Source organism: Podarcis raffonei, chromosome 5 (genome assembly GCF_027172205.1).
Source record: "Podarcis raffonei isolate rPodRaf1 chromosome 5, rPodRaf1.pri, whole genome shotgun sequence".
In the NCBI taxonomy this organism is placed as follows: domain Eukaryota; kingdom Metazoa; phylum Chordata; class Lepidosauria; order Squamata; family Lacertidae; genus Podarcis; species Podarcis raffonei.
The window spans coordinates 97,800,241-97,923,626 of NC_070606.1; the positions used below are offsets into that span (position 1 = coordinate 97,800,241).

Here is a 123,386-nt window from a genome sequence, read left to right on the forward strand (position 1 = left end):
AAAACCTGCCAAGGAGTCCAGTTCATTTTGTTGTTTCTTTAAATACTTTGTGAAAGGTTCCCATTCTTCTTTAAAGTCAGTTGTCCTTATCACATAGTTTGTGTGTCAGTTTCACCAATTCCACATAATCCATCAGTTTCTCTTGCCACAGTTCTTTAGTCGGGATTTCCTCATCCTTCCATCCTTGTGCTATTAAGACTCTTGCTGCCGCTGTCGCATACATGAAAATGTTTTTTAGTTTCCTTGGCAGGTCTTTTCCTACAATCCCTAACAAGAAAGCTTCAGGCTTTTTTACAAATGTTAATTGGAACATGTTATGTACTGAAGTTCTCACCCTGGGCCAGCAGGGGGATACTGTAGATAGTTCAGGTCCACATATGCAAATAAGGGATCGAAAGTGACGTTCAGTGATTGGATAGTTACAGAAAATGGTTACTGTTGCATTGTAGTGGAGCTCTATATAAGCAGGATGGCTGAACCCTTCTGTTCTGTTCTGGCCTGTGAATAAACAAGAGCTGTTTGAAGAATCACTGTGTCGTCTGATATGTTCACCCACAACTTAACAGAACATTTTCTTCAACTCATTGTATATCATTTCCAAGAATTATTAAATTTTACTACAGTCCCACCACATATGGTAAAAAGTCCCTTCTTTTTCCTTACATTTCCAACATAAATTTGAGCATCTCCCTATCTGCACTGGTGTTATATACCATCTATACATTATTTTCATATAATTTTCTTTCAAGAAAGAACAGTCTGTAAAATTTAAATCTGTTTTACATAATCTTTCCCAATCTTCAAACATCAAAGGGGGCCCATCTAACCCAGCTTCCTGTTCTCACAAGGGCCAGCCAGATGCGTGTGGGAAACCCGCAAGCGGGATTCGAACACAAGACCACACTCTCCCCTCAAATGGTTTCCAGCGACTGGCATTGCTGCATGGAAGGCGCTGCATACCATCAGGCTTAGCAGCCATGGATGGCCTTATTCTCCATTCACCTGTCGAATCCTCTTTTAAAGTCGTCCAAGTTGGATGACTTTAAGGACAAAGAAAGATCAATAATTAACTTTTTCAACTTTTAACCGCCTGCAGAAAACTTTTCTCTTCCTGTGCAGGAAATTAAGAACACATATTTCCACAATAGTTAATTGATGTCTGATTTAAACTTTTTAATACGGTTTTTGTTATATGGTTTTATGTGCTACTTTTGAAAGCTTTTTTTTTACGACCGATAAAATTTAAACTAACAAAAACATTGAGGTATATGTTTTCCTAGACTCAAACCCACCTAGTCAGATGCATGAAATGAAATTTAAGTTGGCAAAGGGAAAAAGCAGAAGTTGGTAGCTGAATGGCAGAGAGATGTAAAAATTCCACCCAGTGGTGATTTAGAGTTTAAATGTAAATGAAACAGGCACGCCTGAATGCCTCTGGGTATAAGGGAACCATTCACAAGAATCAGTCACAGATAGCACAGACATCAAGGCACTGGTAAGCTAATCAACCCATTGCAGAGTGATAAAAATGCTTTCTCCTGATTTAACCCTCAGCTGATGCCATTTAACTTGTCCATGAATAGAAATTCAACTGTCTCCCCTCCTATTCTTCCTTTGAAGTTCCTTGTTCCAGAACAGCCAGCTGAAAACCAGTTACAGAGTGTCCTGGGAGGTCGAAGTATTCTCCCACTTTCTGATGTCAGATTTGGGTCCTTTTATTCTGTCCCATGTAGACGCAGAAGGGCATTGCTGGCAGCGGACAGCACAAATCACACTGGAAGACAAGCCGGTGAATGAAGGCCCAGTGCTATCATGGTTGCAACATCTGCTCTGTATGCAGAAGGTTGCAAATTCAATCCCTGGCCTCCTCTCAGTCTCCTTCCCCCCCCCCCCCCGGCTAAACTCCTTCACCTGTTCTTCATAAGGCTTGGTTTCCATACCTTTATTCATCATGGCCGGCCCCCTCTGCACATGTTCCACTTGTCAACATCCTTCTTAAATTGTGGTGCCCAGAATTGGACACAGTTTTCCAGGTGCAGAATCAATTTAGCCTTTTTTGCTGCTTCATCACACTGTTGACTCATGTTCAGCTTGTGGTCCACCAAGACCCCTAGATTATGGTTACCAGATTTTTTTCAATGAATCCGGGGACACTTTTTTCTTCTTTTTTTTTGAAGCTGAGTAGCAACAGGGAGTCAGTACAGTGGTACCTCGGGTTACATACGCTTCAGGTTACAGACTCTGCTAACCCAGAAATAGTACCTCGGGTTAAGAACTTTGCTTCAGAATGAGAACAGAAATTGCGTGGCAGCAGTGGGAGGCCCCATTAGCTAAAGTGGTGCTTCAGGTTAAGAACAGTTTCAGGTTCTCCTGGGCATAGTCGGCCAATTGGTGCCAAAGAAGGATAGAACTTTTTTTATGTACGCTACAGCAGCAGCAAGAATACTCATTGCAAAGTATTGGAAGACACAAGAATTACCCACCTTGGAAGAATGGCAGATGCAAGTAATCGACTATATGGAAATGGCTGAGATGACTGGCAGAATCCGAGACCAGGGAGAAGAGTTGGTGGAAGAAGATTGGAGGAAATTTAAAACTTATTTACAGAAGTATTGTAAAATGTATGAATGCTGATGACATTGAATTAAAATGAAGGGGTTCTAGTAATAAGAGATAAAAATTTGAAATTTGGGAGGTAAAATAAATAAGGATAAAGTAGTAGGATACGAATTTGCTGAACTAATTGTTAAAAAGGGATATAAAAAAGGGAGGCGTGAGGAAGTCAGGAAAATAAGTTAATTGAAGATGAATAATTGGAAAAGAGTGATTTGTGTTTTTCTTATTCTACTTTTTGAGTGTTGATTGTCTTTTTTTGTTTTCTTGTTAAATGTTTGTATTTTATGTATTGTGAAAGTTTGTATTGTTGTGTTTTATATTTTCTTTGTGTTTTTATTGTTCTACTTTTTTATTGTTAAACTTAATAAAATATTATTTTTTTTAAAAAAAGAACAGTTTCAGGTTAAGAACAGACCTCCGGAATGAATTAAGTATGTAACCAGAGGTACCACTGTAGTGGGGATGGTGAGGCAAAAGATCCTGGGCCCAAGCACACATACATATTTTATAAAGGTGCAAAGCCCTTCTTTCGCACCCTGTGAAACATAAATGCGCAGAGTTTTTAAAAAACTGGGCAACGGCCGGCCGCCCGCAACTCCCGAGCCTCCCCTGATCAGTCAAAACAAAGGGGGAAGGGGGAGGAGATCTGTACCGCCGGATGTCCCCGGTTCCCCTTCAGCAGTGGCAGCAGCAGTGGCAGTCAGCAGCCCAGAGCCAGCCTGGTAGCACAATTGGCTCTGGCTGGCTTCAGGAGCTGCTCGCTGCCCGCTGCCATGGAGCCTGCCAGTTTGCCTCCTGGAAGGCCCTATATGATGTGTCTTGTGCGCAACACATCATATGGGGACTTCTGGTGAGGAAAAATGGCAGGCGCCATGGCAGCAAGCAGTTCCTGAAGCCAGCCAGAGCCAACTGCGCTACCAGGCTGGCTCCGGGCTGCTGAAGCTGCCGCTGCCACGTTTTCCGGGAACAGATTTGCAAATCTGGGGACTGTCCCCGGGAACCAGGGACGTCTGGTAACCCTACCCTAGATCCTTTTTACGTGTACTGCTAGTAAGCCAGGTGTCCCCCATCTTATATTTGTGCAGCTGATTCTTGCTGCCTAAGTACAGACCCTTTCATTTGTCCCTATTGAAATGCAATCTGTTCATTTCAGCCCAGTTCTCCAATCTGTTAAGGATATCTTGAATCCTGATTCTGTCTTCTGCGGCACTGGCTACCCCTTCCAGTTTGGCGTCATCTGCAGATTTGATGAGCCTTCCCTCAATTCCTTCATCCAAGTTGTTTATAAAGTTGTTGAACAACAACGGGCCCAGGAGAGAACCTTGTGGCACCCCTCTTGCCACTTTTCCCCAGGGTTAAATGTGTTGGGGGGCAACATTTGGATTTATATTGAAGGGACAGGGAAGGTATTCCCTGTATTTTATATTTAAGTAAATTGTTCTGCTCTGATAAATTCTTTTCTAAATTGCTCTGTTAAAATTGCATATTATCCTGCTTTGCTGAATTGGGAAGAGGCCCACTTCCTCTTTCTGCCGGCTAGCAGACAGCGAGCAGCGGCTTTGCAAGCTGGGAGCTACTTCCTCTTTCTGCTGGCTAGCAGGGAAGCCCATTTCCTGTTTTTTCTCTCAGCTAAGTAGAAACTGCAGTACTCTCTGCACATGCTCTCTGATGCAGTAATGCAAGAGAAGAACACACGAACAAGGGAAGGAGGGGCGTTTAGATAGCCATATGCCATATAAGGAAGTAAGCTAAAACTTGCCAGCTGATTGGAGAAGGTTTTGGGGAAGCTTGGGGGAGGGAAGGGTGTTTTCAAGGTATAAGAAAGTTTGCAAATGTGAAATTGGGCGTAGCCAGTCTTTGGAGAGGACTCCACTGGCTGCCTCTGCGCAGATCTCAATAAATCTCTTTTCTCTGACCAAGAAGTCTCTGGAATTGTTTTTCCCCTCTGGCCACGGGGTTGGCGGACCGCTGGACCTCCGGGTACTGCTAATCTAAGGCTTCATTTTGGGGGCTCGTGTCCGGGATGGGTCCCCACCCCACGAAAGGTGGACCGAGGGGCCAGACTCGACCGGGTGAGCAACCAGGACCAGAGCTCGCAATCTCCAGCGCGCACCCTGCCAGTTCGTAGGGGGAGATCGCCACGCTGTGCCTGAGCCGAGACACCCAGTCGAGAGAGAAAAGAGGACGGCCGAAGGAGGGGTCCGCAGCGGAACAGGTAAGCCCAAGGGAAAGGGCGTGGTAGGAAGCCCGATCAGCTTCCTCTGGCTGTGAGCAGTAGAGTGCCGCCAGAAAAGGGATAAAGGGTCTGGCTGTGAGCAGTAGAGTGCCGCCAGAAAAGGAACAAAGGAACTGGCCGTGGCAATAAGGTGCCGCCCCGCCAGACAGGGACGGGAAAAGGGAAAAGGGGAAACAGAGGTGGCAGTAGAGTGCCGCCAGTAAGGTTGGGGAAAGGGGAAACAGAGGGAAAATTATTTTGGTGTGTTTTGTGTGTTGCATGTTGGAATTATATTGGGGTGTGTTTTGTGTGTTGCATGTCAGATACTCCAGCGGCTGAATTGTCAAGTGTGGGCCGGGGCTTAGCGTCCCCTTGGCCGAGCGATTGCAGGGCTGTGCATTTCTTAGCAACGCGAGTTCGCCAAGTCACAGTCTGTAGTGGTTGGTGTGTGAAAGGATCTTAAGCCCGGTTAGGAGCGGAGTATCTGAAAAAAAAAAAAAAAAAAGGGGTCTGGGGCAAGCCAACGTAGTCCTCTGAAATGCTTTTTAACCAACTGGAAAGCAGCTACGAAGCATGATGATTGGGTTCAAATTGAGAAGAGAGAGGATGTGAGGTTGATTGGCCCACCCAAGGAACTAATTGGCCCTTGGAGGGCAGATTTAATTTGCAACTAATCAACCCACTATATCAAAATATCTTGAACGTCCACCCAGACCAGATCCCTTATATTCCTACCTGGAAAATCAATGTAGAAAAGAATCCACCGTGGCTGAAAGCCTGCCGAGGCGACGCCCCACAAAATACAATTTGTGCAGTCTGACCGGCAGGGAAGTCAGAAAAGCCTCCGGTGATATCAGAGCCGGAAGGAGAGGAAGGAGAAGAGGGGGAAGTCATTAAACCGCCGCCACCCTATGCTCCACCAACTGCCCCTCTAGCGAATCCCCCAGGCCCAGGGCCCCAGGACCAGGGAGGAGCCGGCCCTCAGCCTGAACCCTCCAAGGTTGATGAATTAGAGAGCAAAGAGGAAGAGGATGATGAGGAGTTTATGAAGGGACTAATTGAGTTAGCAAAGAAAGGAAAAAATGTGGACACAGTATCAGACAATTGAGATTGCAACAGTATGTACAACCCTATGCGAAAGAAGTGGATGTTAGTTCCCATTTGTTGGCAGCAGCAGGATGTTTCCCAACACAAGGGAAGTAATGGCAGAAGGAATGGATAGAAGCAGCAACCAGGGCGTCCCTCTATAAGTCCCATAAGGCACAGAAAAAGGGTGGGACTGCAATGATGCCTCTATGCAGAGTGTATGACCCACCAGCCCCCCAGGACAGGGTGGGGAAGCACCACCATGCACTTATACAGTCCAACATGTGCCTTTTTCAAGTGCTGATGTGTGCAATTGGAGAAATTAGAACCCTACCTTTGAGGAGAACCCAGATGATATTGCCAACGCCCCATTATAAAGGCTGCCTTTGTAGCTCAGGCAGCGTCCAATATTCGCCAAAAGAAAAAATCCAGAAGCATGAGGGGTGCATCGGCCATGGGCTGGAATAGATGTTGAAGTTAGCTCAAACCACTTACAATCAGAGAGATGAGGAAGCCCAGAGGGAAAAAAAAAAAAAGGAGAAGTATCAAACAAGGAAGTTGATGGCATTACAGGCCACCACACCCACCCCTCAGGAAAGAGGAAGTGCCCGGGGAGGAGGGCGAAGCCGTCTGGGGAGGAATCAGTGCGCCATCTGCCGACAGGAAGGGCACTGGAAGAGAGAATGCCCTATTCTATTATTAGGAAGAGATTTGTTGGTAAAGTTGCAAGCCCAAATTACTTTTAAGCCATCGGGAGAAGCCACATTGTCCAATATGTCACTTGGGGAACTGGTTGTGGAGGCACCCCTGAGGGAGTACTGGCACCTCATGATGGTAAAAGAAGAGGAGGGACCCATCCCCGCCAGTATTCTGGAACAAGTGAACCCCCTAGGAATGGCAAAGAATGTCCCACCAATAATCGTGAAGCCCAAGCCATTTGTCAATCCTGTTGCAGTAAATAAGTATCCCATCCCACGAAGGGCGACTGAAGGGGTGTAGGTGCATCTAGAGCGACTGCTCCAACATAGGATCTTGAGGCAATGCCAATCACAGTGAAACACCCCTTTGTTACCAGTGAAGAAAGGAAGCAGGCTATTATCCTGATACCAGAGGCAAAGAACTGCAGAGAACTCTGTGGCTTTCTGGGGTCTGCAGGATTTTGTAGGATATGGATATTTAATTACAGCATCATTGCCAAGCCTCTACATGAGTCAACCAGAGGAACTGAGAGAGACCCCTTTGTTTGAAACACAGAACAACAGCAAGCCTTCGTGGATTTGAAGAGGGCACTACAGCAAGCCCCAGCGCTTGGCATCCCAAACCCTGAGAAACCCTTTATTCTATTCGTGGATGAGGACCAAGGGACGGGGAAAGGGGTTTTGTGCCAAAAATTGGGAAGCTGGCAACAGCCAGTGACATGAAGGGTACCTGAGCGCCTGACGCCTACAGAGCAAGGTTTACCGTCGTGTATGAGAACAGTTGTGGCAGTAGCCACCCTACTGAACAAAGCAGACAAGTTTACTTTTGGCCAAGACACTGTTTGTGTGACCCCGCATGCAGCCCCAGCTCTGCTTGACATGAAGGGTACCTATTTTCTCTCCCAAGCGAAGATGAGAAAGTGCCAGATGTTACTGCTGCATCCGCGTTTGAAGTTTCAGGTCACCACCGCCCTCAACTCAGCTACCCTGTTGCCAGGAGAAGGTGAGGAGCAGATGCACGATTGCATTGAAGTAATGGATGAAGAATATTTTAGCAGGCCTGACCTCAAAGATGAAGCAAACCCCCACTGGCCTTCATGGTTTGTGGATGGAAGCAGCTTTGTTAAGGCTGGACAGCGAAAAGCAGGCTATGCAGTGGTAGCCTTGGAAGACCAAGTGATCGAAGCGCAGCCACTCCCGCCTGGAACGTCGGCCCAGCTGGCATAAATAACAGCGTTCACCAGAGCCTTGTGCTTGGCAAAGGGACAGAAGATAAACATTTATACTCTAAGTATGCCTTTCTGACTTTACATGCCCATGGAGCCTTATGGAAGGAAAGAGGTTTGCTTACCTCCAGAGGAAACCAGGTGGCCCACCCACAAGCCTTATTGAACTTTCTGGATGCTGTATGGGAGCCCAAGGCAGTGGCAGTTATCCATTGTTATGGACACAAAACTGGACTAGGAGAAGTGGCCAGAGGAAACCGACTAGCAGACAGGGTGGCCAAGGAAGCAGCCCGGGAACCAGCTCCCGCGTCAGTTATTGGAGCACTGGTCCCTGGAAGGATCTTGAACACCGCTGATAAGCCAATATACACCAAAAAGGAAAGGGACACTGCAGATGCCCAGGGGCTGACTATGTCCAAAGAAGGATGGTACCTTACTCATGATGACAGAATATGGATTCCAGAGTCCCTTTCTCAGCAGATTACTCAGAGATACCATGAGTCCACCTACATGGGACCAGATGCCACAACCAGACAGCTGAAGCAGTGCTTCTATATAGCCCACCTTTATCAACTGGCAGCCCAGATCTCCAGGAAATGCCTGCTGTGTCAAAAGAATAATCCTAGAACCGGACCCTTGGCTCCCCCGGGGATTCAGCATAGTGGAACTGCACCCATGGAAGACCTTGTTGTGGATTTCACTGAATTGCCCCGCTGTGGACTATACCGCTACCTGTTCGTGGCGATCTGCACGTATATAGAATGGGTTGAAGCCTGGCCCACCAGAACTGAAAAGGCATTTGAAGTAACCAGGTGCCTGCTTAGGGAGATCATTCCCCGCTATGGACTACCTAGGTCAATAGGATCTGACAATGGACCAGCCTTTGTCCACTCAGTTTTGCAATAACCCCCCATGCTAGTCAAAATGTGCAGTTTAATAATTATGTGCAGTAATTCTCCCGAGATTTTTTCTCTTTCTTAACAGGTGGACCCAGGCCCACTGCTGTTACCTCACCCCTTGGGTCCACCACACTTAAGTGAAGAAGGCTATTTTAGATTGGACAGTTACACCAAATCCTGATGATCCTCTGAAGCTAACCATCTCCAGAAGAGCGCCAGACGACTGGACAAGTGGATGGGAGGGACGCCCGCGGGCAGCGTCCCCAACGTAGAGACTTTTTTCCCCAGCAAAATTTAAGGCACCGCCAGGACTTTTGATATTGGGGCCAGAACTCTTTGATATAGTCACTCCGTATGTCAGGCCTCTGCAAGGGTGGATATATTCCTGTGGGTATATGTTAATATATGTAGAGGGAGAAGCCCCTTTCGGATACAGTATGTTGGGAGGAAATCATGAGAGTATTAAGCATCCACAAGGACAGGTGGGAAAATTGGTTAAGATAATAGGCTCCTCCTCAGAGAGGTGGGACACAACCTCCCAAAAAGCAAGGCAGCTGATAGAGCACGAGTATCAGTGGGCCCTTCAGCAATAAAATAGATATGTCCTAGATAATATTTCAGTCACCATTGATCACATGGAAACAATGATAGCCAGGAACCCGCTGAAAACTACAGGAGGTGATCTATGGGGTTGGTTATATTCCTGGCTGCCTCATGGCAGTTGGCTCAGGCATATTGTGGTATTATTAGCAGGGCCGCTGTTAATCCTTCTGCTTTTTTTTTTTTGCTTCTGTATATCCTGCTTCGTGCAATGCTTACAAGGTGTGATGCAAAAAGAATCATGGCCCTTATTGCTCTTCCCCAGGATTATAAACCCGAGAGACCAGGACGAACCTAGGAGATAGGTTGTCCCAAAAGAAGAGGAGGGAATGAAGGGACAGGGAAGGTATTCCCTGTATTTTATATTTAAGTAAATTGTTCTGCTCTGATAAATTCTTTTCTAAATTGCTCTGTTAAAATTGCATATTATCCTGCTTTGCTGAATTGGGAAGAGGCCCACTTCCTCTTTCTGCCGGCTAGCAGACAGCGAGCAGCGGCTTTGCAAGCTGGGAGCTACTTCCTCTTTCTGCTGGCTAGCAGGGAAGCCCATTTCCTGTTTTTTCTCTCAGCTAAGTAGAAACTGCAGTACTCTCTGCACATGCTCTCTGATGCAGTAATGCAAGAGAAGAACACACGAACAAGGGAAGGAGGGGCGTTTAGATAGCCATATGCCATATAAGGAAGTAAGCTAAAACTTGCCAGCTGATTGGAGAAGGTTTTGGGGAAGCTTGGGGGAGGGAAGGGTGTTTTCAAGGTATAAGAAAGTTTGCAAATGTGAAATTGGGCGTAGCCAGTCTTTGGAGAGGACTCCACTGGCTGCCTCTGCGCAGATCTCAATAAATCTCTTTTCTCTGACCAAGAAGTCTCTGGAATTGTTTTTCCCCTCTGGCCACGGGGTTGGCGGACCGCTGGACCTCCGGGTACTGCTAATCTAAGGCTTCAATATATAGTAATAGGAATTGATTATTTATATACCGCCCATCTGACTGGATTGCTCCAGCCACTCTGGGCAGCTCTCAACAAAAAATATTAAGAACACAATACAATACAATACAAAATACAATACTTGTTGCTATGTATTTTGTGTTTTTATACTTTAAACCCTATGAAGGGCAGTATATAAACGTTAACAACAACAACAACAACAACAACAACAACAACAACAGGTGATCTCTTTGTCATCTCTTTTGGGGCTGTGTACACACACACAACCCCTGGAACACACATACATCCGTAACAATACCGATGACAAACTACAGGGATATTATTAAAAAGAGAGAGACAGGGAGAGATTTTTTTTTTGACTGCCTTCTGCTTCTGCAGACAGATCTGATACTGCAGGGGCTACAATATCCGGCGTAGATTACCCACTCTTGCCGTTCAAATGATAGCAGATTCTTCCAGCCGTTGAACAAAAGGCCACTTATCCCAGATTCCAGCTCAGCCCTCTCTCTTGGCTGCGATGTTACCCAGGCCAGCTGTTCCGTTCTAATGGTCCACGAGCCAGAAGAGAGACTGCAATCTGTTGCTGCTCCTCTCTCGGCAGTTCTGGCAGAAGCGATTAGTTGCGTGAAGAGGCTCGAGAGAGGCAAGTGCAAACCCAGAAGGAGGCTCTCAGAGATGCGAGTTGCTGCCGTTTCTCTGGAGCCTCTTGTCTGATCAAATTCAGAATGGAGGAAAGGTTCCCCCTGAGAAGGTTTAGCTGAACTCTTCCCTATCATCAAGCAATTACTTTCATTTTGCTCTGCGATCTCAACAGACCTCTCGGTTCAACTGGCCGTGGTGAACCAGCCGCAGCAACAAAAGGAAAAACCTCAATACGCTTCGCCAAGATTTGGATTCCGCCAGCAGCTCCTGCTCCTTTGACTGCTTTAATTAATGTTTCTTGCTGGAACAAACTTCCAGAAGGCTCCTCAGGCCACCAGGCTCTGGTTGCCAAAGCAATATATCGACCCCTGCTCCTGTGCTGTTACGAGCTGCAGTATCCGCAGGCCTTAGCAGATGATAACACTTGGTCATTTTTGCAGACAGCGGTTGCCAAAGAGCACAGGAGCAAACCATGAAGGGTTTTCCTTGGTCAGTTGGCAACCCTAGCTCTGACCAGCATACACATTGGGGAAATGAAGGAGACCGAGCAGGGCTGTTGTGTACTGCAGGAAGTGACTGGTATATATGGGCAAGCCTGTGTACACACCATACCTTAAAACCACATTTACAGTGCACACATCCTAAGAACCCTGGGAACTTTAATTTGTTAAAGGTGTTGCTCTGTGGAGTAAACTCCGGTTCGCCTGGAGCAGGAATATGCTTTAAAGGTATGGCATAAGGTAAAGGGTAAAGGGACCCCTGACCATTAGGTCCAGTTGTGGCCTACTCTGGGGTTGCGGCGCTCATCTTGCTTTACTGGCCAAGGAAGCCGGCGTACAGCTTCCGGGTCATGTGGCCAGCAGGACTAAGCCACTTCTGGCGAACCAGAACAGCGCACGGAAACGCCGTTCACCTTCCCGCCGGAGCGGTACCTATTTATCTACTTGCACTTTGACGTGCTTTTGAACTGCTAGGTTGGCAGGAGCAGGGACCAAGCAACGGAAGCTCACCCCATTGCGGGGATTCGGACCTCCAACCTTCTGATCGGCAAGCCCTAGGCTCACACAGCGCCACCCGCGTCCCATAAGGTGCAGGTAGGGAGCCTTTAATAAACCAACTGCTACATTCCCACAGAGGCAATGTTCTGGGGAGGGTCACATGACAGAGGTGGGTGGGGTCATAGGCAAAGTGGGTGGGGCTAGATACTTATTTACATAGTTGTTAAATACTGAAGTCTCTAAGCAGTGTATGGTAATTTTTTACAGACCATTCAATCACTTAAAATTAATCCTAAACACAGAACAATTAGGTGGAAGTAATCTTTCCCTCATAACTCTACATCTGGCAGACACCTAAAATTCTTCATATATTTGTTCCCCTATTTCTGTTTCCGCTGGGATATTGGCCCTGCACTGCCATGACCATTGGCACTGGTGTGAATGCCTTGATGCCATCCATTTCAAAGCCTTCTTTGGGACCACCTCTGTTTCCAGTCCGTATAGTTAAAGCTCTGGTTTTCCCAGTAGTGATGTAGGGAAGTGAGAGCTGGACCATCAAGAAGGCTGATCGCCGAAGAATTAATGCTTTTGAGTTGTGGTGCTGGAGGAGACTCTTGAGAGTCCCATGGACTGCAAGAAGATCCAACCTCTCCATTCTGAAGGAAATCAGCCCTGAGTGCTCACTGGAAGGACAGATCCTGAAGCTGAGGCTCCAAGACTTTGGCCACCTCAGGAGAAGAGAAGACTCCCTGGAAAAGACCCTGATGTTGGGAAAGATGGAGGGCACAAGGAGAAGGGGATGACAGAGGACGAGATGGTTGGATAGTGTTTTTGAAGCTACCAGCATGAGTTTGACCAAACTGCGGGAGGTAGTGGAGGACAGAGGTGCCTGGCGTGCTCTGGTCCAGGGGGTCACGAAGAGTCAGACCCGACTAAATGACTAAACAACAACAACCTAGCATCTTCTTCTGGGGTGAGGTGACTAAACAACAACAACAACTGTTTCCAGTGCATTTAATAAAACCAAAGGCGTTTCCAGGCTGTCTTTATTTTCAGCTGGGATTCAATCACATTCCGGCAGATTCGGGGTTCACAATTAATGTCACAGAATCACGGAAGCGTAGAGTTGGAAGGGACCCTTAGAGTCATCTAGTCCCACCCCCCGCGATGCAGGAATCTTTTGCCCAACACGAACCCACAGCCCTGAGATCAAGAATCTCATGCTCTACATTTGCAACTTGTACAGGAAACCCACTCACTCGCCGCCCCAATCAAACTTTTTGCAAAATGGAAAGTGATGGGGAAATTATACCGCAAAATCTGAGATAACACTTGCTTGGCACAACGTCATCTAACCTCCCCACGGATAAATCAGGGTGAATTTTCAATAAACAGATAATCTGGAAGCAGTTGCCTCTAGCCTCCTCCTACCCTCTCCCTGGCCACAAAGACAGTCCGCTGTTGTCTCTGGTTGAATGGAAAAGCCAAGCACAGATGGAACTTCACAGGGCCTGGCAAATTTCTGCATTTATTTATTTACAATATCAGACTCAAGCTCAGCTGGCTGGAAGATCAGAGCAGCCACTTTCAAAGCATTTCACACTAAACCATGGGTAGGCAAACTAAGGCCCGGGGGCTGGATCAGGCTCAATCACCTTCTAAATCCGGCCCACGGATGGTCTGGGAACCAGTGTGTTGTTGTTGTTGTTGTTGTTGTTGTTTAGTCGTTTAGTCGTGTCTGACTCTTTATGACCCCCTGGACCGGAGCACGCCAGGCACTCCTGTCTTCCACTGCCTCCCACAGCTTGGCCAAACTCATGTTTGTAGCTTCGAGAACACTGTCCAACCATCTCGTCCTCTGTCGTCCCCTTCTCCTTGTGCCCTCCATCTTTCTCAACATCAGGGTCTTTTCCAGGGAGTCTTCTCTTCTCATGAGGTGGCCAAAGTCTTGGAGCCTCAGCTTCAGGATCTGTCCTTCCAGTGAGCACTCAGGGCTGATTTCCTTCAGAATGGAGAGGTTGGATCTTCTTGCAGTCCATGGGACTCTCAAGAGTCTCCTCCAGCACCAGAATTCAAAAGCATCCATTCTTCAGCGATCAGCCTTCTTTATGGTCCAGCTTTCACTTCCATACATCAGAATGTGTTCTTTTATTTAAAATGCATCTCTGGGTTATTTGTGGGGCATAGGAATTCATTCATTTCCCCCCCAAAAAATATAGTCCGCACAAGGTCTGAGGGACAGTGGACCGGCCCCCTGCTGGAAAAGTTTGCTGACCCCTGTACTAAACTGTCGACTGTGAACACTGACAGCTTTGGATTTTTGCTCTTGGGGCTTCCCATCCACATGTGGTTGGCCTTTGGCCTGATCTTCATCTGTGGGGCCGTGGAAAATGAGAGCAGGGTTTTCTCTGGGTCTTTACGGAACTGGTGAGCAGGATGTGGCTGATGTTTTTGCTGAAAAGAATATGGGCAAGATCCCCCTCTGAGTCCATCTCCTGGTGGAATTTGCTCACAAACATTCTCCTGATTTGATTCCCAATATTCCCCATTAATGAAGCTGTTTTGGCACGGGGGTGGGGGGATAATGAAAGTCCAACATCGTAGGTTCTAAATTCATTGAGATTATAATTTATCCTTGGTTTGGGCAAATAGCCTGAACACATTTCCTTTCCAAAGCTTGCTTGGTTCTGCTGTGTTATGAGTTCAGTGAATTTCAAACTCTGTTCTGGGAAGCCCTGGGGCATCCCTTGGAAGCTTGTCAGAGGCTCCGCAATGAGAAGATCAGTGAGAGCAACCAGGAATAAATGTCCCTGAAAGCCCCTTGCGACTCTTTCCTCCTGCATTCTGCTTTCTTCATGCCATGAATAATTTCATGCACTTCTATTGCATCAGCTCTTGGCTTGCCTGTTCTCTAGACCAGTGTTTCCATACTATTTTTGGGCCACCAGCTCCAAAAACTCACCCCCATGTCGCGTATTCCACGCGGCGCTTTCAGCGAAACACTAAGAGTTCCAGGTTTTTCCAGTGCAGTCTTTTTTAATGTGAGCTATATACAGGCACTTACAAAAGAAACAGTCCATACAGAGTACTTACAAACGAATACTCTCCACCACAGCACCACCACACTACAGCACAACCACCACACCCACTGTTAAACAGGCTTTCCTTTTAAAACAGGTGATAGCCAATCACACTAATCACACTCCTGCTGAGTCACTCTGACCCAGCAGAGTATTGCATCATCCTGTTGAAGCTTGCAGACTTATCCAGTATCCTGCGAATCCCAACACCCCAGTGCCCCCTACTCTGCAAAAAGCATTATTCAGAATAGCGGTTTGCAGGACCCACTAAGAAAGATCACACCACAATAAAACTCAGAACAGTGACAACTGATTGCATATTCATTCAAAATCCAATTTAAACTATCCAGTTAAATTAATTCAACAAAACTGGTGAATTTGATCCAGTGGCATCAGTTTTTCAAAGCCCGATAGTCAGCTACATCTCCAGTCCACCTCCCCCTTCTGCTATCTGCTTGACACTTAGCACACTCCCCCCAGGTGATCCTGCCCTCCGGAGCAGTCCTGCCCCTTGGGGAACCCCTGCTCCAAACTAAAGAGCCCCATATGCTTTCCTCACAGGAGAGTCGCTCCATCCCTTTGCTCATTTTGATTGCCTTTTCCTGAACCTTTTTCAGTACCCTTTTTGAGTCGAGGCGACCAGAACTATACACTGCATTCCATGTGTGTACGGCGCAGCTGTACCGAATGTTTTCGGTGCCTGCTAAAAATCTTTATTTAAGGCCAGACTATCCAGGCATTTGATTTTATAATGTATCTCTGTTTTAACACTGCTAATTTAATTTTAATTTTGATACATGTTTACTTCTTTCTAATGCTGGATTTTATCAGTATTGTTTTAGGTACATTTCCCATTGTTTCGTGCCAACTGCTTAAAAGCAGTATAGAAGTCTTCTTAGATAAAATGAATCAATAGGAACAAACCTCGCTTGCTGTTTCAGTGGCCTTTTGCTTCTCACACCTTGACTGAATGCCCTTAAAACCCAGCTGCCCGTCTGCTTTCCTCCATCGCATCCCAGGGATCATCCTGGTTCTTTCTTAAAGCTCCCTCTGCCTATCGCCCCAGCCCAGATCACAGCTCCTGTGCTTGGTGTCTCACTGCGAGACATCGCACACCCAGGTGATTCGCCAGCGTCTGTGCAGTCGCAGCATCCAAACGCAGCCTTTGAAACAAGCTGTGAGTTTGCTGGGGAACCGGCATGAAATGTGCCTGCAAAATCTGCCTTCAGTAGCGTCTCTGATGAGCGAGTGGCCTTTGGTGCAGGTTCCCCCTGTTAAAGCGGATCCCTGAGGTTCCAGGAACGAGTCCCAGCACGGCTGGGCCCTGCCTCCCTCTCCTGCACTCGCAAAGGCTTTGGCTTCTTCACTCATTATCCCTGCAAGGTGTGATGGAATCATTGCAAACAACCAGAAAAGTCTGGCAAGGGGAAATCGACTCTTTTAAACAGAAGATCAAGGCACCAGCAGGCAAGCAGGGAGTTTCTCCCAGTACTGGCTGCAAGGCTTGTAATTTACTGATTTATTTCCATTTGTTTGATCGCTTCCAATGTCTCAACGCGATTTAGCAGTGAAAACATCAGCTTTAATCAATAGATGATAAACAATATTCAATACTCAGCTAGATGGATTGTTAGTCTGGCGTGTTGCAAGGCATCTTCCTGCGACCATGTTGCCAGTGTTTTGCGTTCGTGAACATTTTTAGCATATTTGTTCCATTTTAATGTGTTTTGCACATAATTGCCCCTGTAAAGTCGCTTTACAGTCACTTCAAGACTCCTCCTGGCAATGTGAAGCAACATCTAATATATGATGACTAAATGTTGTCATGTTCACGTACTGTAATCAAGTTGAGTTATTTGTTAGATTGCTCTGTTTTCCCTCCAAATCATTTGCATTTTAGGATGATGCATAGATTTGCAGTTGCGTAGTTCCGTGGCGAGCTGCTTTGAGCATATTTACATTGAAAACCAGCATGAACAAATAGACAATAAATATAAACAGAATTGATTGGAAATTGGAGGGGGCGAGGTCATCTCCCGCGTTCCTAACGCAACTCCTCTGCGGGTCAAGACTCAGGGACAATCACCCATGACTCTTTGCAGAAACAGGGAATATCTCTGGCCGAAACAAAACATAAAAAGATCCCAATGGCCAATGGCTCGTCTCCTGCAGTGTCCTGTTCTCACAGTGGCCAACCAGATGTCCCAAAGGGACTTTTCCTCCCAGAGCACCTCAAGTTTTGGGCTGTGGATGAATCCATTGGTTGGAGCAAAAGAAGATCATACGAGAAGACTAGGGATCTTCCTCCCTGACAGGGAATATAATGTGGGCAATATTTGTCTTCTCAGATGAGAACTCTGCGCCACGTGAGGCTGCTGTTCCCAGCACTTCACGGCGGGTGACGACTACCCATGAATCATATTAATGGCCCTTTTTATTAGACATTAGTCGCGTTATTGACTGTACTGGGGGACGCGGAAAGCTGTCGTGAAGGCAAGCGGTGCATGGGCGTACGGAGAGCAGAATCAAATAAAGATTAAACTGCGGAAGCAGATCTTCCAGCGTCAAACATCACTCAAGGAAGGGCTTGTCATCTCCATGTTTCCTTTGTTGAAGTAAGAGGACCGAAAATGCAACTTTCAAGAGGAGAACAACGCTCTATTCAACTTAGCAGTGTTCACAGTGGATTCGAAAACACAGCCATCTTCCGTCACATAAAATGGAGTCTCTCCTTCACTAGATACCTCCCTGTGACCAATGTTAGCCAATCACATAAGGTCAACTAGAGAACTCTCTAGAATTCAGTTATGGGGTGGAGGGTACACCATGCGGTTTAGTGGTTAGAGTGTTGGACTAGGACCTGAGAGACTTGGGTTCAAATTGCCACTCAGCCATGAAGAAGCCCACTGGGTCGGTCACTCCTAACCTACCCCACAGGGGTGTTGTGGTGATTAAATGAGGAGGAGGGAGACCATGCAGGTCACCTTGAGCTCCTTGGAGGAAAAGTTGGGATATGAATACAATCAGCTAATAAATTCTCAAACGTTGCATCAGGCTTTGGAATCCTTCTTACAGAATGTCTACTAGCCCAATATTAAAAACAAATTGGAAAGGCGAACCACCTTCCAAGTCGGAAAATGGCCAAAAGGTTCATTGGACGAACCGTGATTTGCTGATACGCTAAAGGATATTAAAAGAACGAGGCAGCTGCTCAGTTATGCACGACACTGAGATCTCCACAACAAAGAAAATACTCTGATTAATTAAATGCTTCAGTGTGGGGGCAGAAGCATATTCAAGATAAGAGGATTAAAGCAAGGGGTATGTTATAATTCCCAAGAGGAAGGGAGGGGTTACGGATGTTCTTTGTGTCGTTCTATCTGCGGAGCACAGCGCTGATGACTTTCACCCAGGAGGACAATGGTAGAGAGGGCTCCGTGCTTCTGGTTCTCAAACTCCATTGCGTGGATGGGGCGACTCGGAGCCTCCATCGTTCAAGCTTTGTTGCTTGCTATTGACGGGGGAAAGCAGGGCGCAAGCAGAGAGTTAAAATTCTGCCTTGCTCATCCCTTGACAGACGTTTACGCCAGGCGCAATTAAAGGATCAAAACAATGGGGCAGCTTTCGATTTTAACAGACGTAGGAATCGCCAAAGGTAGCAGTCGGTATAGGCCCAGGTTACAAGGATGACACAAGCATGTCCATCAACACTAAGGGCTTTTCCACACTTCCGCTTGACCTGTGCCTAAAGAAGGTTTTGACCTTTAAAGCCTAGGACCCTCGTACCTATGGGACAGCCTCTCCCGGTATGCCCCACGGAGAGCCTCAAGGTCCATAAATAGCAACACCCTAGAGGTCCCGGGCCCTAAGGAAGTTAGATTAGCCTCAACCAGAGCCAGGGCCTTCTCAGTGGTGGCTCCGGCCTGGTGGAACGCTCTGTCTCCTGAGACCAGGGCCCTGCAGGATCTGATTTCTTTCCGCAGGGCCTGTAAGACAGAGTTGTTCCGCCTGGCCTTTGGCTTGGAGCCAGTTTGATTCCCTCCCTCCCTCTCTTTCTTTTTTCTTTTTCCTTTTTCCTCCTGCGATGAGGCTGCATTTTAATATTTTAATGTTTCAATATTTTAATGTTGTATTTTAATTTTGTTTTTCAGTTGTATTCATTCAACTTGTTTTTATTATTGCTTGTTAGCCGCCCTGAGCCCGGCCTTGGCTGGGGAGGGCGGGGTATAAATAATAATAATAATAATAATAATAATAATTATTATTATTATTATTATAGAACACATCTCGTGGACAGGTTGGATGCAGAGGAACTTTGGGACGAACCAGCTGGGGAACCCCCCCAGGGAAGAAGGCTCAGAGCCCGGGGCGTGGTGGTGGGACGACGACGAGTGGTTAGTGGGAGAAGATTGGGAAGTGGTAACAGGGCTCAGTGAGCTGGGAGAGTCTGTGGCGGAGAGAATTCCAGAATCAGAGACAGAAGCTGAAGCAGGAGAGGCCAAGAGGCAGAGATGAGCCACAGGTGCCTCTCCCTCCTGCTGTGACAAGCTCCCTTCCCATCTGATCTACCAGACCCAGAAGAGACATGAAAAGGGTGGGAGAGGTTGGCTTCAGGCAGGCACAGTCTCCAGTTACTTGCAAGAAGCCCCAGAGAGACGACATCGGCAGCTGGGAGGAGGCAGAGATTTTTAGTCTCAGCAACAGATTTCATGGAGTAGGACCTACAGGGCACAAGCTGCTGGGCTCATTAGGCCTGACCCTCAGCCAAACCTGTGGCGATTGCATTTCACTGAAGAAGAATTAACTCCAGCTTTCAAAGGTGTGATTTACTGACCAGCTTGATCTGTGACAACATGGGACTGAGCGGTTTCCCTGCTGCTTTCCTCCGGAAAACCTGCCCTTTAGTGCTGAATCGGAGCAAACATCAGTCGCAACTGACATTTGCTCCAACTGATTGGCAAGGGTTGGGTTTTCCCAGGGAAAATGGCAGGATAAGCGGGAGTCTGAATGAGCCCCCTTTGGCATATAGGCTGGACATAGGTATAGTCACACCTCATGTTACATTTGCTTCATGTTACATTCTTTCAGGTTACGTCCCACGGCGACCCGGAAGTACCGGGAAGGGTTACCGTATTTTTCGCTCTATAAGGTGCACCTGATCATAAGGCGCACCTAGTTTCTAGAGGGGGAATTTAAGGGGGGAAATATTATTTAAAGGGAGTGCTGAGCAGAGCCTGTATGCATCCCAGGCTCTGCTCAGCGCTCCCTTTCACAAGCCGGGTGGAGTGTGTGTGTGGCTCTTGGGGGCTTTTCCCCGAGAAGGGAGAAGGGCAGCCCGTCAGTGACTGTTCGCAACATGAAAAGAGTGCAACCTGAAGCGCCATATCTGCGCAGGTGCGTGGCACGATTTGGCGCATGTGTGCATGCGTTAAGCACGATTTAGCACTTGTGCGCATGTGCAATTGGCAAAACCTGGAAGTATCGTATTTTTCGCTCCATAAGACGCACTTTTTCCCTCCTAAAAAGCAAGGGAAAATGTGTGTGCGTCTTATGGAGCAAATGCAGGGGGGAGGCAGGTGGGAAAAGCCCCCAAGAGCCGCACACAAGCTCCGCGTGGCTCTCGTGGGCTTTTCCCCAGGAGGGAGAAGGGACTGACTGGCCGCATCAGTCCCTTCTCCCACCCTGTAGAAAAGCCCACAGGAGCCACACGCCCTCTAAAGAGCGCGCAGCTTTTGCGGGCTTTTTTTTTTTTTTTTTTTTTGCAGGAATTCCCCCACCTCCCGCAGAAGCCGTGCGCTCTTTAAAGGATGCGCGGCTTCTACTGGCTTTTCTACGAGGTGGGGGATTTCCCGCCTGCCTCCCCCCTGCATTCGCTCCATAAGACACACACACATTTCCCCTTGCTTTTTAGGAGGGAAAAAGTGTGTCTTATGGAGCGAAAAATACAGTACTTCCAGGTTTTGCCAATTGCACATGCGCACAAGTGCTAAATCGTGCTTCGCACCTGCGCAGATACGACGCTTCAGGTTGCGCTCTTTTCATGTTGCGAACAGGCCTCGGGAACAGATCCCGTTCACAACCAGAGGTACCACTGTATGTGCCACTGTATAAATAATTTGTCTATTTTCTATAACTGGCAAGGGCTGCTGAAAGCTGGAAAGAGACTCAACTGGGGCTTGCAAGAAGACAAAAGGCAGCCTGCTGGATCAGGCCCATGGCCCATCTAGCGCAGCATCCTGTTCTTACAGTGGCCGGTGGAAAACCAGCAAGCAGGATCCGAGCCCAAGAGTCCTCTCCCCTCCTCTGGTTTCCAGCAACTGGGATTCTGAATTGTGGAGGCAGGGCATAGGCGTCCTGGCCAGCAGCCACCGATAGCCCTCTCCTCATCCATGAGTTTGTCTCATTTTCTCTTAAAGGCATTGTGGTGCCTGGGACTCGGGCTCAGACTCAGAACCAGAGGAGTCTCAGTCCGCACCAGACCCTTTACCTCAGGCCTGAACCAAGTCTGGGGCCTGATCCTGAAGAGTCCCAGTCTGCACAGGTTCCCCTGCAACAATCACCAGCTGGGCTGAGTCCGGGGCCTGAGCCTGCCCTGGCTCCAGATGCAGGGATGACCTCGTTGCCTCCAGCTGGGCCATCACTTACAGCTGCTCCACTACCGGTTGGGTCAGGGGAGGCTGAGGCGGCCTCTGGGTCTAGTAACCCACCGACGTCTCCCGAGCTGCAGAGACTGAGGTCTGACAGAAGGAGAGACCTGAGTACTCACAGGAAGAGCGCTCGCCTTCGGGCAAAACAGGGAGGTGAGTCGCTGGGGGGTCAGGACCGGCTGCTACCCTGACAAAGACAAAAGGCTGCCGGACCCCGCCCCAGGTTATGGGAGCAACATTGCTGTATGCCAGATCCTGCACCTGTCCTTGCCTGGTTTCCTGCCTCGTGTCCTGCCTTGGCCCTGTCGAACTGACTCCCAGCGGAACCTTCAGATTCTGGACCAGTCCTGGACCGCGTTTCATGGGTTACCCCCGGGCCCAGCACAGGCATTGGTGGCCATCAGTGCCTCCTGTGGCAGGGAGTTCCCCAGGTTAATTCTGCACGGCATGAAGGACTTTCTTTTTTCTGACCTGAATCTTCCAACCTTTGGCTTAACTGCAAGTCCGCAAGTTCTAGTGCTAGCAGAGAGGGAGAAAACCTTTTTCTGTCCACTTTCTCTTTTGCCGTGCGTAATTTTATAAACTTCTATCATGTCTCCTCTTGCTGTTATTTTCAGCTTGAAAATCAAAACTGAAGAATATTCAGGAGAACTGCGCTGATTTTCTCTGAATCTTCACAAAAATAAACCCATTTAAAAAACTAATTTATTTAATCTTACTGCGCCAATATAATTCATGAGGGGTTTTTTTCCCTAATCCTCTTCTAAAGCCATTCAAGTGAGTTCCACAGTTTAACTATACTCTGTGTGAGAAAAGTGCTGTGTTTTATCTTTCCTGAATCTTCCAGCCTTCCGTTTAATTGGGTGTCCACAAATCCCAGTGCTAGCAGAGAGGGAGACGATCTTTTCTCTATCCTCTTTCTTCTTGCCATGAGTAGTTTCATAAACTTCTATCGTGTTTCCTCCTGCTGTTTGTTTCAACTTGAAAATCAAAACTGGAGAATATTCAACAGAACTTTGCTGATTTTCTCTTAATCTTCACCCCCCCCCTAAAATAACCTCTTTAAAAACTATTTTAGTTCATCTTATTGTGCCCATATAATTACCATAATAGCGGAATGAGGATATCAAAGCCCTTCCCCTTTCACGTACTATATAATTATTCCACCACAAATAAATTGGTCTGTAGTAGGAAAGGGAAGGCCATTATCTGAGAAACAATCATTATTTCAGGTGAAGATGGAGAATCCTGCTGGGTTTTCGGTAGCTTTGCTAACTGGTATTCAGATTCAGAACATGTAGGAGAAAGCAGAAAAGGGGACTGGATGACATTCTTTTCATTTCCTCTGTTCCTAATCGCCCCCAATCCAACACCCCCAGGGAAATATGCTTGGAGAGGAATAAAGATGCGTCAGTTACTGATGAATTTGTGCTGATCAACCTTAGAAATTGCAAGAAACCAATTCAAACTGAAGAAGCCTGTTGAAGGTTTTCAAACTACTGTAAAAACAATGGCCTTTTCTGTTTCATTTTCAAAGGAGTTGTTCTTTTGTCTTCCTTGAAAAGTTCTTACCTTGGAGGTACGCTTCCCCCCCCACACACACACCCTGGTGAACCCCCTATCCCACCCCACTCTGATGTTTTAGACTGCAATTCCCACCAGCCCCAGCTTGACATTACCAGGTCGTGTGGTTGGGACTGATGGGAATCGCAGCCCGAAACAGCTAGGGGCCACCGACACCATGTTGGCTACCCCTGCTAACCATTCCACTTTAAAGAAAAATAAGAAAAGTTATCAGTGGAGCTTTGCCTGGTATGCCCCGCAGAGGACCTTAAGGTCCATAAATAGCAACACCCTAGAGGTCCTGGGCCCTAAGGAAGTCAGATTATCCTCCTCCAGGGCCAGGGCCTTCTCAGTGATGGCTTCGACCTGGTGGAATGCTCTGTCCCATGAAGAAGAAGAAGAAGAAGAAGAAGAAGAAGAAGAAGAAGAAGAAGAAGAAGAAGAAGGGGAGGAGGAGGAGGAGGAGGAGGAGGAGTTTGGATTTGATATCCCGCTTTATCACTACCCAAAGGAGTCTCAAAGCGGCTAACATTCTCCTTTTCCTCCTTTCCCTTCCTCCCCCACAACAAACACTCTGTGAGGTGAGTGGGGCTGAGAGACTTCAGAGAAGTGTGACTAGCCCAAGGTCACCCAGCAGCTGCATGTGGAGGAGCGGGGAAGCGAACCCGGTTCACCAGATTACGAGTCCACCGCTCTTAACCACTACACCACACATGAGACCAGGGCCCTGCAGGATCTGATTTCTTTCCGCAGCGCCTGAAAGACAGAGTTGTTCCACCTGGACTTTGGCTTAGAAACCAGCCTGATCCCCTCCCTCTCTTTCCTTTTCCTTCTGTGATGGAACTCCTATTTGGGAACTTCCCTGGCTTTTCTGGCCCACGTAGGACCAGTCTGGATAGTTGGCCTTGTTGAAGATTTGATGTTTTCTCCCCTCAAACAGTTTTTGATCTGGGCTCCCACTGAAATGAGGCTGCATTCTAAGTAGTATTTTAATCTTAAGTAGTATTTTAATTGTATTTTAATCAATTGTTTTTATACCTGATGTTAGCCGCCCTGAGCCCGGTCTTGGCCAGGGCGGGCGGGGTATAAATAAAATAAAATAAAACAAAATAAAACAAAACAAAAGTCCCAAGTCTCAGGTCAAGTCCCAAGTCTCAAAGTCAAAGTCTAGTCTAGTCTATGGCAAGAGAGGAGAACCTCAGGCCCCAGCAAGGAATGTGGCCCTTCCATTTTCTCCACCTGACCCCTGAAGCTCTCTTCTTCTGCCTGGTTGAAATGCATCCTCGAGTACTTCCGGGTTGGCGCCATTGTTTAATGGCGGATTCCCTCCGAGCTCCGGAGGGAATCGGCTCCGTAGCGTCTGGGTCTGGCCGCTGCGGCGAAGCGGAGACCCTTAAAATCACAGGCGCGGATGCCTGTGAACACAGAGACTCGGCGGGCACCATTTGCGCCCCCCCAATCCACGACGGAGCCTTTTTAAAGGCTTCGGAACGGAGGCAGGGTGAGGCGTGGTGCTGAGAGTACTCCCTCGCCTACGGAGTGAAGCCGCAAGCCATTGACAGAGAGCGCCAACTTCTTCCAAGACCGATTGGACTCTAAAATATAAACCCGTGAGTAATACGGAGATTGGAACTTTAAAAACTTTTAATTTTGGATTTGGAACGAGCGGGAAGGGGCTAAAAAGGAAGTTCACCCCCCCCTCTTTGTAAACAATCTAAAGCAAAGGACTGGGCAGCTAAGGTCGAGAGAATCTGTTTTTTGTTTTTTAATGAAAGATCCTGACTTCACGGTTTTGACACTATAAGAAGACTTACTGGAGGATAAAAAGAATTTTGGGAGCTGAAATTTCACCCCCCCCCCCCGAGACCCGGGAACGTCCTATGAGAAAGCCTGTTGCATTGAAGATTTTGACAGCTGTCAAGTGAGCTGCTAGTCAGCTAGTTGTCAGCTGGAAAAAGAGAACATTGTTTCTGCTGTTTTTGCTGGTTTACTTGGTATAACTTGTTGAAAATAAGGAGGGCTGATACAAAATAACTGGACTTTTGGTTTTGAGCTGAAAGGAACATCAAGGAACTAAAATCCCCCTAGAGGGGTAATAGGGACATTACATCACAAAAATGGCTGGAGTATGTAAAATCCAAGCAGAATTGGACAGAGCACTCGTTCTCTTGGGAAACTTGCAAGATGAGTACAATGCTTTGTCTACAAAGGTATCACTACTACACTGGACAGTAAACAACAGTTTTGAGCCTGATAAGGACTTGAAACAGGAAGCCCATTCAACTGAACAAATAAATGAAACTGAAAGTGTAGATACGATGGAGCAATATGTTGTTTTTGAAGAAAATGAAGGAGGAGCAGGAGATTTGCAGGAGCCAAAGGAGAGTTACAATATGAGGCCTGACATGATGATAAAAAAGGATAATAAAAATTGGATGTGGAAAGCCTGGTCTGAATGGGAGTCTGGAAAATGGAGAGATCCCTTTTGGAGGAGATCTGAAGACCTGAGGATTACAAATTTGTTGGTGAAAGCTGGAGCTTTGGGGACATCTGGATCTGAAAGAAATTTGAAACAAGAGTTGGAGTACCCCATAGGCTTTGCCTTTAAGTATGGAGGACTGGCTGGAAGCGACATGGATTCTGTTGGGCCGGAGCCCCTCCGAGACTTGGGGTTTAACATCAAGGACTATCAAAGAGATCGGCAGAAAGGAACTGAGAGAGATATAAGGGCCTCGGATGTGAGATCTCCAGGCTAAATAAATAACATAAAGACTGATGGATATTGGTTGGGGACTGGAACCGGGAAAAGGGTGGGTGGAGGTTGGGAATCCAAAGGGTACATAAGGATAATTTGCTTTTTATATTTTTTGTTAGTGGTAAGGAAATTGGGTAAATCGTGGAAGGGAAATTTTGGTTGACTTTAGGAAAAAGGTTTAAGAATAATTAATGAGGTATAAGTATTGATGTGTAATTTTAATAAGGTAAAATTGGTTTCTTTTCTTTTTAAATTAATTGAAAATAAGGCTGTTAAAAATAAATTGAAGAAGTGGAAAAAAGAAGTAAAGTAAAGCAATAGTATGTTAGAACAAATGTTTAAGCTAAGGTAAAGAAATAAGTTAAGGACTTGCTGAACTGACAATTTAAATTGGAATACAAGAAGGGGAGGTGTGAGGAAGTCTGAGAAATAAGGTTAAGAATAATAAGTATTAGAAACTTTATGTGTTTTTTCTATCTTTTTTTTTGTTGTTTAGTTTTGAATGTTATGTATTTTTGTGTGTGTTTTTTGTTTTTTTTGTGTTTTTGTTTGTTGTGTGTTATTTGAAAATGCTAATAAATATTTAATAAAAAAAAAATATGAAATGTATCCTCGAATGTTGGTCAATGCCTTCTGCTTGCTTGGACGGAGGACAGGGAGGGCTGTGCAAACATGTGCAGAAGCTAGCCTGCTCCACCCAAGCCATGTCATTGCCCAAATGCCCAGGGAGGCTGGAAGAATAAACATGTCTCCACCTGGCACCAGATGACAGTGTTGGCACCAGGTCAGCTTCTCTGGGGAAAGTGTTCCATGGGCTGGGCAGGGGTGACTGCCACAGAGATCACTTGTGCCTCCAACGAGAGTGGTGGATCTTGATGTACCCCCAAGCTGGAGAGTGGGACCCCTCCAATGAGAACAGGCTGCTCCTATACATATCTGGATGGGAAAAGCACCAACTAACAGAGTCTTTTGCTTATCTGCATGGAGCTTCAGTTAGCACTTAATTGTACATTTATGAGCCTGTTACAGGACTTGAAGTCCAGCCAGTCGAGAAGACTTGGAAGGAGGCGCTGGTGAAGAGACTCAGATGGGCAGTTTAAGGGCAAACAGAACAGCTTTCAGGAGCCATAGAATTATTTTTTTCAATTAAAAGAATGATTAAACCAAAGCAAGAGGCTCATTAAAAGACGCATTATGGAGGAGACCAGCCTGGCAATTTATGAGAACGCTTCTTCTAAATGTAGTTATTTCCTAAGTGAGAATGCTGTTTAGAAAAGTTGTTACGTAGCTGAACCACAGCTTATTCAGACACTGAGAGGTGGCGTGTGTGCGATTGATTCAAATATCTGAAGGGTTGCCATGTGAAAGATGGAGCAAGCTTGCTTTCTGCTGCTCCAGAAGGTTGGGGCTCGAACCAATGGATCCAAATTACCAGCTCTACCTCTCCTTTAAATCAGAACCAGTGAAGGCGGTGAAGGTCCTGTGTGAGTGCCTGGAGGCAGTTGAAGGATGGATGGCGGCTAACAGATTGAGGTTGAATCCTGACAAGACAGAAGTACAAAAAAGCAAAATTGCTAATAAATAACGAGATCACCGAAGAGTTCAGCATCGAAAGGGGGACAAGACAGGGGTGCCTTCTCTCCCCACTTCTTTTTATTGCCACCTTGGAACCACTTTTAATAGCAATAAGAAAGGATAAAAATACAAGAGGAATTAACCTAGGAACTCGATACTACAAAATTAAAGCCTTTGCCGATGATGTAATCGTAACCACTGAAAACTCAGTGGAAAGTATTCAAAAAACGCTTGCACAACTGGAAGAATTTGGGAAGGTCTCTGGGTTCAAACTGAATAAAGGAAAATCCAAATTATTAACAAAAAAATTGCGTAAGTTGGAACAAGAGGAACTGGAAAATACAACAGGTTTAAAGGTAGCTAATAAGGTAAATCATTTGGGGGTTTGGATCACCAATAAGAATATAAACTTATATAAGGACAATTCTGAGAAGAAATGGAAGGAAATAAAAAAAGAATTAGAGACTTGGGGGAAATTGAATTTGTCCCTGTGGGGAAGAATACCCACAGTTAAAATGATGGTATTGCCAAAGATGATTTTTATGTTCCAAACAATACCTATAATTAGAGGCGTAAAGTGTTTTAAGGAATGGCAGAAAGACCTTGCCAAGTTTATTTCGCAAGGGAAAAAACCACGCATAAAATTTAAGCTACTAACAGAGTTGAAGGGAAAAGGAGGCTTTCGGTCCCTGACCTTAAACTGTACTTTGAGGCAGCGTGCTGGACATGGATTAAGGACTGGATATTAATGAAAAACACGGAAGTCCTAGATCTGGAGGGATGGGATATTGTGTATGGGTGGCATGGCTATATAGGCTATGACAAGGTTAAATCCCACAAAGGATTTTTAAATCATATTGTGAGAAGGGCATTATATGAAGTATGGGAGAGGAGCAAAAAATCAGTAGTAACCAAAACACCATGGTGGCTGTCACCAATGGAATCTATGTCGGTTCACAGGATAAATATGAACAGCGATTGGCTAACATAAGGACTTAGTAGAGGAAACAAGTAGTGATCCGAAAATAAAGGGCCTAAGCAAATTGAAACAGAAGGGAATAACCTGGCTGGAGTATTATCAATTAAAAGCCGCCCTTGAAAAGGATAAAAGAACCAAAGGATTTGACAAAAAAATATCCTATCTAGAGAAGGATATTTTATATAATAATCAAAAGATACTTTCTAAAATGTACAAACTACTTTTGAATTGGCAAAGAAAGGAGGAAGATATCAAAGAAATTACAGTAAAATGGGAGAAGGACCTGGGACATACGATCAAACCCAATATTTGGAATGAATTATGGACTAAAAATATAAAATTCACGGCTTGTTTCCTTATAAGGGAAAATCTTATGAAAATGTACTATAGGTGGTACCTGACCCCTGTAAAACTTTCAAAAATAAATAAATCAAACAATAACAAGTGCTGGCGATGTAAGGAACAGATAGGAACATACTACCATATGTGGTGGTCCTGTCTAGAGATACAAAGATTTTGGAACATGATTTATGAAGAGATAGATTGATAAAAACTACATTTAGCAAGAAACCGGAAGAATTTTTATTAGGAATGATTTCAGATAATATTGCCAAAAACAAAACTAGGCTATTTATGTATGCAACGTCAGCAGCAAGGGTTATAGTGGCAAAACACTGGAAAGATAAAAATACACCCACTAAAGAGGAATGGGTAGTCAAATACGCCTCAGTCATGTGGCTGTCTCCTCCTTGGTACCCTGAGGCCACAGGAATTGCTCTCTCTCTCTCCACTTTCCTACCTGGGGAGGTGCCAGCTTGTCCTGTTCATTTTGTAACTCCGAAATTGGAAAGAGATCCACAGCGCCAAGGTTTGAGTGTTGAATGTCGGCACTAAGATTACAAAAGCACTGGCAGGAGAGACATCTGTTGTGCATAATTACCACTGATGTGTTTCTCCCAGCTGAGGGGGGCTGGGGGCTGGCAGAGAATTGCCAAGTCTCAGAGAGATCGTTTTCAACGGTATGACGGGGCCTCCCCTGGCCCTGGCTTTATGGGCTAAATTAGCGCCTTGATATTCCTCTGCTCTTTGGTTCTTCTCACTCATTTCCGTCTAGGGGCTTACTTAGGTGTTTTTTTTGCTCTTTTCATTTCCCCCAAAGCTGCTCTAATTCTGTGCAGATTGCTTAAGCGCAATTAAAAGCCGATCGGCGGTGTGTAAGAACGGAGAGATGAATCGGCGGTGAAAAAGAGGGAGCCGGCAGGCTTGCGAGTTCTTTGGGGTTTTGACTGAGTCGTGGCAGGGGGGGCTCAGCTGCCTGCCCCCTCCTCCAGCCCAGTCCTGACTTGAATACCGGCCAGAGCCAGGCCAATATGTTTCGCCGCCTGAGGCGAATCAGAAAATGGTGCCCCTTCCGGGAACCGTAATTTGCTAAGGGGGATTTTTTAATACCGTATTTTTCGCTCTATAAGACGCACCAGACCACAAGACGCACCTAGTTTTTGGAGGAGGAAAACAAGAAAAAAAATATTCTGAATCTCAGAAGGCAGAGCAGCAAGAGGGATCGCTGTGCAGTGAAAGCAGCAATCCCTCTTGCTGTTCTGGCTTCTGGGATAGCTGCGCAGCCTGCATTCACTCCATAAGACACACACACATCCCCCCTTACTTTTTAGGAGGGAAAAAGTGAGTCTTATAGAGCAAAAAATACGGTATATGCAAAACACAGGGAAGAATCACTTCCCTTCCCTTTTCTTGCAGCCCCACCAGCATCGAGCAGCAGCAGTGGCAGGCCACGCCCCTTGCCCAGCTCTGGGTGCGAATGACGCTGGGGACCGCTGCAGCCGTGCGAATCCTCCACTGGGAAGCTGCAGCCTGAGGCGACTGGAGGCGGCCAAGGGAACCACTGGGCCCAGCTGACAGCCTTGTCTTTAATAATCATTTCTCCTCTTACTCGCTTTCTCACATGTTATTCCCATAACATGCATTGAGCGTAACGGTTCCTCCCCTGGTAGCTCTACAGAGGCAAGGCTTGGATGTGCTACTAAACCCCTTCATTATCTTTATTGGGTTCCTCTTCCTCCCCGATTACTTCTGTGGCACTTTTGCAATTGTTCCTAATGGGTTACCTATAACGCGCCACTGAATTGGCCTGGTGGGATAAGCAGATGAACTTTCGGTTCCACAGAGTGATTAATTGTACACGGCTTAGTGGAGCAGCTTGAGGGGGCTGAATTTCGGAGTGCACTTTCCTGGGCTGGATCCACCCTTCAAATCTACGCCCCACTCTAACATTTCCCTTCGAAACACCTCTTGACTCTCTCCTCTTTACAAGCGTGGCTGCTGTAATAAACGGAAATCTGCCCTTATTCCCTTATGGGGGACACAAGAGCCCTTATAGAGTCCGTTGCAGGTTCTCCATTGGTAGGAGAAAATAACAGAGACCAACTAGAGAATATTGAGAAGCAAAGCAGCTAGTAAGCCTGATCTTTATTGAACTGTTGCAACAGGGCGCTCCCCTCACACGCAGGAAAGGAGGAGGACCCAGAACCAAGGTGTGTCCGCCCTTATATAGACATTTTAAATTGCCTGCCCTGGAGTCCAAGACCACCCCCAGAAACATCATACATACATCACAGAAGGGGTGTAGCTCAAGACCACCACCCCAGATACATCACACCTCCATCACAGAAAGGGCGGTCTACAACAGAAATCTGAAATTTACGGCATTCAATGCCTTAAGAGAGAATATTATGAAAATGATATACAGGTGGTATATGACACCAGTCAAGCTTGCAAAAATCTATCATTTGCCCGATAATAAATGTTGGAAATGTAAAGAAAATGAAGGTACATTCTTTCACCTTTGGTGGACGTGCCCAAAGATTAAGGCTTTCTGGGAGATGATCTATAATGGAATGAAAAAGGTATTTAAATATACCTTCCTGAAGAAACCAGCGGCCTTTCTCCTGGGCATGGTCGGCCAATTGGTGCCAAAGAAGGATAGAACTTTCTTTATGTACGCTACAACAGCAGCAAGAATACTCATTGCAAAGTATTGGAAGACACAAGATCTACCCACCCTGGAAGAATGGCAGATGAAGGTGATGGACTATATGGAATTAGCGGAAATGACTGGCAGAATCCAAGACCTGGGAGAAGAGTTGGTGGAAGAAGATTGGAAGAAATTTAAAGACTATCTACAGAAATACTGCAAAATTAATGAATGTTAGAATGATGTCGAAATGAAGTTAAGTGGTTTTAGCAGCAATGTTATAAAGGAGTATGTAAAAATGGTTTGTTAACAGGTGAGAATGTAAAGTTATAATATATCAAGGTAAAGGATTAAGATAAAAACAAGGAGGGAAAGGATTTGCTGAATTAACTAACTGAACTGGAATACAAAAAAAGGGAGGTGTGAGGAGGTCAGGGAAACAAGTAAATGAAAGACAAGATATGAAAAGATTGACTTGTTTTTAACTGTTTTTATTTTTCTGTATTTTGTATTTTTTCTTTTCCCCCCCTTCTTTTTCTTATTTTGTAATCTTTTTTGAAACTTTAATAAATATCTTTTTAAAAAAAAGAAACCTGAGTGCGTTGTTTATCTCCTGTCTGGCAGGTTACCTGTTAATGCTCACTTGATTGGATATCCTGGGGAGCCTGGCCAGTCTTTTGTAATGACAAATACTTAGTTCCTGAGCCAGGGCACAGGCTCACCCTATTCATACACAGACATACCCTTAAGACAGGATTTGTGAACAAAAAGAGAACGGGGAGGCTCCCTCACCCCCTCCCTCCTTGCAGAGAAAACATTTGGTCAGTTTGGGAGTCAAAATGGTTTCAGGGCGGTCTTCCTGTGCTGCTCCAGACCTGTGGTCCACACATCTATGTATGTGCTTGGTTGGTACATTTATGAACATTTATATTATATGTATGCGTGTGTGTGTGTGTGTGTGTGTGTGACCTTAATTTTTTTATTTCACTGCCATTCACTTTTCCAGGGAAATCTAAAGCACGGCACGCTCTCCACCCTAGACAATGGATGAGATCGTAAGAGGAGGCTGCTGGATCAGGCCATTCGGCACCCATCCGGTCCAGGATCCTGTTCTCACAATGACCAACCGGGTGCCCCCGTGGGAATGCGAGCACAAGAGCAGAACTCTCTCTTGCTGCAATTTCCAGCAACTGGGATTTAGAAGCCATGTTGCCTCCAGTCGTGCTCTCTTAGTCTTAATTCCCCTCGTTTACTGATGCACACCCACCAAACCCAAAAGTCAGTTGCCCTGTTGATATCTTTTCATTCAGCAGCCTAACAGCCCATGGATAGAAGCTGTTCTTTACCCTGTTGGTGCGACTAATCATGCTTCTAAACATAAATACTGTATTTTTCGCCCCATAGGACGCACTTTTTCCCCTCCAAAAATGAAGGGGAAATGTGTGTGCATCCTATGGGGCGAGTGCAGGCTTTCGCTGAAGCCTGGAGAGCGAGAGGCATCGGTGCGCACCGACCCCTCTCGCTCTCCAGCCTTCAGGAAGCTATCCGCAAGCCTTGCGCGCCCGGCGGGAGGTCCCGCGGAGCGCGTGAGGCTTGGGGCGGCAGCCTGTCGCCCGAAGCACGGGGAGCCCTCCGGAGGGCTCCCTGTGCTTCGGGCGAGTGTCTGCAGGCCTTGCGCGCCCGGCTGGAGGTCCCGACGGGCGCGCGAGGCTTGGGGTGGCAGCCTGTTGCCCGAAGCATGGGGAGCCCTCCGGAGGGCTCCTTGTGCTTTGGGCGAGTGTTCGCAAGCCTTGCGCGCCCGGGTGGAGGTCCCGCCAGGCGCGCAAGACTTGGGGCGGCAGCTTGCAGCCCGAAGCATGCGGAGCCCTCCGGAGGGTGCCCCGTGCTTCGGGCAGGTGTGCGCAAGGCTTGGGGCGGCAGCCGCGGCTGGGGGGGGGATAATTTTTTTTTATTCATTCCCCCCCCCAAAAAAATGAGGTGCGTCCTATGGGCCGGTGCGCCCTATAGGACGAAAAATACGGTAATAATTTATTATTATTCAAAGAGAAAAACAACTACCAAACTTTTAGAAGACATCTGAAGGCAGCCCTATTTAGGGAAGCATTTAATGTTTAATAGGTTGTTGTATTTTAGGGTTCTGTTGGAAGCCGCCCAGAGTGGCTGGGGAAACCAAGCCAGATGGGCGGGGTATAAATAATAAATTATTATTATTATTATTATTAATAATAATTATTACTATTACTTTTATATCTTCTGACCGAGGGCAGGAGATCAAGAAAGTGCCAGCCAGGGTGTGAATCATCCCTGAGAATTTTCCTCACTCTCCTGAGACAACGTTCTTCCGCTGTTTCATCCAGTGGATTCACGGGACAGATAATAATAATAATAATAATAATAATAATAACAGGCAGCCAGGCTCTTTTGCAGCACACACACAAAGCATGACAACAGGCATTTTACTGGTGTTTTTATTATCTCTTCTTTCTGTGGCAATCACTCATAGCCGAGTAAGATTGCCTTCCATGAAAGTGTGTCTCTAGACGCACTGCAAACATTAACCAGCATTCAGTCTGCCGCAGTCTCTTGCAATGTTAACTGATCAAGAGGAACAGGTGGGCGAGGCGCACCTGTGGGAGGGTCATGGTTCGAGGGCCGGCGGTTTGCAGCTGGAAATTTCTCGCTGTCCCTAGGATGACCCCATTACCAGACACAAGCACCCACTTACAGCTGCATTAGCAAAGAGGGTTTCTCTGTTATTAATTCCGCAGGCAGCCTCTGCTACCCTTTCGACAACAGCAGCAAAAGCAATGGGTGCCAGCCTATAAGGCTAGCCAAAAGCCCGTGAGAAACAGGACAGAAAAACACCCACTAATTATCACAATATAAGACATTGGGTGTGGGGGTTAGCAACCCAGTCTGCGAAACGTGTCAATAAATGGGACAAAACCAACAATTAGAGGGACGTAGAATAAATTCAGTCTTGCAAGGAAATAAGCTAGAGCTAAAGGGCAGAGTAAAATGAAAGTTAACAAGCAATAAATAAATGAATGTAGTTCAGAGAGGGGATAAAGGGTCTTCTCAGCAGGGTAGATGATTCACAGCTGGCTCCCCTCATTTCTTCCTGATTGAAATCAAAAGGCTGGGAAGGATAATGGTGGTGCTGAGTCTTTTCCCCCAACTTCCCAGATGCTGGTTCTGGACTTACTGCCTTGATGCTATATGGCTGTGCACACACCATACATTTTCAGCACATGTCTTTCCCCCCAAAGAAACCAGGCAACTGGAGCTTCGTCAGAGGCTGGGAATTGTAGCCCTGTTGTCTTTGTCCATGGAGTTTTCTTGGCAGGGATACTGGAGTGGCTTGCCAGTTCCTGCTCCAGGTGGATCACGTTTGGTCAAAACTCTCCACTATGACCTGTCCATCTTGGGTGCCCTGCTCGGCATAGTTCATAGCTTCTCTGAGTTATTCAAGCCCCTTCGCCACGGCAATCCATGAAGGGGATTTTACTTTCTTGGGCTCCATGATCACTGCAGATGGTGACAGCAGCCACAAAATTAAAAGACGCCTACTTCTTGGGAGAAAAGCAATGACAAACCTAGACAGCATCTTAAAAAGCAGAGACATCACTTTGCCAACAAAGGTCCGTATAGTTAAAGCCATGGTTTTCCCAGTAGTGATGTATGGAAGTGAGAGCTGGACCATCAAGAAGGCTGATCGCCGAAGAATTGATGCTTTTGAATTCCTGTGCTGGAGGAGACTCTTGAGAGTCCCATGGACTGCAAGAAGATCAAACCTCTCCATTCTGAAGGAAATCAGCCCTGAGTGCTCACTGGAAGGACAGATCCTGAAGCTGAGGCTCCAAGACTTTGGCCACCTCATGAGAAGAGAAGACTCCCTGGAAAAGACCCTGATGTTGGGAAAGATGGAGGGCCCAAGGAGAAGGGGGCGACAGAGGACGAGATGGTGGGACAGTGTTCTCGAAGCTACTAGCATGAGTTTGACCAAACTGCGGGAGGCAGTGGAAGACAGGAGTGCCTGGCGTGCTCTGGTCCAGGGGGTCACGAAGAGTCGGACACGACTAAACGACTAAACAACAACAACAACGAGGGGTAAACTACAGTTCACTGGGTTCCTTGGGTTGAAGCCATGTGCTTTAAATGTGATCCTCTGCATAAGCTTCATGCAAGAAAATCCCGGCAAGTGCTCAAAAGACAGGCTGTCTAGGGCAGCCTTGTGTGCTTGCTCTAAGACCCCCTAATTGTCTCGTGAAGGTTCACAGCTCAAACACCACCACCTCTGCCTGGTGCCAGGCACTCTCTGTCAGGAGGTCATCCTACTCTCGAGTAGGAACCTGGCAGAGACACATGCCTGACCGGCATGTTCCCTCCCTCCTAGTCTTTCGTTCGGGAGCTTCAAAAGCTTTCTTCTGCCAGAACATCACAGCGACCAATGCCAACAGACATCGGCACACTTAGGGATCCGCAGAGTCTTCGCAGCTTGCGTGACAGACCTCAGCAACTCAGCATTTTGGCTAATCTACTTTATTTACATCTAAACACACAAGGAGCACTGCAACATGGCTCCCTCTCTCTCTAGCATCAGACAGCAAAGAGAAAGAACAAAGGACAATAGTCCCACTTCACAGAACACAGTAACTCAAACATCCTGTCTCCGTCACTTCCCACTCTGTGGTGTCAAAACATACACCGTCATGTGACAGACAAAAATCCCATGACTGCAATCACAGAGCAGGAATTCTAACACTCTCATGTTCTGTAGCGTCAGCCTTCCTGATATTTAGCCTGGAGAAGAGAACACTGAGGAGATATGATAGCCATCTGCAGGTATCCCGAGGGCTGTCACGTCGAAGGTGGAGCAAGCTTGTTTTCTCCTGCTCCAGAAGGGAGGACCCGAACCAATGGATTCATAGAATTGTATAGAGTGGTACCTTGGTTCTCAAACTTAATCCATTCCGGGAGTCCGTTCGACTTCCAAAACAGTTCAAAAACCAAGGTGTGGCTTCAGATTGGCTGCAGGAGCTTCTTGCACTCAACCGGTAGCTGTGGAAGCTGCATCGGATGTTCGGCTTCCAAAAAACGTCCGCAAACTGGAACACTCACTTCAGGGTTTGCGGCGTTCAGGAGCCAATTTGTTCAGGAGCCAAGCCATTCGAGTACCAAAGTACCACTGTAGTTTGAAGGGACTCCCCTTCCAACCCCCTAAAATTCAGGAATCTCAGCTAAAGCATTCAAATGTCAAGAAAAGAAATTCCAACTAAACATTAGGAAGAACTTTCTGACGATAAGAGCCATTTGAAAGTGGAACAGACTCCCTTGGGAAGTTGTAGACTTTCCTTCCTTGGAGGTTTCTAAGCAGAGGTTGGGTTGCCATCTGTCAGGGATTCTTCAGCTGTCATTCCTGCATTGCAGGGTGTTGGAATAAATGAGCCTTGGGGTCCCTTCCAACTCTACAATTCTATGAATCCATTAGGAGAGACATCACCTTGCCAACAAAGGTCCATATAATTAAAGCCATGGTTTTCCCAGTAGTGATGTATGGAAGTGAGAGCTGGACCATCAAGAAGGCTGATCGCCAAAGAATGGATGCTTTTGAATTCTGGTGCTGGAGGAGACTCTCAAGAGACCCATGGACTGCAAGAAGATCAAACCTATCTATTCTGAAGGAAATTAGCCCTGAGTGCTCACTGGAAGGACAGATCCTGAAGCTGAGGCTCCAAGACTTTGGCCACCTCATGAGAAGAGAAGACTCCCTGGAAAAGACCCTGATGCTGGGAAAGATGGAGGGCACAAGGAGAAGGGGACGACAGAGGACGAGATGGTGGGACAGTGTTCTCAAAACTACCAAGATGAGTTTGACCAAGCTGCGGGAGGCAGTGGAAGACAGCAGTGCCTGGTATGCTCTGGTCCATGGGGTCACGAAGAGGCGGACACGACTAAACAACAACAAAAATGAATCCATTGGTTCAGGCCTTCCCTCCAGAGCAGGAGAAAACAAGCTTGCTCCACCATCCATGTGACAACCCTTGAGATATCTGCAGATGGCTATCATATCTACAACTCTACAATTCAATGGTGCTGCAGTGCTTTCATTTTCCTGCTTCGATTTCAAGACTTCCTCCCCCACAATTCACAACTCATCCGTGGGATTATTCCCCCACCCCACTCCAATTTGCACCACCCCCATGCTTATTAACTTGTTGCCCTCTAACTGAAGACGTGCTACGGAGCAGTTTCAGGGTAAATCATGTTCCGGTTTTATAAAACCAGACTTTTTCCTTTCTTTTTGGTGTTTATTTATTTAAAAGGCCAAAAACTGATAGTAAAGAGAGAGGAAAATAATATATGTTTTTTTCTGGCTCTCAGACAGCCTTTAATTATGAAAAGGCAATTTTCTCTGCTCACAGCCCAACAATTCTCTCTCTCCCATTGACACCCTGCTATTGTGTCTCAAGGATGTTGCAGCCACTTTAAGCTTCTGCTGAAGAAGTGGGCTGTGAAATTGACTAGGAGGAAAACCAAAACAGACCATGCCTACAAACCCGAGAGTGCAAAACAGGGAATATGAAAGGCAAGGGGGGAATGATGTGCCCTTGCCTTTCTTTAAAACTCTGCCTGCCATGGCGCATAAGCACGCACAGAGTGCTTCACATCAACACCCTCCAAGGGGGAAGAGCAGAGTCTCCTCATCGGTGCAAGTCTCCCCTTCTCTTCCCCGCTCCCTGAAGGGCAGCTGCAGGGGGGCTGATTTTGGGAAGTCAAAAGCTCCAGCTTTGCAAGCCACCCAAGAGGTATTTTATTTATTTCATAAAATTCACACATCGCTTGATTGCAACACACACACAAACACAACCCTCCAAGCGATTTACAAAGAGAATAAAGCAATAAAATTATAGTAAAAAAAAACAACCAACTCTTTGAAACATTCAAATAACATTTAAATAAGAGCCAGTGTGGTGTAGTGGTTCAGAATGTTGGATTTGGACCTGGGAGAGCAGGGTTCGAATCCCCACTCAGTCATAAAACACACTGGGTGACCTTGGGCCAGTCACCATCTATCAACCTAGCCTACCTCACAGGGTTGTTGTGAGGAGAAAATGGAGAGGAGGAAAACCATGTGCACCACCTCGAGCTCCTTCGAATAAAAGGTGCTCTGTAGATGTAATAAACACGTGCTCTCACACACACACACACAGAAAGGCTCTTATTAATATCTTTAAGAAATAATTTTTAAATAAAGTCTCGTTAATTGCGATGATTACTATGCCAAGGTTTTGGGCTTTTTAAGCACATAGGGACACACAGCATAGGGACACGGGTGGCACTGTGTGTTAAACCACAGAGCCTAGGACTTGCTGATCAGAAGGTGGCGGTTCGAATCCCCGCGATGGGGTGAGCTCCCGTTGCTCGGTCCCTGCTCCTGCCAACCTAGCAGTTCGAAAGCATGCCAAAGTGCAAGTAGATAAATAGGTACCACTCTGGCGGGAAGGTAAACGGCGTTTCCGTGCGCTGCTCTGGTTCGCCAGAAGCGGCTTAGTCCTGCTGGCCACATGACCCGGAAGCTAGACGCCGGCTTCCTTGGCCAATAAAGCGAGATGAGCGCCACAACCCCAGAGTCGGTCACGACTGGACCTAACGGTCAGGGGTCCCTTTACCTTTTACTATGCCAAGGTTTTGGGTTTTTTAAGCACATTTCACAGCATAAGAAGAATAAATGCCATGGCAAAAGTCAAAAAGCACAAGACTTGCAGTAAAAAGGCATGAACTATATTACTGTATACATGAACCCCTTAAAAAAACAAGGGAGAATTTGGACCCTGAACACAGGGAGAAGTATGGTGGCACCATGAAGGCATAGGTGCTATTGCACTGAACAAAATGTTTTTCAAAAAAACAACAACCACTGGATATAGTGCATTAATAGTCATTTCCCCATCCCATTTCCCCCTCCGCTTTGGCCTACTCTGCACCCATTGGCACATTTAAATGCAAAGTGCTCGTTCGGTTTCAGCAAACGAACATGGAAACCAGGAGGGTAACAAATGCAGGCTGAGGGGTGTTTGCTAGCAGCCGCTGGCTCTGAAATAGGGTCGCCTTCCAGGAGATGGCATGCTCTGTCAAAATGTGCCCCCTGGTTCTGCAGGGCTGGAAATTATCATAAGGCAGATCCTCCGGGGGCACTTTCAGAGAAGAACAGAACAGCATCTCTCCTCTCTGACTTCATGTAAGCAGAAGAGGGAAGTTTGGTAGAATATTAAAATGCTTCCCTGCCCCGCCCCAGGGATGGCAATTAAGATGAAGTTTGAAGAGATTTTTTATTTTATTTTATTTTATCCAGGGGGAGGGGAAGCAAGGAGCAGGCAAGCTCTGGCAGATTAATCGTGGCTTCAACTGCAGGATAAAAGAGAGCCTTTTGTAAAGCCAAAAGAACTGAAATGATGATTAGGGATGTGGTAAAGCTGCGTATATTATGGGTTGTAGTTGCAGGACGATGAGATGTGGAGGTGATGACCCCTACTTGATATGGATTTCTTTTTTCTTTTTTTAAAAAAGGAGCGGACAAATTTGTAGAGGAAAATTGCCTTATTAATATCTTGTTGAAAGGAGCCTCCCTGTTCAGAGGCACTCTACCCCAGAGTTCCAGCTGCAGGGACAATTGAAATACTTCATTGTCCCTTGTACAACTTGTATACAGTGAGATTACACGAGCACCCGCCACTCAGCTCTCTTCGTCTTAATTCCCCTCGTTTGCGGCCGCACACCCACCAAACCCGAAAGTCAGTTGTCCTGTTGTTATCTTTTCATTCAGCAGCCTAACAGCCCATGGATAGAAGCTGTTCTTTACCCTGTTGGTGCGACTAATCATGCTTCTAAACATAAATAATAATTTATTATTATTCAAAGAGAAAAACAACTACCAAACTTTTAGAAGACATCTGAAGGCAGCCTGTTTAGGGAAGCTTTTAATGTTTAATAGGTTGTTGTATTTTAGTGTTCTGTTGGAAGCCACCCAGAGTGGCTGGGGAAACCCAGCCAGATGGGCGGGATATAAATAAATTATTATTATTATTATTATTATTATTATTATTATTATTATTACTACTTATATATCTTCTGCCCGAGGGCAGGAGATCAAGAAAGTGCCGGCCAGGGTGTGAATCATCCCTGAGAATTTTCCTCACTCTCCTGAGACAACGTTCTTCCGCTGTTTCATCCAGCCGATTCACGGGACAGCCCATAATATCTTGTGCTGTATTCACCACCCTCTGTAGGCACTTCTTATCAGCTGATGTCAAACCAGCGTACGACACCGTGATGCAGTATGAAAGGACACTTTCTATTGTGGACCGGTAGAAGGAGATCATCAAATGTTGATTGACATCATTCTTCCGCAATACTCTGAGGAGATGGAGTCTCTGTTGGGCTTTCTTAACCACCTGGGTTGTATTGATTTTCCAAGTAAGGTTTTCAATGAGAATTTAAAGGAAGAGACTCTCTCCACATAGCCCTCCCCGATGTACAGTGGGGCTAGACAATCAGCTGATTAAGAACAGGACTTAGGGTCTTAGTAGGCCACAAGCTAAACATGAGTCCGAGGGGTGCGGGTGGCGCTGTGAGTTAAACCACAGAGCCTAGGACTTGCTGATCAGAAGGTCGGCGGTTCGAATCCCCGCGACGGGGTGAGCTCCCGTTGCTTGGTCCCTGCTCCTGCCAACCTAGCAGTTCGAAAGCACATCAAAGTGCAAGTAGATCTGGCGGGAAGGTAAATGGCGTTTCCATGCGCTGCTCTGGTTCGCCAGAAGCGGCTTTGTCATGCTGGCCACATGACCCGGAAGCTGTACGCCGGCTCCCTCGGCCAATAAAGCGAGATGAGTGCCGCAACCCCAGAGTCGGTCACAACTGGACCTAATGGTCAGGGGTCCCTTTACCTTTAAACATGAGTCCACAGTGCGATGCAGCAGCAAAGAAAGCAAATGCTATTCTAGGCTGCCTCAACAGAAGCATACTGTGCAGATCAAGGGAAATAATAGAGCCTTGGTCAGACCATACCTGGAATACTGTGTCCAGTTCTGGACGTCAGAATTTTAGGAACATGTGCAGAGGAGAGTGACCAAGGTGATCAAGGGTCTGGAAACCAAGCCTGATAAGAAAGAGTTGAGGGAGTTGGGGCTGTTTAGCCTGGAGAAGAGGAGACTGACAGGTGATCTGATAGCTGCCTTCAACCTCAGGAAGAACTTTCTGACAGTAAGAGCTGTTAGACAGTGGAAAGGTCTTCTCCTGGAGGTTGTGGACTCTTCTTTCCTGGAGGTTTTTACGTGGAGGTTGGAAGGCTGTCTGTCATGGATGCTTTAGTTGGGATTCTTGGATTGCAGAGGGTTGGGCTAAATAATAATAATAATAATAATAATAATAATAATAATAATAATACATTTTTATTTATACCCTGCCCTTCCTGGTTCAGAAAACCGGGCTCAGGGCGGCTAATAACAAATTTAAAACACTTAATTGATGCAACAAAAAAACAGCATAAAATACAGTATAAAACGTGAACAACAATAAATTCAGAATTCAAAAATCAATTTAGGGGGGAAATCCATCCAATAAACATTAGATGATCGCCAGGGCTAGCTGGCTAAATTAGTCCTATTTGGGCCAGCGAGGAGGCCAGGGGAGAATTAGCTGTGGGGTCTCAGAGTGGGTAATCTTCATAAAAAGGGGAGGGGGAGGGAAGGAAGGGGAATAAAAGATCAGGCTGAATTCAAATTAAAGGCCAGGCGGAATAGCTCTGTCTTACAGGCCCTGCGGAAGGAGGTTAAATCCTGCCGGGCCCTGGTCTCATGGGACAGAACATTCCACCAGGTCGGAGCCATCACTGAGAAGGCCCTGGCCCTGGTGGAGGAAAATCTGACTTTCTTAGGGCCCGGGACCTCTAAACTATGATTATTCATGGACCTTAAGGTCCTCTGTGGGGCATACCAGGAGAGGCGGTCCCGTAAATACCCTCAGAGTCCCACCCAACTCTTCAATTCTATGAAAGCATAAAAAGATTGGTTTATTACACAGAAATGAAAGAAGGCAGAGTGTATGTGCAGTGCTTCGGACGGCAAAGTTATGCATATGCGGGCAGTGAACCATCACTAAGCATGCACACCTTAATGTTAATCCCATAAGCCTCAAGAGCGGGTGCTGCCATTTGCAATGGACTCCCAGGGAAAGGAGGAGAACGAGGGGTATACCAGATCTAATGGGACGCGGGTGGCGCTGTGGGTTAAACCACAGAGCCTAGGACTTGCCAATCAGAAGGTCGGCGGTTCAAATCCCTGCGACAGGGTGAGCCCCTGTTGCTCGGTCCCTGCTCCTGCCAACCTAGCAGTTTGAAAGCACGTCAAAGTGCAAGTAGATAAATAGGTACCTGTTATGTACTGAAGTTCTCACCCTGGGCCAGCAGGGGGATACTGTAGATAGTTATGCAAATAAGGGATTGAAAGTGACATTCAGTGATTGGATAGCTTTAGAAAATTGTTACAGTTACATTGTACTGGAGCTCTATATAAGCAGGCTGACTGAACCCTTCAGTTCAGTTCTGTCCTGGCCTGTGAATAAACAAGAGCTGTTTGAAGAATCGCTGTGTTGTCTGATATGTTCACCCACAACTTAACAGTACCTTTCCGGCAGGAAGGTAAACGGTGTTTCCGTGCGCTGCTCTGGTTCACCAGAAGCGGCTTAGTCATGCTGGCCACATGACCCAGAAGCTGTATGCCGGCTCCCTCGGCCAATAAAGCGAGATGAGCGCCGCAACCCCAGAGTCGGTCACAACTGGACCTAATGGTTAGGGTCCTTTTTATACCAGATCTAGGAGCAAGCGGAAGACAAAGTCAGGGATCGGAGTCCTGTGTCTTCGGAAAGAGTTAAGCTCTGCCCTTCCAAACCCAGATGCCGTTACCCGCAGAAACAAACCACGTAAGGAGCTCAAGCTGTCTCCCTTTCTTACAACTTCTTCACGCAGCAGCGCTCTGGAATCCATCACTTCAAGATGCAGGGACGGCCACCAACATCCTGGGCTTTGAAAGAGGATTGGGAAATGTCACAGAGAAAGTACAATGACTGATGATGCCTGCAGGGTCAGAGTCACTGAGAATCATGAGCGGGAAATTGCTATTGTGCTCATGTCCCGCTTGCATACGACAGAACAACAATTTCTTGCTCCAGTAGCGTCACCCAAGGATTTCTCCAGCCAGTGTGCGATTATTAAAAAGTATGGGTTGAAGTATGCAGAAGGTTCAGCCCCCTGCCTGAAACTCTGGGGGACTGCTGCCAGTCTGTGTAGACAATATAGAGGTTGGTGGACTGATGGCATGACAATAAGGCAGATTTCTGTGTTCCCATCAGAAGGTCTCCACAGCTCTGCTCTTGGGACCTAAACAATTAACAGACACTTTTGATAACCTTATAAAGATCTATGGTGCAGCCATGTTTGGAGCCAGTCCTAAAAACATATCTGAGAGCTGGAGTAACAGCAGCTAAAAAGATTTTTCCCTCCAGCCTCTTCGTATATTTTTATCATATCATTTTCAACAATTATTAAACATACTTTTATATCTTATACAATTTTTTGACTTCCATCAATCACATCTGAAAATTTTCCCATCTTTTTTTAAAAAATAATATTTATTGAAATTTCAAAAAATTACAAAAATAAAGGAAAATAAAAGAAAAAATACAAAATACAGAAAAATAAAAACAATTAAAAACAAGTCAATTTTTCCATGTCTTATCTTTCATTTGCTTGTTTCCTTGATCTCCTCACACCTCCCTTTTTTGTGTTCTAGTTCAGTTAGTTAATTCAGCAAATCCTTTCCATCTTTGTTTTTATCTTAATAATTTATCTTAGTATATTGTATCTTTACATTCTCACCTGTTAACAATCCATTTTTACATACTCCTTTGTAGCATTACTACTAAAACTACATAACTTCATTCCAGCATCCTTCTAACATTCCTTAATTTTACAATGTTTCTGTAAATAGTCTTTAAATTTCTTCCAACCTTCTTCTACCGACTCTTCTCCCTGGTCTCAGATTCTGCCAGTCAATTCCGCCAGTTCCATGTAATCCATCACTTTCATCTGCCATTCTTCCTGGGTGGGTAGATCTTGTGTCTTCCAATACTTTGCGATAAGTATTCTTGCTGCTGCTGCAGCATACATAAAAAAAATTCTATCCTTCTTTAACACCGATTGGCTGACCATGCCCAGGAGAAAGGCCTCTGGTTTCTTCAAAAAGGTATATTTAAATACCTTTTTCATTTCATTATAGATCATCTCCCAGAAAACCTTAATCCTTGGGCACGTCCACCAAAGGTGAAAGAATGTACCTTCAGTCTCTTTACATTTCCAGCATTTATTATCAGGCAAATGATATATTTTTGCAAGCTTGACTGGTGTCATGTACCACCTGTATATCATTTTCATAATATTCTCTCTTAAGGCATTACATGCCGTAAACTTCATACCTGTGGTCCATAACTGTTCCCAGTCAGCCAACATAATGTTGTGTCCAACATTTTGTGCCCATTTAATCATAGCAGATTTCACCATTTCATCCTGAGTATTCCATTTCAGCAGCAGATTATACATCCTTGACAAAGTCTTAGTTTTGGGATCTAACAGTTCTGTTTCCAATTTTGATTTTTCCACCTGGAAGCCAATTTTCTTGTCCAAATTGTATGCCTCCATTATTTGATAATAATGAAGCCAATCTCGCACTTTATTTTTTAGTTTTTCAAAGCTCTGCAATTTTAATTTATCTCCCTCTTGTTCCAAAATTTCCCAATATTTCGGCCATTTGGCCTCCATATTGAGCTTTTTCTGAGCCTTCGCTTCCATCGGTGACAACCACCTTGGGGTTTTATTTTCAAATTTTCCCATCTTTTTACTTACCGTAATATACATTTCTTACTTTCACTATTACATTTAAATCTCATAACTAATGTCTCTCTTCTTCCTCTTCTTTGCAATATTTCATATATTTCTCCTTACAAAACTTCTTGTAGTCCTGCTAGCGTAATTTGTTGATTACAGTTGCTCTTCAAATAGATTAATGTGTTGAAGCATCTCCTCTATAAGAAATGTTTGCGACTTTGGGGGATTATTTAATTGGGGGCAAGAGGGGGCACGATTAGTGTTTATAAAAATTATGCATGCTTTGGAAAAAGTGGGTGCAGAAAGTTTTTCTCCTTCCTTCCTTCCTTCCTTCCTTCCTTCCTTCCTTCCTTCCTTCTTAATTACATTTCTCTCCCACCCTTCCTGCAAGCAGCTCAACGTATGTGTTAAGTTGTAGGTGAACATATCAGACGACACAGCGATTCTTCAACAGCTCTTGTTTATTCACAGGCAGAACAGAACCGAACTGAAGGGTTCAGCTAGCCTGCTTATATAGAGCTCCAGTACAACGTAACTGTAACAACTTTCTGTAACTATCCAATCACTGAACGTCACTTTCGATCCCTTATTTGCATATGTGGACCTGAACTATCTACAGTATCCCCCTGCTGGCCCAGGGTGAGAACTTCAGTACATAACAGTATGTTTCATCCCTCCCTATCTCATCCAAACAACCTTGCGAAGTAGGTTGGGCTGTGAGACACTGACTAGCCCAATGTCACCTCGTGAACTTCATTCCTGGGTGGTGATTTGAACCCAGGTCTCCCAGGCCCTACTCCAACACTGCCTCCCACAACCCTCCAGGAAAGCCACGGCAAGGCTATTAATTACTGTATTTATGTCTATTTAACAGTAATACTGCCAACAATGTAGTCGGGCAAAAGTTAGGCCCCTGCCTCAGGGCGCATACAATCAAAAGAAGGCAGAGATTGGGCCGAGGAGGGAGAGGCATGGGTATCAAGCACACAAGATGACTAGGTGATCATCTACTTCCAGTGGTTTATAATTAATCTTCATTATCCTTTCCCAGAGACTAGTTGTTGATTCTGTAAGTCCACCAAATACATCTCCAATCCCCTGACTTCCAGAATTCAATTAATCTGGAACTTTTTCAAAGGCAGGCAAACGCGATACGCTCTGTATAATGATTCAATGAGCTTTTTAAAAAATAGTAATAATGGAGGAAGAGCACATGAGAATTGCTGTTACTTTTTGCGCCTCCCCCTTTAAATCCCTGGTCTTCCTTCTGCCGAGAATGTTTCACCTCACAAAACTATCAATTTGCCTTCCCTTGGTCCTTTTTCCAACAGAAGAGAATAAATCTTAGCCGACAGCCCTTTAATCTCCCCGAGGTTAATGTGAAATCTTCTCATTTGGTAATGGCCTGTAACAGCCTATTAAAAAGTGAAAAGTGGAACAGAATCTGACTCGGACGTCTTGAAGACCTGCAAGACCAACTCATATCACTTTTCAGCCCATTCCCTTAACTTTCAGAAACCATCTTGAGTTTGTGGTCAAATTCCCAGTCTCAATGGTACTTTATAGGTGCAAACTGGGAACTCTCCTTTTCTCATTCTTCAGCCTTGTATCATTCTGTACCCATTTCATGTGCAGAAGAACTGAGGCAGAGCTTCCATCCAAGTGTCTCAGGGTTGCGGCTAGGATCGAATCTGTCTGTCTGTCTGTCTGTCTGGTTGGTTTGCTTGATAAAATTTATATACCACTTGATTGTAGAAAGAACCTTAGAGCAGTTTCCAAAACGGATGAAACCAAAAAATACTCACTGAATTTCATTTTTACAGCAATAATTTAAAACGTACAAAAAGTTAAAGCCACAATAGACGGAAAGAAATTAAAACTCACACCAGCTCTCTGGGTAGGCTTGTCTAAACCAGAATGTTGCAGAAAAGAATACACTGAAGGCGCCTGATTGCTATCAAGTGCCAGGGAGTTCCAAAGTGTAGCTGCTGTCACACTAAACAGTAAAGTGCCTACAAAGGTGGCATGGGTATTACGTGGCACCTGCAATATGGCAATTCTGCCAATCAAAGCAGTTGTGTTGGCATATGTGGGGTAAGACTGTCTCGTAGGTAAACTGGTCCCAAGTTGTTAAGGGCTTTATATACTAATAGTATATAATTTGCAACCAGTACAGATCTCCGAGCCACAGGTGTTCTATGCTGACAAAGCCCAGCCTTGCAGGCTGTCCCACAGCTCATGATCCAGGGTACCACCTTGGCAAAAATAGCACACCAAAATGCAGTAAAGTAGATAAATAGGTACCGCTCCGGCGGGAAGGTAAACGGCGTTTCCGTGCACTGCTCTGGTTCGCCAGAAGCGGCTTAGTCATGCTGGCCACATGACCCGGAAGCTGTACACCGGCTCCCTCGGCCAGTAAAGCGAGATGAGTGGCGCAACCCCAGAGTCAGTCACGACTGGACCTAATGGTCAGGGGTCCCTTTACCTTTACTTACCACAAGACAAGAAATAGCCTCCCACTGGAAATCTCGAGAGTCAATGCCACAAGAGATTGTTGGAGGGAGAACTTAGGGACAGAGATTGTTGCTCTCCAGTGGCACAATGGTGATTGCTTCAAACACATTTAAACTTGGTTAGATTTGCACCTGCCCTCATCCACGTTTAAACAAACGTTTCTTACTTAGGCAAGAACAAATCATAGACCCTCGTCTTTGCAAATAAGTGAATGCTTTACTGTACTCACAGGGTTTCCAGAAGTTACAGCAAACAAGTCTCCATCCATCGGAATTAAAATGAAGCTGAAGTAAAGGTAAAGGGACCCCTGACCACTAGGTCCAGTCGTGACAGACTCTGGGGTTGCGGCACTCATCTCGCTTTACTGGCTGAGGGAGCGGGCGTACAGCTTCCTCATCATGTGGCCAACAGGACTAAGCCACTTCTGGCGAACCAGAGCAGCGCATGGAAACACCATTTACCTTCCCGCCGGAGCAGTACCTATTTATCTACTTGCACTTTGCTTTTGAACTGCTAGGTTGGCAGGAGCAGGGACTGAGCAACGGGAGCTCACCCCGTCGCGGGGATTCAAACCGCCGACCTTCTGATCAGCAAGTCCTAGGCTCAGTGGTTTAACCCACAACGCCACCCGCGTCCCTGAAGCTGAAGTAGGTTCCTTACAAAAGGATTGTGCAATATTCAGGCTAGCAAAGATGCAGGCTTTAAAATCTCCCTTTTGGAGATTCAGATCACTTGGTTTTTCTTCCAGCTGGGAGCCAATAGCTGCATGGCTCCTTGCTAGTTCCAGGAAGCATGAAGAGAAAAAAATTGAGGAGGGGGGAGGGGGAGCAGAGGCTACTGAGTCCTGCTAATAGTAGTAGGAGTATATGCACCAAATGAGGGGAAATCTGAATTTTTTAAGAAGTTGCATGAGACATTGTTAGACTATATGGATTACAACATTATCATGATGGGAGATATGAATGGAGTGGTATCTACAAACATGGACAAGTCACAGAGACATTGCAAATTTTGGACAAAATGGACTGTTTCAAGAAGTGGCAGAGAGACATTTCTAGATTTGTCTGGCAGGGCAAGAAGCCCAGAATAAAATTTAAAATATTAACTGATGTAAAGGAAAGAGGTGGATTTGCCCTGCCAGACCTTAAACTCTATTATGAATCAGCAGCATTCTGCTGGTTGAAAGAATGGCTGCTTCTTGAGAACACAGACATTTTGGATTTAGAAGGTTTTAATAATGTTTTTGGGTGGCATGCATATTTGTGGTATGACAAGGTCAAAGCACATAAAGCATTTAAAAATCATATTGTCAGGAAAGCGTTGTTTAATGTCTGGATAAGATTTAAGGACTTACTTGAAAATAAAACCCCAAGGTGGTTGTCACCGATGGAAGCAAAGGCTCAGAAAAAGCTCAATACGGAGGCCAAATGGCCGAAATATTGGGAAATTTTGGAACAAGAAGGAGACAAATTGAAATTGCAGAGTTTTGAGAAATTAAAAGATAAAGTGCGAGACTGGCTTCACTATTATCAAATAAGGGAGGCTTATAATTTGGACAAAAAAATTGGCTTCCAGGTGGAAAAATCAAAATTGGAAACAGAACTGTTAGATCCCAAAACAAAGATACTTTCAAGAATGTATAACTTGCTGTTGAAATGGAATACTCAGGATGAAACGGTTAAATCTGCTATGATTAAATGGGCACAAGATGTTGGACATAACATTATGTTTGCTGACTGGGAACAGTTGTGGACCACAGGTATGAAATTTACGGCATGTAATGCCCTAAGGGAGAATATTATGAAAATGATATACAGGTGGTACATGACACCAGTCAAGCTTGCAAAAATCTATCATTTGCCCGATAATAAATGTTGGAAATGTAAAGAAAATGAAGGTACATTCTTTCACCTCTGGTGGACGTGCCCAAAGATTAAGGCTTTCTGGGAGATGATCTATAATGAAATGAAAAAGGTATTTAAATATACCTTCCTGAAGAAACCAGAGGCCTTCCTCCTGGGCATGGTCGGCCAATTGGTGCCAAAGAAGGACAGAACTTTCTTTATGTACGCTACAACAGCAGCAAGAATACTCATTGCAAAGTATTGGAAGACACAAGATTTACCCACCCTGGAAGAGTGGCAGATGAAGGTGATGGACTATATGGAACTGGCGGAAATGACTGGCAGAATCCGAGACCAGGGAGAAGAGTCGGTGGAAGAAGATTGGAAGAAATTCAAAGACTATTTGCAGAAATATTGTAAAATTAATGAATGTTAAAATGATGTTGGATTGAAATTAAGCGGCCTTAGTAACAAGGTCAATAAGAATATGTAAAAATGGATTGATAACGGATGAAAATATATAGTTATAATATGTTGAGATATAGAGGTAAGATAAATCAAAGAGGGTAAGGATTTGCTGAACTAACCATGTGAATGGGAATACAAAAAAGGGAGGTGTGAGGAGGTCAGGGAAATAAGCAAATGAAATTTAAGACATGAAAATATTGATTTGTTTTTAATTTTTTCTATATATTTTTTCTGTATTTTGTATCTTTTTTTCTATGAATTTTTGAATTTTTTGTATTTTTCTCTTTTTTTCTTCTTTTTCTCGTTTTCTTTTTATTCTGTAATTTTCTTCTTTCTGTAAAACTTCAATAAATATCTTTTTAAAAAAAATTGAGAAGGGGGGCTGAGTCCTGCTAAGCCACACCCACTTGCAACTTGAGCCCAGGGCTCAGGTTAACCCTTTTGTGCACACAAGTGTGAGTTAGAAACTATATTACAAAGAGATGTGGTATAACTCCATAAGGGATTATAGCTCTCTTGGAACCCCTAATTTACCACCTCCGAGTAATTCAAGGGAGACTAAACTCAATTCCTTTCACAAAGAATGGTTTTGAAAGTTTATTAAGGATGGGTGTAGATTTAGACAGCCTCCAGTGATTCAGTCATCTTCATGGCAGGGTTATTTGATGGAGTTTGGGCTTTTGGACGCATAGATTGAAGTTGAATCCTGACAAGACAGAGGTACTGTTTTGGGGGGACAGGAGGCGGGTGGGTCTGGAGGTCCTGAATGGGGTAACTGTGCCCCTGAAGGACCAGGTGCGCAGCCTGGGAGTCATTTTGGATTCACAGCTGTCCATGGAGGCGCAGGTCAATTCTGTGTCCAGGGCAGCTGCTTACCAGCTCCATCTGGTACGCAGGATGAGACCCTCCCTGCCTGCAGACTGTCTTGCCAGAGTGGTGCATGCTGTAGTTATCTCCCGCTTGGACTACTTCAATGCGCTCTACGTGGGGCTACCTTTGAAGGTGACCCGGAAACTGCAACTAATCCAGAATGCGGCAGCTAGACTGGGGACTGGGAGCGGCTGCCGAGACCATATAACACCAGCCTTGAAAGACCTACATTGGCTCCCAGTATGTTTCCGAGCACAATTCAAAATATTGGTGCTGACCTTTAAAGTCCTAAATGGCCTCGGTCCAGTATACCTGAAGGAGCGTCTCCACCCGCATTGTTTCGCTCGGACACTGAGGTCCAGCGCCAAGGGCCTTCTGGCGGTTCCCTTGCTGTGAAAAGCCCAGTTACAGGGAACCAGGCAGAGGGCCTTCTCGGTGGTGGCACCCGCCCTGTGGAACGCCCTTCCACCAGATGTCAAAGAGAACAACTACTACCAGAATTTTAGGAGACATCTGAAGGAAGCCCTGTTTAGGGAAGCTTTTAATGTTTGATGTATTACGGTATTTTGGTATTTTGTTGGAAGCCACCCAGAGTGGCTGGGGAAACCCAGCCAGATGGGCAGGATATAAATAATAAATTCTTATTCTTATTCTTATTATGCTTAATGTTTTATGTAATTCTGTGATACTCCATTTTACCATAGTTGTCCATTATTTTTGTCGTTTGTTGCTGTTGAAGAATAAACAACAAATTGTAAAATAAATAAATGAAGGGAAGCCATCCGAATTGGTGGCCACCTCTGCTGCCTCCTGCGTCTCTTTTCATATTTTCACTTAGCATGAGGTTTTCCTCTGCCGGCTACTCTGTGTCCGTGTCGTTCATCCCCAGCTTGTGAATTTGCAAGCTGCTTTATAGAAGCCTCTGCGTTCTCTCCTCCCAAAAGCAGCTGAGAAGGCTCGCTGAGGACTTCTCGCCAGCCAGGGCAAGGAAATCGAAACCGTACGTGACTGTGTCGCCATGGTGCCTGCCGTTGGGGTCACCTGCCGCTGCGCCAACCACCCGGTGCCTGAAAATGAATCCGCCCCAAATCTGGCCACTTCCATGAAAAACAACTCATCATCTTGTTTCCACGTGCGGTTATGCCTTCAGAAATGGAGGCGTGAGCACACACAGCCTGCCGCTGGGATGTTCTTTCACAGGGCTAATGAGCAAAGGCAATCAGGGAGACGAAAGGGTTGGGAAATGATCTATGGTATTAATAAAGCAAGAGGGTGGATCTCCAACCGCAGGCCATGTGCCGTGATACTATTAATATTTCTGGTGTCTACACTCTTTTACTCCCTGCTAAATAACCAGCGTTTTATGTTAGAGGGCTTTTGCATAAATTAGTGCGGGAATTATTTCAATAAACACACACACATGCAGCTTATTGGTGTTCAGTGACTGCAGTTCCTTTCAACAAGGCTTCAGAAACATCTGTATTCAGTTCTGGAAGGCTGAAATCTTGCATACCCTTCAACCATTTTCCGGTGAAAATAATAATAATAACAATACACTCATAGTAAAGGTAAAGGGACCCCTGACCGTTAGGTCCAGTCGTGGCCGACTCTGGGGTTGCGGCGCTCATCTCACTTTATTGGCCGAGGGAGCTGGCGTACAGCTTCCGGGTCATGTGGCCAGCAGGACTAAGCTGCTTCTGGCGAACCAGAGCAGCGCACGGAAACGCCATTTACCTTCCCGCCGGAGCGGTACCTATTTATCTACTTGCACTTTGACGTGCTTTCGAACTGTTAGGTTGGCAGGAGCAGGGGAGCTCACCCTGTCACAGGGATTCAAACTGCCGACCTTCTGATCAGCAAGTCCTAGGCTCTGTGGTTTAACCCACAGCGCCACCCGCATCCCTTAATATAGTCATACCTCGGGATAAATACGCTTCAGGATAAGTATTTTCGGGTTGCATTCCACGGCGACCCGGAAGTAACGGAGTGCGTTACTTCCGGGTTTCGCCGCTTGTGCATGCGCAGACGGTCAAAATGACATCACGTGCATGCACAGAAGTGGCAAAACGCGACCCACGCTTGTGCAGTCGCGTCTTACATTCTGTTCAGGATGCGAACAGGGCTCCGGAACGGATCCCGTTCGCATCCCGCGGTACCACTGTAATAAATAATAATAATAATAATAAATTATTATTTATACCCCGCCCATCTGGCTGGGTTCCCCAGCCACTCTGGGTGGCTTCCAACATATATAGGGACACAGGTGGCGCTGTGGTGTAATCTACCGTATTTTTCGCACCATAGGACGCACTTTTTCCCTCCTAAAAAGCAAGGGAAAATGTGTGTGCGTCCTATGGAGTGAATGCAGGCTTTCGCTGAAGCCTGGAAAGTGAGAGGGGTCGGTGCGCACCGACCCCTCTCGCTCTCCAGGCTTCAGGAAGCTATCCGCTAGCCGTGGGAGACCCAGCTCTCCCACGGCTAGCGGAGCGCTGCATTAATCCCGAAGCTTGGGGCGTGCGGAGCTCAGCGCACCCCAAGCTTCTGGGTGCCGGCAAGGTCTCCGCTAGCCGTCTAGACCTTGCCGGCACCCAGAAGCTTGGGGCGCGCTGAGCTCCGCAGCCCCAAGCTTCCGGATTAGCGCTCCGCTAGCCGTGTCTAGGCTGCGGATAGCAGCCTGCTTCCTGCAGCGTCGGGCGCCCTGAAAGCAGAGCGCCCGGCGCTTCGGGAACACATCCGCAGCCTAGGCAACCCTGCGGGAGGTCCCGCAGGGATGTCTAGGCTGCGGATAGCAGCCTGCTTCCCGGAGCATCGGGCGCCCTGAAAGCAGAGCGCCCGGCGCTTCGGGAACACATCCGCAGCCTAGGCAACCCTGCGGGAGGTCCCGCAGGGATGTCTAGGCTGCGGATAGCAGCCTGCTTCCCGGAGCGTCGGGCGCCCTGAAAGCAGAGCGCCCGGCGCTTCGGGAACACATCCGCAGCGTGGGGAGCCCTGCAGGAGTTCCCCGCAAGGCTCCCCAAGCTGCGGATAGCAGCCTGCCGCCCGGCGGGCGGGGCGCCCTGAATCAGAGCGCCCCTTGCGCCGGGCAGACATCCGCAGCGTGGGGAGCCCTGCAGGAGTTCCCCGCAAGGCTCCCCAAGCTGCGGATAGCAGCCTGCCGCCCGGCGGGCGGGGCGCCCTGAATCAGAGCGCCCCTTGCGCCGGGCAGACATCCGCAGCGTGGGGAGCTCTGCAGGAGTTCCCCGCAAGGCTCCCCAAGCTGCGGATAGCAGCCTGCCGCCCGGCGGGCGGGGCGCCCTGAAGCAGAGCGCCCCTCGCGCTGGGCAGAGATCCGCAGGGTGGGGAGCCCTGCAGGAGTTCCCCGCAGGGCTCCCCACGCTGCGGATAGCAGCCTGCCGCCCGGCGGGCGGGGCGCCCTGAAGCAGAGCGCCCCTCGCGCCGGGCAGACATCCGCAGCGTGGGGAGCCCTGCAGGAGTTCCCCGCAAGGCTCCCCAAGCTGCGGATAGCAGCCTGCCGCCCTGCGGGCGGGGCGCCCTGAATCAGAGCACCCCTCGCGCCGGGCAGACATCCGCAGCGTGGGGAGCCCTGCAGGAGTTCCCCGCAAGGCTCCCCAAGCTGCGGATAGCAGCCTGCCGCCCGACGGGCGGGGCGCCCTGAAGCAGAGCGCCCCTCGCGCCGGGCAGACATCCGCAGGTTGGGGAGCCCTGCAGGAGTTCCCCGCAAGGCTCCCCAAGCTGCGGATAGCAGCCTGCCGCTCGGCGGGCGGGGCGCCCTGAATCAGAGCGCCCCTCGCGCCGGGCAGACATCCGCAGCGTGGGGAGCCCTGCAGGAGTTCCCCGCAAGGCTCCCCAAGCTGCGGATAGCAGCCTGCCGCCCGGCGGGCGGGGCGCCCTGAAGCAGAGCGCCCCTCGCGCCGGGCAGACATCCGCAGCGTGGGGAGCCCTGCAGGAGTTCCCTGCAAGGCTCCCCAAGCTGCGGATAGCAGCCTGCCGCTCGGCGGGCGGGGCGCCCTGAAGCAGAGCGCCCCTCGCGCCGGGCAGACATCCGCAGCGTGGGGAGCCCTGCAGGAGTTCCCCGCAAGGCTCCCCAAGCTGCGGATAGCAGCCTGCCGCCCGGCGGGCGGGGCGCCCTGAAGCAGAGCGCCCCTCGCGCCGGGCAGACATCAGCCAGCCCCACAAGCTCGGGGGACAGCAGGGAGGCGCAGCGCCACTATCCCGCTGTTCCTCGACCTGGTTCGGTTTCCCTGACCTGCTTTTGGGGGGGAAATAAAGGGAAATTTTTTTTCCTTTATTTCCCCCCAAAAAAACTAGGTGCGCCCTATGGTCCAGTGCGTCCAATCGTGCGAAAAATACGGTACTTGAGCCTCTTGAGCTTGCTGATCGGAAGGTCAGCAGTTCAAATCTGTGCGACGGGGTGAGCTCACGTTGCTCTGTCCCAGCTTCTGCCAACCTAGCAGTTCGAAAGCACACCAGTGCAAGTAGATAAATAGGTACCACTGCAGCAGGAAGGTAAACGGCGTTTCTGTGCGCTCTGGTTTCCGTCACGGTGTCCCATTGTGCCAGAAGCGGTTTAGTCCTGCTGGCCACATGACCCAGAAAGCTGTCTGTGGACAAACGCCGGCTCCCTCAGCCTGAAGCGAGATGAGTGCCACACCCCTTTGACTGGACTTAACCATCCAGGGGTCCTTTACCTTTTTACCTTATATAAACATAATAAAACATTAAACATTAAAAAACTTCCCTATAGGGGTTGCCTTCAGATGTCTTCTAAAGGTTGTAAAGTTACTTATCTCCTTGGCTTAGAGGTTGAATAACCCAATACCCTCCAACATTTCTCTAATGAAAATAGGGACATCCTACAAAAATCAGAGGTTTCTGTCCTCACACACCTCTCCATCCTTCACCAAGCAAGCAAGAGGCACGATCACGGTCCTGTTCCATCGCCATGGAGTAGTCCAATGACAGGTGTGGCTTGTAAAGACTCCCGAGGGCCAGAGAGAGAGGTCTGGAGGGATGCGTTTCGGCCCTGGGTCCTGACGCTTCCCACCTGAGCTCTGAGGAATCAACCATCCTGATGAAATTGATAACATCTGGAAACTGAATCTCTCTCTTATGGCGGCAAAGGAAACCAGCAGTGGAGCTATAGAAGGGGGGGGGATCTGTGGAGCACCAGCAGAAGAATATTGAGAGTATCAAAATACCAATTTATTTGAATCAAATCTGACCAGATTTATTGCAAGCCGTTTAGGAGTCTCTTCCAGAAAAGGATACATGATTTGATAAAGAAAGCGCATGATAGGAGATATGGGCAATTGAGAGGCGTCTTAATAAATTCCTTCACTCTTGTGAAAAATACAATAGAGAACATATATAATGATATTGAGATATCCGATTGGGTCGCTTACTTAGCTGTGAAATATGCTGAACGCCGAAAGGCTAAATATTTTTAATGTCTCTGGTGCTTTTTCTTTTGGCCTCTGAACATATTGGTACTTCATCTAGGAATCAGTGAGTAATATCTGTCTTACTTTAAATATAGTTTTAAAAAAGGGCGGGGGAGCATTTCGGTTTTATGAGGCACAAGCAAATGCCACACCACTTGTAGTATTATTTGTGATACAGTTAATGTACAAAAACGTAAGCATGCACCTCCTGTTGTTGTTGTTGTTTAGTCATTTAGTCGTGTCTGACTCTTCGTGACCCCCTGGACCAGAGCACGCCAGGCACTCCTGTCTTCCACTGCCTCCCGCAGTTTGGTCAAACTCACGCTGGTAGCTTCGAGAACACTCTCCCACCATCTCGTCCTCTGTCGTCCCCTTCTCCTTGTGCCCTCCATCTTTCCCAGCATAAGGGTCTTTTCCAGGGAGTCTTCTCTTCTCATGAGGTGGCCAGAGTCTTGGAGTCTCAGCTTCAGGATTTGTCCTTCCAGTGAGCACTCAGGGCTGATTTCCTTCAGAATGAAGAGGTTTGATCTTCTTGCAGTCCAATGCACCTCCTAATTCACCCCAAAGCCTGATTTCCCAGCAGTGGTTTTTAAGGCTGGACTCTGCTTTCAAATATGCACCTTTCTCTTGGAGCACCGCTAGACTGTCTCTATGTTCAGGAGGTATTCAATCCCATCTTGGAAAATTCATTTTATTCTACTACAATTGATGGGAAGATACACTGCAAAGTGTATGGCACAATTTTCTAACTTTCCGGCAAACAGATCAGTGTGAATGTTCATAGAACAGCCAACATTTTCTCCCTGCAAACAAATCAGGATGAATGCTCAATAAGCAGGTGGTCTGAAGGCTCCCCGTGATGCTATGCATAATTCAGGTTGCCAAGTGTCCAGAAAAACACATGCCTGATGTGCTCCTCTAATTCTAACAGCAGCTCAGTCTGCATAAATGAACATGCAAAGCTTTTCACATCAACGTTTTCGCCTGCAGATCAGGAGCCTTGCTAGAAAACCTGAAAGGAGCTGTGGGCAGGGGCCAGCCATGTAAATTTGCAGAAAAACAACCAAGCACAGAGAAGCCACGCTGGGTGAAAGAGAGGCAAACTGAACTAAAATAAAAATGAGCGGTGGCACCAGCTCAGCAGCCTAAGAACACATTCACAATTTCAAATCGCAGGCGAACCTCTATTTGAGAATGCTGTGCCACCCTTCACGAGGAATGGAAAGGGAAAGTAAAGGATTTGTAATGCAAATGTGCATTCTGGCTAATTTAGCATTTAAATTGCCTAGGCAATTTAGGCAGCAGCAAAAATCCACATGCACACCTGCAAACCTCTGAGCATAAGGCACTTCGCTTCCGAACACCAGTTGCAAGGAATATGGGGAGAGCTGCTGCCCTGCTCAGGTGCTGCTGGCAAGCGTCCCAAAGAAATCTGGTACACACCTCACCCCAGAAGAAGATGCTAGGTTGTTGTTGTTTAGTCGTTTAGTCGTGTCCGCCTCTTCGTGACCCCATGGACCAGAGCACGCCAAGCACTCCTGTCTTCCACTGCCTTCCGCAGTTTGGTCAAACTCATGCTGGTAGCTTCGAGAACACTGTCCAACCATCTCGTCCTCTGTTGTCCCCTTCTCCTTGTGCCCTCCATCTTTCCCAACATCAGGGTCTTTTCCAGGGAGTCTTCTCTTCTCATGAGGTGGCCAAAGTCTTGGAGCCTCAGCTTCAGGATCTGTCCTTCCAGTGAGCACTCGGGGCTGATTTCCTTCAGAATGGAGAGGTTTGATCTTCTTGCGGTCCATGGGACTCTCAAGAGTCTCAGATCCAGCAGGGAAATTCCTAAGTCCAACTTTGGCAGGTGCTATGGGAACAAAGGACGGTTAATTCACTTGCTGCTTGTGCATTCCTAACAGACGGGCGCTTATTCTCTGTCATCAAGACTTTTGAAACTTGGGATGGAGTAAGAAAACAGCCTCACATCCTGGTTAAGACACGTTTCTGGCTCCTGATCTATTTGGAGAGGTCTCCAGGTCCTCGCAGAAAGCAGAGGGCAGGTACAAAGGCCAAGCACCCAATTGCAACTGCTTTACCTCGGAGATCCACACACAAAGGAGGTTGGCTAAGGTTAACTTGAGAGTTTATTCTGCCTGCAGCGATGGGAGGGGTGTGGTGCTGGCTCCCTTTGGATTTCGCATTTGTGCAAAGCTTGGAGGACATGGGAAAACTCACCCAAGTAGTTGCTGAACCTGAGACTAGTGGAGTGTTTGAGGAAATAGTAATAGAGGGTAGAAGTCAACCAAGTTTTTTTCAGAAATTAATGGACCTCACTGATTCATTTCAGTCTGTCTGCTCTGAGTCAAACACAGACAAATTCTTTTCCTTGACGGGCCATAGCTGCGTGGTAAAGGTAAAGGGACCCCTGACCATTAGGTCCAGTTGTGGCCGACTCTGGAGTTGTGGCGCTCATCTCGCTTTACTGGCCGAGGGAGCTGGTGTACAGCTTCTGGGTCATGTGGCCAGCATAACTAAGCTGCTTCTGGCGAACCAGAGCAGCGCACGGAAACACCGTTTACCTTCCCGCTGGAGCGGTACCTATTTATCTACTTGAACTTTGGCATGCTTTCAAACTGTTAGGTTGGCAGGAGCAGGGACCGAGCAACGGGAGCTCACCCCGTCGCAGGGATTCGACCCACCGACCTTCTGATCAGCAAGCCCTAGACTCTGTGGTTTAACCCACAGCGCCACCTGCGTCCCTAGCTGTGTGGTACCGTCATGGAATTCTACTCAATACTGATCCAGAGCAGATTCCAACGTATAGTTAGCAGAGAAAAAGCTTAAACAGGATTCCCAAAACATAGACCAGAGGCATTTGATATTTCATCCGGCAGAGCTTTACTGCTACTGAAGGCAAATGAGCATAATGGTCACAAATCCAATGCATTCAGGAAATCCAGTTGCAGCAGACTTAACTTAAACTTACAATAAGTCTAAACCTTAACCCTATCTACATACAGAACACTACACCAGCAGGAAGAGAGACAGAGAAAGTGTGAAACCCAGGCTCCTTCTGGCCCAGGGGTGTCAAACTCAAATTCATCGGGGGCCGCATCAGAAGTTTGGTCACCGTCAAAGGGCCGGTTGTATCTGTAGGACTTACAGTACAGGAGAGAAGGGTTCAGGCAGCCGCTGGATCTGTCACATCACAGGATGGCATGCGCTCAATATAAAAACAAGTGGAGGTTTCCTGAATGCATGTAAAGTGGAGGTTTCCTGTGTAGAACGGCCGGCGCCGCTAGAGGGCAGACGTTCTCTGGCTTGTAGGCTGCCGCGCATGTAAAAAAAAAAGCAGCGAGAATAAAAGGTGAAGGCTAGCGGCCGGCGGCGGCTACACGGGCCACATGACGAGGTCTGGCGGGCCGGATTTGGCCCGCGGGCCTTGTGTTTGACACCTGTGTTCTGGCCTCTCATTATAGTCAGCATGACCTTGACAGAAAGAGATAACAGAGCCAGTTGAAACCAGCTGCGCTCAGCTTCTCTGAAGGAATAGCCCAAACATCACGAACCTCCTGCTTGCTTCTTTCACACAGAGAAGCTTCCAGAACCCTCCTGAATTAATTAGAATAGGAAAGATCAATCACACATCAGATCAATACTTTCTGCACTAAGAAGTGCAAACTGTCAGGTACAGTCCCTGCAGAAGATCCCAGGTTTAGTCCCCAATGGCAGCTCAAGGAAGGGGCCTGAGAGAGACTCCCTGGCCTGAAACCCTGGAGAGCTGCTGCCAGTCCGTGTAGGCAGTACTGAGCGGGATGGATCAGAAGGTCTGAGCAGGGGCATCGCATGAGGGGTGCCAGGGAGACTGTGGCCCCAGGCACACAATTTTTCAGGGCACGTGAACCAGGCGCACTTATGCAAGCGCCCCCTGCGTGGTCTGGTCTACTCGCTCCTCTCTGCCTGCCAAGGGCCGTTCACAAAGAACGTGAGTCAGGAGTGGGCTTCCATTAATTTATTTCATACACTTTATACATCACTCATTATTAAAAAGCAAAAAACCCTCAGAAGTGATTTACAAAAAGACAAAGCAATAAAATTACCAATTAGAAGAATTAATAACTATTTAAGACTTTTAGAAATATAAAATAGCAAAAGGCTGATTAAAACTCGCTTTGATTTTCTACGCATCTGGGTAGATTGTCTAAACCAAAATGGTTTTTAAGCAGGAAAGGCAACTGCCTGATATCACTAGGCACAGAGTTCCAAAGTGCCGGGGCTGCCCCACACTTTTGTGTGACCGGAGAGTTCATTTCTGGCACTGAGAAGCAATTCATAGGCTCAGCATGTGCTCAAAGGCAGCCTTGCCCTTTCGTTTTATCTTTCTGGGTGGAGGAGCTTGGGATTCTCCTAAGAGAAAGCGAAGAAGATCCAAGGAGCCCTGCTCTAAAATGCAGCCACGAAATACTTCCCATATCTGCGAGTTCCTCGGCAGAGGGGATCCCTGAAGCTAAGAAATCTGAAAGCCATGGATGCAGAGATAAGACAGTTTTGCATAGGTGCATATAAACATCCTTATAAATCAGTCGGCCTTTTTACCCACCGCCAGTTTCCCAATATGTTTGACAGGTGAACTAATCAGGATTCCATTATCTGCTTGGCTCACATGCCCCCCTCCTCTGCTCCTCAAAGCCCACCTGCCTATCTGCTCCTATTGAAATGCTTATTCAATTGATTTGCTTTTGTTTTTAAGTTTATTCCACTGATTTGCTTTTGTTTTCAGCACTCCTCCTTCTTCTCAAATAACCTGTCGCTTTCACAATGTAGCTTCCAACATCCCCTTCCGCAGAGGCTCTGAGCTAATGGTCATAATGCAGCCGCCTGTTGCCACCTAGTGGAAAAGAAGAATGAACACCTGGAAATCTAACCAAAGGAAGCGAAAAATCAAAGGCCTTCCGGTGTCTGACAAAGCATCCATCCCAGTTCTGGCTTTATTGTGCCCCAAAGTGGCAGGCCTGATTAAACTCCTGGTGAGAGATTTAAATGGAATATTATGAAGGATTTCATCCATTCTTAAGGAAATCAGCCCTGAGTGCTCACTGGAAGGACAGATCCCGAAGCTGAGGCTCCAAGACTTTGGCCACCTCATGAGAAGAGAAGACTCCCTGGAAAAGACCCTGAAAAGATGGAGGGCACAAGGAGAAGGGGACGACAGAGGACGAGATGGTTGGACAGTGTTCTCAAAGCTACCAGCATGAGTTTGACCAAACTGTGGGAGGCAGTGGAAGACAGGAGTGCCTGGCATGCTCTGGTCCAGGGGGTCACAAAGAGGTGGACACGACTAAACAACTAAACACACACAGCCTTGGCCAACTGGGAGCCACCCAGGCACTTTGGACTACAATTCCCATCAGCCCCAGCCAGCACAGAATGGATGCTCAAAGATTCATTGGGATGTCCCACACGTGCCTCTATTTATTTAGAGCAATTGTAGCCCACTCTTCAGGCAAAAAGGCTCCCAGAGTAGCTTTTTTGGGGGGGGAAACAATACTGTCCAGGGTTGTAAAGACTGTGGAGAGAAGAATTGGGTGCGCTCTTCCCACCTTGGATCAAATCTATGCTTCCAGGTGCCATAAGAAAGCTGCAGAGATAGCGCAGGATAGTGCGCACCCTGGAAATGATCTCTTTCAGCTTCTGCCTTCTGGAAGAAGGTACGGGGTTATAAAGACTGGACTAGCCGCCAGAGAAACAGTTTCTATCCAAATGCGATTTTGGTTTTAAATGCAGTATAAGGAGTCTCTATGGGAGTATATTGTATTTAAAAATGGGGTATGAGTTTTTAGGGGGCTAACCAGGCTGGGATAGCTGGGCTAGCAGGCTTGTTGGCTTTTGAATGTCCTATGTAGATTTTTCAATTTCATTGTTCTGTATGGGACAATGACAATAAAGATTATCATATCGTTCAGGCAGTAAATTAAAAAAACAGTCCCTGCCTGCAGGCTATCTTTTTGAAACAAGAAACAGCACACAAGGGAAGAGGGGAAAAACAACTCAGGCACCAATTTGTAAACAGTTGCTTTTATAACTGGTACAGTTCAGGGGTAGGTGTCTGGTGGAGAGGGTCTTTTGGCAAAGTGGAGGCAGCCTGATGGAATGCCTAGTCCCACATCATGAGAAGACTCCCTGGAAAAGACCCTGATGTTGGGAAAGATGGAGGGCACAAGGAGAAGGGGACGACAGAGGACGAGATGGTGGGACAGTGTTCTCGAAGCTACCAGCATGAGTTTGACCAAACTGCAAGAGGCAGTGGAAGACAGGAGTACCTGGTGTGCTCTGGTCCAGGGGATCACGAAGAGTCGGACACGACTAAACAACAACTCCCAAGTGACCTTTAATGAAGAGGAAGCCTTGTTGGAGCTAGTGGAGGGTTTTTTCTCAGTACCGCCCTGATGATGAGCACTGCTTGATCTGCACAGCTCCATATGCAGTGGTCCAGCTGAGTCTTTACTGAGCAAGTGTCTCTCTCCATAATCCTTGGTCACCCTCCCGACCGGACATCTGGTTTGCAATCAAGTCCTCAACAAATGAAATTGAGGAATAGAATGAAAGTTTACTCCCCCCACTCTTTCTCCCCTTCTCCCCCATCTTTATGCTGTCTATAACATTAGTGCCTCACATCGAATATGAATGATCTGTAGAAAGAACTCTATGAACTGAAAGCAGAGATGCCGTATGTACTTTTGCAACCAAGGAAAATCTTTAAGAAGAACAATTTTAAAAATGAAATTAAGTACATATACAGAGTGCTCTTTTTTTCTAAAAAAATGTTTAGGGGTACTCTCATTTTCCTACTCGTATTGAAATACTGCCCCTCAATTAGGCTAAACTTAGATTCACAAAATGTTGAGGGGTATGCATACCCCCCAGAAAAAAGCACTGCATGTACCTAAGCGTATATTCTTTCCCATATAGGCCTTGATTGGCCTTGCCTCTTGTCAAACCAAAGCTGCATAAGGTCTGGTCCAATTTCAGATTCTAGCACCTGGCTGCTTAATTCAAATGGATATGCATTGCAGGGGGTTGGACTAGATGACCCTAGGACCCTTTCCAGCTCTACAGTCCCATGTTCTACAATTCTATCCTGCCCCCTGCTCAGTTTTCCTGTTCCTGTTCCGCAGCTTATAAGAACCTAAGAAGAATGGCCTCTCTAGTCCAGCATCCTGTTCTCACAGTGGCCATCCAGAGGCCTGTGGGGAAATCACAAGCAGAATCCCATCACAAGAGTCCTCTCCACTCCTGGGGCTTCAGGCAACTGGTATTTGGAGGCAATTTTTTTGCCTCCAGCCATGGAGGCTGACCTTCTTTTCTTCTTCTCGTAGCTAAGAAAGATTGTGAATGAATTTATTATTTCGGCCACAGACCAGTTCCAGCCCACAAAGAAGTCATAAAACACAATAGGAATACATTTGAATGTGCAATTGGGTATAGCAAGGACAATACAGATATAGCAACAGTTAAAAATATATAAATTAAAACTAACATATAACCTAAAATTATCATTTAAGGCCTTAATCATTATGATAGCACAGCTTGTTCCCTAAGTTTTATGGCAATCGAGCAGAATTTGGCTACCTTAACGTGATCTCAAGATCCTTGTCCTCTACCAGGTATTTTGGAAGTTCGGATTCATTTGGAGATTTTTGCATAGCAGGGGGAATAAATACCGAGCGTATATCCCTGTAGGAACAGCAGCATAACAAGGCATGAGAGACAGTTTCTACCTCCAACAATCCGCAGAGGCAGACGTTCCCTAAGAACTTCCTGACAGTAAGAGCTGTTCGACAGTGGAATTTGCTGCCAAGGAGTGTGGTGGAGTCTCCTTCTTTGGAGGTCTTTAAGCAGAGGCTTGACAACCATATGTCAGGAGTGCTCTGATGGTGTTTCCTGCTTGGCAGGGGGTTGGACTCGAGGGCCCTTGTGGTCTCTTCCAACTCTATGATTCTATGATTTACCCTCGTATCTGCCCTGCAATAAGGCAGATGGCAGCACATTGAATCTAGCGAGGGTAAATGACCGTCTGTATTTAGGTATTTGTAATTTTGACAGATAATTTGCTGGGGTAAATCCTCTTCCATTATCTTTTATTGCTGGGAGTTTATTCCTCTCGCTCACGTGGCATTGCAGTTCCACATCCCAAATTCGTTGGCAGATTATTGCTCTAGCTCAAGAAAGATTGTCTTCCATGAATACGGTCTTAACAGCGAGTCCGTGACAGTGGAGGCCTATTCTGGATCCACACGTCCTTCCCCAGTGGGGACATAGGTTTAGCCATCATGGCTATTAGCCCCTACCTGGGCAAGGAGAGCTAGCTTTGCCTCGGTTCTCCATCCCTGGTATAGTAAACTCCCTTTTTGAATACTGCAGTGCTTTGTGCACAGGGCTGCCCTTGAAAACATTATAGAAACCTCATGTGTTGCAGTCAATGGCTGCTAGTCAACTGGGACTGGATTATATGGGCACATCGCACCATTCTGATTGCAGCCCAAGGCAAGGTACTGGGCTTGACCTCTTCACAGACTGGGAATACTTCTCCATAGTTACCTACCCAGTTTGTGGCGGTGGGTGGCTTTGAGCCAGAAGTTCTCACCAGCCTGCTTCTAATCACCCAGAGTTGACAGTCAATTCTCACTTGCCTTCTGCCCACTCCAGGAATAAATAATGTACTCTGTGTACAGAAGGTTCTAGGCATCTACAGCTAAAAGGAACAGATAGCAGGTAAAGATAAACATATACAGGTGTGCCTGCCTGGAAATGATCCACTTATAAGGAAGCATCAAATGGCCAAGCCTTGCCTGTTCAGGTTCAGAGCAGCATGAATTACAACTTTACGCATGCAATCCTTTGAACTCTCTAATTATAGGATCAGGGCCGGATTTAGGTTTGATGAGGCCCTAAGCTACTGGTGATAACGGAGCCCTTTATATGTGCAGCTGTCCTTTGTCAACAACAAATTGTCACTGCTTTTTGTGTTGAATATATGCTATATAGTAATTGATGGACTTAATAGGTATCTCAAGCCATTTGCACATAACAAAACATGTATTTTATCAAAGTAATTGTTGAAAAGTCCATGCAGAATGTAAAGGTAAAGGGACCCCTGACCATTAGGTCCAGTTGCAGACAATTCTAGGGTTCAGGCACTCATCTCGCTTTATTGGCCAAGGGAGCTGGCATACAGCTTCCAGGTCATGTGGCCTGCATGACTAAGCCGCTTCTGGCGAACCAGAGCAGCGTACGGAAATGCCGTTTACCTTCCCACCGGAGCGGTACCTATTTATCTACTTGCACTTTGATGTGCTTTTGAACTACTAGGTTGGCAGGAGCAGGGACTGAGCAATGGGAGCTCACCCCGTCGCGGGGATTCTAACAGCCGACCTTCATGCAGAATGTAGGCACCCTATACAGTGGTACCTCTGGTTAAGAACTTAATTCGTTCTGGAGGTCTGTTCTTAACCCACCGCATGATTTCTGTTCTCATCCTGAAGCAAAGTTCTTAACCTGAGGTACTATTTCTGGGTTAGCAGAGTCTGTAACCTGAAGCGTCTGTAACCTGAGGTAGCACTGTATATAGAAATGAGCAAACCAGTGATGTTTTAGGGAGCAGGCTAGCAGGCGAGGCCCATTACTTACATCATAGGAGCCTACACAACACAAAACACTATTGCTGTATGTAGGTTTTATTTGTTTTTTATCTTAGATTCTGGAAATGTACATCCAGGTTTTGTTTTTTTGGAGTGAGGCTCTAAGCTTTAGCTTATATAGTACATAAATCCGGCACTGAACAGGATACTGAAATAATAATTTCAGGGTCGTGGGTTCAAGCCCCACATTGTGCAAAATATTCCTGGGACCATGAGGACTTGATGATCCTCATGGTCTCTTCAAATTATATGATTCTATTAAAATCACCCAACAACTTCTTTGCCTTGCTGAAGGTTCTCCATGTGGATGGGGGAGGGGGGAAGGGCAGGGAAGCAACTTCAGATTCATTTTTTAAAAGTGAACAGTAACCATCTCAATTTTGCAAGCTTCAGATGATGAGAGAAGAGTTGCAATTAAAAGCAGACTGAAAATGAAACTTGTGGAAACCCTGGAAACATTTAAAACAATTCTGAAGTGGTATTATTTTACTTGCTGGGAGGAGGGAGAAAAGGTATGCCATCTGTTAGCAAAGCGAAATGTTTGCCTTGACAAATAGATTTCACAGTGTGGTCAGCTAAACTGTGTAGAATTTCCAGCAAGCGGATTCTGCTTGTTTTCTACCCAGCATTCTTTAGCAGCAACAGCACACAGAATACATTCACCCTGGATATTTCCGATGAGCTGATGGCTTTGGAATATTTTCAGCACAGGTCAAATTAAAGGTGCCCAGAACTCCATATTCCATCTAATGACTCAAAGAGGAAAAAGGAGATTGAAACTGAATTCCCAAATCCTATATGTTAATCCAATCTCCAAATAAATTCACATTGCCTAAGCTGCATCTTCACCACCCCCAAAGGCTCCCAAGAACTATAGTTTACCCCTCACTGCACTACAATTCCCAGCACCCTTAACAAACTACCATTCCAATGACTCTTTGGGGAGGGTGTGTGTGCTTAAAATGTATGGCGTGTGCACAGCTTTAAATACACAATATTTCCCCAGCATGTTGGAATAAAGGAAGCACTTTTATGAAAAGTCAGGTCACAGTTTAGGTATCTAACTCAGTGCTATCTATGCTGATTGGCAATTTTTTAAAGGGGATTTCTCCAGCCCTGCCTGGAAGTGCTTGGCATCAAACCTGGAACTTTTTACATGCAAAGCACATGGTCTACCACATGGTCTTCCCCCAAAGCGGCTTCCTTTCAAAGAAAGGATCACCCATGATGGAGAAGGCATGTTTTTTGTCGCACGTGCCTGAATACTTTGCCTAGGATACAATACAATTCCTTCTGATCCCCCAGGGCTTAGGCATGGTATCTACTACACATGCACACACACACACACACACACACACACACCCGTTTATTCCTGCACCTGGCCAACTACCCTAGATCAGCCTCTTCAGTCCGGAACACTGTATGCTAGAACCATACTAGAACCGTGCAGCAGACAGCTACAGAATAAATACTGATTGCCTGTCTCCAGGCTTGACCTAACGTGTCTTTCGGTTTTGACTCTCCAGCCGAGGATGAGGAACGCACATGCGTCCCTCAACCCAGCGGGTCCCTAACCCCCTCCAGCCTCTCCAAATCTCTACCTAGATGCTGGCAAGCACACGCGCACTTTCCGTGAAGTAAACCCCACTGAACCCAGTTAATAGCCATGCATAGGCTTAGTCCAATTCCTAAAGCACCCGCTTCTCCACCAACACATCTTTACAGCGCTGTGATCTAGGGGGGCTTACTGCCAGGTAAGTCTGCAGAGTGCTGGATCCTTGTCTCCCACCTCGCTAGGCAGTTTCCCAACCCCCCCCCCGAGAAACCAGCACACAAAATGGGCAGCCCCACATGGTTGAAGACAGACCAGCGCCACGTGCTCCTCTTCCTTCACTCCGCCACTTCCGCCCGTCAGCGCGGGCCTATCGCAGCTCTCGCACTTACCAGCGCAGCCGCCCTATTGGCTGCGGCCCTTCGACCCACCTCCGAATTAGGCGCGGATTCTGATTGGGCGGGGCGGGCCTTGCTGCTATCGGCTCCCCCCGCCTACTCCGAAAGAGCCCGAGGAGTGGCTCCTCATCTCGGCGAGGGGGCGGGCGGTGGGCTCCGCGAGCGCCGATTGGCTAAGGCAGCGCCGCGGGGCGGGAGAAAGAGTTAAGCTAGTCCTCGACCTCACTCTTTTCGGTTCGGGCCGAGACTCGAGCGAGGCGCCAGGAGCGAGCGGAGGCTTCTTTCGACGCTCTACACATCCGGACAACCCCGCCGCCATTATGGTGAAGCTCGCCAAGGTGAGCGCCGCGGCCTACATGGCGGGAAGGGAGAGAAAGGCCCACAACATGGAGGCCCCTTTCTTTGGCCCGCGCGGAATTCTGAGGGAGGGGGAAACGAGGGCGGCGTGACGGCGGCCTGGCGCGCACGCGGCTGTTTCTAGGCCTCCCGCAGGTTTCACTGAGGGGGAATTAAGCGGGGAAGAAAAGAGGGAATTGGAAGAGGCTGCGGTTTCAAGGCCCCCCCCAACCAACGGCCTCTCAAAGCGGCGCGCGCGCGCACGCTACGGTAGTAGAACGTTGGGCGGTTTCTAGAGGCCCATCGCCCTTTCTCTTCCAACGGGATCGAGAGGGCGCGCGCGCGCGACACGAGGAGTTTCTAGGCGCCCTCCGCTCCGCCTCAGCCGGAATCTTTTAAAGGCGCTCGACGTACGTCCCGCGGGCGGGGGGGGCCGCGCATACGCGGGTCAACCGAGCTTAGCGCAGCCTAGCTTGGCGGGCGCGCGAGCCCTTTTCGAGGGGAGGGAGGGGGCGTTGGGAGCGGGCGCCGCGCGCGCTTCGGCGTCGCCGCGCCGTGGCCACGTGATCCCGGCCGTGCGTAGCGGAGCACGTGGGAGGGGGAAGGAAGCCGCTCTCCAGGGGGGTTCCACGTGGTGCGGCATCGCGGGCCTTGCGGCCTTCGCCGCCGCCGCTGCCTGGATCTGGTCCCTCCGGCCACGCGGCTGCGGAGGGAAACACCACACTAGCCATCTTTAGGAAAGGAACCGAGCAACGGGTCAGCCGATGACCGGTGGCGGGGAAAGCGGAGCTGGGACCCACGAGGCTCCCGGGGGAAGCAGCCGCTGAGGGGTTTTTTTTGCCGGCCCTCGTGCCTCAGGCAGGCTCGGAGGGCTCCTCGCGGGAATCCTGAGGCCAGCCGACCAGTTTGGAGTCCCCTCTCTCGTAGGGATATTGGGTATCTCTATGCAGGACCAGATTGATCTTCCGACAGGCGCAAAAACACGTCCTCCCTCGAGGGAGTAAAGCTGTAAAGCGGCGGGAGCAAATAACATTTTATAATTGCTTAATAATCTAGAGAGTGAATCCCTCATGCCGTCTGAAGTGTTTGTACGTGATGCTTCAGTGGGGGGGGACATTTGCTCCTGTAGCACAGTGAGCTTGCATATCGTTGGGCAGAATGTGTCTGTATTAATGGAGTATAGTTCAGAGGCCTGCTGATGTTCGTAATATAACTAAGCACATGGCATTAAGTTCCAGTGAGATCAGTGGGACTTAACTGCCATGTGCTAGTTATCAGTGAGATCAGTGGGACTTTGCATTGCCTGCCTGTGGTTGGATTGTGGCGGTAGTCGTAAGAGGGAAGCAAGGCTGGAATGTTTAATGTTAATTATTTAAGCATTCCCATTCAAATGGGAACATCTCCTGTATGAAAAAGAGGAAGGTATAAGGTAGGGGTGTTTAAGCAGTTGCGCTTCACTGCGAACTATTAAAAGGAGAAGCACACTTTTCAGTAAGTAAGGAAACTTATAAGTGTATCCTGATAGCAGCAATTTTGAGCATTGGGAAAAACAGACTTCTAACTCTTACTCTGTCTCCCACCAGAACGTTAAAAGCCAGCCTAAACAGAAGAAAATGGCTCCTCCTCCAAAGGATGTGGACGACAGTGAAGAGGAAGAATCTTCAGAAGAGGAGGAGAGTAGTGAGGAAGAGGTAAGAATTTGGCCTCTGGTGTTTGAAGGCAGTTAGTGTAACCTTAAATCTAATGTCTTAAGCTGCTTGTCAATATTTAGATTGAAGTTGTGTAAATGATAAAGTACAGTGAGCCAAATCTTGCTTTCCTGCCTAAATCCTTACACTTCAGATGTCAAGGAAATAAACTATCTGACTTTTAGAAGAAGGCAGACCTGTATCTGGAGGTTTTTAATGTTTTATGTTTCTATATATGCTGTGAGCCACCTGGAGTGGCTGGGGAAACCAAGCCAGATGGCCAGGGTATGAATAATAAATATTTTATATATTATATTACTATTACTAGTGTTAAAGTAGCTCATTAGCTGAAAAATCAAGTTTTGGGCAGAGAAAAAAAGATTGCATGAAATGGAAGGCACTCCTAGGGGCAAAGGTCAAGTTCTTAAGTTAATTTCTCTTCCTAAGTCCCATCTATATATGTTACCTCATAGTAGTTGTTAGTGATGACTCCTAAGGAGATCCAACTGTCTTAATTTGTGGAGCAAACTAGCGGTTAGAGATTGTTGTACCATGCAATCCTATGCATGTTGACTTGGAAACAAGCCTTGCTGTGTTCAGGTGGGCTTACTCCCAGGTAAGGGAGCATGAATCATAGCAATATTCTCTGTTTTGCATCCATCTTGGATTGCATGGTGCCTTGTTGACTGGAATATTTCTCTTCCCGCAGATGGTCCCCCAGAAGAAAGCAGTTACCCCAGCAAAAGCAGCAGCCGTAGCCACTCCCAACAAAAAAGCAGCAACTCCTGGTAAGAAGATAGTGGCTACCCCAGCAAAGAAAGCTGTGGCTACCCCAGCAAAGAAAGCCGCTACTCCACTGAAGAAGACACCGGTTCCTGCTAAAGGAGCAAAAAATGGGAAGAACGCCAAGAAAGAAGAGAGTGAAGAGGAGGAAGATGAGGAGGATAGCGAGGAGGATGAAGGTGAATTTGGTGGAGTAAATTACTTCAGTAAACTGAAATTGCCATTGCCAGATTCAGAAAAGTTTCTGGCTTTTACAGCAAAGCAGCAAATCATTCAAAGCAAGCAAAAATACACAAGAACAGCATGATATTTCTTGCGATAGATAGATAGATAGATAACGTGTGTGTGCTACTAAGTTTTGTAGTACAAGATGGTCACCATTTGGAGTCAGTGCTGCCATGCAAGAACCATGTGGTTCATTTCAATCCTTTAGGTAGTTAGGTCTTGAATCGTGGTTTCTGGTTCCCATCATACAGTTAGAGGTTCAGTAGGCCTTTATAAATGTTCCAGTATTGATCTTTCAACAACTGCTAATAAATTGCTTCATGCAGATGAATCTGAGGAGGAACCTGCAGTACCAGTAAGGAAAGCCGTGCAGGCAGCAGGAAAAAAGCCTGTAGCCGCTGTAGCTGCCATATCAGCCAAACAAGAGTCTGAGGATGATGAAGACGACGAAGATGAGGAGGAGGAAGACGGTAAGGCTCTTTCATTTATGAGAAGCATATGTAGGGATTATTCTGAGTCATCCAGTTTCAGAATAAATAGTTGGTTGGAAAAAGCAGAATAGGTTGAGATAACTTGTTTGAGTCTAGATACCAGCACAGATGATGATTATTGGGACTTAATACTGATCTTGTGATGTCTCTACTATGAGCTGATGTGTTGGATGTATAAGCAGTGCCCATAGTGGGGGCATACTAATCCTGCTTCCCAGCTGAATCAGGACACAATAAACTTAAATCTGGACACACTGGCACATCAAAATGGAGGCCCAGGTAGTGTTAGGCAGGCTTGACTCACGTTCCAAACTGTGGTTTGCACAGTTCTTTTTGAGTTGTCTGATTCTGTGACATTGCACAGTGGCATCACTGAGGCTCGTGACTCTCATGTTCATAAGCATAGTTTTGTAGTAACAAGCATAATTTTTTTAAGGAGTCTAAAGTGAGCAAGAGGAGTTGTTCTTGAGTGCATCTCTTTGACACAGTGGCTATGCACTGTGAGTGTTACCTAAAAGAGCTCCCTGTGGTTCTAGAATCTGAAGATGAGCCCATGGAGATCACCCCAGCAAAAGGGAAAAAAGCTGTGCTGGCAAAAACGGCACCAGTAAAAGTCACACCTGCTAAAGCCGCCAAAGAAGATTCTGAGGATGAGGAAGATGATGACGAGGAGGAGGATGACGAAGAGGACGATGAAGAGGAGGAAGGTGAGTTGGCCCTCTCTGAAGTCCCTCAGAGCTCTCAAAACATTGCAGTTGCCTTGCCTTCTGCTTTGGTCCTAGAGCTGGAAATGATGAATTCTCGCTGAGCTGATGTGGTATCAATCACATATGAACACATTCTGAAGATAGTCAAGTCCTGATCCAGCTGCCCCCTTCTGGTGTGCTCCGTGCATCCCCTGGGATCTTTCTGACACCTCTGCTTCTCTTCCCACTACAGAGAACGTGCAAGAAATGTCTGGAAAAAGAAAGAAGGAAATGGCCAAGCAGAAAGGCGCCCCAGATGCCAAGAAAAAGAAAACGGAAGGTGAGAAATCCACCATGCTTTCACTTGTTCTTTTGATTGGCCCTTGAAAAAGCATGGTAACCTATCCCATCTCAGGGATCCCATAGTGGCCTTTTTTCAAGGATTCTTTTACTTATTAGCACGCTGCCTCTTAAAATGGACATCTGTGAGGCTTTAAAAGGGTGCTATGGAACATGAGAATTAGAGGAAAAGAGACTAGAAGAGGTGGGTAAAGGAATAATAATAATAATAATAATAATAATAATAATAATAATAATAATAATAAATTTTATTTATATCCCGCCCTCCCCAGCTGAAGCCGGGCTCAGGGCGGCTAACAACAATAAAACAATACAAAAGTACAACACAAACAACACTCTAAAATCATTCATTATAAAATTAATTAAATTCAAGCCACTGGCCACCATTGGGCCAGAGCTCCGCGAAGATTGCCGAGGGAGGGAGTCAGGCTGTGCCCTGGCCAAAGGCCTGGCGGAACAGCTCTGTCTTGCAGGCCCTGCGGAAAGATGTCAAGTCCCGCAGGGCCCTAGTCTCTTGTGACAGAGTGTTCCACCAGGTCGGAGCCACAGCCGAAAAAGCCCTGGCTCTAGTTGAGGCCAGCCTAACTTCTTTGTGGTCTGGGACCTTCAAGATGTTTTTATTTGAAGACCGTAAGTTTCTCTGTGGGGCATACCAGGAGGGGCATACCCTCCTGTAGGTACGAGGGTCCTAGGCCGTATAGGGCTTTAAAGGAAGGATAAGGGCTAATTCTTTAGGCATGTGTTAGGGAGAGTGGAAGGTCCTTGTTGCACTGCTCCAGTGAGTGTGCAGTATACTCTTAATGTAGCATAGTTACCAGTGGAAATGACAGCTAATGTTGGGAGATTCCCAGGCTTGGTGCACTAAGAGTTTTGCACAGGTGGCTCCATCCCTTACTGTAGTCATTTCCTAGAAGTTTTTGCATAACTCATGTAATCTTCCATTAACTTTTTAGAAGCTGCCTTCTCCATCTTCATGGGCAACCTGAATGGAAACAAAGACTTTGAGGAACTGAAAGTTGCCGTCAAGGATTTCTTTGCCAAAAAGGATCTTGAAGTGCAAGAAGTCAGAATTGGAAACTCAAAGTAAGTTTACTTGTGTATATTACGAAATCTTAAGAATTCCTTTAAGGTAAAAACTTCACTTTAAAACATCTTTCTGTTGTGGCAAGGAGGAAGTGAATGCTGCTTCGGTCTAGGGATGAAGAGCATATTTGTTGGACAGCAACTCCTATCATCTCTGGCCATGCTGGTTGCGGCCAGTGGGAGTTAGGAGGCCTGACAGCAACTGGAGGGACACACATGTTCTCCATCCCTGAATTAGACACTCGTGCAAAAAGTAGTATTTGTTCTGGAGATAAGGAGGCTGCTGCATCTTACAGTGGTTCTTCCAGGAGAAGAGTGGGTAGCAGAAGGATAATACTTGAACTGGATTTTGAATGAGACTGCTGTAAAACATGTTAACTTTTAAAGCTCTGCAAGCAGTCATCACCTAAAATGTGACAAAGTTTCTGTGTCCCCTTGCAAATACTGCACATGTTCAGCCTAGAGAATCCATTGGGTAGACTTGCTAGTTTTTAGATGCCACATTAAGGCTGCTGTTAACTTTGGTTACCTTGTGGATATTTGGGTTGAAGACTGAAAATAAACCTTCTGTTCTGCAGGAGGTTTGGCTATGTGGATTTCTCATCGGAAGCTGATGTGGATAAAGCACTTAAGCTAAATGGAAAGAAATTATTGGGCTTGGAAATAAAACTGGAAAAAGCAAAGACCAGGGAGTGCATCCAAGAGAACAAGAAAGGTAAGCTCTCTTTTTAGTACAAGCTTGGAATTCTTGGACCCTCTTATTGTTGCTCATGGACGAAGGACTTTAAAGCAGCCTTTGCCTGCACATGTTCCTGCGGCTCTCCTGATAGAGCGAAGTTTCTAAATAGATGCCACAGAGTGTGAGTGTTCAAAGTACTTTTCTCTGGGTCTATAACCTCTTGTGGTGTTTGCTTTTTAGAGAGAGATGCAAGGACTATCTTTGTGAAGAACCTTTCTTACAGTATAACCCAAGAAGACCTGCAAGAAGTCTTTGACAATGCCCTGGAAGTCAGGCTGGTGTCCAAGGATGGAAATAGCAAAGGGTATGTAGCTCCATTAGCATGAGGTTGTGGGCTGCATTATTGTGTACCCTGCCAGTCAGCAGCAGAATTCCCCAGCTACTCTGCATATGCTTTTCTATCCAGGAAATCCTAAAAGTTCTGACCCTCCTTCTACCCAACATGATTTCAAATTTGTTGTACTACAACGGGGCTGTATCTGTCTGTAGGAGCTTTTTCACTTCCCTGCAAGGTTCATTGTAATGAACGTACCTTTGGGGTGGTGTTTAATATCATTTTCTTCTAGAGAATTATCTCCCCAAGACTTTCAGAACAAACTTGCCGTTTTTTTTTTTTTGTTCTCCCCATCCCTCAGGATTGCCTACATTGAGTTTAAATCCGAGGCAGACGCAGAGAAAGCGATGGAGGAAAAGCAAGGGATGGAGATTGAGGGCCGTGCCATCATGCTTGACTACACTGGTGAGAAGAGCCAGCAGGATGGCAGAAAATTCAGTAAAGGAGGACAGCCAGGTAATCTGCTTTGGTGCATTCAGGTGGTATCTGGTGTTGGAATTGGCCTGGCATGACAAAACATTGAAAGGTGACTGCAGAGAAGCTGTGGTCATTACAGTGACATACAGTGGTACCTCGGGTTAAGAACTTAATTTGTTCTGGAGGTCTGTTCTTAACCTGAAGCACCACTTTAGCTAATGGGGGCTGCCGCTGCGCTGCCAGAGCACAATTTCTGTTCTCATCCTGAAGCAAAGTTCTTAACCTGAGGTACTATTTCTGGGTTAGCGGAGTCTGTAACCTGAAGCGTATGTAACCCGAGGTACCACTGTACTCCCAATTCTCAAAAGGCATCTTGCCTTGAAAAAAGAGGCTTAGTTAGTTTCTGCTTCCTTCTGATGACCCTTTAGAATTTTGGTTGCTATGGGGCTTCAGTATTGTCAGTGTGGGTGGGTGATTGTGTTTTCCTTTCCTGGAAACATTTCTTTAGCCTTCCGCAGCCGCCTCAACTGCCAGCGCTTTCTGGACCGTACATAAAGTTCCACGAGAGCCATTGCATCTTAGCATGGGCAACCAAGAAAGCTAACAACAAACACCTGCACCCCATCTGCAGCTAGTCTAACCAAAATGTTCTCTCTTCTTTGACAGTTTGTCAAAGGCGGTTCTGATTCTTGTTAATAGATGGAGGAGAATGTTAATGATAATAATAAGAATCAGTGGAAAATATTGGAGTGACCCTAGAATGAACCTTTCTTTTCTGCAGGTGGAGAGTCAAAGACCCTTGTTGTGAACAACCTCTCATATGATGCGACAGAAGAATCTCTCCAGGAAGTCTTTGAGAAAGCGGCAGCAATCAGGATCCCACAGAACAACCAGGGGAGGCCAAAAGGGTATGTAGGAGCAGGCGTGTGGCAACTTGATGATTAAATCCAAGTGTGTCTTTGGATTCAGATAATGATTGATGCTTGTTTAGCTGGAGGACGGAGTGGGTGGGTTAGAAGCTAGGCTGCTAAACGAAAGAATAACATGCATTTTTGGGCTCGCTTTTGCCTCTGGCTCCACCCACCACTGGCTTGGGCTGAAGCTGTTTCCTCCTCTACCCCTATGATGGGTGACTCAGTTTCTTAACTTGACTCTTTGTGCAGGTATGCATTTATAGACTTCCCCACAACTGAGGATGCAAAAGAAGCAATGAATTCCTTCAACAACACAGAAATTGAAGGCCGGACAATCAGGCTGGAATTCAGCACACCAGGGGGACAAAACAGGAATTTCAATGCTAGAGGAGGATTTGGACGTAAGTCTTTCTCCGTGCCCTAACTTAAAATCATTTGAGGGTGGTGTTTTAATTAGCCCTTGCTGTATCAACAGGGCTAAAATTTTATGTTTGTTTTTTATTCAGAGCAAAGCAAAACACTGTTTGTCAAAGGCTTGTCTGAGGATACGACAGAAGAAACCTTGAAAGAGTCGTTTGAAGGCTCCGTTACTGCAAGAATAGTCACTGACAGAGATACTGGCTCATCCAAAGGGTAGGTGTAAAGCTGCCTCTGTCCCAGAGTTTTTGACATGATGGCAAGCACAAAAGTCTCACTGCTGCTGACCTCCCCTTGATCCCACCCTCCACTAGGCCTCTGCTTTGAGCTTCTCTATGTAAACTCAGGAACCTTCCTGCCTTCTCAATGAGCTCCTTCCTGCTGATAATCCAGTGGCAGGCTATGGATTCGCACGAGAAGAAGAGTAAAACTGCAGCCCTGACCTTGGGTGCCTTGTCTGCTTCAGATGAGCAACTGTCATTGCTGTGGGACAACCCTGCAATTTGCCTGCCTGCAGATTCATAGCATGCATCGCAGCCTGCAGTTAAGTTTGTGGATATCTACGTCTAGGATGGGCAAAAGCAAGAGACGCTTAGTCTCAAGGTTGTAGGTTCAGGCCCCACGTTGATGGGAAATATTCCTTGATTTCAGGGCCAGGGCATTTGAGCAGCCATACAGTAATCAGTTTGTTAGCCATACAGAAATCAGAACTACTACACCAGCATTAAATGTAATATTTATTGTAGTTCAATAGACTTTGAGCATAACCTTAGCTGGCGCAACCAACTCTGGGGTTGCAGCGCTCATCTCACTCTATAGGCCGAGGGAGCTGGCAATTGTCCGCAGACAGCTTCCGGGTCATGTGGCCAGCATGACGAAGCCGCTTCTGGCGAACCAGAGCAGTGCACGGAAACGCCGTTTACCTAACATCCAGAGCGGTACCTATTTATCTACTTGCACTTTGATGTGCTTTCGAACTGCTAGGTTGGCAGGAGCAGGGACCGAGCAATGGGAGCTCACCCCGTCACGGGGATTCGAAGCGCTGACCTTCTGATCAGCAAGTCCTAGGCGCTCTGATTTAACCCACAGCGCCACCCGCGTCCCTATTAGCTGGTGCATTTAGGGTTGAAGGTCCTGTTTCAGCAGGCATGTTCTGTCAGCAAACTGAGTTTAACATCCCTTGAGTCCCTTTGGCAGGAAGGTGGGCTAGGAAATTAGATGCCTCAGGGGTGTATTGCAAATAACTTGGGACAGTCTGAGTCTGTCCTCTTTCTACCCAGAAGGGCACCTGCTGTGTCTGTGCTTGTATTGCTCTCAGGTTTTTTTGTTTTGTTTAATGCACTGCTTGGATGTGTCTCATTTGGCCCTAGAATTCCTCCAAAGGGAGTTGTAATGATGATTGCAGGTATTAAAGACCCCTCCATCTGAATCAGTTCTTCAGCAACAGGGTAGAGTGTTGAAACTGTCCCCTGCTCTTTCCTAGATTTGGCTTTGTGGACTTCAGCTCCCCAGAAGAAGCCAAAGCAGCAAAGGAAGCCATGGAGGATGGAGAGATCGATGGAAACAAAGTGACCCTCGACTTTGCCAAGCCCAAGGGCGATGGGCCACGTGGCGGCGGCGGCTTCGGTCGTGGCGGCAGAGGAGGCCGGGGTGGCAGAGGAGGCTTCGGCGGACGGGGTGGCGGCAGAGGATTTGGAGGTATTTGTGCTGATAATGCTTGTCCTTTCATATTTGAATAATGGCAGTGTGTGAAGAGCTTGGATTTTTAAAAATTACTCTCTTTCCCTCTTTATCTCTTTTAGGCAGAGGCGGCGGCTTCAGGGGAGGCAGAGGAGGTGGCGGCGACCACAAACCACAAGGGAAAAAGATAAAATTTGATGACTGAGTGGCTTGTCCCTATATCTGAAAGGACTCTGGGGTTTTTAATTCTGTCACTACCAATTTGACGGAGCCTTCTGAGGACATTCCAAGATGCGTTGCAGTCCCTCTTAAGAGCTACTTGGAAAAATTCCTTTCAATGAAGAAACAGCCATCTGACTGCCTGGCCACGCATATGAACTTTTAAAAAGCAACAAGAAATGTGGGAGTTGACCTGTGTCAGTGCATTTGTCCTGAATTTATAACGTTTTACCCCATGTACAAAATTAACTTCCTTATACATTTCTGTAGGGTTTTTCCTTTTTTTGTTTTTTGTTTATTTGCTGTAAAAATGCAAAAATGTTTTATCATTTGTGTCTTGGCACACTGTCTTGGACAGATTAAAGGGCCTAAACAGATTTCTTGTGTGTTTCTCAGCAAAGTTCCAGGGGAATCCACAAACTAGCCAGGCAAATGGGGTTTTACACAAAGCTTTGAAGGATTGCTGGAAACAGGGAGAGAAAGTGGCTGTGTACCTTCACCTGCTCCATACTTTTGTACCCCCAACACCTGAAATTGTGCTTAAGCTGCCAGGCAGAGATGCCATCAGTGATTCTTTAGTAGACCTAATTCATTTTTCGAAGCGGGCACATAATTTTATGCTGTGAATTTCTCAGGTGGCAGAGGTCTCAGAAATATTCTCAAGAATATTTTGCTTTTTTCTCAAGCATGCTGCAACATACACTAATGGGTGGAAACCAGCTTTAAGCAGGACCAGATAGGGGTCGAATGTTCTGTTGTAAGTTTGGTGGCTTCAAAGTGAGACATAATTGTGTTGTCTCAACTGAAATGGGAAACTTCCGGCTATGAATTTCTACCTTGCTCTGTGCCTTAACTATATTTCTCTAGAACCAAAGTGTTGCCCTCTAGTGATGTAGCCATGTGTTAGAGCCTTTCAAGTAGGAGTTTTCTAAGATGGGGCTTATAAATCCTGCTTGGCTGCTCCTATTAAAACCTAATGCTATGGGCATTTTTTTGTCTCTTGTGAGTATGAAGACCTTGGGCCAGTCCCATTTTCCCAGGATTGTTTGGGGCAGGGGGAGCTTGAAGTGCGGCTGCAATAGGCAGGATAACAATCACACTTAAATAATAAATTGAACTCCAGTGTGCATTGAAAGCTTGTGGACTCCTGCACAAAGACCTTTTGAGGACTGTGTGTGTTCAGTGATGCCCTGCAAAGTTGAGAATCTATATTCCCAATTTCTTCAGAGGCAGAATAGTAAGGGGGTTGGTTGCTTTGTGCAGGTAGTTCCTTGAACTCTGCAGTAAAGGTAAAGGTACCCCTGCCCGTACGGGCCAGTCTTGACAGACTCTGGGGTTGTGCGCCCATCTCACTTAAGAGGCCAGGGGCCAGAGCTGTCCGGAGACACTTCCGGGTCACGTGGCCAGCGTGACAAAGCTGCATCTGGCGAGCCAGCGCAGCACATGGAAACGCCGTTTACCTTCCCGCCAGTAAGCGGTCCCTATTTATCTACTTGCACCTGGGGGTGCTTTCGAACTGCTAGGTTGGCAGGCGCTGGGACCGAGCAACGGGAGTGCACCCCACCGCGGGGATTCGAACCGCCGACCTTTTGATCGGCAAGCCCTAGGCGCTGAGGCTTTTACCCACAGCGCCACCCGCGTCAACTCTGCATTTGTTGTTGTTGTTGTTTAGTCGTTTAGTCGTGTCCGACTCTTCGTGACCCCATGGACCAGAGAACACCAGGCACCTCTGTCCTCCACTGCCTCCCACAGTTTGCTCAAACTCATGCTGGTAACCTCGAAAACACTATCCAACCATCTCGTCCTCTGTCGCCCCCTTCTCCTTGTGCCCTCCATCTTTCCCAACATCAGGGTCTTCTCCAGGGAGTCTTCTCTTCTCATGAGGTGGCCAAAGTACTGGAGCCTCAGCTTCACAATCTGTCCTTCCAGTGAGCCAACTCTGCATTAGTAGCAGCTAAAGAAATGTGCTTTGGGCTTTTAGCATGTTAAATTCTGCTAGTTGGCCTCAATGCAGCATGCCGTCTCTGCCCTTTGGATGGCCTGATAATTTTAGGTGTTTTCTTTGTAGTCCATGGGAGCCCATGGCATCAGACAAAGCAACAAGGAAGGCTTTAGCATGCAGAAACAAAATGGTTCTTGTGACCATTTTGCATGTGGGGGAAGAGGGGGAAGAGGAAGCAGGGAGGAAGTCTGGGCTGCTGCTGGTTTTTCTCCAGAAAGAGAAGGGGCTTGGAATTAAGAGGACAAGGGAAGCTTACAGGTGCAAGAGGTGGGTGCAATAAGGGAGGAGGGATTGAAAGGGACGAGGGAGGTGTAGGAAAGCCAGAGCATTGTGTCTTCAAGTCCCACCAGACCTGCTTCTTGGCCAGGCTTGCTGAGGCCTGTGGGAGTTGTAGTTCAGCAACACCTGGAGGGTCAAAGGTGCCCTGATCTAAACCAGCTGCTGAATTAGACCAGCTCCAGGGTTTCAGGCAGGATGTTCCCAGCCCTTCCCTGTAGATGCCAGGAATTAAACGTGACCTGCATGCAAAACCCAGTGCCATTGGGCGGCAGCCCTCTACCGCCTCATGAGAAAAAGCCGCTACCAACCCATTAATAGTATGAATGAGAGCTGTGGGAGCAAATGACCCAACTCCTAGCTCTGATCCACACCTCGTGTTGGTGTACGGGCACAAAGAGAGCGCTGGCAGCGAGACTCAGCCATTTTGGAAGCTGTTAGCAGAGACCCTTTTGAAATGGTAGGAAAGGTGTTGTTCTGTGGGCTGAGCACTAGGTGGCAGCAGTGCCCAAAGGAACTGGTTTGCTGGCAGTAGCTCTGGTAGGCAACTTAAGGTCCGGGTGCCGGATCCAGCCCAATCGCCTTCTCAGTCTGGCCCGCGGACGGTCCAGGAATCAGCATGTAGGATGTGTCCTTTTATTTAAAATGCATCTCTGGGTTATTTGTGGGGCATAGGAATTGGTTCATTTTATTTTATTTTTTTCAGCATTGGTTGCCCTCGTGGACCACAGACACTTCTCATATATTTCAAAGGCCAGCTTCTCTGCTACAGATGCTCTGTAGCGACAGGGAGTTTGAGGCACGGAAGGCTAGCTGGAGATGCAGAAGAGCAATCTGGATTGCCTGCCTTCTGCCTACTTGAGTTGCCAACATTGTGCTCTCTCGAGGCTCCTGTGCCTGTCTCAACCTAAACAGCTGTCACAAAGCAACAAAAAACAGCAATTCTGGCTCCAGTGAGAAGAACAAAGTCTTGCGCCTCGCAAACCCCACAGTCCTGGGAAGCAAGAAATTCCCTGAGTTTGGCGGTCGTTGGATGGAGGTCGCTTGTAGTTGTAGAATTTCCTAATATTTGTGCTTCCTTAAATATATAGACACACGTGTCCACTGCAATTCTATCCCTTTGACACAGAGATCTAGCTTGCCCACTTTCCCTCCTGATGATTTGCCATTGTTATTTATTATTGTTATTTATTATTGTTATTCCTGATGTTGGGAAAGATGGAGGGCACAAGGAGAAGGGGACGACAGAGGACAAGATGGTTGGACAGTGTTCTCGAAGCTACAAACATGAGTCTGACCAAACCGCGGGAGGCAGTGGAGAAGTGCCTAGCGTGCTCTGGTCCAGGGGGTCACAAAGAGTCGGACACGGCTAAATGACTAAACAACAACAACATTTATTATTGTTAATTGTTTCTTGCATCCTGCCTTCCTCATACAGAGCACAGGGCAGCTAACAAACTCTTAAAAACACGCTGTTGAAAATCAGATCAGATCCTAAACATTTAAACAATCGAGATAGAGTTCTATAAATACTGGGAAGTGTCATGTTCTCTGACCTGAATCTATCACTTGGTCAAGGATGAACTGCTGGTCAGGCTTTGGTTCAAGGCAACTCACACCAGGAATCCGAGAGGAAACCCGTAAGAAAAAGAAGCAATGACAGCTGGTCCATGAGGATGAATGGGGCGCTGGCTGCCCCACTATAATAATAATAATATTTCCCCAGCCATTCTGGATGGCTTCCAACAAAGATTAAAATACATTAAAATGTCACACATTAAAAACTTCCCTGAACAGGGCTGCCTTCAGATGTCTTCTAAAAATCTGGTAATTGTTTTTCCTCTTTGACATCTGGTGGGAGGGCGTTCCACAGGGCGGGCGCCACTACCGAGAAGGCCCTCTGCCTGGTTCCCTGTAACCTCACTTCTTGCAGTGAGGGAACCGCCAGAAGGCCCTCGGCACTGGATCTCAGTGTCCGGGCAGAGCGATGGGTGTGGAGATGCTCCTTCAGGTATACTGGGCCGAGGCCATTTTGGCCCAGCCTGCCCTCCTCCAGACACCATCTGCCAGTGTTCTTTTCTGCCCTGCCCACCTTCTAAGTTGGTCTGTGGAGGGGAGATACAAGATTTGGCCCACCTGTGCAAAGCCATTCCCTGCACCTGCTCTGACGGGACAAAGTAGTAGCATTTGAAGGCGGAAATTCTGCTTCAGAACCCAAGAAGCACTTTCTTTTATCTGTCCTGAAAGATAAAATGTCTTCAGCTAAATAGTGAAAGATACTCTCAACTGGCTGCCCTGTCCTGCTGTGCCCAATGTATTTTTGTTATTACTTTATATCCTACAAGGAGCTTGTATCTTTCCACAAGGCCCAACACTGATGCCGAAATCCAGCATCGCCTGAGCTCTGCGAGTGCAGCTTTCTCCCGATTGAAGTGCAGAGTGTTTGAGGACTGGGACATTCACCAGGAAAGCCTGTTTACAAAGCTATTGTACTTCCAACCTTACTGTATGCTTGTGAAACACGGACCACTTATAAACGCCATCTCCAACTCCTCGAAAGATTCCATCAATGGTGTCTCCGAAAAAATTTACACATCACTTGGGAAAGCAGGTGAACTAATACCAGTGTCCTGGAAGAAGCAAAGAACACCAGCGTTGAAGCAATGATTCTTTAACTTTGTTGGACTGGTCATGTTGTGCGGATGCCTGATGATCGTCTTCCAAAGCAACTATATTCCGAACTTAATGGAAAGTGTAATGCCGGTAGTCAACAAAAGAGGTTTAAAGACTCTCTCAGGACAAATTTTTAAAAATGTGGTATAAACACCGACAATTGGGAAACACTGCGAGCGCTCCAGTTGGAGAACAGCCTTGACCAAAGGTGTCATGGGTTTTGAAGACACTCAAACTCGGGACGCAAGGGAGAAACATGCTAAGACGAAGGCAGGCTTGGCAAATCCACACCGTGATCAACTCCCGCCCAGAAACCAATGTCCCCACTGTGGAAGGACGTGTGGATCCAGAATTGGCCTCCACAGTCACTTACAGACTCATTGTTAAAACCGTGTTTATGGAAGACAATCTTACTCAGCTACAAGTGACCGCCAAAGAGATATCCTACAAGGAGCTCATGGTTCTTCCCCACCCACCTCGTCTCCATGCCATCTTCACAACAAGCTGGCGAGGCAGGTTAAGCTGAAAGGCTGTGACTGGCCCAATATCACCCAGGGAGCTTCTGGGCTGAACAACTGCAAAATTATTCAAGGCAGAGCTCAAAATGCAGACACCGCTTGTGGGAGTGCTTCGAGGTAGGTTTGTGTACGCAAGCCCTAGGGCTTTCAGGTTGTTCAATATTTATTCCTGGATGGAGGTCAAATTCCAGTTGATTAACGTATTCTTGGCACGTATCTGGGAAAACTTTGACACCTACATCGCTGCTGCTGGCCACACGGCTTTTTCATGTCCAGGAATCCAGCAAGCGATTCCTGCAGCACCTCGTTCACCGGTCAGCCTAGGACTGTTGGGTTACAGCCAGGGATGTCCAACTGGTAGATCACAGGGTGTTCCTGGTAGATCCTGGTCGATCTCTGGCCCTTCAGTAATCTCCTTACAAAAGAGCCACCCCCCCAACTTTGGCTTCCTAAAGCTCCACAACTTTGGGTAGATCACTGCTAGTCTTTTTACGACAATGGCTAGATCACTGCCAGTTTTTTTTATACTGTGAGTAGATCGCAGTCTATTGGGAGTTGGACGTCCCTGGATTACACCAATCCAGCCTGCAGTCCATGCATTCTGCTTCCCTATTCGGGGATGGAGTGATTGTCTCAGTTCAATTCATGTAGAAACACAGAACTGTTTCCTCAGGGGACGCCCTCCCAACAGATGTCAAGGCAATAAACAACTATTTTACTTTTAAAAGACAACTGAAGGCGGCCCTGTTTAGGGAAGTTTTTAATGTCTGGTGCTGTGTTGTTTTTAATATTTGGTTGGAAGCCGCCCAGAGTGGCTGGGGAAACCCAGCCAGATGGGTGGGGTATAAATAATAAATTATTATTATAATAGGGACGCGGGTGGCACTGTGGGTTAAACCACAGAGCCTAGGGCTTGCCGATCAGAAGGTCGGTGGTTCGAATCCCCATGATGGGGTGAGCTCCCATTGCTCGGTCCCTGCTCCTGCCAACCTAGCAGTTCGAAAGCACGTCAAAGTGCAAGTAGATAAATAGGTACCGCTCCGGCAGGAAGGTAAACGGCGTTTTCGTGCGCTGCTCTGGTTCGCCAGATGTGGCTTAGTCATGCTGGCCACATGACCCAGAAGCTGCACGCCGGCTCCCTCGGCCAATAAAGCGAGATGAGCGCCACAACCCCAGAGTTGTCTGTGATTGGACCTAATGGTCAGGGGCACCTTTACCTTTATTATTATTATTATTATTATTATTATTATTATTATTATTATTATAGTCCAGCTCCCTGCAATGCAGGAATCTTGGCTAAAGCATTCCTGAGAGATGGCCATCCCACCTCAGCTTAAAAATCTCTAAGGAAAAACCCGAGGGAGACCGTTCCACTGTCAGACAGCTCTGTCAGAAAGCCCTTCCTAAGGTTCAGTGGGAACCTCCTTTCTCAAAATCCGAATCCATTGGTTCGGTTGGGTCCTCCCCTTTGGAGCAGCAGAAAACAAGCTTGCTCCCTGCCTCCATCTTCCACCTGAAGTTATTTGATCAGCATCATCAACAGGTCATGAGCCCGGAACAGGTGTAGTTAGTCAGTTACCTTACCTGCCCTGCCCTTTTTCAGTTGACCTTCTTCCCTGTTGGGTTTCTACTCTTACCAGTTTCATGTAAGTGTCAAGCAAGACTGTTAAGAGGCTGTAAAGCTGCCAGGTGACTCAGCTTAGTGATGGAGCATCTCTTTTGCATGCAGAAGAGACCCATTCTGAAGTCTTTGAGGGCTACGCCCAGTCAGGGCAGACAAGATCAGGGTGGTCCCAATCCTATTTTGGAGGCCCTCAGCAGCATTCAAGAAAAAACATCTTAAAAGCCTTTTGAAATCAAGTTCTGTGTCCTGCGTTTAACAAGCATACATCTGTTTGTGCCTTAGTTTAATCATTAAATCTATTAAATGTGTATTTCACTATATAAAAGGTGTGACTGGAAAGTTTGGTGAATGGCCATAGAAATCGGACAGCGAGAAATATTCAAACATACATACCTTACAGGCCTTCAAAGTGAGGCCCCTCTGATACAATGCACCGTTGACAACGTTCGTAGAACTGTCGGAAACTTCTGAAGTCCCTCTTTTCGTAATGCTTTCAGTTCCCTCGTCACAGTGGACGTGTGAAATGTTGGAAAATCTGTGCCCTTTCAGTGAAGATTTCCATTTTGGAAAAAGAAAAAAATCCGATTGGAACAGATCAGGTGAATATGGACGGTAGGACAATTCAGTAACCTCAGTAACGATTTATGCAATTCTTCCGCCATCATTCAGACGGACAAACGCCGATCCACAAACTCACGGACTCTGTCGACATTTGCTGCCGTTCTGCTCGTCGATGGTCTGCCAGACTGAGGTCATCTTCAATGGTTTGCCACCCTTCACGGAAACATTTAAACCATTCACACACCGTCTTTTGAGTTACATTTTGTGGGTTTGCGACGCCAAGTGTATGTTTGAATATTTCCCACTGTCCTGTTTCTGTGACCATTCACCGAACTTTCTGGTCACACCTTGTATTTAATTAAATATACTGTGTATATTAAATGTCCTGTGAACACTTTATGACATGGAAATTTAATTCAGGGGGTGGTCTGCGGCTTCTGTGCCAAAGTCCTATTGCAGTCCACTTGGTCTGAGTCCGCCCTGCGATAGATAAATGGGCTGGCTGCTTGAGAAGGCAACATCTCATGTTCCTGACCTGTAGATGAAGTCGAAGGAGATGTTGCCACTTTGAACTGTCCCCCCTCCCAGCTAAATAAATATGCCCTGTTGGCGGTATCTCCTCAAACTGCTGCCCGGCTGCCATTGACCCCCTGGCAGGGCTTTCTCAGTGGTGGCTCCCCATTTGTGGGATGCCCTCTCTGGTGCGGCACATTCTTCTCTCTCTCAACTGATTTTTGGGATAAATTTCAACAGCTTCCTGTTCATACCAAGCATTTGACAGCTGCCCACTGCAACCTTGAAATTAGCAACTGGGAAGGAAGGCGTGTGATTTAAAAAAAAAAATGTTTTAGATGGTTTCCATGCCCTTAAATAGGTTTTGTTTTACAGTGGTACCTCGTGTTACAGACGCTTCAGGTTACAGACTCCGCTAACCCAGAAATAGTACCTTGGGTTAAGAACGTTGCTTCAGGATGAGAACAGAAATCGTGCTCTGGCGGCAGCAGGAGGCCCCATTAGCTAAAGTGGTGCTTCAGGTTAAGAACAGTTTCAGGTTAAGAACGGACCTCTGGAATGAATTAAGTACTTAACCTGAGGTACCACTGTATTTTCAGTTGCATTGCTTTAGCCTTTTGATGTTTGCTAGCCCAGGTTCCTTTGTATTTGATATACAAACTGAATACATCATTATACACCAGGTGAAAATGTTCCTCTTTAACCAGGTCTTTGGCTGATTGACATCCAATCCCCTTTGTGTTGCGGAACAAGGAATTATTGGGTTGTTCTCATTTTGATTATATATTTTGTGGTTTTTATGTTGTGGTTTTGTGTTGTGAATCACCCTGAGATCTACGTGCATAGGGCAGTACAGTGGTGCCTCGCAAGACGAAATTAATCCGTTCCGCGAGTCTCTTCGTCTTGCGGTTTTTTCGTCTTGCGAAGCACGGCTATTAGCGGCTTAGCGGCTATTAGCGGCTTAGTGGCTTTAAGAAAAAGGAAACAAACTTGCAAGAACTCGCAAGACGTTTCGTCTTGCGAAGCAAGCCCATAGGGAAATTCGTCTTGCAGAACGACTCAAAAAACGGAAAACCCTTTCGTCTAGCGAGTTTTTCGTCTTGCAAGGCATTCGTCTTGCGGGGCACCACTGTATACAATTTTAGTAAATAATAATAGAATTGCAAAGTTAGAAGTAACTCCAAAGTTCCTCTGGCCCAACTCCTCGCAATGCAGGAATCACAACTAAATAATCCCTGACAGGTGGCCACAAAATCTCTGCTTAAAACCTGCAAGAAGGGGGAGTCCACCACTTTCCAAAGGGAGTCCGTTCCACAGTCAAACAGCTCTTACCGTCAGAAAGTTCTGGCAGATCATAATCATATAGACTCTCTCTCACTGATGCACTAGTTTTCTACTTGCGGGGAAGGACAGGGGTGTGGGTGGGTGTCCATTTACTTGATACTGGGGGAGCATTCAACCAGGTCTACTGACGACTGACTGCAGTCCTAAGTGCTGCGCATGGTTTTATTTTCCTCATCCTGCTACATGCGTCTTATGAGATCCAATGGGTTTTCTTGTTACACAAACACAGAATTGCGGCGTAAAACCTGCAGGGAACTTTTGGGTATGAATAAACAACCCCCCCCCCAAAAAAAAACCACCCAGCAGAATCATGCTTGCTTTGCATTTCCACGCCGGCGCTCTCACATTTGCAACCAATCTCCTATCTTCTTTTTAGCACAAACCTTTATTTAGAAACCCCCAAAATATCCATAAATCTTATGGCAATCATATGTACAACTCCACTATGTCGAAGCAACACACACAGAGAGAGAGAGATCTGCAAGCATCCACACTGTTTCTGAGTGTGCAACGGAACCTGCTATAAATAATAGACATTCAGAGACACTGCAGACACATATAAATTATAGCACGTGTGTCTTCTCATAGAGATCGCAGAAGGATTTCCACCGCAGGCGATGGTCGTCAGGCGCAGCCCGGGATGAGATACCGTGCCAGCCGTTCCCGCTGGAAGTGAAACTGAGCAGGAATAAAAAAATCAGTTGCTTCTTGGAGGGAGGGGCAGGTGTCCCTTCTCCCCTCCCCCTTGGGAAAAAAATAATCATCATAAATTAAAAGTTTCACAGTAATAAACGTCACTCAAAAGTCTGACTGGAGTCTTTGCCGTTGGAACGACCCACAGCGCAAGAAGCCATTTCCTGGAGCCGGCTCTGTCGTTGGGGAGCGTGAGCAACTTGTCTATGCAACTGCTACACTAAGGAAAGAGGGAAACATCATGCAGTTGGCTATGGAGAACAGCCAATGAGCAATGCTCATCTCACCCCAGCTGTACCAGATGTTTTGTTCCTGGCTGTGGCATCGCTCAATATTAAGTCCTCCATCACGCTGTGGGCTGGTTGGCACCTGTTCAAACCCCTCTCTGAAACATTCTGCCTTCTACCAGTTCATGCAACCGGCCACATCCTAAAGCTTTCCAAATCTTCTCCAATCAACATGAAGGGATGTGGGTCAGAATTGCCCCATGCCTCTCCCAACTCATCCAACCCCCCTTTGCAACGCAGCAAATCGCGCCCAAAGGATCTCTTCGCACCCCTTCCAAATAAAACGAAGATTCCTGAATTTCAGCAACACTGGAGGAGCACTTTTAATTAAAATCAAGTGAAATTGAAGATGTCTTAAGGACCGGCTTGCCAAATGTATATTATTTACTTATGGGATAAGGACATGCTTAAAACAAAGACAGCCAACTCTGCCACAGCAGGAACAAAACATCTGGTACAGCTGGGGTGAGATGGGACAGGACAGGAGAGGCGGAATCTTTTGCCCAATTTACCACTTGTAGGGGACCAAGCAAGATGAGGTGGTTCCCCAACATCAGAGCCGGGAATAAGCGCCTGTCTCAGGCGGTACAAGTGCGAGAGGCGGTGCTCTGCCAGCGAGGGAACTGTTCTGGTGCACCGCATTGCCACTCATCTTTTCTGTCCCCGGGGGAGAAGCCAAGCGGCGACACTTCGAAGAGCACTGGGGCTCCCACTGATTTCGGCAAGAACCAGGCTGTGGCGGTGGCAACAGAAGTGGTGGGATGCAAAAGGGAGCAGGGCAGGAGCTGCCAATTTCCATTTCAGGTAGCAAAACAGGATGGGCCTCCCCTGCCCGACATCAAGGGGAGTGAAGTAGGTGAGCGTCGATTACAGCAAAATTCGAGGTAGCGTTTAATTGGAGATTGTAGTTTCAACAGCAAGAAGTTGGCTGATTAGGGCCGAGTCAATACTGGGCGAGAAATGGCAACGGATAAGTTACAATTGGTAGGCAATCAAAAACACCTCATGGCTTTTCCCTTATCTAAATAATCTTCCTTTGTTGAATTTTGGAGTTTCTTATAATTTGTCAGAAGCGTTTGTCCCCTGCCTTTTGTTGGATCAATCTTATTTTATTACTCTGGATTCTGCCTGTTCCTTTTTAAGTATGGATTTAAAATATGGGATTGGGATAGGACTAAAGGGTGGGTGGGTGGCCAGGGGCTGGAACAGCGTACAAACGTACCTGTATGTGCAAAACTTGCCTGGTTTCACACCAGGGCGTTGGGAGGAAGCAGTTTCTCACCTTGTAACTTCTATGAAAGAGGCACATGGTGCCCGATGTACGTTCTGCCCAATGATAGAGCCGGCTCGAGGTCCTGGGGTCGGCTGCTGCCCAAACAGGTCACAAGGATAAAAATGCAATGCAACACACTGACAGATCCCTGCTTTACAGGGGAAACTCTAGGTAAGAAATGAATTCTTATTCAACCATAACTTATCTTTTAAAAGTTAAATATACCCCCATGTGATACAGTCAGCCGGGGGGGGGAGAGACTTGCTTTGTTCCCCCAACTGGAAGACAATTGTTGGATGGGTTTTCTTCCTTTCAACTTTGGGTGCGTTTCTTGTTTTAAATTACCACACAGAGAGAAAATACACACACAAAAATCCCTCTCCCCTCATGGTGACACTTCTTTTTTCTTAAAAAAAACACCAAAACTGGCCTCTATTTATAGATGGTGTCATGTCGATAGATGTTTTGGACTACAATTTCTGTCAGCCGCAGCCAGTGCCGCTGGGAGTTATAGTGCCAACACATCAGGGCACCAGGTTGGCAAAGATGGCAGTCGAGTGTTATACAGCTTAGAGAGGGCTGGTCTTTCCTTCATAAAGGAATTTCTGTGAGAAATACACACAGGCACTTCTGCAGCCAGCCATGCCCGAAGGAGATGCACACTGGCCTGTAGCAACATCACCTCCCACCCCAAGCAGAGGAATATCCAAACCGTTCTTTCTCTGAAATTCCCCGCGACAAAAAGCAAGGAAGGGAGAGGAAGAGTTCATATTTCAAGTGTTGGTTCAAAAACTCGTTCCGCTCTCTTTTGAACGGTCCGCTCTTTCGCACATACACAAACGCACACACAGAGTTGTGTTTTAGCTGCGGGACCAGCCCTCAGCTGAAAAGTATGTCACAAAACGAACAGCAACGAAAGGGGCATCTCTGCCCTACTTTGGTCTGGTCACCACAGAGAACCTTCCGGTATCTCTGCAAGAAAGCTGGTAGAAGAACCTCCAGGGCTGAGCAGCCCATCTTTGTCAAACTCCCTTCCGCGGCATCCAAAAAAAAACCACCAAAAGGGGAATAAAATACCCCCAAAATCAACATTTCAGAGCTTCGTCCCCCTTCAAACACCCCCTTCCCAAAAATATATGGTTCCTCCTTCAACACCATTGGAAAAGACAGTGCTGGGTGTTGGCTCACGGCTCTGAGCAACAAATGTCTTCCCCTTAAGCGTTTTCCCCTCAGACAGAGATAACAGGGAGAGCTAAAGGATCTGGAGCTTTCTGGAGCACGTCAAGTTACTGTGGACCAGATCCCACATGGCCAGCAGCTCTGAGGGGAGGAGTTTATGGACCACCAGCATGCTCTGGTAGAAGCAAGGCTCCTTGTTCATCTTGCTATTCTTGTTTTTCACGATGCCAAACGTCTTGAAGCCGGCGTGGGCCACGGGCGTCACCTTGAGGACCTCCAAGCACATGCCCAAGAAGACGTCATCAATGGGGTAGAGCTCCAGGCTCTCCGAGACTCTGTGGAGCTTCTTGGCCAGGGAGCCATCCATGACGAAACCACCGCCGCCTGCATAAGGTGGGTAGGTGTTCTTGTTGTACAAGGCGTTGGGGATGTAGTACTTGTTCTCCTTCTTGCGAATGGGCCGGGCCTTGAAGAGGACATCCCCCACGAACAGGTTGTCCGCCTTCTGGTCCTGCAGGAACTCCAGGATGTTGCTGGGGCTGACGTAGACGTCGTCGTCGCCCTTGAAGATGTACCGCACGTGGTCGCAGTAGATGCTGAACCACTTGAGGAAGTGGACTTCTTTGAGGGTGAGGTTGAAGAAGCTGTCCAGGAAGTCCCACTGCAAGATGTCCCCGTAGATGCGGTCCTCATAGTCGAGGAGCTTCTGGTAATTGGCCCGCTCCTCTTCCTTGGAGGCCACGCCCAGGAGGAAGAGGGTTCGCACCTTCCTGCCCTCCATATCTCTCTCCTGGCCCCACGTCCTGCGAATGGCCTCTCGCCGGTCGTGCTGGGTGATGATGGACTTCACCACGATCAGCAGGTGGATGTCTCCGCGGCACTTCTCCGCGTGGTTGATCAGCATGGGGAAATAGCGGCAGTGGCGGTACAGCATGAACTGCCGGAAGTTGGGCTCCAGGCCTTTGAACCAGTCCTCCTTGCTGAAGTTCTGGTTGGCAGAGCAGTTGACGGAGGTGACGTCCCAAGACCGAACCGCCTTCTCCGTCGCTTCCGCGGCCTTGAGAGCCGGGCCCTGCTTCTTCCAGAAGTCACTGGCGACGGGGAGCACGCCGTCCCGCTTCTGAGCTTTCATGGACTCCTGGACCGCGAGTTCTTTTTGCGGCTGGCCCTGGAGCAACTGGCTGGGCGCCATGCCCCGCTGCAAAACCGTCACCGTCACCACCAGCAGGAAGGAGAGGAAGACGCTTCTGTAGAGGGTTTTCTTCCTACGGTAAAAACAAAGCAAGGGGTCAAAGCTGGGGGCAACACAATAATAATAATAATTTATTATTTATACCCCGCCCATCTGGCTGGGTTTCCCCAGTCACTCTGGGTGGCCCCCAACAGAATATTAAAAACACCAAACATTAAAAACTTCCCCAAACAGGGCTGCCTTTAGATGTCTTCTAAAAGTCAGATAGTTGTTAATTTCCTTGACATCTGATGGGAGGGCGTTCCACAGGGTGGGTGCCACCACCGAGAAGGCCCTCTGCCTGGCTCCCTGTAACCTCACTTCTCGCAGGGAGGGAACCACCAGAAGGCACTTGGCACTAACAAGACTAACACACTCTAGTCATCTTCTTGGAGAAAGGATATGATTAAATAATAATAATAATAATAATAATAATAATAATAATAATAATAATTTATTATTTATTATTTATACCCCGCCCATCTGGCTGGGCTTCCCCAGCCACTCTGGGTGGCTTCCCAAAAAATATTAAAATACTGTAACTGTCTGCTGAATACATATAGATGGCAAACTTGGCTATTCTCCTACATAACGTTGGTGTCAGAAGCCCTGATTTGTTCTGTTCTTTTTAACAACCTCACAGGTACATTCATTTGAATGACAGCTTTCAAAAACAAGGGGGGGGGGAGCAAGTTAAAAACCTTACTCGAAAAAGAAATTAATGGAGATTAGACAGCCCAGACAGGTTTCCAAAAACTATCACTTGTTCAGTGTTGCATCAAAATTATCCTGTTTGTTCCTTAACTTATAACTATGGTTTTATCTGCTCTTATAAGAGTTTCCGCAACCCCGCACTGCTTATCTTTATTCTGTGCGCTCCTGATGAGTGCTTTGATTTAATCTTACCCTAAATCTCTTTGTGAAGTTGTTTACGCCTGGGAAGCAGGCTATAAAAATCCTTGAAATAAGAAAATGGTGACGTTGTATCGGTCTAATTATTTACGAGCCCTGCTCACACTGATGTACATTGATATCCTTCTCCAGGTGTTCTGGGCAGACATGTGCAGGCTACATTAAGTAGGAAGGGATGTGCCGGCCCTATTGTTGGGCAAAGTGAGGAGTTTGCTTCAGGCAGCAGGTGCTGAGAGCAGACACAGCACCCACCCACCCACCCCTGGCTGTTTCTCCCAAGCCAATCCCTTCAACTAGAAGACAAGAGTTCTGTTTGCCACCTTGATCATCCTGGACCTCCTAAACTACCCTGCTGCCCCAAGTATAGGGCTTTTATTTTATCTGTTCTGAATCTTCCAACATTCAACTTCAGGGGATGTGCCTGAGTTCTAGGTGTTATGAGAGATGGAGGAAAGCTTTTCTCATAAACTCATGTCATTTCTCACTAACCTTTTCTCTAAACCAGTGTTTCCCAAACTTGAGTCTCCAGATTTTTTTTTGCACTACAATTCCCATCATCCCTGACCACTGGTCCTGCTAGCTAGGGATGATGGGAGTTGTAGTCCAAAAACAACTGAAGACCCATGTTTGGGAAACACAGCTCAAAAAAAAACAAAACCAAACAAACAAAATGTTGCAAAAGTTTTTTAGGAAGACCCCAAAATTGTTGCGCTTTTCTTAGACAACCCCCAAAGTTATTGAGCTTCTTTTTACAAAAACACGAATTTACGATTGAGATCCAGGACAAAGCAACACATTTCAGAAATCCCCCCGGACGTCAATTCTGCCTTTGAAATCCCAGTAATGTCTGGCAAAACCCCTGACCATTAGGTCCAGTCGTGACCGACTCTGGGGTTGCGGCGTTCATCTTGCTTTACTGGCCGAGGGAGCCGGCATACAGCTTCCGGGTCATGTGGCCAGCATGACTAAGCCGCTTCTGGCAAAACAGAGCAGCGCACGGAAACACAGTTTCCCTTCCTGCTGGAGTGGTACCTATTTATCTACTTGCACTTTGACTTGCTTTCAAACTGCTAGATTGGCAGGAGCAGGGACTGAACAACAGGAGCTCACCCCGTTGTGGGAATTCGAACCGCTGACCTTCTGATCGGCAAGCCCTAGGCTCAGTGGTTTAACCCACAGGCAAAACCCTAGCCTTAGCCAAAAAGGCTTATAGAGATCAGGAGTGAAAAGCCAAGAGGAGCCACAGATAGGTTTGATCAGTCATTTCCACGCAGGTTTGAAGAAATTTAAGTTTAGCTATGAAAACCAAGGGGGAGAAAATAACAGGAAAGGACCGACAACCTAAGTGCGACTTTGCCGATGGAATAAAATGGTCCCAAAGTGTTGGGGAATCGTTGAAAGTTTTCAGTACTTTCCACCCGACCTGAGACATCCCACCAGAGACGTCAGCAGCCGAAATTTATTCCATTAGCAAAAAACTGAAGTTCTACCCAGGGCAGTGTCCAATTTCCGCAGGCTTACACGCGCACACTCCTCCCTGTGTTTCCAAATCCCTCGCATTCCAGTCACCTGGGCTCTCTCCATCAGTTTGCTACCGGCAAAGGGAGGGGGGGAAAGGCAGAAGTCAAGTTTCTGTTTGCGGAATGGGGCCTTCCCTGAATAGAAGGAGGTCTGTTTGCCGGCCTCGGGGTCTACAGAGGACATTCTTCGCCCTCAAAGCAAGACCGAAGCGGGGAAGGGCCGGGGGGGGGGGAGAAACATGGAGCTCATCATTAGGGCTCTTTGATGCTTATTGCATCGAATAAGTGCGCAATGTTCAGAGAGGCACACACCTCCCATCACTTCGGCCAGACAGGAACTGGAGGTTTCCCCTCTGCAACTGCCATACGCTCCCCTGCTCCTCTCTCGTCTACCCACTATCTCAATCAAAGCATCGCCTGGCAAGGTTAAACCACGGAGGAGAAGGCTGGCTGCTGCAGTGTTGTGAACAAAACCTGCCCTTCTTCCATTATGGGGCATCCAAGAGCCTATATAGAGTCCTTAAGTGGGTTCCCTGTTGGTAGGCAAAAATAACAGAGGCCAACCAGAGAATATTGAGAAGCAAATCAGCTAGTAAGCCTGATCTTTATTGATCTGTTGCAACAGGTTGCTCCCCTCACACGCAGGAAAGGAGGAAGAACCCAGAACAAAGGTGTGCTTGCCCTTATATAGACATTTTAAATTCCCTGCCCTGGAGCTCCAGACCAGCCCTCCATACATCATACATACATCACAGAAGGGGTGTAACCTAAGACCACCCCCCAGATACATCATACCTACATCACAGAAAAGGTGGTCTACAACAGAAATTTGAACGTTGTTGTTTTTCCTGTCTGCCAGGTTATCTGATAATGCCTTATCTGATTGCCTTTCCTGGTAGTCTGGCCATTCCTTTCAGATGGTGATTTCCCAATTCCTGAGACAATGGGAAGGTTCCCTCACCCCCTCCCTCCTTGCAGAGAAAACACTTGGTCAGTTTGGGAGTCAAAAATGGTTTCAGGGCGGTCCTCCTGTGCTGCTCCAGACATGTGGTCCACACATCTATGTATGCACATGGTTGGTACATTTATGAACATTTATTATACAGTGGTACCTCAGGTTACATACGCTTCAGATTACATACACTTCAGGTTACAGACTCCGCTAACCCAGAAATAGTGCTTCAGGTTAAGAACTTTGCTTCAGGATGAGAACAGAAATTGTGCTCCAGCGGCGCGGCGGCAGCAGGAGGCCCCATTAGCTAAAGTGGTGCTCCAGGTTAAGAAGAGTTTCAGGTTAAGTACAGACCTCCAGAAAGAATTAAGTACTTAACCCAAGGTACCACTGTATATAAAAGACCTTAAATTTTTTGTTACAAGAGTCAATCTGATAGAAAATAGAAGCATTGCAGAAAATGTAACTTGAAAAAAAGAGACATTGCACATACTTTTGTAAACCAGGAAATCTTTAATATACAGTCATACCTCTTGTTACGTTCGGTTCAGGTTACGTCTTTTCAGGTTGTGTCTAGTGGCGACCCAGAAGTACTGGAAAGGGTTACTTCCGGGTTTTGCCGCTGGCACAGACGCTCCAAATGACGTCACGCGCATGCGCAGACGTGGGTTGCGTTCTGCTCATGTTGCAAATGGGTCTCCGGAACGGATCCCGTTCGCAACTAAAGGTACCACTGTACTGTGGTACCTCGGGTTACATACGCTTCAGGTTACAGACACCAATAACCCAGAAATAGTACCTTGAGTTAAGAACTTCAGGATGAGAACAGAAATCGTGCTCCGACGGCACGGCGGCAGCGGGAGGCCCCATTAGCTAAAGTGGTGCTTCAGGTTAAGAACAGACCTCCGGAACGAATTAGGTTAAGTTTCAGGTTAAGAACGGACCTCCGGAACGAATTAAGTACTTAACCCGAGGTACCACTGTATTATAATATATACATACACACAGACACACCCATATTTTTCCGTGTATTAGACAAAGTTTTTTTGACTCAAAGACAAAGTTTTTTGACTCAAAAATCATGTCAAAAAATTGGGGTCATCGTATACACGGATAGTGGCATGGAGGGGGGGAAGCTGCGCGCCGCCAGCCAGCTGGTTGGCGGCCCACAGTCTAGGGAGCTTCCAGTCCGCAGTGGTGGGGGGGGGAGCGGCTGCCCACTTTGCCAACCCCCAGCAACGGCCCTGCTGGGGTGATGGCATGCGTGCAATTCCCCCTTTAAAAAAAGCCCAACAACTTTGGGCCATCTCCCTTCATTTTCCAAATGGGGACAGCTTATACACGGGAAAATACGGTGTGTGTGTGTAAGCTTTTCTGCCTCTCCCATGGACATCCAATCCTAGAATTGTAGAGTTGGGACCCAGAGGGTCATCTAGTCCAACCCCCGCGATGCAGGAATCACAACTAAAGCATGGAAGAAGAGTCCACCACCTTCTGGGGAAGTCTATTCCACTGTCAAACAGCTCTTGCTGTCAGAAAGTTCTTCCTGGTGTTTAGTCAGAAGCTCCTTTCTTGTAAAAGAGAGTTGTTCTTGCAGTGCACAGTTTAAACTGTGGAACTGCCTGCCACATGAGGCAGGGATGATCACCAAACTTGGGTGGCTTGAAAAGAGGATTAGACAAATTCATGGAGGAGGAGAGGGCTATCAACGGCTACTACCCAGGATGGCTATTGCTCTGCCTCCACAGTCGGGAGGCAGCAATGCTTCTGTGTTGCAGGAGGGGAGTTCGAATCCTGCTCTTGTGTTCGAATCCTGCTTGCTGATTTCTCACAGTCATCTGAGTGGCTACCGTGAGAACAGGATGCTAGCAGTTCCAGCAATTCGAGTGTTATAATAAAGGGAGAAAATGTTTTCTCTTTCCACTTTTACCATGCTATGGATTATTTCATATCCTTCTTCTATCATGTCACCACTTGCATTTTCTCTGAACTTAAAGAGTCCCAAGCCCTGCAAATATTTCCTCATGCAGAGGGTCACTCCATCCCCTCTATAATTTTGGTGGCCCTTTTCTGAACCTTATCCGACTCTGCAATATCCTTTTTTGGGTGTGGTGACCAGAACTGTGCAATGGTCTTTAGAATGCGGTCGTACCAGAGCTCTGTATAACGGTACAGTGGTACCTCGGGTTACGTACGCTTCAGGTTACATACGCTTCAGGTTACAGACTCCGCTAACCCAGAAAGAGTACCTCAGGTTAAGAACTTTGCTTCAGGATGAGAACAGAAATCGTGCGGCGGCAGTGGGAGACCCCATTAGCTAAAGTGGTGCTTTAGATTAAGAACATTTTCAGGTTAAGAACAGACCTCCGGAACGAATTAAGTTCTTAACCCGAGGTACCATTGTATTATGACTCTTCATTCACTGCCAGGCATCCCGGCTCCTTTCCTGCACAATATCCTTTCTCCACAATGTGTTGCTCAAAGCAATTTGCAGATGTCAATGACAACACAAAAACACAACCAAGAGGACACAAAACTACCAGACTAAAAACATCAGCAAGAAAACGACAACGCCAGGAAGGGCGGCACCCATAACAGCACCCTAAGCAGCAACAGAGTCAAAGGCTGGCTTAAACGGGAACGCCTGCAATTGCTAGCAGAACACACACAAAGAAAGGGAAGATTAGAATCTGGGACTCATGCACAACCACCTTTGCTCTGCATTTCTAGACAGTGGGCCAGGCTTTCCAGGTCTGGATTAGAGCACTTTTCTTCTTATTTCGGTTCTGCCTGGTGCTTTCCATGTGAAAACCTGCTCTTTCCCGCCAAACAGGGCAATCTGCAGAAAACCCGAATTGCTGTTTGTTCCGATTCAGCGTTAAAGAGCAGGTTTTCCTGGGGAAAGGGACAGGGGGTGGGGGGAGCGCCCAGCCCAGGCTGGGACAGTGTGGATCTGTGCCTTAGAAAGTGCAGCCTTTTTTCCGCCATATTGCTGCACTGGCATAACGGTGCGCATGAACGTTCTGGCAGATGCTCTTAAAAGCATCAACAATGCTGAGAAGCATGGAAAACGTCAAGTTATCATCAGACTGTGCTCCAAAGTTATCATCCGGTTCTTAACTGATGATGAATCATGGTTACATAGGTGAATTTGAGATCCTTGATGATCACAGAACTGGGAACATTGTTGTTAATCTCACAGGCAGACTCAACAAGTGTGGTGTGATCAGCCCCAAATCTGATGTCCAACTGAAGGAATTGAAAAAGTGGCAGAACAACCTGCTACCCAGTTTGGGTACATTGTGCTGACAACTTCAGCTGGCATCATGGACCACAAGGAAGCTAAGCGAAAACACACAGGGGGAAAACCCTGGGATTTAAAACAGGCAAACTAATAAATTGTTCAAATAGAATAAAGGGGGGAGCACAGGGCAAAAGGGAAGCGGAGAGGAGTCCCTAGTTTCTTGGAGCAATGGTATCCCAGCAGTGTTTGGAATTAGCCAGGCACCAGTTGCATTTGGCTTTGAATTATGGTGTTGGAGGAGACTCTTGAGAGTCCCATGGACTGCAAGAAGATCCAACCTCTCCATTCTGAAGGAAATCAGCCCTGAGTGCTCACTGGAAGGACAGATTCTGAAGCTGAGGCTCCAATACTTTGGCCACCTCATGAGAAGAGAAGACTTCCTGGAAAAGACCTTGATGTTGTGAAAGATGGAGGGCACAAGGAGAAGGGGACGACAGAGGACCAGATGGTGGGACAGTGTTCTTGAAGCTACCAGCATGAGTTTGACCAAACTGCAGGAGGCAGTGGAAGACAGGAGTGCCTGGCGTGCTCTGGTCCAGGGGGTCACGAAGAGGCGGACACAACTAAACGACTAAACAACAACTAGTTGCATTTGTTTTTTTTTATAATATTTTTTATTACGTTTCTTTCCAAATTTTATACATTACAAACAAGGAGTTTACCAGAAACCATTTTTTTTTTTTTTTTAACAAAAATCCCAAATTGGACTTCCCCACCCCTTCCGATTCTGCGTTCTTTATATTAACAATGTCAGCAATTTGTTACCTTATGTCATACCTTATTGTAACTTTTACATGTTATGTATCTATATTCAATGTATTATGTCAGAATTTTTATACCTTTAAAATAAACGTAACATGTTCAATTTCATATTATCTCCTTTTCTCTTTTATCACTTAGTTTACTATTTACTTAATCATAATTGCTAAAGCGTATCATTTTCAAATCATGCACCGTCTTAAGATTCATACAGTTTGTAATACTTTTGCAAGTAGTCTTTAAACTTTTTCCAGTCCACCTCAATTGTTTCTACATCCAAATCTCGGATTCTGCCGGTCAGTTCAGCTATCTCCATATAGTCCATCAACTGCGTCTGCCATTCCTCCAGCGTGGGTAAATCTTGTGTCTTCCAGTTCTTTGCGATGAGTATTCTTGCTGCTGTACTAGCATACATAAACAAAGTTCTGTCCTTCTTTAACACTTTCTGGTCTACCATGCCCAACAGGAAGGCCTCTGGTTTCTTGGGAAAGGTATACCTAAATACCTTTTTCAACTCATTGTAAATCATTTCCCAGAAAGCCTTAACCTTTGGGCATGTCCACCAGAGGTGAAAGAAAGTCCCCTCTGCTTCCTTACACTTCCAACATTTATTGTCAGACAGGTGATGTATCTTAGCTAACTTGACTGGGGTCATGTACCACCGGTATATCATTTTCATAATGTTTTCCTTCAAGGCCGTACTGGCCGTAAATTTCATTCCGGTGTTCCATAACCTTTCCCAGTCTTCAAACATAATGTTGTGTCCAACATCCTGCGCCCATTTAATCATAGCAGATTTAACTGTCTCATCCTGTAAATTCCACATAAGCAGCAAGTTATACATTCTAGATAACAGCTTTGTCTTTGGTTCTAACAATTCTGTCTCTAGTTTCGACTTTTCCACCTGGAAACCAACTTTTTTGTCCATTTTGAAAACCTCTTGAATTTGAGCATAATGTAGCCAGTCTCGCACCTTATTTTTTAGTTTGTCCTGGCTCTGCAACTTCCAATTGTCTCCAATTTTTTCAGTCAATTCCCAATATTTCGGCCAATAGGCCTCCATATTGGGTCTTTTTCGGGCCTTGGCCTCCACTGGTGATAGCCACCTCGGAGTTTTACTCTCTAGTAAGTCTTTATATTTCATCCAGACTGCAAAGATTGCTTTTCTGACAATGTGGCTTTTAAACAATTTATGTGCTTTAACCTTGTCGTACCATAGGTATGCGTGCCATCCAAAAGCATTATTAAAACCTTCCAGATCTAGGACATCGGTGTTTTCCAACAAAAACCAATCTTTCAACCAGCAGAAGGCTGCAGCTTCATAATACAACCTCAAGTCCGGCAGGGCAAACCCCCCTCTTTCTTTCGAATCTGTTAATATTTTAAACTTTATTCGGGGCTTTTTGCCCTGCCAGATAAATCTAGTTGCATTTGGCCCCTGGCTTCCAGCCACTTGCGACCAAGTGAAGATGCCCAGGTGTCAGGATAGCACCTGACATCTCCACCATCTGGGGATCATTGGATCTGGACTGTTTTCACACACTAACACCACATCCTGTAGAATTCTATCCATTATATTTTATCAGTACGATCGGAACCAATTTCAGGAACCCCAGTGCTTTTTCTGTGCAACCTCAGCAGGAGCAGTGAACAATGTTGTTATCGCTTGTGTCCACTTCTCCCCCCCACACACACTGCCCTGCTCACAGTTATGAAGAATATTGTTACATTATGAATGGTACCTTAAGAAAAAGAAGTAGGAATAATCCAATAAATACATGTTCTGTCCCTGGATCAAGGGACTTTTCTTCTTTTAGTTCTCAAAGTTATTAACCGTGCTCAAGGTTGTCATCTGAATTAGTCGAATGTTTAACTAAGGATCAATCACAATCAGTCCATCATTTGAAAGGTGAGGCCATGGGTAGTCAACCTAAGGCCTGTGGGCTGGATGCGGCCCAATCACCTTCTCAATCCGACCCACGGATGGTCCAGGAATCAGTGTGTTTTTACATGAGTAGAATGTGTCCTTTTATTTAAAATGCATCTGTGGGTTATTTGTGGGGCACAGGAATTTGTTCATTCCCCCCAAAAAAATATAGTCCAGCCCCCCCACAAGTTCTGAGGGAAGGTGGACTGGTTCACAGCTGGAAAAGGTTGCTGACCCCTGTTTTTATGCTTTCTCCATCTCTCCCTCTCATAGAATCATATAATTCTAGCATTAGAAGGGACCCGAAGTGTCGTCTAGTCCAACTCTCTGCGATGCAGGGATCGCAGCTGGGAACTTGGTCAGCAATGGGGGTGACTCCAGCTGTAGCTGGTGTACAACACTTTCCAGATAACTCATGCTGAACTTCAAAGAATTCAGGATTTCTTTGGGCCTGTATACTCTGGAAATCACAGCTGGCCCATCCCTACCAGAGCAAAAAACACTGTTGAGGTTACATAAGCCATAGCTGGTGTTTGGGTGACCTGTCAGTTCCCACCATAATAGGATACCCTCCAACACTCCTCAGACCCTCCTCAAGCCCCCATTTTTTGTATCCCCCCTGCTGGACCGGCCCCCTGCTGAAAAAGTTTGCTGACCCCTGGGTAAGACGTTTGGGATGCTGGACAGATACAGCAAGCTGCTCTAATGTTGTTCTTTTATTGTTAGTGTGGGATAGCAACCGCCAGCCTCTCTGAAAGCCACATTTCCCAGGATCCTTTAGGCAAAGCTGTTCACACTCAGAAACACATTAAATGTGCAAATGTTTGCAGTAGAAGAAGGGGGATCATTTTATCAGGCTGGCTCTCCTGGTAGAGCAAAGGCGAAGCATTTCTCCTCTAGGTTTCAAAAGCTGATCCTTTCAAGTGCCCAGAGGGCATCAGCCTTGTGTCAGATCTTATCAAGAACTGAAATCACTCCTGCCCAGTGGCTGGTGCAATTCAGAAGGGCAGTTTCCATCCGTCGGGTCTGGGAACTACAAGAGCAGTTGCACGTTCCCAAGAGTCACCTTTTTTATAATAATGCTTTATTCTTTTTTCCAGACAGAAAGTTACATTTGTTACTCAACAACTCTATTCCAATTCAACAAAACTAGTGACTTTCTGCTCACCCAACACTGGTGTTTATAACCCAAATTACATACAATTGCATTTTAAAGTTCCATCTTATCTAATTGCATCCTCTCTAACATGCTTCTTAATATGCTCTGCTATTTTTTGACACTTCAATTTCCAGACTTCTTTAAAAGATTCTATCTTTTATCAGGGCCATCAGTTTTGCCACCTCTGCGAATTCCAAGAGTCGCCTTTTAAGAGGATCACTAAATCAATTCAGATAATGCAAAATACTTCAAGGATGGCGAATCTATGACCCTTCAGGTGTTGCTAGACTCTGACTCTCAACAGCCCCAGTGAACATGGCCAATTGTCAGGAGTCGGGGGGGGTACAATCCTGCAACATCTGAAGAGCCACAGATTCCCCATCCGTGCTGTAACAAAACTGTTGGGCATTGTGAATGGGCTTTGGGCTTGTGTCCAAACCTCTTCAGATTCCTTCCTTCCACAGTTTGAGGGAACCAGAGTTTAGTGTGACCTCCATATGAAGTAAAATATGGTTTGATAGGCCTGGTGAAAAAAAAGGGAGAAGAAGGAGAAGAAGAAGAGCATATCAGGCCAAGAAACCATTGCATTTGACCTGGGCCACTGCACTCAGTGAAACTTCTACAGCATGCATTCAGGGGGAAGGTCTAGTCTTAGCAAACAAATTTAATACATAATTTAATTCAGGGGGAAGGTCTAGTCTTAGCAAATACATTTAATACGTAATTCAGCACTTGACGTGCATTCTGCTACTAATCCTGGCAAACAACCACATGCTTCAGACATTTTATGGCGCTTAATTGTATTTAAACAATTTTATTTTTTGATTACTGAAGCCTTTTCCACCCTGGGCTCCTTTGGAAGGCAGGGCAGGAAATAAATAAAGGTGTGTCCCTATCGTTCTCCTCCTCGATATGATGTGGGGCTGAAACAAGAGCTGATGGCCTAATCAGACTTTGTAAACCTTCACAAGGCCAGCAGCCTCACAGATCTGTAGATGGAGAGTCAAGGGACATATAACCCTTTTCTCCTCTGCTAGGTGCTCTCCTGAAGTAGAGTATTTGCTGGGGGTGCGTGGGATTCCTCCACTGGCAGCTTCAGGGAAGAGATAATTCCCCAGGACTTCAGCAGGAGAGAAAAGGGTTAAACTTCTCACCTGCTCTGATTCAAGGATTCCCCACACAGCTGGTGCAATTTGCATTTCTCAAATACCTGCAGGTTTCAAATACCCAGTGCTTTTTTCTGGGGGGACGCATACCCCTAAACATTTTGTGAATCAAAGTTTGGCCTCATTGAGAGGCAGTATTTCAATATGAGTAGGAAAATGAGAGTACCCCATAACATTTATTTTTTTTAGAACAAAAGCACTGCAAATACCTAAATGCAAAGATCAAGTTAGGCTCTTACTCAAACTTGGAGCAATATAGACCAGGTTTATTTTTGTTGAGCTCTTTTTTTTTACTTTTTACAAAAACACCCAAGAAAAGTGATTATCCAGTTGACTTCTCTAAGATCCAGGACAAAGCCCCGCCTTTCGGGGAAACCCCCCCCCCCATCAATTCCACCTTTGAAATTCCAAAATCCAGACGTAGGACTGCAGCTAGGTTTTTTCAGTGTTTTAGAGATATCTCTAAACATGTGAAAAAAAGGCTTATATGGCTCAGGACCTCAATATCTTCAGGACCGCCTCTCCCCATATAAACCGACCTGGACCCTGTGCATCTGAGACCCTTCTCTTATTTCCCCTATCCCAGAGAGATTTGGAGGGTGGCCTTTTCTGTAGTGGCTCCCTGACTGCTGTCCTTTTCCTTACCAATATTTGAATCGCAGAAAAAGGGAAGGGGGAATCAAAATTATGCTGGGCCATCACAACCCCTTTATTTTGGGACATGCTTGACATTTTATCTCGCCACTCTCCCCACACCCCTAAAGCTAACATTTGCAAACTCAAAACGGAACATTTTCTGCCTGCGTGTGAGTTCTCCATTGCTATGTGGCGGGTTTTCTGCTGGTCTGCACTGGGCTACTGTGAGTAGCAGGCTCTTGAGGCTAGCCGGACCCTTGTTCTGAACCAGCAAGGCTCCCCTTTTTAAGAGCTCCTGCAAATTGAGAATTCAACAATCAGAAAAGAGGCAGCTGGAAAGAGAAAGATAAAACTGCAAAGGGAAAGAAGAGAAGCAGAGTCACTCCATCAGCTCGGCTGAGAAATCAGCAGCTTCTGATTTCTCCTCTCCTTGGTCTGTTTCAATTCCAGCTGGTCATTTCTAAGAACTTCGGATCAAAGAACTAATGTCTGAGTTTGCTATTTTCCTCCTCCCTCCCAACCTCTTTTCGTCTTGTGCTGTGCTTTTTAGAATGTGAGCCTGAGAGCACCTACTCTAGCATCCTGTTTCCAACAGTGGCCAACTAGGTGCTCCCAAAAGGCCCACAAGCAAAGCAGGAAAGCAATGACCCTCCCCGTTGAATTGTCCTGCAGGAATCAGTATCTGGAGATACACCATGTCTGAACATGGAGGTTCCATTTAGCTGACTAGCTACTCAGGAAGAACCAAGAAGAGGTCAGGGATAGCAGCAGCAGTCATCTGAGCATAAGTCATTTATCTTCTAGGGGGTCATAGCAGACCACAAACCTGAGTCCACAGTGTGATGCAGCAGCAAAAAAAACCTAATACTATTCTAGGCTGCTTCAACAGAAGTCAAGTGTCCAGATCAAGGGAAGTCATAGTCCAATTCTATTCTGCCTTGGTCAGACTACAGCTGGAATACCGTGTCCAGTTCTGGGCACCACAATATAGTTAGTGTTGACAAGCTGGAACCTGTGCAGAAAAGTGAGACCAATATGATCAAGAGTCTGGAAACCAAGCCATATGAGGAATGGTTGAAGGAGCTGGATATGTTTAGCCTGAAGAAGAGGAAACTAAGAGGAGATATGAGAGCCATCATCAAATATCTGAAGGGTTGTCACATAGTATTTTATTCTGTTAACCACCCTGAGATCTTTTGATGAAGGACAGCGTATAAATTTAATAAATAAAATATTTTTTAAAAAATTGAAGATGGAGTGAGTTTGATTCTAAGTCGTTCTTGTGGCATTTTGGGACGCCTCTGCCCAGTCTAGGAGCCCTCCAGACGTGCATTTATGCCACACATGACCTTGTTTTCAATTTTTTTTTGCACTTGCAGAAGTTTCAGGGCAGACATACGGCAACTTCCTGCTAAAATCCTGTAACCTTTCTTACAGCAAACGTTCTGGGATTATTCTTAATTTTTGTCCTGCTTCTGTTGCTGTATCGTGTGAGAGCTCCCCTCCAGACGGCAATCGTGCAACAGCATTGCAGCAGCATCACAGAACAACTGATAAAGTAGATTGACTTGTGGACGGTCCAACATATATCCACCGCTAATGCCGCTGATCGCCGAAGAATTGATGCTTTTGAATTCTGGTGCTGGAGGAGACTCTTGAGAGTCCCATGGACTGCAAGAAGATCAAACCTCTCCATTCGGAAGGAAATCAGCCCTGAGTGCTCACTGGAAGGACAGATCCTGAAGCTGAGGCTCCAAGACTTTGGCCACCTCTTGAGAAGAGAAGACTCCTTGGAAAAGACCCTGATGTTGGGAAAGATGGAGGGCACAAGGAGAAGGGGACGACAGAGGACGAGATGGTGGGACAGTGTTCTCGAAGCTACCCGCATGAGTTTGACCAAACTGCGGGAGGCAGTGGAAGACAGGAGTGCCTGGCGTGCTCTGGCCCATGGGGTCATGAAGAGGCGGACACGACTAAACGACTAAAGAGCAACAACAATGCACAACCATTGCATCAATGACGCAATGCAGAATGCGCCTGTAAAAAAAGGAAAACCCACCCTACTGGCCTGAAGGGGCCCTTGATTCAGCAGGAGGGCTCTTCACACAATCTGAACTTTTTCTCATTGAATGAGCAATCCCTGCTTGGGAGAAGACTCTGTGAGCTCGATGCAAGAGTTTAAAACAGAGGGACTCTTGTACGCTGCAGCACGTCAAATACAAGATGAATATGGAAGGCACAACTTTAGACTAGCAAGCTTTGTGCCAACATTTTTTTAAAAAAAATATTATTTTTTGAAAAAACAACAACATACCACTATGTTATATTCACTGGAGAAAATTACAGGGGTTGCAGAGACACGGTCTGTGATGCAGCCAAAGTCAAGCGCCGCTGGTTTTCAACAAGACTTGGGGCTTCACTGTGGCTGGATAAGGCCATCGCCCTGCGTTACGTTAGGCTGCAGCCTGGCAAAATGAGGAGGAATGGGAAAGGAAAACTACAAGCCCAGGAAAATCTGCCCTAAAGCATAAGGGAGGTACTATCCAATGTTTCACCCCCACCCCCACTTTGAAGATTTATAATGTGCAAACAATAAGATGTGCAAAACAATAAAAATAAGATAAACTGCAAAAGGTGATGCACTCAGAAAACGAAAAGCAATAAAGCCGTATCTACAGTTGTACAATATTTCTTAAAATGTCTGTGGCTGTAACCAGGTGACCTGTTTGCTTAGCATTCATCCTCGTCTCCTTCAAGGGAAGATAAGATAGTGTTGCATTAAGCAAATGTTATATTACACTTTCCAATGAATTTTTCTGCTAGTCGCTTCTGGAGAGATTAGATGGGCGTCGCGTCAGGCCAAGTGTCACTCTGATTCTTCCCACACTAGCAATTTCCCCGACGACTTTCCTTATCGCAAAACGTATTATCTTGTCGGGGAAGCGGGTTCCTTGCGCAAGACCTCTCTGTCACCCACAGTTGTGCAGCCTGGATTTGCCGATATGGGAATAGCGACAGTCTGGAAGCGCCCTGGGCCATCCTTTGGGGGTCGCCTTCTGAAACGACTGTCCCAAATACCAAGGTGCTCAGCTCTTGTCTAATTTAAGTTGGCAACTTATTCCAGAGAACCTTTGTGTAGTGCATTTCCAGGGATTTAAAAGCGTGGCAAGTTCCATTATCCCTATAAAGAGCTTCGAGGTTTTTTCTTCTTCTTACAATCGAGCAGTATTTAAATTGCACGAAATAAATAAATACGCTTTACAACATCCTTGTAAGGTAGGCCAATGCTGTAATCCCCATGTTTCGGAAGACAAGCTGAGGGCAAGAGAATACCGTATTTTTTGCTCTATAAGACTCACTTTTCCCCTCCTAAAAAGTAAGGGGAAATGTGTGTGCATCTTATGGAGCGAATGCAGGCTGCACAGCTATCCCAGAAGCCAGAACAGCAAGAGGGATTGCTGCTTTCGCTGCGCAGTGATCCCTCTTGCTGTTCTGGCTTGAGATTCAGAATATTTTTTTTCTTGTTTTCCTCCTCCAAAAACTAGGTGCGTCTTGTGGTCTGGTGCATCTTATAGAGCGAAAAATACGGTAGATCACCAGCACCCAGTCAGTTTGCGGCAGAACAGAGAACGCTCTTTGTGCCCCTGCCACTCTCTGTAGCAGCAGCTAAGAGCTCTTTTCCCAACTGTGACTCGTGTCCTGCAGCAACAGATTTTTAATAAAAAAGGGGGAGCGGCTGCCAGCATTTGAGCATGCCGCAAAACTGTGTACCCTGACCTGAAGCCCAACATCTGGATGTGGAAGCATACTCTGCAGAGATGAAAAAACCATTTTGTGCATGGTCAGAGGCACCCTCCACGTCACACAATCTAAAGCCTGGCATTTGGAAACAAGGGAAGAATGCCAATTTATTTTAAACCAGTGCAGGAGTCACCACTGCCCCACTCTTGATCGTTCTAAAAACTGGACTCTGCTTTGGTTTATCAATTAAATCTGTGGCATGTAGCTCCTTGTCCAGTCTTAATGCAAACCCCGTCCGCGGTCATTTTTTACTGGTATGCTAAGCTAACCAACCTTTTTTCAAAGACAAGTTAGTCTTGTTTTCAACACGTCATTTAAGTGACCCTAAGAAATCCAACCTGCCATTATTTGTACTTATTGCTACAGCTGATCAGCTGGAGAATTTTGAACGGAGGTCAGTTCTGTATATTTATCTATTTTTATTTACTGCGTCTATATCTCTCCTTCATTTCCCAGGTTCTCCCCTCCTCATTTAACCCCCACAACAATCCCGTGAGGTACGTTAGGCTGAGAGAGGCAGCCCAAGGGCACCCCATGTGACCCCAGTTTCACAGAATCACAGTTGCAACAAGGGTCATCTAGTCCAACCCCCTGCAATCCCAATGCGGAATTCGAATCCACAACCCTGAGATTAAGAGTCTCATGTTCTGCCGACTGAGCTATCCCCACAGGCTGAGTGGGCATTTGAACCCTGGTCTCCCAGATCCTAGTCCAATGTTCTAACCACACCACCACACTGGCTCTGACGACACAAAAGATAAATTATTTTTATTTTTATTTTGGTGAGGAAATTCACCTTTCCAGCACGTTACTAGATTACTCTTCTAAATGCTGCCAATCCTGGAAATTACACAAGAGGAACAGGCAGCTAAATAGCTAGAGCTTACTCATACAGTTCCTGGCTGCTGCCCTGACCCAGCCGCAGGTGTGTGGCTTTCTACCCAGTTCTGAAATTAACACTTTCTTTCCATCAAAAGTGAAATTGAGACCCTCAGGCCTAATGCGTTAAGGCTGATGCTTGGAATGAAATAAATGAAACTTCAGCCTGGAACGATGAAATGAAACCTAAAAAGGCTAAAGATTGTGCAAGGGGAAGATAAGGGAAAGCCCTTCATAAGGGGAATTTCCTCCATATGTGGTGAACTTGTACTAAGGTGAAAGCCTTCTGGGATATTATATATAATGAATTGAAAAAGGTATTTAAGTATAATTTTATTAAAAAACCAGAGGCTTTTTTGTTGGGATTAATTGGTGAGGAAATTTTTAAAAAAATGTAAATTTGTTCATGTATGCCACAACAGCTGCAAGAACACTTCTGGCCCAGAAATGGAAGCAGCAGGAACTTCCTACATTGGAAGATTGGCAGATAAAGATGGTTGAATACGTAGAGTTGGCAAAGCTGATGGGGAAGATCCGGAATCAGTGTGATGAACAGTTTCAAAAGGACTGGAGCAAATTTATATCTTATATGAAAGAAAACTGTAAACATTTGAAAACGTTTGTAGGTTTGAGTTGAAATGTTTGGTAATGTGAAAATAAGGAGGTGATTTACATATAAGGAGGTGAATGTCAAAAGAAGATATAAGGTAAAAAAGTGGCTATGGAAATGCAAAGAATTGGTAAAAGAGTTGGAAGTCAGAAAGAGGAAGGGAAGGAGGTCGATGCTCTGTTTGAGCAATGCTTTAAGTCATGGATTTGTGTAATGAAAATGTAATGAAATATGGAAAACTTAATACAAATTATGATAAAAAAGGAGAAGCCCTTCGCATAACCATAGAATTGTAGAGTTGGGGGGTACCCAGGGGTCATCTAGTCCAACCCCCTGAAATGCAGGAATCTCGGCTAAAGCATCCATGGCAGATGGCCATGCAACCTCTGCTTTCAGCCAGCAGTTTAGATCCCAATGCACAAACTCTCCCCTGTGGCAGATCTGCCATTTCCTGTTGCTCTATGCAAAAAGAACAAAAGAAAACAGAAGAAACGTAAGTCACCCGCTCAGAAGCTTTCAGCTATAAAACAGGCTGTGGATTTTCATCCGTGGAAGCAGCAGTGGTCCGAATTAAGTGACAGCAGATCTTTAGAGGAGGTATTTAGGAGGGACAGTGTGGCGTAGTGGTTAGAGCATCAGACTAAGACCTGGGACATGAAGGTTCAACTCCCCACTTGGCCATGAAGGTCTCACCTTTGGCCAGTCACTGCCTCTCAGCCTAACCTTCCTCACAGGGTTATTGTGGGAATTAAATGAGGAGGGAACCATCTACACCACCCTGAACACCTTGGAGGAAAAGGTGGGATGAAAATGCAGTAAAATAATTGAATAGGAGGTGTCAAAAGACACATCCAGACAACCTAGTTATTGAGTGCCCATCTTCATTTGTTGCAGGGAAATTGGACTGTGTGTTCTATTTGATGAGCGGTTGCACTGTGGGTTAAACCACAGAGCCTAGGACTTGCCAATCAGAAGATCAGCGGTTCGAATCCCTGCGATGGTGTGAGCTCCCATTGCTCGGTCCCTGCTCCTGCCAACCTAGCAGTTCGAAAGCACGTCAAAGTGCAAGTACATAAATAGGTACTGCTCTAGCGGGAAGGTAAACGGCATTTCTGTGCGCTGCTCTGGTTCGCCAGAAGCGGCTTAGTCATGCTGGCCACATCACCCAGAAGCTTTACGCCGGCTCCCTTGGCCAGTAAAGTGAGATGAGCGCCGCAACCCCAGAGTTGGTCACGACTGGACCTAATGGTCAGGGGTCCCTTTCCTTTACCTTTACCTTAATTCTTATATCTATACAACCTATCAATTCTGAAGGAAATCAGCCCTGAGTGCTCACTGAAAGGACAGATCCTGAAGCTGAGGCTCCAATACTTTGGCCACCTCATGAGAAGACTCCCTGGAAAAGACCCTGATCTTCGGAAAGATGGAGGGCACAAGGAGAAGGGGACGACAGAGGACGAGATGGTTGGACAGTGTTCTCGAAGCTACCAGCATGAGTTTGACCAAACTGCGGGAGGCAGTGGATGACAGGAGTGCCTGGCGTACTCTGGTCCAGGGGGTCACGAAGAGTCGGACACGACTAAATGACTAAACAACAATAATTCTTGCATGTTTGCGGGGAGGTTAGAGGGATGGTGTGTCAAAAGCAAGTGTTCCCTCCACAATGCCCTTTCCCTTATCCTTTTCACATCTTCACTTTCCTTATCGCAAAAAGTCTGATCTTCCGGGGAAGCCGGTTTGTTGCACAAGACCCTCCCAACCAGCTATTTAATGATGCAACAGCAGAGAGAACGTTGGTAGCCAGTCACTGGAAAGGAAATTATTTCCCAACGAAAGGGGAATGGCTAAGTAAACTATGTGAGTACCTGGAGTTAGCAAAACTGACGGATTTAATAAGGCATAAATCAAAAATTATAATTCAGAAATAATGGGAATGCTTAAACGAATATTTATACAAGCAGGGCTCAAATATGAAAGTTTGGTTGTGCCTAGACTAACCTTGTGAAGAATATAGAGAACATAAATATTTGACTGATTATGAAAGAATCTAAGGGAGGGAAATGATTGAAGAACAGATGTAAAGGCGAGTAAGATAACTAAGAGACGTGTGCTGAATGCGGTGGAAGTCTTTTATAATATTTTAACTAAGATTTATATATTGTAATGTTTGAAGCATGAATTTGGTAATATTATTGGTTATGAAAAGTATTTTCTTTTTTAGTTTGCATTTTGGAAAACATGTATAAATGTGTTTACAGTGCTATGTATTGTTTTTTCTTATTCTTGTAAAATTCAATAAAAATTAATAATAAAAAGAATAATGATGATGATGCAACCTGACTGTGCGGCTTGTGACCGAACCCCTCACAAAAATAGCCACCAACTTCTCCGGAGCGCCATACAGAGATGGTGCAGAAAAGGAGATCCTCTTCCGCTCCGCTCTCAATCCTTCCGATTTCTGGAGGTTGTGCGAACTTGTCCCAAACCAACTCGCCCCTTTGTTACAGGAGGAAGAAGCAGATTTTGCTGCAAATTCACCTAGAGCTAAAACCCCCCAGGAGCCAAGATACACCAGCAGCCTGACATCTAAGGCAGCTTCCATCTTTCCCAACAGGTAACACAAGATGGTGAGTCCCTGGCATTTCCTGGTGGGACTTGAGATAAACCCTGGAGAGTTAGCAGTCAACGTACAATACTGAGTAAACAAATAAACCCCTGTGTTGCAAAATATGAGCCAGCAATAGCAAAAGCAACACCATGGCCAGAAACAATTACAATGTGAAAAACTTTATGAAATAATTCAAAACATTGTAATTGTTTCTGGCCATCGTGTTGCTTTTGATATTGCTAACATACAATACTGAGATAGATGGACCAAACTTATCCTGTGCAAAGGAGCTTGCAAAAAGGTTGGTGCCAGTGGTCTCTTCTTCTCTTTAGCCAGGATGAACAGAAGGTCTGTTGTAGTTCATGAACAGACCACTGGCCAGTGTTCTAGCACAGGCTTCCTCAACCTCAGCCCTCCAGATGTTTTGAGACTACAATTCCCATCATCCCTGACCACTGGTCCTGCTAGCTAGGAATCATGGGAGTTGTAGGCCAAAAACATCTGGAGGGCCGAGGTTGAGGAAGCCTGTTCTAGCAGACCCCCTAAATGGACCTTGTTTTGATCCTGCAAGCAATTGCTCATGTTTCGAAGCAAGAGTTTCATACTCTGGATCGCTGAGCAGAAAATCAGTGACAGCTCAGTTCTTAAACTGGATCCACACTGTTGCAGGATGTGCAACACACCAGTGGACTAGTATCCTAGTCTCTCTTTTAAAAAATAATAATAATGAAGGAATAAATAAGAGTTTGACCGCTTGTCCTTCACTCCAACCACCACCATCAGCATCATATTTTGATTTGCAAGTTGCTCAAGGGATGGGCTAGCCTTATGACGACTCTGCGAGGTAGGTTGGGTTGAAAGTGTGTGACGCTCAGCACCAAATCATCCACGGAGCCCTATGGGTGAAAAGAGGCTTGAACACAAGCCCCCCCCCTACACCTGTGATCCAATTACTCGGGAGTAAGCCCCACTAAATATAGGAAGACTGCTGCGTAATTATCAGACACAGGATCACGTAGGTCTCAGTAATCTTTTGATTTCAGGATGAAAACCTCAAACCGAGAAAATGCAAGGCTGCGATGGAAAGATAGGGTTGTTTCTGAGAAGGATCCGTTACAGGAAACTACAGTTGGCAAGCATCTTTGGCCACCAACTTCTCTCTCTCTCTCTCTCTCTCTCAGCTGCAGATCTGCATTTCCTAACTTCCTAAATGCATTAAAAGTCCTACCCATTGATATACTATCAGCTAATAAGAGAAAATATGAAGAACTTTGCGGGAGCAATGCAACTCATATGCAATGCATATGACTCTCAGATCTGCATTTCCTAACTTCCTAAATGCATTAAAAGTCCTACCCATTGATATACAGTGGTACCTTGGGTTACATACACTTCAGGTTACATATCCTTCAGGTTACAGACTCCACTAACCCAGAAATAGTACCTCGGGTTAAGAACTTTGCTTCAGGATGAGAACAGAAATCGTACTCCGGTGGCAGCAGGAGGCCCCATCACTAAAGTGGTGCTTCAGGTTAAGAACAGTTTCAGGTTAAGAACGGAACTCCAGAACGAATTAAGTACTTAACCCGAGGTACCACTGTACTGTCAGCTAGATATACTGTCAGCTAATAAGAGAAAATATGAAGAACTTTGCGGGAGCAATGCAACTCATATGCAATGCATATGACTCTCAGATCTGCATTTCCTAACTTCCTAAATGCATTAAAAGTCCTACCCACTGATAAACTGTCAGCCAGTAAAAGAAAATATGAACTTTGCCGGAACAATGCAATGGGCCCATTGAGTCCGGCAGCCTGTGCTCCCAGTGGCCAAACAGACAGACAGCACAGGGAACATGCAAGCGGGCTCCCAAAACCGGCATTCAGAGGCGCACTGCCTGACAGGGGAGGCAGAACATCACCACTGTGGCTAGCAAGCCACTGGAAAACTCCCTTTGTTTCTGTCCTGAATCTCCTATCCTTCATCTTCCCTCGATGACCCTGTGCCCTAGGATTATGAAAGAGGGAGAAAAAAGTCTCACTGTCCATTTTCTAGACACCATATCAGACATCTCTACCACTGTTCCCCCCAACCCTTTAATTCGCTTTTTCTCTGAATTAAGAATTCCCAAACGCTGCAACCTTTCCGGAGAGGGTGTCGTCGCCCTTTTCTGAACATTTTTCCAACTCCACAATAGCCTTTTCGAGGTCCAAGGACCAGAAATGCACACAGCATTCCGAGCGGAGTCTCGCCACCAGGGCAGCCTTAAGATATCGCCAGTTCTGTTTCGGATCTCCTCTTTAACAAATCCCCTAGTATGGAATTTGCACTTTACACCCTGCAGAGTTTCAACATCTTCATCCAGCCACCCCCAGGCCCACTTAACTTGTCGCCTTTTGTTGTTTTTTACAAGAACACTGAAGCCCGGGCACAAAAAAATAAAATGAAATGGGATGGGGGCGAGTGAAGCAAAGCACAGAAAAGATGAATACAGTGGTACCTCGGGTTACAGACGCTTCAGGTTACAGACTCCGCTAACCCAGAAATACTACCTCAGGTTAAGAACTTTGCTTCAAGATGAGAACAGAAATCGTGCTCCGGCGGCACAGCAGCAGCAGGAGGCTCCATTAGCTAAAGTGGTGCTTCAGGTTAAGAACAGTTTCAGGTTAAGTACGGACCTCCGGAACGAATTAAGTCCTTAACCCGAGGTACCACTGTACTGGGGCGGGTTACTCTGAAAGCAAGAGCTGGAGTTGAAGAAAACCACTCTGCTCCACGCTTTTAATCACAACCCCATGGATGGTGTTTTAGCAGGAAAGGCAAAGGAAGGAGGGCGGATGAGAAAAACTCACGCTGAAAAAGAAGAAGGAAGGAGCCTTGAATTGGGATGCTGAGCTTAGCCAGCGAAAGATGGGAAGGAAAGAGGCGATCCTTTAAACGCGCGTCTTGGAGAGCCAAAAAAGGACCCTCGGAGTTGGAGCAACGCACAGCTGGGAAAGATGCAAATCAAAGAGGTTTCTTTTGAGAAAGAGCTTCACTCACCACTGGAACATGCTGGACGCCTCGGAGCCGGGAGAAGTTTCTCTGGGTTGGAGGAGCACAAAGAGAGGCGTCTCGGGGTCCCCACGCGGAGCGCAGGCGGCGGCGGCTGGGGATGGCACCAGCTTCTGAGCCGGGGGAGAAGCGCCTCGCCGCCGCCGCCGCCGGACCCTCCTCTCGCTCGGCCGAAAGGTGGAGCCAGCAAGGAGCGCGCCTCTCGCCCGCAGGTGCTTAACCCTTCCGCCGCTGCGGGGCTCCACGTGCGCGCGCGCGCGCGCCCATCCACCCACCCGGCGGCTGCTAGAGCGAGCGAGCGCATCTCGGGGAAGGAGATTCCAGGCAGTGAAGGATTTGCGTACAGTATAAAATAATAATAATAATAATAATAATAATAATAATAATAATAATAATAATTTATTTATACCCCGCCCATCTGGCTGGGTTTCCCCAGCCACTCTGGGCGGCTTCCAACAAAGAATAAAAATACATTAAAATGTCACACATTAAAAACTTCCTAGAACAAGCTCTAGTTTAGGGCCCCACGCTCTTGGGGGCACCCCAAAAATTTAAAGGAGACAAAAACTGGATGTACGTTTCCAAAAGATAAAACAAAAAACAAATAAAATAAAACCGGTGTTTGCATTATTAGGTTTGTTATGAATAAAAAATCATTTTAAGTTAATAATTACTTCACTATTAATATACGTCTTCTTAACTGTATTTCAATTCAACAGATACTTTGATAAAATACATCTTTTGTTATGTGCAAATGGCTTTAGATACCTATTAGGTCCATCAATTGCCATATAGCATATATTCAACACAAAAAAGGGGACTCGGGTGGTGCTGTGGGTTAAACCACAGAGCCTAGGACTTGCTGATCAGAAGGTCGGGGGTTTGAATCCCCACAATAGGGTGAGCTCCTGTTGCTCGGTCCCAGCTCCTGCCAACCTAGGAATTTGAAAGCACATCAAAGTGCAAGTAGATAAGTAGGTACCGCTCCATCGGGAAAGTAAACAGCCAGAAGCGGCTTAGTCCTGCTGGCCACATGACCCAGAAGCTGTACGCCGGCTCCGTCGGCCAATAAAGTGAGATGAGCGCCGCAACCCCAGAGTCGGCCACGACTGGACCTAATGGTCAAGGGTCCCTTTACAACACAAAAAACAGCGACAATTTGTTGTTGACAAAGGACAGCTGGACATATAAAGGGCCCCGTTACCTTCAGTAGCTTAGGGCCTCATCAAACCTAAATCTGGCCCTGCTTCCAGGCTGCAAGCTTGCAACTCACACAGCATTCTTCGGCAGAGAGTAGAATTGCATGGCCGGCAATCATGACCTGGTTTTGGAATTGATTTTTTTAAAAAGAATTTACATCACCGTGAGACCTGGGAAGGGGAGTCAATCTACAGTGGCGGGTAGTTCCGTCGGTTACAATCGCAAACTTTTTTGTTGTTGTTCAAAAAAGCAATCATAGAATTGTAGAGTGGGGATGGAACCCAAAGGTAATCTAGGCCAACCCCTTGCAGTGCAGGAATCACGGCTAAATGGGTTGAATTACTGCAGACTTGGGCAACCCAATGCCCTCCAGGTGTGTCTCTGGGGCCAATGGGAGTTGTACTCCGAAATATATGGGCAAAGGCTGCGTTAGGAGGTGGAGGACTTTAAAAATATACACATATATTGCTTGCTCTTTTAAGATTTTGTCTTGTTGGAGGGGGTGCTGGGAGGGGAGAACTGCTTGGTGTTGAACTCCAGCTCCCATCAGCTCCAGCAAGTGGGGGTCAGTGGTCAGGGATTATGGGATTTGTAGTCCAGGAACATCAGCCCTGGTTCTCTTCCTAATCTAATGCCACTTTCCGTGTTGGAAGAGCCATCTGTAGTCAGTTAAAATAAATTGTTGTTGTTGTTGTTTAGTCATTTAGTCGTGTCTGACTCTTTGTGACCCCCTGGACCAGAGCACGCCAGGCACTCCTGTCCTCCACTACCTCCCGCAGTTTGGTCAAACTCATGCTGGTAACCTCGAAAACACTATCCAACCATCTCGTCCTCTGTCGTCCCCTTCTCCTTGTGCCCTCCATCTTTCCCAACATCAGGGTCTTGTCCAGGGAGTCTTCTCTTCTCAGGAGGTGGCCAAAGTCTTGGAGCCTCAGCTTCAGGATCTGTCCTTCCAGTGAGCACTCAGGGCTAATTTCCTTCAGAATGGATGAGTTTGATCTTCTTGCAGTCCATGGGACTCTCAAGAGTCTCCTCCAGCACCATAATTCAAAAGCATCTATTCTTCGGCGATCAGCCTTCTTTATGGTCCAGCTCTCACAGTTAAAATAAATACGTATGTGTAAAAATAGTTAATGCATGGGAAAGTTGGCCCTTGTCAGAACAGAATGCTGCACTAGATGGAGCTTTGGGTCTGATCCAGCCAGCAATGTATCCAAGCAAACATTTTTACAGATGACCCAACCTGTTCTTCCAGGTTAATGAAACCAAGGTGCAACACCAAAAGCTCTGGGTGAACGGGGTGCATTTCCTGCAATATTATGCTAAAATTAGCAAGTTCTAAAAAGAGGGCGGTTTTTAAAAGGTACTGTCAGAAATAGACTTGTTCCTTGGAGGTGATTGACGGGCTGTCAAATCAGCATATGCATATACAGTTGGAATTGTGAACAAGTCATTTGACTCATTAGCATTTGAAACTTCCCTCTTCCCACCCAAAGTCCTCATAATAGATTTAATTACAGAGAGACAGTAACAAGGCCAGATTCCAAGGTCAAAATATGCAGGAACCCGAAATTGGATTCCAGTCTTGAGCTTGGAGGCAGCGTGAGCTATGAATACTTTCTGCGTAGAATTTAGTTCCTGAAGATACAAAATATTATTTATTTTTTTTAAAAAAGTGGTTCTGTTTATGAATCGCATTGCATGGAGCGTCAACAGTAAAAACAACTTTAAACAATTCCATATATCGAAAGCCATTTCATATGTGAAAACAAGGTCTGATCTAATGCAAATATGGATTGGGACAAATAAAATATCCACTTCAAAGGGGCTGTTGAAAAAAGAAAGGTCTTCAACAAACACATATAAATGACAATAGAGAGATAATGGGAGGGAGTCCACACTAAAGGCTTGATTCCTATATTGTATGGAACAGACTTTTTGATAAAGATGATATCTGCAGGGGTTTTCTGGTCTCATGGATAAGAGATAAGAGCCAAGGCCAAGAGTTTCAGTAGGTCAACGTCATCTTTTAAGTCCCAGGGATACACAGAAATTGAAATTATACATGTATAAAGGACCAGTCTAGCTTGGTGTGCACATTTTTTTGACCCTCGGAAATTTGTATCAGGCAAAACTGAAATGCAGCAGTTATACATGACTGAAAATAACTTTGTTCTTTTAGCCAAACTAGGATCTGCCTTGGACTTTTAAAGCACTGGCTCCCAGAGTGAGAGGTGCAACCCCCTGGGCAGCAGTGAGATTAACTGGAGATGTAAATGAGTATCAGACTTTGAGAAGCTGGTATTTCTGGATCAAGTTCATTCGTTTTGTTGGATTAATTAAACTAACTAGTTTCGATTAGATTGCAAATCAATGTGCAATTAATTGTTTCTGTTTTGAATTTTATGGTGTTATCATCTTCCTTCATGCAAACCGCTATTCTGAATAATGTGTTTTATAGGGTCGGCTCTGTGGATGAATTTTTGGAACCACGGGGTCAGAGGCACGAAAAACTTTGGGAACTACTGGTTTGAACAGACCTTTAGCCTGATGGGCTCATTTGCCTGTTGTTGTTTAATGATCTGTGTTTTCACAGGCTGATGAGTGTGTGTGTGTGTGTGTGTGTGTGTGTGTGTGTGTGTGTTGTATATATGTGTTTTGTGTTTTCGTTTTGTTAGCTACCTTGGCCAGTGTGGAAAGGCAGAAAGAAAATAGAAATAAATAAGCCAAGACTGACATGCAGCCAGATCATTACCGGATCCTGTGGAAAAGTTCTGATGAGATCCTTAATGAGAGAGCGAGAGAAAGAGAGTATAGAAACCTAGTCTCTCAGTTTGTTTAAAATGGTCTCTGATCAATCTAGCTTTAACTGTGGTCTTATTACTCAAACCAGGAAACTTTGCTTAAAGATTAGTGATTGACCAGGATTTATATGTGTTGTATGATGCAATGAGCAAACATTGTGTTGGGAATCAGAAATTTGGGTGGGGATTTAGCTTTCTTTATCTGTGGACTTTTGTAATAAATTAACCTCAGGTTTTTTTCCCTGGAACGGTTCCTGTATTTAAAGCCTCAGACCTCGGCCCGATTGCTGATACAACTTCTATAGCAGAGCTTCCCAAACTGTGTGTCGCAATACATTAGTGTGTCGGCTATAGTGTGTGGTTGTGTTGTGTGAACACTCCACGAGTTCCTCTCGGGGCCGGAAAAGGGTTCGTTTAACCTCCCTCTTGCTAGTAAAACAGAATTACTGTGTCGTGAAATGACGCATGTCTAAAAAGTGTGTCACCAGCATGAAAAGTTTGGAAAGCTCTGTTCTACAAAGTTCGCCTAATTCAGGACCAGGGTAGACAGTAAAGGTAAAAGTAAAGGGACCCCTGACCATTAGGTCCAGTCGTGGCCGACTCTGGGGTTGCGGCGCTCATCTCGCTTTATTGGCTGAGGGAGCCGGCGTACAGCTTCTGGATCATGTGGCCAGCATGATTAAGCCGCTTCTGGCGAACCAGAGCAGCGCACGGAAACACCGTTTACCTTCCCGCTGGAGCGGTACCTATTTATCTACTTGCACTTTGACATGCTTTCGAACTGCTAGGTTGGCAGGAGCAGGGATTGAGCAACGGGAGCTCACCCCGTCACAGGGATTCAAACTGCCGACCTTCTGATCGGCAAGTCCTAGGCTCTGTGGTTTGTATATGCAGATAAATAATTCTGACAGACCTCCTTCTCCTCTGGGACAAGTTCTTCAAATGACTGGGTGCAGAAAATTGTTTTGTTTTTGCTCTGTGCAGTAATAGTAGAAAGTGTTTCTCTGAGGCTGTGCAGAGTGCCTTTCTTTCCCAGCGCATCCCCACCCCACACAATTGCAGAGGGCAATTGCAAAGTGATTAAATGTGTTTAAAGTACCAGAATATTCCAACTTTTGTGGAAGAGACCAGATTTAGCAAAGTGCAGAGCTGCCACTTTTGCATAGAATCTTTGTTTCACACACGATAAAAATCAGTATTTTAGTGTGACAGCACCTATACTCTGCAAACTCCCTGCTTTTTCTGTATTGTTCTCAGCACCTGCTGAATATATTTTTCTTAAAGAAAGCCGACTCAGACATGTTGTTTTATTTCATTATATATATTTGGTTTTTAAGTACTGTATTTTTTTGCACCATAACACTCACTTTTTTCCTCCTAGAAAGTAAGGGGAAATGTCTGTGCGTGTTATGGAGGGAATGCCTACGGGTGGCAGGCCTACGGATTTTCCTCCTCTAAAAACTGTGTGCGTGTTATGGTCGGGTGAGTGTTATAGAGCGAAAAATACAGTATCTATCCTCTTAACCCCTTCCTGTAGCCCTGGCATTTTAAGCATCTAGACTGGGTAATCTCTCACACTGGGCAACATTTTAATTCTAGACCGCTGACCAGATTTATTCGTAAATTATGATTTTCACTTCCGCAGGCTTAGCTTGTGTGGCTGGTTACTCAGAAGTAAGTCCCGCTCACTCTCAGGTAAGTGGGTGCAGGACTGCTGCCTAAATTCTGCAGAAAACACTGACCTGAAATCCCTCAGTTAACACAAAAGCACAGCATGAAATGACATGATCCTTATCAAACCAGAAATCCATTTTGCTTAATACTTAATTCTCTGAGGAATGTTAGGGGCTGCTGGGTGTCATTTTAATCAGATACTCTGGATTATTGCTTTCAAAGCATGCATAGTTTCAAAATGTGCATGGGAAACTAGGAAGCAGTTGAGCTGCCAACCTTTTTTCGGGCAAGGCTCCTGTCCTGTGCCTTTAATAGAAAGGTGAAAGGTGAAAACTCAGCAGACCTTACTTTCTTTAGCAGGCAAAATGCACCATACCTGCTTGAAAGTTGGCTTTTGAGGCCAATGGGAAGCACAAAGGATCTTTACTATTATTTTTTTTAAAAAAAGCATCAATTCTACCTTGCCTGAAATTTCAAGGAAAGGCCCATGGTCCATTTGAAGCAGATTGCTTCCCTCCACGGAACTTGGAGTTGGCCCCTGTTGTAAACAAAAATTGCCCTTTTCCCCTATGGGGTATCCAAGAGCCCATATAGAGTCCTTACATAGGTTCCCTATTGGTAGGAGACAATAACAGAGCCCAACCAGAGAATATTGAGAAGCAAAGCAGCTAGTAAGCCTGATCTTTATTGATCTGTTGCAACAGGGTGCTCCCCTCACCCGCAGGAGAGAGGAGGAACCCAGAAAAATGGCGCGCGAGGCCTTATAAAGACTTTTGAAATTGCCACCCTGTAGATCAAGACCACCCCCAGAAACATCATACATACATCACAGAAAGGGTGTAACCTAAGACCACCCCTCAGATACATCATACCTACATCACAGAAAAGGCGGTCTACAACAGAAATTTGAGTGCGTTGTTTATCTCCTGTCTGGCAGGTTACCTTGATTGGATTGCCTGGGGAGCCTGGCTAGTCTTTTGTAATGATAAATAGTTAGTTCCTAGGCAAGGTCACAGGCTCACACCCTATTCATATCTTAAATGTGCCCTTAAGACAGGATTTGTGAGGAAAGAGACAATGGGGAGGTTTCCCACTTTGACCTTTCAGAGAAAACATTTGTTCAGTTTAGGAATCAAAATGGTTCCAGGTTGGTCTTCCTGTGCTGATCTATGTACGTGCTTGGTTGGTACACTTATGAACATTACCATATATCTAAGACCTCAAAATTCCTATCACAGAGGTGAATGTAACCTCAGCCGTACTGAAAGCAACAACTCATCATTATGGTTCACAGTGTGACAAGCCCAACAAGTTCATGCTTTGCCGCTGAGAAGAAAAGGACCCACGGAAATGTTTAAAGGAAGGCAAGGAAGTGAACAAGTGTGCAATGGACTTTTTCAGGCAGCTTAAGCTGCACTGTGCAGATACTGGACTTTCATGGACTATAATAACCTGCTAGAGCTTCGCCACTGGCGCAAGCAGCAGCCAGTCTTGGATGAGTGCGTCCTGGATAAGTTGGGCTGGGTGAGACCTGATCTGGGACAACTGTCAGAGGTCACTAAAGTGAAGACTGACCGGCCACTGCCTGAGAATCCCTATCGTTCTGGGCAAAGACCACAACCAAACCCACCAACTGAAGGCGAGTTGTAG

At 46.3% G+C, this 123,386-nt stretch overlaps 2 protein-coding genes, 2 non-coding genes and 1 pseudogene across 4 annotated transcripts; 4 read left to right on the forward strand and 1 right to left on the reverse strand.

Annotated features, from left to right (window-relative positions):
* The first annotated feature begins 68,433 nt into the window (after nucleotides 1–68,433).
* Nucleotides 68,434–78,974, forward strand: NCL (nucleolin). Its single transcript, XM_053390838.1, has 15 exons — nucleotides 68,434–68,563; nucleotides 70,145–70,252; nucleotides 70,959–71,211; nucleotides 71,584–71,727; nucleotides 72,285–72,455; nucleotides 72,688–72,774; nucleotides 73,748–73,877; nucleotides 74,456–74,592; nucleotides 74,797–74,920; nucleotides 75,252–75,406; nucleotides 76,149–76,275; nucleotides 76,531–76,682; nucleotides 76,788–76,914; nucleotides 78,182–78,396; nucleotides 78,501–78,974. The coding sequence occupies exons 1-15, from the start codon at nucleotides 68,546–68,548 to the stop codon at nucleotides 78,581–78,583; spliced, it is 2,031 nt and encodes a 676-aa protein (XP_053246813.1). The 5' UTR covers nucleotides 68,434–68,545; the 3' UTR covers nucleotides 78,584–78,974.
* Nucleotides 71,850–71,915, forward strand: LOC128414979 (small nucleolar RNA SNORD82). Its single transcript, XR_008330783.1, has one exon. It is a non-coding gene; the product is annotated as a small nucleolar RNA SNORD82 (small nucleolar RNA).
* Nucleotides 77,056–77,194, forward strand: LOC128414973 (small nucleolar RNA SNORA75). The gene has a single exon (XR_008330778.1). It is a non-coding gene; the product is annotated as a small nucleolar RNA SNORA75 (small nucleolar RNA).
* A 9,500-nt stretch (nucleotides 78,975–88,474) lies between the features above and the next one.
* Nucleotides 88,475–116,293, reverse strand: B3GNT7 (UDP-GlcNAc:betaGal beta-1,3-N-acetylglucosaminyltransferase 7). The gene is made up of 2 exons (XM_053390839.1): nucleotides 116,047–116,293; nucleotides 88,475–92,805 (listed from the first exon to the last, which is right to left on the reverse strand). Exons 1-2 carry the CDS (start codon nucleotides 116,055–116,057, stop codon nucleotides 91,614–91,616), a joined length of 1,203 nt encoding a protein of 400 aa, XP_053246814.1. The 5' UTR covers nucleotides 116,058–116,293; the 3' UTR covers nucleotides 88,475–91,613.
* On the forward strand, nucleotides 99,136–99,550 carry LOC128413349 (40S ribosomal protein S15a-like; annotated as a pseudogene).
* Nucleotides 116,294–123,386: the final 7,093 nt, after the last annotated feature.

Coding starts and splice junctions, on each gene's coding strand:
- NCL (XM_053390838.1), top strand. Junction 75,407..76,148: donor CAGTAAAGGAGGACAGCCAG/GTAATCTGCTTT, acceptor TCTTTTCTGCAG/GTGGAGAGTCAAAGACCCTT. Junction 76,683..76,787: donor TGCTAGAGGAGGATTTGGAC/GTAAGTCTTTCT, acceptor TTTTTTATTCAG/AGCAAAGCAAAACACTGTTT.